Source organism: Schistocerca cancellata, chromosome 5, assembly GCF_023864275.1.
Source record: "Schistocerca cancellata isolate TAMUIC-IGC-003103 chromosome 5, iqSchCanc2.1, whole genome shotgun sequence".
In the NCBI taxonomy this organism is placed as follows: Eukaryota; Metazoa; Arthropoda; class Insecta; order Orthoptera; family Acrididae; genus Schistocerca; species Schistocerca cancellata.
The window spans coordinates 809,873,239-809,991,455 of NC_064630.1; the positions used below are offsets into that span (position 1 = coordinate 809,873,239).

The 118,217-nt window shown below is 41.3% G+C and overlaps 1 protein-coding gene and 1 non-coding gene across 2 annotated transcripts; both read left to right on the plus strand.

The window, feature by feature from the left end:
* Window positions 1-5,175: 5,175 nt before the first annotated feature.
* LOC126187813 (endothelial differentiation-related factor 1 homolog) lies at window positions 5,176-88,441 on the plus strand. The gene is made up of 5 exons (XM_049929100.1): window positions 5,176-5,607; window positions 5,679-5,730; window positions 32,081-32,241; window positions 56,310-56,403; window positions 87,248-88,441. Exons 1-5 carry the CDS (start codon window positions 5,536-5,538, stop codon window positions 87,307-87,309), a joined length of 441 nt encoding a protein of 146 aa, XP_049785057.1. The 5' UTR covers window positions 5,176-5,535; the 3' UTR covers window positions 87,310-88,441.
* A 6,272-nt stretch (window positions 88,442-94,713) lies between these two features.
* On the plus strand, window positions 94,714-94,788 carry Trnat-ugu (transfer RNA threonine (anticodon UGU)). Its single transcript has one exon. It is a non-coding gene; the product is annotated as a tRNA-Thr (tRNA).
* Window positions 94,789-118,217: the final 23,429 nt, after the last annotated feature.

Below are 118,217 nucleotides of genomic sequence, written 5' to 3' on the forward strand. Positions count from 1 at the left end.
GAATCCTGTAATGTTTGAATACTCCATCAGTAGTGTAGCGCTTGACACAGTCAGGTCGATTAAATATTTGGGCGTAACATTGCAGAGTGATATGAAGTGGGACAAGCATGTAATGGCAGTTGTGGGGAAGGCGGATAGTCGTCTTCGCTTTATTGGTAGAATTTTGGGAAGATGTGGTTCATCTGTAAAGGAGACCGCTTATAAAACGCTAATACGATCTATTCTTGAGTACTGCTCGAGCATTTGGGATCCCTATCAGGTCGGATTGAGGGAGGACATAGAAGCAATTCAGAGGCGGGCTGCTACTGGTAGGTTTGATCATCATGCGAGTGTTACGGAAATGCTTCAGGAACTTGGGTGGGAGTCTCTGGAGGAAAGGAGGCGTTCTTTTCGTGAATCGCTACTGAGGAAATTTAGAGAACCAGCATTTGAGGCTGACTGCAGTACAATTTTACTGCCGCCAACTTATATTTCGCGGAAAGACCACAAAGATAAGATAAGAGAGATTAGGGCTCATACAGAGGCATATAGGCAGTCATTTTTCCTTCGTTCTATTTGGGAGTGGAACAGGGAGAGAAGATGCTAGTTGTGGTACGAGGTACCCTCCGCCACGCACCGTGTGGTGGATTGCGGAGTGTGTATGTAGATGTAGATGTAGATGCATCTGGTGGAGAGCTGAGTCTGGAACTCTCCTGATGTTCTACAAGTTGCTAATATATTGTATTGTACATACTACAATACAGAGCAATGAGAACATCTTTGGGACTATGTTGTCATAATGATGGTAAAAATGAAGGGAGACAGAATTACCTATACTGAGATCAGGCATTGGCTGTAACCAGGGGGTGGGGCAGTCAGCCAAATTGTTAAAACACTTTGTGAAACTTGCTCTCTCTATTTAAAGCCACTGGATTGACAGTCACCTCTTAGTATGTACTTAGATATGACATACTTTTGTGGAGGCATGCTCATAATTAGATAGTTGAGAATTTAATTGATTGATGCAAAATCCCAATCGTTAAACATCACCTACGCCACACTAAAAAAGCAGATCATTTTAACTGAAGTCAGACTATTACCAGTAATAGTTAACAGTGCAAATGACATAAGATCCTTCTAATAATTTCAATACCAAAATGTATAACTATCAGAATCTAAGCACTGAAATGATACTTTTTAGTCAGAGTTACATGACAATATTGTATAAAAATTATTGACTGATCTTAGGTGCAGTTAAGTATTACCATTATAATCAAAAGCTTAGACTTAATATCAAGTAAAGTCTATCATTGTATCTCTCACATATTTTTCACCTTCTAAGAAAGTTTAGATCATTCTACATACCATCAATTTCGTTTAACAATTTTGCAGAAGAGGGAATAAATAGTTCAGCCATGATTTTAACTAACCTTTACAATCTATAGTGCACACATATTAGAAAATTATGTCTGTAAAACGGAATTTCTACAACAAACTGATCAATTTATATTCAAGAAAACAATGCGTCATTGTTTTGTGAAATTAGATCTTTATTTACTTTCTCAAACAAAACAAGCTTGTAACTTATTAACAAGTGTGTTTTATCACAAATCTAGTTAACTGCCCTTCAAATATAATTAGATTACTGTATTTGCATTCATTTTTGTTTCTGCGAGAAAAACACTTTCAGCATCCTCATTCCAAGCCTATAATACCAGTGATTATCAAGTGACCAGAAATGTTTCATGTGAGTACTCAAGGGCAGAAATAAAGTCTTGTTTAAACAGTTTCTTGTAACTTCACTTACCATTAAACCAAAGGGATTCTGTAGACATACTTATTGCATCACTTGCGCTTTAATACCACTTATTGTTCTAGGATGTTGTGATAACTCTTTATTTAGGCTACACTGGATTCACTTTTAAGTGCTAAATTATTCTTCATTTATGTACTTCTATGAGGTCTTTATCACATGATCCAAATGACTATTTCGCTGCTTGAGGCGACAGTTTATTTGGTGAAGAAACTTGATTTTTGTCCTGTTTTGCACGTTTACTCCAAACACAGTGTACAACTTTCTCTCGATGTTAACAACTGTGTCTTGAGATGGTGCATCTGGAGTATGGGGAATGCCTTTTGACTACACCTGAAAACAGACAGATGCTTAAAATTATCATTACATCTCGAAGCTTTTGATGCTCATAAATTATCATCACTTTCTTGAGGAGCAGTTGACAAAAGAAAGAAAAATCTTTCAACGTAACGATTAGCACGGGGAAGAATAATCATATATATACAAAAGATAATTAATTAGACAACAAATTATTCATTTAAGTCATTCGATGGATTACATCAACGGCGAACGTATCCATTAGGACAGTGCAGCGAAATCTGGCCTTAATGGGCTATGGCAGCAGACGACCGACGTGAGTGCCTTTGCTAGCAGCATGACATCGCCTGCAGTGCCTCTCCTGGGATCATGACCAGGTGGAGCCTAGAAGATGGGAAAACCGTGGCTTGGTCAGATGACTCCCGATTTCAGTTGGCAAGAGTTGATTGTAGGATTAGGGGGGGGGGGGGGGAAGGGTGTACATCCCATGAAGCCATGAACCCAAGTTATCAATAAGGCGCTGTTCAAGCTGGTGGTGGCTCCACAATGGTGGGGGCAGTGTTTACATATTATGGTCTGTGTCCTTTGGTCTAAACAAACCGATCATTGACTGGAAATGATTATGATCGGCTACTTGGAGACCATTTGCAGCTATTAATGGACTTCATGTACCCAAACAACGATGGAATTTTGATGAACCACAGTGCATCATGTCACTGGGCAAAAACTGTTAATGAATGGTTTAAAGAACATTCCAGATAACTTGAGAGAATAATTTTGCCATCTACATCGCCCAACATGAATCCCACTGAACATTTGTGGGACATAATCGAGAGATTACTTTGTGCACAAAATTCTGCACTGGCAATACTTTCGCAATTATGGATGACTTTAAAGCTAGCACGGCTCACTATTTCCTTAGGGGACTTCAACCATTTCTTGAATCCATGCCACGTCGAGTTGCTGAACTATGCCGGACAAAAGGAGATCCGACGCTATATTAGAAGGTATCCCATGACTTTTGTTAGTACAGAAAAATGAACTTCGAATCTAGGACTTAATGAAACTTTTGCAAATGTTTTGGGTAAGCACGAAAATTTTATGGCACAACATTTTCCCTAAGAAGATCAGTTGAAAGCGATATTTGGCCGATGTCCTCTTCTCAAAAATACTGATAATATATAGCGTCCCATGGAGACGTTTGCCTGTTCTTTCTCCTCACAGCATTCTGATCTTCATCTTTCAAAAATCTGAAATCGTACGAAAGAAAAATGCGCTGCAATACAAGTAACGAAGTAGCCCAGATTTGTTCGCAATGAAAGTATCAAAATAATTATTTTATCATAGAGATAATTATACCTTCATGTATTTTATACCAACCACTGATAAATGCACAATAAATGCACACTTTCTAGAGGGAAAAGAAATGCTACTCTAAATTCGACTACAGTTACTAGCACAGAAATACTTAATAAAACGACACACGGACGCCAATAATTTGGGGTAACAAGTTATGTTATTTGCATACGCCGAAAAACAATGCCGAGAACAGACTACATTGTACATGTATGTCTTGGATAACAGGTGGCCAAATTACGTCCAAATTTACGCGAAATGCTCCAAGACACTAGAAGAGATTTCTGTTGTCCATTAACAAACGTTACAGGGAGATACGCTAAACCTAATGAAGCGTCTATTTACACTGTTGTAATGTTAGCAGTTCACGAAGCAATTACCTATGGAGTAGGGAATGATATTTTTATAAAAGGATTCTTTAAGTACTCACCAAAGGACAGAAACTTCATATCGGAATGCGGCCACACCTCATTACATACAATATCCACCGAGTCTAATCCTACTGCGAGAAAAGTTAATATGGATGTCAATTTGTTGTGGATCAAAGGGCGTGCAGTCATCTATGGAAACAAAATAGCTGACATATATGTCAAAGAAAGTATATCTCAGGCCACAGTCCATGTAATACGGAAGATACAACACGAAGCACAGGAATAATGGAGCAAGCTGTGGGCAGTTACCAAAAGGAACAAAGGCCGTTTTTGTAACAATATTCAGTTGAAACTGCCGAGGAAACCGTTTTTTGACGGAGTCAGAAAGAGTAAACGGCACCAGAGCTCTGTAATAAGAAAGCGACTGGATGTTACCCTAGTCACCTTTATAAAATTAAAGTTGTTGACTTGGCTAAGTGCAGCCAAGAAAGTGAAGAAGGAGCCGACTTATATCATTTAATATTAGCATGCAACGAATATCAGAGATACCAAACGAAATAATATCGCAAGTTGAACCTGCTGAAGATTCCAGTGTCGACATCCATTACTGCCATAAAAGAGTGAGAATAACATCAGGATTTACCATATAGGAAAGTATCCGAAAGGCACAGACTTCAATATTCAGTCACAATTGTTTCGAATGGTTACATATGTTTGTCACATTGATATCTAATTTCAATTTGTTATGGACGGAGTATATCAGGATACGTAAGCCGTAAATTTTAAAAATTGACCTGATGTGTAAACAAAGTATTTGGTTGATGAGTGGATTTCACCGAAAAGAAATTAAACTTTCTTTCCGAAAAACCTCGATGGTGACATTCCGTGCCGTTGGCGACCTGTGTGAATGCCGCCCTTTGAACTGTGTTGTTGAGTGTTATGATGTGACGTGGCATGACATTTCGTTCTTTCAAGTGCGAATTGGCCTTGAAAGTGAAACTATGTAGCTCAGTGGAAACATTCTTGTGAATTCGAATTCTTGGTAGGTCCAGAGCAATAAATGCGACCCTTTCACTCTGTCCCGTATATATTAGTAGATCAGCTAAAACGAGACCATGTTATAAATAAACTACGAAGTGAATAACAATTTTAAGAATCATTATCTCAGACAGTAGGCGAACAGAAACCTATCATTATTGACAATCCTGTTGTCAATGGAATGAATAAAATGATAGGCATTCATTCGATTTATTTTTATGCTCACGTATTATCGTTCTTGGCATTGCACAACAGTGAAGTAATGTTGCCACAACAGCACCAAATGTGCACTCCAAGAGGCAACTATATGTTGACAGTAATGAAACGTATATAATGTAGAGGTCTCTACATCTTTAGTTCCTCGCTATGGCTTATGTTTCAGATACTTCTACACATACTCGAAAAATGAAAATTGTGGTGCAGCTCTTAAAAAATATTTCTTCAATAATAGTTCATTGTAATACGTATTGACAGCCGCAACGAGGATCCTTGAACACGTTTTGGCAGAGTTGGCTACTCTGCGATATACATTTCAACAGTGTGATGCAATGTTAGTAGTCATTGAAAGGCGATAATCTGTTGTGTGGTTCGGAATAAGTGTCAGGTAAATTTCTAGCTGTTTGTACAGTTTGCAACGTGGTGATTATCAACTTTTGTTAGACTATTCAGAAGAACAACACAATGTCCGATTGGGAAACTGTTACCGTTCTACGAAAGAGACCCCCAAAGGCCTCAGCATTGAAATCCGAACAGGTAATAGTAGTTTCAAAACAATATCGTGTGTCTTGTTTTGGATTTGAATTTACAAGCGTGTTCAATTTCAGGCTGTAAACGCTGCCCGGCGTCAAGGGGTCGCCGTGGATACGCAAGTAAAGTGTGAGTATCCGTACGATATTAGTAGAGAAACATTCTACGTTAGTATCTAAAAACTTAATATTGTCGAAGTAGTAAGAGCAACCTCCCTTTCACAAAGAGACTTTGTAGACAGAATTTCAACTGTGAGTTATCAGTAATTAAGTGTTGTTATCAACCTTGAATGTAGGTAATCCAACGTAATGGGTATAGCGTAATTGCACACGAAACGAGGAATTGCAGTGTATAACAAAACTGTCGATTACATACTGTGGCGTATGTTTATTAAAAACACCTTTGAATTGATGTAGAGCGCTCTAAAATTTAACGTTTCTGCACCGGAAACGTGTAAAATATTTCTGCAATGGAGATGTGAAAGTAAATGACCAAACCCTGTTGATACAGTGTGTGTCTCCAAGCATTGTCACAATGAAAAATTCTCACAGTTCCTAAAAAGTGTTCAAGTTTCTAAAAAAAATATTGTAGTATTATTGCAATACACACTATAATAAATTCTGGGTTAAGGTATTTGCTTAGACCATCGGTCGTTATCAAGAACAAAAGAAATTTTGTTTAAAATGCCTTTGATGCAGTTTGTTACTCCAAGAATTAATAATAATAATAGATCTCGGATTTATTTTCCCAGTTAAAGATGATTTCATGATATTTAGTAGAGGCCCAAGTATTTAAAAATTGTATTTTTAAACATAAATATGTTTTAATAAATCCATAATTTGCACCAAAGATTAATAATGGCCACTAGCTGTGTTATGTAACTTGCTCAGTTTTTGTTTATGACTCTACACTACCACATTTTATTTGCAATTTATCTTTGTGGGGCCATGGGAACATTTTGTAATAATCCCTTCCACATGTGTGCTTTGCAAGCCTCTATACCATTATATGTGGAGTAGTAATTAATTCAACTCGCTCATTATATGATATTACATTATAAAGTTTTGCTCTTTCAGTTCTCTGTTTAAGAATAGGTTTTTGCACATGTTTGTATCCATGAGTGTTACATTATTGTAATGGGGTAATCTTTAACTGGCACTAAACGGCTCTACTTATTGTATGTGTTGCATACTTTTACATCCATTACATTCAGTGATGCCGCAGCAGTCAGTTTGTCATGTAATTACATTCTTTTTTTTAATTAGTGTGATCCATTTTTTGCATTTTGTAGTATTCTGTCTGCTTTTGTCCAGTTAATAGCATTGTGTTGTACTGTCAGCAAAACAAGAGGCAACACTTACATGTGCAGAGTTTTATGTTGTTCCTAATTTTACTTTGGGATTAACACAATTCGGTGAGTCATGTTTTGTGGGTGCTCTATTTTTCATAGCATGCTTGCAAATATCTTTTGTGTGTGGAATCCTAATTATACCTGGGTGTACTATGGTTCGACAGTCATATTTTGGGAGGATTGAAATGATGCAAATGTTTGTTGATTCAAGACATTTCTTTTTGGTTTACATCATCTCATTTATTTTCCTAATTTGTTAAAATCGAATTAATCCAGTGCATTTGTTAGATAATTGTAACAGAAATTGCCTGCTATATTAGAGTAAAGCAGTAAAAAAGTGAAGAAATATAAGAACTGTTTGTCAGAGGCACAGATTTAGCATTTGGAAACATTAATCACTTTTGGAGACTTTAACAGCAAAGACCGTAAGAGTGTATAAGGAATTCTGCTGATAAAAACAGTTTTGAAAGATTTGTTGCAAACAAGCCAGAAGTGATTAAATTGGAGGCATACTGTCTTTCGGAAGAATATCACCACACAATACTGAAGATAGCAAGACAGATCAATGATAACTGTCACACATTCAGCTTGACAGCTCACGCATCCAAATTGTTTACCAAAATAATACACAAAAGAATGGAAAGGTGACAGCCATTTTTACATTAGAAAATGTAAAGTTGCGTAGTAGACAGTTCTGCTGGTTGATACTTAAAGAAAAACAAAAATACTTTCATGTAATTTGTTGACTCAAAATTATTATTATTATTATTATTATTTCTTTCCTTTCTCAGACATTATTATTATTATTTTGACTGTATAGAGTGAAATCTCCATAGATAAGTATTAACTGGATAATTTTCAATATCTGCAGGAACAGAGGGACAAATAAGAGAATAGAGGGTTGGGGGGTTAGTGTTGTGATGAAGGCTTTCTTCTCTGGTCTTCAATCTGCATATGGAAAATACAATGAAGGAAATAAGATGATTCAGAATCTGGATTAAAATTAAAGTTAAAATGATATAAATGAGATTTGCTGATGACATTGCTATTGCCAATGAAAGTGAGGAAGAATTGCAGGACCAGTCAAATGGAATGCTAAAGCCACCTACCAGACTATCCATCCCTGGGACGCACCTTGTCCCTTACCCGAACTCTTGTGATGATTTGATTATCACTAATTATGACCAATCCTCAGAATAAAGCTAGATAATTGATATTGCCACTGATGAGAGGTATGGTATGCACGGGTTTCACTACCAGTGCAAAGGAAAAGAAATAAACTCCCCCCCCCCCTTTTTCTAAGCCTATCAGCAAAGTGTTGGGATTTGGCAAAATTAAGTTTGTTTGTCATTGCTGAACACCTGACCTAGTATTTTGCTGCTTTATATCCTACAACCTGTAAGAGTTACGTGCAACAAGGTTACTCAGGTGGTTATTCTTTGATTGTTGCCTAGAAGTGATATGTCATATTTGGTGAAATGGTGATTCGCAATGCATTAGTAGTGTTTAAAGACACAGTTATGGTATCTAAAAGATCATATGACGCTGAAACCTCTTAATAACAGGATTGGGGACATATAAGGGGCAATCAAATGAAAACTGAATGTCTGCCACATAGGGCCCATGGAATGGCTCCTGTCAAAAGTTAAGACATGTATCGCACTAGGAGATGAGACAGTTAATTCAGATTTTATAGAATGTGGTCGACCGCTGGATGATACACAACCACACTTCCTCATCTGACTAACAGACATCCATGTGCGCTTTCTTTTTCAGGTCACCAAATACGTGAAAATCATATGGTGAAATATCTTGAATGTATGGAGGATGTTGCAGTGTTTCCCAACCAAATGACTTAAGTGTAGCCTTCGACAGATTGGCAGTGTGAGGGCAGGCATTAGTGTGCAACAGGGTGATCCCATGTCTCAACATTCCTGTGCGTTTTGACTTTGACACATTGCAGTTTCTGCAAAGTGCCTTCATAACCGTACCCATTGATTGTGGTTCCACGCTCAAGGAACTCGACGAGCAGAGGACCCCTGCAGACGCTCTTGGATGTCAGTTTGTCGGACAAGGAACGCAAGAGTGGGTGTAGTTGTGGGGTTGTCAGGAGCCAGCTGAGTCCTATGAAACATAAATTGAGTGTCTTGTCTCCCAGTGGGATAAAAGTCTTAAAGCATATGGTGCTAACTTCTGTATGGAACCATTCCATGGTTCTGTCGTGATGGGTGTCGTGTTTCCATTTGACTGCCTCCCTATACATTCATGATAAATAATAATATGTGGCAAGTATGAGAATTTTCTTCCAAGTGCTGATAAAATTTTATCATTCTTATAATGAAACTCGCAGTGTTTGTCTCGAGGACTATTGTGGACCACCATGTCTCTGTATGTTCGACCAGCAATGTATGCAGCCTATTTTGAAGGCTAGTGAACAGGTGCTTGACAAGATGCATTCAGTCTCTCTTTGTAATTGCAGTTTCAATGTGGCCTCCATGTCCCACTCTCGAACACAATCTAGAATGCTTTGATACAACTCATAAACCATGCTTGTTAGAAGATTACCACTTAATCTTTGTACTCAAAATTGCTAAGAAAAATAATTAAAAAATTGAGATGAATGTAAGGGTTATAAATGACAAGTCACAGGTATGTATTTAGTAATAATTTCTTAAACATAGTAGAAAGCATAGGGACCAACAGTTCAAGAGAGAGATCACAGCAATATGTTGAAGTTACTCTCATAAAATTACACCATACAAACGTATCGCCAACTTCTACTTTTGAAATTAAGAGCGTCATACATTCTCTCAATCCCACTGTAGGTCCGGGAGTAAGAATAGGCCTGAGGTATTCCTACCTGGTCGTAAGTGACTAAAAGAAGTTTCACACGTTTCGGCCTTTACGTGAAGGTCCCCTGTAGGGTTTGACCTCCATTCTTCAAAATTTTCCTGAAGCGCGAGCCAATTGTGGAAGGGCGCCTTACATGGTGCTTGTGTCCATCGTGCATAGAGATCTTTAGCCAACTTTCTCGTCGTCGCATTTCAGCCCCGCTCACCCTCCATCTCTTGGGCGAGGACACCTTCCTGGGTGCGTTTCCCACCATGCACTGAGCAGTGTCCTTTCTGCATTGACAATGACCGTGGACTTTTTTGCACCTGATATCTAGCACAGCATTCAGTCCGTTGTGGGGCTGCCATGTACCCTGTTGATTGTGGCCCCCCTGACCACACAGGGATCGCTCTGCTGATGCCTGCACCGTTAACTCCCCGCGTATGCCAGGGGGTAGATACCCATCCCCCTGGAGCGTCAGGACTCCTGGCAATGGCCATCCTGCCAGGTGGCCATATTGTGGAACCCAAGGGGAGGGCCCCTGGTCGGAGTGGGTGGCATCAGGGCGAATGACACGCGATGAGGTGTAGTCCATCATCTCTTGCTGGTGGTCAAACACCAGCAGTCTCTTAAGCATTCACGAGCTTAATTCAGCGCACACAGGTACAACCCCAAATCGTTCCTCTCCCTGGCCACACCATGGGAGGAACGTCAGGCTGAGGATGACAGCGGATCTTATTCATTCTGGTACCTTGTATTTTCAAGAGGTGATGGGGAATGTTTCATGACGGCAAAGTCTCAGTTTTTTTGTTGAGCATTTAGAGGACACGTTTGGGGATGTGGATGGATTGTCCAAAATCACAACTTGGTCAGTCTTGATCAAAACAGCATCCTCTGCCCAGTCATGGACATTACTTGCTTGTGACAAACTGGGGGATGTTTCTGTAACCTTCATGCCCTATAAGAGCTTAAATTTGGTCCAGGGTATCATATTTCACAGGAACGTTCTTTTGCAGTTTGACAATGAGCGAGCCAATTTAGAGTGGTGAGGTGGACATTTCATCTGGCGTGTCCACAGGGGTCCAAGGGATAATCAGGTTGCCACCGGTGCCTTCATCTTGGCCTTCGAGGGTGCTACATTGCCCGGGAAGGTCAAGGTGATGGTCTACCACTGTGATGTAAAGCCCTATATCGCTCCCACAATGCGGTACTTTAAGTGCTGAAGTTCGGCCATATGTCTTCTCGCTGTAATTGCAGCGTCACATGTCAGGATTGTGGATGCCCATCACATCCCAATACTCCATGTGCCCTGCCTCCCATCTGTGTCAACTGCTGAGAGCACCATTCACCTTGCTCACCAGACTGCAGGATTCTCCAGAAAGAAGGAAAAAGCATGGAGTACAAGGCCCTGGACTAACTGACCTACACTGAGGCTAAGAGAAAATTTGAACACTTGCATCCTGTGCATATGACATCGTCTTATGCCACCACTATAACAATTCTGACACCTCCAACCCCTGTCACCTCTCACAGCCAGAAGACTACACCTGCCCCCTTGATGGGGGGGGGGGGGGGGCATTTCCCTCACTGTTACTCCTGCACCACCTACTTCGGGAGCAACACCCCCTCCCCCAACCATCAGGGACGTCCATCCCCACTTCTAAGCCAGAGAATCGTAAGCCTTCTTCGGCTTCTCTCGCTAGGAAGGGGTCCCTTGGGTTGCTCCCTTCCTGGGTTTCTGTTAGTGGGAAAGATTACACCCGCCAGTGGCTGTAGAGCTCAAAAGCAGCTGGTTGTAGGGCTTCACACTCATCCTCAGTCCCGGAGACAGTCAGTGAAGTCCTCCCAGCCAGGGAAACCCAAGGAGCAGCGAGAGAAATCCCGAAAGAAGTCCCCTAAGACCAAGGAAATCGAGGTGGCACCCACACCACTGCTACCTACAAGCTCTGCGGCTGAGGATGGGGTGGAGATTTTGGTGTCCACTCAGGATCTAGATCTCGCCAGACCCTCAGACACAATGGGTATAGACTGCCCAGGCAATAAATCGGTGGCAGCAGGTGTTTGAGGCATAAACTGCCTCATTGAATATTCCATGCCTGTGCTGTCTCACAGTGTCATCCTCCAGTGGAATTGCGGCAGTTTTTTCCACCGCCTGGCTGAGCTACGGCAACTGTTAAGCTTTACACCTGCTTTCTGCATTGCCCACCAGGAAACCTGATTCCCAGCAATGCAGACCTCTGCCCTCCCCGGCTATAAGGGATATTACAGGAACCGTAGCAAGCATAATAGTGTGTCAGGTGGAGCTAGCATCTATGTCCTAAACTCAGTCTGTAAGGACACTGTGCCCCTACAAACCCCTCTTGAAGCTGCGGCTGTCAGAATAAGGAAGACACAGGAAATAACTGTCTGCAACGTATATCTTACTCCAGATGGTGCATTACCTCTGAATATAGTAGTTGCACTGATTGATCAGCTCCCTAAACCTTACCTACTTTTGGGAGATTTTAATGCCCTTAACACCTTGTGGGGTGTCACTGTGGTTACTGGCCAAGGCAGAGATGTGGAAACTTTACTGTCTCAGTTCGACCTCTGCCTCTTAAATACTGGGGCCACCACACATTTCAGTGTGGCTCATGGTAGTTACTCAGCCATTGATTTATCAGTTTGCAGCCCAGGACTTCTCCCATCCATCCACTGGAGAGCACAAGACGACCTGTGTGGTAGTGACCATGTCCCCATCTTCCTGTCACTGCCCCGGTGTCAGGCCCACGGACACCTGCCCATATGAGCTTTAAACAAGGTGGACTGGGGAACTTTCACCTCTGCTGTCACCGTTGAATCTCCACCATCATATCGATGTTACCGTGTGGTAACATCGATATGATGGTTGAGCAGGTGACTAGCACAATTATGTCTGCGGCAGAAAACGTGATCCCTCGCTCTTTAGGGTGCTCCCGCCTTAAGGCAGTCCCTTGGTGGATGCTGGAAGTCGCTGAAGCAGTTCAGGAGCGATGGCGAGCTCTACAGCAGCATAAGCGGCACCCTTCCTTGGAGCACCTCATAGCCTTTAAACGGCTGCATGCCCATGTTTGCCAACTTATCAAATGATAGTAGCAGGAGCATTGGGAGAGATACATCTCGACCATTGGGTGCCGTACCTCACCTTCCCAAGTCTGGACAAAGATCAAAGGTGTTTTTGGGTACAAGATCCCAACAGGTGTTCCCAGTGTTAACTTAAACGGCGTGTTATCTACAGACACAAACACGATTGCCGAGCACTTTGCTTGAGCCTCTGCATCACAGAATTACCCCCAGCCTTTTGAGCTCTCAAACAACAGTTGGAAAGGAAAGTCCTCTCATTCACTACACGCCACAGTGAATCCTATAATGTCCCCTTTACAGAGTGGGAGCTCTACTTGCACATTGCCCCAGTACAGCTCCTGTGCCTGATTGGCTCCGCATCCAGATGATTAAACATCTCTCATCTGACTACAAGCAACATATCCTCGTCGTCTATAAACATATCAATGGCATCTTCCATCGCAATGGAGGGAGAGCACCATCATTCTGGTGCTCAAACCCGGTAAAAACCTGCTGGATGTGGATAGCTATCGGCCCATCAGCCTCACCAACGTTCTTTGTAAGCTGCTGGAACGTATCGTGTGTCAGCAGTTCGGTTGGGTCCTGTAGTATGTGGCTTGCTGGCTCCATGTCAGGGTGGCTTCTGCCAGGGTCGCTCTACCACTGATAATTTCTTGTCAAACGAGTCCGCCATGCGAACAGCCTTCTCCAGACGCCAACACCTGATTGTCATCTTTTTTTATGTAAAGCATACGACACGACCTGGCGGCATCAGATCCTTGACACATTGTACGAGTGGGATCTCCGGGGACCACTCCCCATTTTTATCCAAAACTTCCTGTCGCTCTGTGCTTTCAGTGTCCAAGTTGGTGCCTCCCATAGTTCCATTCATGTCCAGGAGACTGGAGTCCCGCAGGGCTCTGTATTGAGTGTCACTCTATTTTTAGTGGCCATTAACGGTCTAGCAGCAGCTGTCGGGCCCTCCGCCTCACCTTCTCTGTATGCAGACGACTTCTGCATTTTGTACTGCTGCTCCAGTACTGGTGTTGCTGAGCATTGCCTACAGGGAGCCATCCACAAAGTGCAGTCATGGGCTCTAGCTCATGGCTTCCAGTTTCCCGCCATGAAGACGTGTGTCATGCATTTCTGTTGGCGTCATATCATTCATCTGGAAGCAGCACTTTACCTTAATGACGATCCACTCACTGTAGGGAGACATATCGATTCTTAGGTCTGGTTTTCGACGCTTAGTTGATTTGACTTCCTCACCTTCGTCAGCTGAAACAGAAGTGTTGGCAGCACCTCAATGCCCTCCGCTGCCTGAGCAACACCAACTGGGGTGCAGATTGCTCCATGCTGCAGCAGGTCTACCGAGCCCTTGTTCAATCCCCTCTTGACTATGAGAGTGTAATTTATGGTTCGACGGTGCTCTCAGCATTGTTTGCTTGACCCATTGCACCATTGCGGAGTTAGACTAGCAACAGGAGCTTTTAGAACGCGTCCAGTGACAAGCATACTGGTGGAGGCAGGAGTCCCTCCATTGAAGATCAGACATGCACAGCTGATCGCCAATTACATTGCACACATTCATAGCTCTCCTGAACATCTGAATTACTGTGTCCTTTTTCCGCCCGCAGCAGTCCATCTCCCGTATCGGCGGCCCAGGTCGGGGCTAACGAATGCGGTTTGCAGTGGTCCCTTCTCTTCGAACTGGAGGCCTTCCCTTTACCACCTCTACTTGCCGTCTGTTCATGTACGCCTCCATGGAGTACGCCTCGGCTGCAGCTTCGTCTGGACGTTTTGCATGGCCCTATGGCCTCAGTTGTCACTTCCTCTCAATTCTTGACACGTTCTGGGGCTCTGATGTGGCTTACATTGACGTCTTGATGACTGATGGTCACGTAGGCCTTACATATGTTCATGGACGACATATTGAACATCACTCCTTGCCAGGTAGCTGCAGTGTTTTCACTGCAGAGCTGGTGGCAACATCTTGTGCTCTTGAGCACATCCGCTCATGCCTTGGCATGCCGTTTCTCCTGTGTACTGAATCATTGAGTAGCCTACAAGCTATCGGAAAGTGCTACCTTCGCCATCCCCTGGTACTGTCCATCCATGCCCTGGAACGGTCCCACCGTTCAGTGGTGTTTGTGTGGATCCCAGGACATGTCGGAATCCCCGCCAATGAACTTTCTGACAGGCTGGCCAAACAGGCGATGCTGAAACCACTTCCGGAGATGGACATCTCCGAAACAGGCTTGCGTTCTGTCTTATGCCGCAGGGTTTTCTGTCTTTGGGAGACGGAATGGCATAACAGGACGCACAGCAAACTGCATGTCATTAAGGAGACTACGAATGTGTGGAAGTCTTGAATACGGTCCTGTCTCAGGGAATCAGTTGTCCTCTGCCTGCTCTGCATTGGCCATACAAGGCTAACGCATGGTTACCTACTCCGCTGTGAGGACCCACCTCCATGTCGCTGTGGCTCCCAAATGACAGTCATCAACCTCTTGCTGGACTGCCCTCTTTTGGCCGCGCTGCGGCGGACCTTTAACTTTCCCAGTACCCTGCCTTCGGTGTTGGGCAACAATTCCTCAACAGCAGATTTAGTTTTATGTTTTATCCATGAGAGTGGGTTTTATACTTCTATGTAGGTTTTAGTACATGTCCTTTGTCCCTCTGTGTCCTCCACCCTAGTGCTTATAGGGTGGAGGTTTTAATGTGTTGCAGAGTGGCTGGCTTTTCCTTTTTATTCTCATGGTCAGCCAGCCAGCCACCGTAATCTGCTTTCCTGTTCTACTCTCTTCTTTTTTTAGTGTCTCCAACATTCTCTAAAGAATAAAAGCTCTTCAGATTTTGATGGTGTTTCCAATAGAGTGCTAAAGATCTGTACCCATATAATAAGTACAGTATTGTCAGAAATATGTAATGCATGACTAACTCAAGCCTTTTCTCCAGGGAGACTAAAATATGCCATTATTAAACCCCTCTTTAAGAAAGGTGACAAGAGAAACGTCAGTAACTACTGACCTATTTCACTGCTGACATCATTTTCTAAAATTCTTGATAGGTGATGTATTCTAGAATAGTATCTCACCTTGGCAACAGTAATATCCTCAGCAAATCACAGTTGGGTTTCAGAAGGGTTGCTCTACTGAGAATACGATTTACATGTTCACACACCAGATACTACAAGCATTAAATAACAAAATAACACCGGTAGGTATTTTCTGTGATGTATCCAAGGTATTTGATTGTATGACTCATAGTATACTCAGAGATAAATTGAAGTTTTATGGGATTGAAGGTATAGCCAACCAATGGATCATGTCATATCTGACCAAAAGAATACAGAAAGTTGTACTTAGTAGTAATTCAACCAACAGAATCCAGGGACATAATTCTGACTGGGTAGAAAGCACGTATGGGGTTCCCAAAGGCTCACTCTTAGTTCTAATACTGTTTCTCATACCTGTAAATGATCTATCGTCTAATGTACAAGAAGCAGAATTAGTTCTTCTAGCAGATGACACCAGTATTGTTATCACTCCCAGTACACATACAGAAATGGAAGAAATGGTGAACAAAGTTCTTAAAAGTATCATTGACTGGTTTTCTGCGAATGGTCTCGCCCAGAACTTCACAAAGTCACATCATATTCAGCTCTGCACCTGTAGGGGTACTGCACCAGTGATAAGTGTAACACATGGCAATGAAATAATACATAGGGTGGAAATTTCAAAATTGTTAAGTGTCCGTATTGGCGAGAATTTAAATTGGAAAAAAACACCTTTTGGAACTCCTAAACAACCTAGTTCAGCCACATTTGCACTTAGAATCATAGCAAATTTTGGGGAGAGAGAAATCAGCAAGTTAACATATTTTGCTTATTTTCATTCAGTAATGTCATATGGAATAATGTTCTGGGATACCTCATCTTTAAGAAAGGTCTTCATTGCCCAAAAACGTGCTGCAAGAATAATATGTGATGCTCACCCACAGTCATCTTGTAGACATCTGCTTAAGGAGTTGGGCATTCTGACTACTGCTTCACAGGATATTTATCCCCTCTTGAAGTTTGTTGTAAATAATCCACTACAGTTCAAAAGGAACGACGAGGTACATAATTACAATACTAGAAGAAAAAATGACATTTATTACTCAACGTTAAGGTTGTCTTTAGCACAGAAAGGCACACAATGCTGCAACAAAAATTTTTGACCACTTACCCAGTGATATAAAATGTCTAACAGACAGCAAGGTAAAATTTGAAAATAAATTGAAAAAGTTTCTCCTTGACAACATGTGTCTATGTATATGCAATGTATTACATTGAGGGTAATGTGCCACGCTGGACACTAAGTGTCAATGCTCTACAGGCACCATCCGCCTCCCCCCAGGGGCTGACAACTCTTTTGTGAGCATATGCTTGACTACAAAGGGGCCCCAGCCTTTGCAGTGTTAACTTCCTTTCTGTGCTGCAAGCTTATACTTCCACTCTCCCTTTCTTCCTCTGCCTCTCTGTTGGATGGTGGTGTTGGTGCTGACCCTGCATGGACGTGGTTTATCATTTTGGACTAGAATTTCCACTTTCAGCCTTTTCTACAACTTTTCATGAAATAACACATGGTCCCCATTGTTCGGTTTGACCTGCCACCAGTTTTCAAAACTCTCCTGAAGTGTGAATTGCGCAGAGGTGGTCACCAAACGCAGTGTATGGCTCCACCTTTGTGCCTTTCCATCTTTGCACTCTTCTCTTTAATATGGTAAAACCCAAAACCCAGTACGGTAGCCACCCATTGGGGGGGGGGGGGGTGGAGTCGGTGGCCATACTGGCCCAGCAGTCTCTGTGGGAGGAAAGTCCACTTGTAATGCAAAGAGATACGACCCTAAAACGTTCCTGTCACTGACTACGCTGTGGGTGGAACATATGGACAAGCAACAAGCAGAGCAATAATCCCCGCAGCACCTGGTTTGTACGAGGACTGATAGTGATTCCTTCCTGGCCACAAAACCTTTATTCTTTGTGGAGAACTTACGAGGGCAGTTCGATAAGTAATGCAACACATTTTTTTTTTCTGAAACAGGGGTTGTTTTTTTCAGCATTGAAATACACCAGGTTATTCCCCAATCTTTTAGCTATACAACGTAATCTCCATTCAATGCTACGGCCTTACGCCACCTTGAAATGAGGGCCTGTATGCCTGCACGGTACCATTCCACTGGTCGATGTCGGAGCCAACGTCGTACTGCATCAATAACTTCTTCATGATCCGCGTAGTGCCTCCCACGGATTGCGTCCTTCATTGGGCCAAACATACGGAAATCAGACGGTGCGAGATCGGGGCTGTAGGGTGCATGAGGAAGAACAGTCCACTGAAGTTTTGTGAGCTCCTCTCGGGTGCGAAGACTGGTGTGAGGTCTTGCGTTGTCATGAAGAAGTAGTTCGTTTAGATTTTTGTGCCTACGAACATGCTGAAGTCGTTTCTTCAATTTCTGAAGAGTAGCACAATACACTTCAGAGTTGATCGTTTGACCATGGGGAAGGACATCAAACAGAATAACCCCTTCAGCGTCCCAGAAGACTGTAACCATGACTTTACCAGCTGAGCGTATGGCTTTAAACTTTTTCTTGGTAGGGGAATGGGTGTGGCGCCACTCCATTGATTGCCGTTTTGTTTCAGGTTCGAAATGATGAACCCATGTTTCATCGCCTGTAACAATCTTTGACAAGAAATTGTCACCCTCAGCCACATGACAAGCAAGCAATTCCGCACAGATGGTTCTCCTTTGCTCTTTATGGTGTTTGGTTAGACAACGAGGGACCCAGCGGGAACAAACCTTTGAATATCCCAACTGGTGAACAATTGTGACAGCACTACCAACAGAGATGTCAAGTTGAGCACTGAGTTGTTTGATGGTGATCCGTCGATCATCTCGAACGAGTGTGTTCGCACGCTCCGCCATTGCAGGAGTCACAGCTGTGCACGGCCGGCCCACACGCAGGAGATCAGACAGTCTTGCTTGACCTTGCGGCAATGATGACACACGCTTTGCCCAACGACTCACCGTGCTTTTGTCCACTGCCAGATCACTGTAGACATTCTGCAAGCGCCTATGAATATCTGAGATGCCCTGGTTTTCCGCCAAAAGAAACTCGATCACTGCCCGTTGTTTGCAACGCACATCCGTTACAGACGCCATTTTAACAGCTCCGTACAGCGCTGCCACCTGTCGGAAGTCAATGAAACTATACGAGACGAAGCGGGAATGTTTGAAAATATTCAACAAGAAATTTCCGGTTTTCTCAACCAAAATTGGCCGAGAAAAAAAATGTGTTGCATTACTTATTGAACTGCCCTCGTAAAATACAAGTTTAGGGAAATGGCAGCCACCTCCAAAATGAAAAGTGGATCAGTTATAATAAAAACATCATCTCCTGTCCAGTCACGGGCACGACTCACTGGTATACCAATGCTGTGTGAAACCATATCCCCCCCCCCCCCCCCCCCCGTCCCCTCCTCCCCTAATGTTGCGCTTAAAGTGCCAGAAATTTGAAATTTGGCCACATGTCTTAATTTTGCAAGGCTAGCCTTATCTGTAGAGATTGTGGGCAAGTGCTGCATGTGAACGCTCCTTGTGCCCCTCCCCCATCTGTGTCAACTGTGGAAAGCACCGATCTCCCTTCTCATCAGATTGCACTGTTTTTCAGAGAGGTAGGAAAATAATTGCGTAAAAGCACCAAGAGGCCAAGAATTAATATAAGCAGTTGCACCCAGCATGTAAAACAATGTCATACGCTACAGCTTGGACAATGTCACCTCCTTTGGTGAAGGTACTCCTGCCCATTACACTCTCCCAGGGCCACTCGACCATGCCTGCCTCCCTGATGGTTGGGGGCTCCCTCTTGCTGATTCCCCCATGCTATTTTCTGATTGATAGCTTCCCAGTCACCAGGTACGTTGGTCCCCACATCCAGTTGTAGAAAAATCTCATTCCTCCAGATTCTCTGAGCAGGAAAGGGTCCCTCGGGAAACTTTTTTCCAAGGCTTCCACTGGTCTACAACTGGTCACAGGTCTTTTCAATCATCATCTTTACTTGTAACTGATTCAGGGGAGAGGAAAGACAAGAGAAAGTTCTCTAAGGAGGACATTAAGGTGGTCACCACACCACCAGATCCTGCCTGTCCTACTCCTGTGGCCAAGACATAGATACTGGGGCCTCTGAGGCCCTGTTCTGCACCATACAAACAGGAACCCGGAACCTGTGTGTGTTAATGCCATAACTCCTCAGCCACTGGCAGCAGGTGACCCTAAGGCATACCTGCATCCTGGATCCCTTCATGGCCTCACAGTACACTGTCAACGTTATTCTCCATTGGAATTGTAGTGTTTTTTCCACCATCTGGCTGAGCTGCAACATCTTTTAAGCACTTCCTATGCCTCTTACATTGCGCTTCAGGAAACTTGGTTTCCATCAATGTGGACCCTGGTCCTTCGTAGATACTGGGGATATTAGACTCGTGCTATGTGTGACAGGGTGTCAGGCAGAGTTTGCATATATGTTCTAGATGCTCTATATAGCAGACTTGCACCTCTTTACACATCTCTGGAGACTGTGGCTGTTTGGGTAAGGGCATTTCAGGATGTTACCATCTGCAGTGTTTACCTCCCTTCCGGTGATGACATGCCTTAGAACATATTGTTTGCATTGGATTCTGAGCTTCTCTGACCTTTCATGATCTTGAATGATTTCAACACCCATAACCATTTGTGAGGTGGAACCACAATCATTGACTGGGGTAAAGGCCTCAAAAATGTACTGGCACAACCTGACCTTTGCCTCTTAAATTCTGATACCCCCACATACTTCACTGTGGTGCATGGAACTGCACAATCATTGACCTTTCCATTTGCAGTCCTAGTTTTCTCCCATCTTTTCACTGTAGAGTCCACAATGACTCATGTGGTAGTGACCACTTCCAATCTTCCTGTCCCTCCCTCAGCTTCACTCCCCTGGACACCTGCCCAGATTGGCTCTCACCAGTGCTAACTGGAATGCTTTTGCCTATGCTGTCAACCTTGGCTCCCCACCACATGGAGATGTCGATGAGGCAGGCCAGAGTATAGCTACATCCATTCTTTCAGCAGCTGATTTAGTGATTCCCTTTGCCTCAGGCCTGCCCCGATGGAAGACAGTACCTTAGTGGTCATTGGAAATCGCAGAGGCCATTAGAGATTGGGGGCAGGCTCTCCAATACTATAGGCGGCACCTGTCAATGGAACACATCGTTGCCTTTAAGCAGCTCTGTGCCCAGGTCTGCCATCTAATAGAAGGGTGGGAATAATATGCTTCAGCCATCGCACCATGTACCTCTCCTACACAGGTTTGGGCTAAGATCAGACGTCTTTAAGGATACCAGATGCCTGCAGGTATACCTGGTATTTCCTTGAAAGGTATTGTCTGCAATGACCCAGGCACCGTCGCTGGACATTTTGATTTGCATTATGCTCGAGCCTCAGCCTCAGAAATATCAGCCTGTCCTTCATGTTCTAAAACAGCAAGTGGAGTGAAAGCCATTATCTTTTACCGCATGCCACCTAGAGCCACATAATGCTCCATTCAGTGAGTGGGAATTTGTCAATGTCCTAGCCTACCACATTGATAAAGTCCCAGGCCCAGACCGCATCTACAAGGAAATGCAAAGCCCTGATACAATCCTGCATTGATTATGAGAGTCTGGCATACAATTTACCATCACTCTCAGCATTGTGGATACTGGATCCAGTACACTACTGCGGGGTTATACTTGCGAAAGGAGCTTTTCAAACTAGTCCTGTGAATAGCTTACTCTGGGAGGCTGGAGTCCTCCCCCCCCCCCCCCCCCCCCTCCTCCTTTGCGGATCAGGTGCCAACAGCAGTGTGTCAGTTATGCTCCCCACATTTCCAGCTCCTCTAAGCATTCGCAGTACTGCATCCTCTTTCCAAATGCCATAATCCATCTCCCACAATGGCAGCCCACATTGGGGATTACAATCGCAATACACATCTGGTCTCTCCTCTCTGGACTTCAGTTGTTTCCTCTTCAACCACTACTCTGGATCTATTCACATACACCTCCATGGTGCATCCGTCAGCCACAGCTTCATCTTGACCTATCACAAGGTCCAAAAGGCTTGATCCATATGGAGACCCTCCTCTGCCAATTTTTCCCCATTCCAGTGTTCTGAAGTAGCCTATACTGATGGTCTGATGATTGCTGGTCATGTAGGCTTTACTTATACAAGTGCTCCTTGCCAGATGCCTATAGTGTTTTCACTGTGGAGTTGATAGCCATCTCTTGTGCTCCTGAGCATATCCATTCCTACACCAGTGGGTCCTTTCTCATCTGCAGCAACTCCTTGAGCAGTTTACAATCTCTCTACCAAGGTTTCCCTTGCCATCTCTTGATCATTGCTATCTAGGATTCCCTGTATACATTTGAACAGTGTGGATGCTCAGTGATGTTCGTTTGGAAGCTGGGCCATGGTGGGATCCTGGGGAATGAACTCGTTTTTAGCCAGGCTAAACTGGCTACCAGAAAACTCTTGGTAGGTATTCCGGAAGCAGATCTCCGATTAGTATCACCCAATAAAGTTTAAGGTATCTGGAATGCAGAATGGCTCATTCTGACTTAACAGATTACGGGTGACAAATTAGGAGACAGTTTTTCAGCAGCTGACGTAGTTTTATGTTTTATTAATGAAGGGGGGGCTTTTACCACTTGTTAACGAAGGCCACTTAACCTTATCAAATCATTGAGAGGTTGACCTAATGCTATGTTACCGCCTCTGCCCAGACCGGGCTGTGGCTGTCTGGGCTAGGTGGTCCAGCCCAGTCCTCACTCTACCTGCTCTTTTATTCTTCTTCTCTCCACACTCATGGTTTGTTAGACTCGCTCGTCTTTTTGTTTCTCAGTGCTTCTCTTGCCCTGTTGGTGTTGCTAGTCTCTCCTAAGGAATCTCTGAGTAGAGTACCTCTAGTAAGTGGCGTGGGCCAGGGGATAATGTCCCACCATTGCACTCTGCTTTTGAGCCTTCTGGCTTCTCCCTTGATGGAGCACCATGCCTGCCTTTCTTCCTGTCGTCCTTTCATCTGTGTGTGTGTGTGTGTGTGTGTGTCTATATATATATATATATATATATATTATATATATAGAGAGAGAGAGAGAGAGAGAGAGAGTTATAATAGAGGGAAACATTCCACGTAGGAGGCAACAGTTTGTTGCGAAAGCTTGAATTTTGTGTGTATGTTTGTGTTCGTTTCTGTGTCTGTCGACCTGCCAGCGCTTTCATTTGGTAAGTCACATCATATATATATTTTCCCAGCACTGGCGACCTTTCCTTGTAAGACAATTACAATGCAGAGAGGTATGACCTCAAAATATTCCATGGCTGCACCATGGGAGGAACATATGGCTGAGACTCGAGGTGAGAAATATTCCTCCAATACTTGGTTTGTTCTTGGATGGGCAGATATTCCTTTTTGACTACAAAGTCATTGTTTTTGTTGAACACTTACGAGGTCAAGTTTGGTGAAGTGGCTCCATTGTATTTCAAATGACCTTCCCTTCTCATTGACAGGCATGCTCGCCTGCGACAAGTTGGGTGACATTCCTGTCACTATGACCACAAATGAGTCTCAATATGGTACAGGGTATCCATTTTCTACAGAGATTCCTTTCACGGACTGACAAGGAGTTGTGCATTAATTTGGAGTGACACGGTGTGCCTTTTGTCCATCACTTCCAGCTGAGGAGAAAAGATAAGAATAGACACTGAAGCCTTCATCTTGGCATTTGATGGTGACTCATTGCCTTAGGTCGAGATGATGGTGTATTACTTTGATGTCCAACCACATATTTCTCCTCCCATGCAGAGCTACAAATGCATGTGATTGGACACCCCTCTTTGCATTGTAATGCCAGCCCATCTGTAGAGATTGTGACGGTAAGTTGCACAGGAATGCTTCTTTTGACCCTCCCCTCCTCTGTGTTAACTGCGAGGAGCAGCATTCCCCATTTACCAGACTGCAAAATTTTCAAACGAGAAAAGAAAAGTAAGGAATACAAGACTCTCGATCACCTCACACATAAAGATGCCAAGAAAAAATAGTCACCTACTTCCTACAGTATTACGACTGTACTTCCTACAGTATTATGATTGCTGCTGTGGCATCATCATCCTCTTTAGTGACTGTTACTTGGCCCTCCATTTCGTCTGCATCTGGTTCTTGGATCTGCTCAACTACACCTCCCACCCTTGTGGCTGGGAGTTCTCTTCCTACTGCTTCCTCCACAACCCGTTCAGTATTGCCAACACTCTTGTCTGCTGGGGACGTCAGTTCCCAATCCCCAGCCAGAGAAGCAATGTGCTCTTCTGACACCCCTTATCAGGAACAAATCCTTCGGGACGCTCCCTTCCCTGGACTCTGGTGACCTGCAACTGGATGCCAGCCAGTGGCTGAAGGAGCCACAGCTTTCAGGTTTTAGGACTTCGTCTTCCCTCCCTGTCCCACAGTTTGCAGCAGACAGACCCTCACAGACGGTCTAAATCGTCCGAGGACAAGTAGTAGTCCTCCAAAAAATGGGGAGATTCTGGTGGCCCTATGGCGCCAGAACCTGCATGTTCCAACTATGTATCCAAGGCAGCGTACCTGGTGGCTATTATGGTCCCTGACACCCCTACATAACCTGATTCGGAACAGCTGTGTGTTAATGGTGTATCTTCACAACCAGTGGCAATGGGTGGTCCAGAGACATTACCTGCCTCCTTGGTCACTCCACACCCTCACAGAAGACTGATAGCTTGATCCTCCAGTGGAAGTGTAGCAGTTTTTTGGCCACTTTCTTGAACTAAGACATCTTTTGTGCATTCCCCTGTTTTTCGCAACACTCTCCAGGAAACTTGTCTTCTGGCAGTGCAGATCCCCATTGTCTGTGGCTGTCAGGGCTATTTTAAGAATCACCCTCTGAAGAGCTTCAGATGGTGTTTGCATGTATATTCTGGACTCTGTGTACAGCAGACAAATGCCACTCAATATGATGTTGGAGGCTGTGGCTGTTTGTGTGAAGACATCTCTGGAATTCACCATCTGTAGGGTGTACCTCCCTCGCGATGAAGTGTCTGCACTTTTTTCCTCAGTTTCCCCCACCCATCCTAATATTAAATGACTTCAATGCTCACAACCCTTTGTGTGCTGGAACTCCAAACATGGGCCACAGTAAAGCTGTCGAAAACTTGCTCGAAGAGCTCTGTCTTTGTCTCTTGAATATCGGTGTCACCACACACTTCATTGTGGCATATGGGTCTGATTTGGCCCTTGATATTTCTATTTGCAGCCCAAGTCTTCTCCTGACCATCCGTTGGGGAGAGTCCGCTATGACCTATGCAACAGTGATCATTTTCCAATTGTTTTCACATTCTCTTGGCACACCTTGCCTGAGTGTCCACCCAGATGGGCTCTCCCCAAAGCCGATCGGGTTGCTTTCGCCCTTGCCGTTGCCTTTTACACCCTGCCACATGAAGGTATCGATTCAGTTGTCCAGAGAAAAACTGTAACCATTCTGTCAGCAGCTGACTCAGAAGTCCCTTATTCATGAGGATCTCCCTTCGGAAGACACTGCCTTTGTGGACCCCCAAAATCACTGTGACCATTAGATCGGAGGTGAGCTCTCCAGTGCCATAGCAACATCCATCGATGGAGCAACTAATTGCCTTCAAATGACTGCTTGCCAAGGACTACCACCTCATAAAAGATAGAAATGAGAATGCTGTTGCTACCATTCTACCAAGTAACCCTCCTTTGCAGATCTGGGTAAAGATTCAACACCTCCATAGACACTGGTACCCTGTGCGTTTACGTGGTATCTCTGTGAATGGTGATATCTACACTGATCCAGATGCTCTGCCAAACATTTTGCATTTTGTTTTTCATTATGCTAGAGTTGCTGCATCTGATAATCATCAGCCTGCATTTCGTGTCCTCAGACAATGGATGGAGAGACTTCGTTTGCCATTTACTACATGTCACCTGGAACCTCACAATGCTCTGGTCAGTGAGTGGGAATTGCTCAGTGCCCTAGCCCTTTGCCTTAGGATAGCTTCAGGGCCAGACAACATCCTCAGCCAAATGCTCAAACACTCATCAGTGATTTGCCAACATCACATCATTGCCATTTTCAACAGTATCCATAGTGAGGGTGAGTTACCGTCTCAGTGATGAGAAAGCATTATAGTCCCAGCACTGAAACTGGTAAAGAGCCCCCTTGAGATGGACAGCTATCACCCAAATTAATCTCACTAATGTTCTGTGCAAGTTGCTTGAACATATGATGAGCTAATGGTCGTGTTTGTACTTTGAGTCTTGGGGTCTTCTGACTCCGTCGCAGGGCTGTTTTTGCCAAAACCTTTCTACTGTTGACAATTTGATCAGCCTGGAATCTGCTATCCAGTTAGCTTGTGCTCAGCTACTTGCAAAAGGCTAAGACATCATATGGTGTCACCATATCCTCATTACTCTCCACGAGTAGGTTGTCTGGGGCCAACTCCCGGTTTTTTTTCTGAACTTTTTGTTTTGCCATACTTTCAGAGTTAAAGTTGGTGCTTCCTACAGCACTTCCCATACACAATAGAATGGGATCTCACAGGACTCTGTATTGAGTGTGGCTGTTGTTGGTCTAACTGCAGTTGTGGGGTCTACAGTATTGTTCATGCAGGAGTCTGTCCAGTGGTCAAATGAGTGTGTGTTTGTATGATTCTCCTGTGTGATGATTTCTTGGTCGTGAAATTTAAACCTTCGGCTTTTTTTTTTTCTTCAACTCCCAAACAAGACTGGTCAACAAGGGACTGGCTGAAAGCCTTAGATTCTTAGCGATTTTTACATAGAACCAGACTTTTCTTCTGTTTCCTGCCAGATATTTTGCTAAGGTGTGACGGTGGTAGCTGTTGTAAGCATAGATCGTTTCACTGATGCACGAATCTCTGATAACCTTTTCTTGTTGTCATTTGTGTGTTCTCTTTTGAACCGAGAGTGCAGCAGCCTCTGCTTCCTCAGCATTTTCCAAATTTCGTTATTAGACCATGGTGGGTCTTTTCCTTATTAGGCACATAGCTCTCCAGACCACATTTGTAATCTGCTGAAACTTTGCCCATAATTCCTCTACGTCAATCTGATCAGAACTAAGTGATGTCAATGCACTGTCTAAGTGAGATGCTAACAACTGCTTTCTGCTGTATTTAGCAGAAACTATCTCCTAGCCTCCTGACTGATTTATTAACTTTCTTAACCATAGTTGCTATTATGACATCCTGATAGCTAATTCCCGTTTCTGTACTAACATTTTCAATAACGTCCAGCCTATTTGTAGCTGTAAGGTCTAAGATATTCAGTTGTTGTGAGCTGCCGAGCTAGCTGATTGAGACATTTTCAGAACACATGTTCAAAATATTTCACATGACTCTATTGTACCCACTGCAATGAGTCCATAGACATCCCAGTTAGACTTACTTTCACTCTAACAGTGGAATCGAGTGGCCGGTAAAAACCTCCAACAATTAACTTGGTTTCACTTACACCTGTCATATGCAACCAGATAACTTCACTGTCCCACCCAACTTCAACCTCAATAAGGCAATATTTTTGTCAACTGCAATGAACCTCCTCCTATTATGGCCTCTAATCTGTCTTACCAGTTTACATTCCATGACCCACTAAATATCTCAGAGCTTTCCATTTCAGGTTTCAGCCAACTCTGTCACAAGAATAATTTCAGTGCGAGAACATTCCTGAAGGGCAGTAAATTCGGGTACATTATTATCAATACTTCGACAGTTTATTTATAAAATTTTGACAGTTGAAGTGTCTTTACTCTGCATGCCACCTGGCTTCCTTTGCTGTATATCGACTGGCGAGCGTTCATCAGAACACCTTAAACTACTACTTAGCCTCATGTGCATTCAACAAGTATTCTGCTACCTAAGTAGCTGCTTCCTTTGTGTAGTGCACTCCTGATCTCTCAAGGAGAGTCCTACAAATCCACTGCAAAATGTGCTGTGCACTTCTGTCGCTGTCATACTGTCCATTTTCAACCAGAAATCTGCCTCAGTGACCAAATGTGCAGTGTGTAGTAGTCTTATTTTTTAGGATTGATCTTTGATGGCGGTTGACATGGCTTTCCCATCTTCACGAACTTAGCGAACATGCTAATAGCACCTTAATCTGTTTCTGTAACACCAGCTGGGGTGCAGACCATCTACATTTTTGCGGCTCTTCAAAGCTCTAATCCGTCTTGATTATCGGAGCCTCGCGTATGTCTCAGCATCGCCTTCAGCATTGTAGATGCTGGACCGAACACACCATTGTGGGGTCCCATTTGCGACATGTGCCTTTCGGACCAGCCCTGTGAACAGCCTACTTGCAGAAGCTGGCATCCCTCCCCTACATGTTAGGCGCTAACAATTGCTGTTCCTCTATGCAACACACATTTGCTGCTCCCCTGAGCATCTAGACTACTATGTCCTTTTTCCTGGTAGAGAGATCTACCTTCCATAACAGAGGCCAAGGTCTGATGTCACGATCACAGTTAACATACAGAGCCTCTGCTTTGAACTCCATCTTTCCCCACTGACGCTTCTTGTTGGGCTGAAATTGCTTGCATTCCATGGTGTATACTCTGTCTTCTGATTTGCTGCCGTTGGATAAAAGTACTCGGTAGACACTATGGTTTTTCGTATCTGTTCCTGAATGTCCTCGATTTGTTTCCGGGCTCAGCCATGGTATACACTGATGGCTCTACAGTTGACAGATGTACCAGTTTTGCGTACCCACATGCAGATGCAGTGAACTATGTTTCCTCCTGAACGATTGCATTGCATTCAATGCAGAATTGATTGCCATTGCTCGAGCCCCCAGCCACCTTTGTTCTTGTGCTAACAAGCCATTCTTAATTGGCAATGACTCCTTGAGTAGTCTTCAGGCACTCGACCAGTGCTACCCTCGCCACTCATTGGTTGGGACCATCCTGGATCTCCTGTATGCTCTCCAGCGTGCTGGACAGTTGGTTATCTTTGTATGGGCCCATGGTCACAGTGAGGTCCCAGGGAACAAACATGTTAACTGGTCGCCACAGTTAGGTACCAAGATGTTGACTTTGCAAATGAGGTACTGGAACTGGACCTGCAGTTGACTGTACACTGACAGTTGTTGGAGAATTGGAATGTACATTGGTGTGACCTGGTTTCTCCAGATAAACTGTGAACCCTGAAGGAGACCATGACATTTGGCAGTCTTCCCTGCATGCTTCCTACAGGGAATCATCTGAGCTCTGTCGGCTATGCGGTGGCTGCACTTGGCTGATCCACTGCTTCATCCTCTGACGTGAGGATCCAACCCACTGTTGGTGTGATACCTGACCCATGGTGGCCCAAATCCTATTGGGCTGCCCAAATTTGGCCACCGTATGGCAAAATCTTAAACTTGCTGGCATGCTACCTCTGGTTCTAGCAGATGGTACCAAAGTGGCTGATGACTGCCCTTGCTCAGTGGTCCAACCTGGCTCCTACCCTTCCCACTTTTTTAATTCTTCTTATTCTTTTACGTGTATTGTTTTTTTTTTTTTAATTCTTATTCTTTTCACAGACTAATCACCGTTGTCCTCTTTCCTGGGATTGTGGAAGCAACAGTCAGATGCAGGTGGCGTGTCTCCGGTTGCATAACATTTCCCGGATGTTTCCAGCTGCTATCTGGGTGGGGTACCTCTCCCACCTTCTCCCTTTTACTCCTCTCTCACTTCTGCTTGCTTCTCTCTCTTCGGCTGCTTGATTCTTAAATAATATCTAGTCTACTGGGAATTGTCTTTTGTATCCTTCCTCTGTGATGACAATTCCTGGCTTGACGTTGTTGTTGTTGTTGTTGTTGTTGTGGTAGTCAGTCCTGAGACTGGTTTGATGCAGCTCTCCATGCTACCCTATCCTGTGCAAGTTTCTTCATCTCCCAGTACCTACTGCAACCTACATCCTTCTGAATCTGCTTAGTGTATTCATCTCTTGGTCTCCCTCTACAATTTTTACCCTCCATGCTGCCCTCCAATGCTAAATTTGTGATCCCTTGATGCCTCAGAACATGTCCTACATATGGCTTGACATACAAAGGATTAATAGATTAATGACCTCGTAGTTTGGTCCCTCTAAGCACATTAATCCAACCATCCATCAATGTTCCACCACTACTGCTCTTTAAGTAGGGGGTCTATAAAAGCGTCTAATAACCATGATCCACCTGTAAGACTTGACTTCACTCAAATTATTTCGCATTTGGAATTGGTACTGATATCACTAGATATTATTGTATTTTTTATGGCTATAAACATGCCTCCACACTAGTGTTCATCCTATCTTTACAGTGTACATTTAGAATTTTATTGCTTTTAACAAGTGGTGTGTCAGCTTTGTCTCTAGTACTTTGGGGGTATTGTTTCCATTGGTAAAAGAGACTAGTTCCAGAACCTTTACCATAAATGCTCCTGCAGTTTACTAGTACTATATTAACATATTCTTTGTGCAAACTCCTATGATGAATGTTATCCTGTTTAAAATCAGAATGCATCTTATTGAACCTATGCAGAGACTTTCCTGTCCTTAAAAAGCCTATGTGCATGCCACATGTGCTCAGCTGCACTAGTAGCTGCTTCCTGTGTAGTACACACCTGACATGTTAAGAGAGGGGTGCCCTACAATTCACCCAGTAGTGGAGGTCGAGGAATCCACATCAAAGATTGTCACAGAATCATCTGAGCATTGATTCTGAGAACAATGCTGCAAAATGATAGCTCTGCTTCCACCCTGTTGGCAAGGATAGTGGTCTCCACCAAAGCAGCTAGCCACCTATAGGAACCAAAGATGGCCTCAGAATCAGATGGCAGGAGTCATCCGTGCTTACATGAGCAATGATTTGTAGGCGGTTGGACCCATTGTGCTTAGTTGCTGCTGGTGGAGCTTTCTCCACATCTTGGGCAAGTACCCATCTCCCAGCAAGCAAGTGGAGTAGACACTGACCTTGCCTCCCAATCTACCCACTGCTCCATCACGTGCCTGGCATTGGAGCTCCCAGTGACAAGCAGTCCCACCCTTGCATTTGTCTGGACATCTTGGGAAGATACTGCCAATGATAATATTATAGTCACCATGTTGTTTACAAGGTTTGTCTCACGTTTCCTATGCCACTGGTCAAAGCCGACGACTAGTGTTGAATATTCCTCTCTATCCTATGAGTCTGTTTATTTGCGCAGATAGCCATGCATGTTAAAGCGCCACTTCCAGGACTGGGGAGCGCGCTGGTGTTGGATTGAATCCACCCAATGAATTAACATTGAGGGATGGTGTGCCGACCAGTGAGGTGTGGTTTGTAGGCAGTTTCCTACATTGCACTAGGTGAATACCAGGCTGGTACCAAGGCCGGTCTCTGGTAACAATTTTACAACATTTATAAAACTTTTGGACACTTTGACATGGATAATGCTATACTATTACAGTTGGAACGCATATATTTAATTCTGTGGGTAACGAGTTGGTGATAGGAAGAGCATTTGGCCACCCCTTAAACAATCTATTCCCTATCCATTAATAACCATGCCAACCCTGCACTGATGTGGGACAAAGACACAAGAAAAAGAAGAAGAAAGAAGACTCGAGAAATGCATTCCTGTTTTGAGAAACTATTTGTTCAGTTGCTTGCTTGCAACAGAGGCATGTCAGTCACAATTCATGTTGACAGGTTGTAAAGCATGGGAATTATAGGGTTTAACCAATGGTAATGAATTTGTGTTAACTGAACCTACCAGCAGCATGTGTCTGCTTCATCTCATAATGTAAAGACGTTTTATGTCCTCTGTGCATGAACATATATAGAGGAGAATGTTAGCAGTAGTTATTTTTCATCTGTATTAATTTTTGGAAGATTTGTTGTAGCGACACATAATGAAGCCCTAGGTCTAGGTTGGATTGAAAGGTGGCTGTTTGGTTGAGTCATTGAAGCTGTAGTCAACACTTCTGTTAATCCACAAATTTAATTTACAAGGAACATTTACTGAGAGGGATACAATATATGTGTACCATGTCACACTTACCATGTTCATTGCAGTGTGAAGCAGCTTAGCATTGATTTTAGATGTTTTGCAGGGGGTGCAGCTACTAACAAGCAACATGGCACAACAAAAAACACTGCAAAACTAGACAGAGAGACTGAAGAACTGAAGCATGAAAAAGTACCACTGGATTTAGGAAAACTCATACAGCAAGGCCGCCAGTCCAAGAATTGGAGCCAGAAGGATCTTGCTACAGTAAGTACTTATGGAAAAACTTTTTAAAATTAAAGCATTAACCCTTTTCCACTACATCGGGTAGTGGTGCTCGCATTGTGAATTTTGTTTTTCACTCAGATTTCAAGCGTCATTAGACACGATTTTTCGTAGCTCTCACATTATCCATTCTTGACTCTGACTTTACGAGGCATCATTGCTGCATAGTACTGCTTCTGGGGAAGCCTGTGTTAACTTGGTGTAGAATTGTAGCAGTTGTGTTGAGAGCAAGGTTGTAATTACTACATTCAAGTTAGTAGGTGTGAAATGGCTAGTTCTCATCTGTAGTCCTTCCTGAGAGAGAGAGAGTGTAGAGCTTCCGGAGGTGAAAATGAGAGTTAAAATGATTTTGATGATGGGCAGTGACTTATTTGTAAAAAATTTGAATGAAATGTCGATGGAAGGTCTCCACCTTGAAGAGTTTAAAAAAATATCCCATAGTGAAAAGATTTGCATTGTAATGCTTACGTAAATATTTTAATGAAAGCACAGTTTTTGTTTTAATATATACCCTAGTTGTGCGTCAGTGGCCGCCACATTGTTTCCACAGAGAGACTCGTGCAGTTCTGTGGCGTGCTCGCTGCCTGGGCAAGAGCAGCTTAAATAGGAGCGCATGGAGAGAACAAGCGTTTGTGATATAGAGTGTAAAGAGTTAAGCTATTGTAAACTAACAATAATTTTTACCAACTTTAATAAAAATACAAACAGTATGTCCAAGATAAAGTTTTGATGAAAATACGCTGTACATCCTACACTTAACACAATTGACTAAGGAGCATTTTGAGTTTCCATTCAGTGGGGGATTCATCCACATTGTAAAGGACTGCAGACTCGTGGCCAAGTTGTGTGCTCTTCACTTCTTTGAGGTGTGCATGATGGTGGAGAGGGGCTCAAACGTGGGAGTTACTGAACATGGGCAATGCTACCTCTCCAAATTACAGCTGCATTTTTGGTGCATATGAGCATATGGTGTTCAATCTCTTTTGCCACTTTTGCATAACTTGCAGATTGCCCAGGGGTCATTCCGTGTAATCGCATGGGGGGGGGGGGGGGGGTAATAAGTTGACCATTTCAGAATTTATTTCGTATTTGGTACATGGATACCTACCTTAATAGTAAAGCTGCCAAATAGCACTGCCTGAACTCTAACCGTTTTTGATAAATACAGTTTTGAAGTCTCAGGGATCTGTGCCCAGTCATTTGACAGACTTAAATTTCCCCAGTAATCAGTTGACCTACAGGTCCCAGTTTTTTTATGCATCTAGTATGTAACCCACTAAGTTGATGTAATGTATGAAAAGTAGAATACATCATTCAGATATTTTATGGAAAAACGTTGTGAAACACATTTTTTCCAAGCTGTTCTTGAAATTTGTGAATTGTGAAAAGAATAATATCCTGACTGACTTTATTCATTGTCAAAGAATAAAATCAAAATGCCACATTCAACGCTACAGGGAATTGGTAAGTAAAAACCATGTTGAATTCCTTGAAAAACTGTTCCTAAAATATTTGTGGCTGACCTGTAAGTAAGAACTGTTAACAGGTGAGAGCTGAAAAGAATTGTCAATCCTTTTCTTAATGCATATATGATATTGTTAAATGTCTATTCGGTGTAAAGATTTGCAATAGACAGCTTGGGTGCACAAAAGTGGTGATATATCATTCTGTTACTATAAATTTAACAGAGAACTTTAGTAAAATAAATGAAAGAATAAAAGCAGTAATGAGAGAGAGATTTTTTTGCAAATAAATAGATATATAGACACACAAAAACTCTGCAAAGAACAGTTTAATAAAGAAATTCCAATACAGAGAAGGAAATTATATTTTTAACACTCTTCACCTTGCACATAACATCATTTTCCTTGACATACCTCAAGTTAATACAACAGTACACTGTCTCTTTGTAATGTTGGGGCATCCACCTAACACATTTCATGTGAGATGTGGACCCAAACAGTATGTTTCCTACTGGTCCGTCAAAGGAATTGTGATTCAGCAGTTTATTTCAACATCTTCAAATTCTTGTGATACCCGGGAAATGTGTCCTGTGTACCAGTTCTCATCGTATTTGAGAGCTATGTACTATTCCACCTGTTGCTATGGCAGCTTGCGAAAATGCTTTGTTGGAACAGCTGCGAGTGCGGGCAGTAAGTCACTTTCAAATACAGTGAAAACAAGTGCATAGGACACGTTTCCCATATATCACATGGATTTAAAGATATTCAAATAAACTGCTGAATCACAATACCTTTGGTGGCCCAGTAGGAAAGGTGCTATTTGGGTCCCCTTCTCATATGTTATAACCATTTGTTTTAATGTATGTTTGCCATATGAATTATCAGATATTTTAGCAGATATAGCACAACTGTAGATTGTGTTTTTCATTTCATTTGTCGTGGTAATATGGCGAAGGAAATTTAATTTTCATCTGTTTGAGCAACGTCCTAAAAAAGGAAGTGATAGTTTTTAGCTATCGCTCTATCCCTCTATTCCAGTTTGTGGGGCGGCGAGTGAGTACGCAAATTGCTTGTGAAATAAAGTTTGTTATTTAAATGTGGGAAAAACACTGCACTTCCCGGCTTTTGGAATGTTGTATAATGCTGTCTTTCGCCGTTCTCAACACTGGCTCTCTCTTTGCTTTTTGGCACCCAGAAAGTGATTTAACGAAACGTGGAGCCTGTAATGAGAGTTCCTAGTGCCCACTTAACCTGAGAATATTATTATAGCTGCAGCTTATAGCTCTGAAGAAGTAGGAGATTGTTCGGGATTTCTAATCAAAAACAATTTTCCAAAATAGTTGAGTATATTCTGAAATTCACTGATAACATCACAATTATCCCAACAGCCTAACAAACAGAGCAGTTCAGAGTCTAATTCGCTGATGCAACTATAAATGTCCGAATTGAATGTCAAAAGAATGCTCGCCAAAATTTGATGAGAAAATCTCATCAAACGCCACGCTAAAATGATTGGTAGAATGTCTGTCCCGCGACGGCACGTGAAAATACAACAACACGCAAACTGAAGCTAGATAATGAAAATCATTCCAAAAATAATACTTCATTTGAAATGTTTTCACAGTTACGCGTATACATCGTAACTCAATACGGCACCCGAGGCAGTTTGTAGCAGCGCTACCGTAGCGAAGCGACTCCCGACACAGCTGACGTGCTATTCAGCGTCTGGAGAGAACTGGGGCCTTCCTTACTCGCGCAGTGCTCTTATATATATAGCCTCGGTGCGGACGGCTAAGAGAACGCCGGCTCTAACTTGGCTCTCACGACTGGCCGCTGGGCTAGTAACGCACCACTTCAAGTTACATAATAATTTATAGCTTCTTTTGCTGATGGCTTATGAAGCTGTTAATTAAATCGTGCATTTAGCACGCAGGTAAGTATTTATAATAAAATTATGACGTGGCTAAGTTAAATATCTTGGGCGAGAGAAATAATTAAGTTACGCTGCACGCAGCATATGAGCTCTGAACTGGTCCTTTTGAGATCCGCTATCGCTATAATTTTATAGGTATTCAAAAGAAACTTTTCACATCTTCATAGTCATAGCGGACCTCCAACCTATTTAAATCTAAACATCCTATCCTTATTCATTAGCCTACTTAATCTATCTTGCTTCCTTCAGTTTTGAGATGAAAACCAGAAAATCATGGATTTCCACTAAAGTCTTAACCTGTGAAATCCAAAGTACTGTTTTTATTAAATCATTATGAAAGATGAGTCTAAATATAAATTTTGAAGTCTCTAGCTCCTTTCTGTTGCGCCAATTAATTTTTTTAGAAAAACGTCCAAATTACAAAAATGGCTGAAGTTATCGAACTGATATTTAATACACATTAATTTAATATTATTCCTTACATGCTGGAAAAGTTTTAGGTCATTTGCTTGATTTTTAAGGTATTGCGCAATATTTATGACGTCAGAGCTAGTTACAGCAGACTGGCTGGCACACAATGGAAACTGATATGAATTTATTACAGCGTGAGTAGGCTGCTTCCCTACAAGTTGATTAAGCTCTGAGTGACTTCAGATTCATTCTGTAATTAACCATTTTAAGTAGGCACTTAGGACGTCAGCTGTTTGGGCCCTGAAGCAACAACAAACAGAAATCGGATGTTATATGTAAGGTGAGTGCCTCATCATTACAGAGACACAGTGCATGGTTGTATAAACTTGACAGCAACTGTTATCCAACGATTGTGTCTCTCGCCTTTAAGTGAACTTGTTTTGCTTTTTGATCACTATGTCAAGGAAAACAATGTTATATACAAAGTGGGAGAGTTTTTCAAGTAAAGTTTTCTTCTTTATATTTGAATTTACTTATGGAACTGTTCTTTGCAGAATTTTTGTGTCTCTACATACTGGTATATTTGTAAACAAAAAAGTCATCTCTCGTTATTACTTGTATCTTTTCTTTTGTTTAACTGAAGTTAGCTTTTGTATTTACAGAATAACTGAATATCACCACATTTTTGCACCCGAGCTCTCTTGTAATTTCTTACACTAGAGAGACATTTATCATTGAAATATAACATATGCATTAAGAAAAAACTGACAACTCTTTTCACTTCTCACCTGTTCACAGTTCTGACTTACAGGTCAACAACAAATATTTTAGGAACAGGTTTTCAAAGAATGCACATGGTTTTTATTTACGAGTCCCCTTTAGTGTTGAATGTGGATGCTATGTGTGACATTTTCATTTTATTCTTTGACAATTAATAAAATAAGTTAAGATATTCTTTGCGCCTAATTTTTCTACCAGATACATGAAAATTCCAGCAAAAATCGATCTGAGATTCAGTTGTCTACATACACCTTAAGGGCTTTGTTTATCAAATTTGACAGCCGGCCCTTGCTGTGGGTGGGTGTTGCCTGTGGGGAGAGCTCGTGATCAGAGTGGATGGTATCAGGATGGATGCTATGCAAATGAAACGCATATGGGTCAAGAACTCTTGCCGTTTTTCTACAGCTGTCTCTTTGAATGGAAATGGTTCTTTTAGTGCTGCTTCTTCTGCCCCTTTGGCCTTTGCTTCCATGGCTTCCCCCCTGGGAGGAGGGTCAGGCTAGTTGGCTAGGGGCAAAACCTTTCCCCTGGTATCTGGTTTGCACCAAGATTGCTGGGGATACTTTCACCAATACCAAACCTTTATTTTTTGTGGAACACATTGAAGACAAGTTTGGCGAAGTGGACTCTCTGAGCAAGATGCTGTTGGGTTTGTTGATCAAAACTGCTTCAGCTGCCAAGTCTGTGGCCCTTCGTGCCTGTGACCATCTTGGTACAATTCCTGTCTCCGTTACCCCCCGCCAGTCTTTGAATATGGTTCAAGGTGTAATTTTTCACAGGGACCTCATCCTTCAAACTGATGAGGAACTTACACTCGAGGACGGTGGCGTGTTCACTTTGTTCAGTGTGTTCAGAAGGGCCCAAAGGACAATCGCATTGATACTGGTGCCTTTATCCTGGCCTTTGAAGGGATACCCTCCCTGAGAAGTCAAGACTATGGTTAATCAATGTGACGTGAAGCCGTACATCCCACCACCTATGAGATGTTATAAGTGCTTGCGTTTTGGACACGTCTTCCCACTGTTCCCAGACCCCTCTCTGTGGTGACTGTGGACGTCCACTCCATGAGGGGAGTTCCTGTGTTCCCCCTCCTGTGTGTGTTAATTGTCATGGCAATCATTTCAGAGGAGTCCTCCCAGTGAGCACCTGAAGAGGAGCGAGAGGGCAAGCAAACAAAGAAGTCTGCTAAGAAAAAGGACCCTCCGGGACCCCAGCACCACCACTCCCTACCAGTTCTGCACTTGCGGATGAGGTGGAGATCTCAGTGGCCCCTGAGTACCTGGATCTCACTGATGCCTCATCCACAATAAGAATGTATACAGATACTCAGTCGGTGGCAGCAGGTGACCCTGGGGTGTAACCTGCCTCCTTGCATGCTTCATGCCTTCCCAGCCTCATGATAACGTCATCCTCCATTGGAATTGCTGCAGTTTTTTCCACCACCTGGCTGAGCTATGGCAACTGTTAAGCTTTACACCTGCCTTCTGCATTGCCCTCCAGGAAACCTGGTTCCCAGCAATGCAGACCCCTGCCCTTCACGGCTATAGGGGATACTACAAGAACCATAGCGACTATAACAGAGTGTCAGGTAGAGTTTGTGGCTATGTCCTGAATTCGGTATACAGTGAACCGTGCCCCTTCAAACCCCTCTTGAAGCTGTGGCTGTCAGGATAAGGATGATACAGGAAATAACTGTCTTCAACATATATCTTCCTCCAGATGGTGCAGTACCCTTGAACGCATTGGCTGCACTGATTCAACAACTCCCTAAACCTTTCCTACTTTTGGGAGATTTTAATGCCTATAACACCGTGTGGGGTGGCACTGTGCTTACTGGCCGAGGCAGAGATGTTAAAACTTCCCTGTCTCAACTCGACCTCTGCCTCTTAAATACTGGGGCCCACACACATTTCAGTGTAGCTCGTGACACATACTCGGCAATTGATTTATCCCTCTGCAGTCCAGGACTTCTCCCATCTGTCTACTGGAGAGCCCACGATGACTTGTGCGGTAATGACTACTTTCCCATCTTCCTGTCACTTCCCCAGCCCCATTTCCATGGACGTCTACCAAGATGGGCTTTAAACAAGGCAGACTGAGAAGCTTTCTCCTCTGCTGTCACCGTTAATCTCCCCCACGTGGTACCATCAATGTGGTAGTTGAGCAGGTCACTAGAACGATCGTTTCTGCAGCGGAAAACATGATCCCTTGTTCTTTAGGGTGCCCCTGGTGAAAGTCAGTACCTTGGTTGTCGCCGGAAAATCGCTGAGGCCATTAAAGATCGTTGATGAGCTCTACAGCGACATCCAGAGCACCTAATAGCTTTTAAATGTCTCCCCGCCTGCGTTCGCCAGCTTATAAAGAGACAGAAACAGGCGTATTGGGAGAGGTATGTCTCAACCATTGGGTGCCATACACAGGGTGTATACGACTCGGGACAACCAGGAGATACGGGAAAAACCTGGGAATTTTTCATCCGGAAGAAAACCGGGAAAAACCTGGGAATTTTTTATTGTCTTAGTTTTCAATTAAATTTTTTAACTTTGACTGGTAAGAAACAATTATCTAACAAAGGATATTACTGTATCTCGCTACTGAAGAATAATAATGCAGCAATAAAACATGAACTAGAGAAAATAAAGCTTGTGTTGCAAAGGAAATGCACCATATACAACAACAAAACACAGTGCTCATACAAGTGTCTGCCAACAGCAGAATGTGTCAAATGCTTTAGAAAGACTATGCAGTGCTTCATAACAAAAAATTGCCTCCAATGAGTGTGACTAGGGGGCGGGGACAAACCGGTGTATCATCCATGGGCAGCAATTTCAGTGAGGAAAAAGACTTTGTTTCACACAGCGCCTAGCATCCAGTGCATGTTGGTCTATCAATTAACCAAATAATTTTGAAGCGCATCCCTGTTGGTTTTTGAACATTTTTGAACAAATACAAAGTTGATTTAAGAATGAATCATAAGTTAATTTTTGGATACGTGCATAGTGTGCATGATATCTCTGCCAGGGGAATCCTCGTTGCATCTAGAAATAAACTTTCCTGCAGACAAAAAGGGACAGGGCTATACGAGCTGAGCGGAATAAAGCCGAACGGGGAAATGCCAATTGCTATTTATGTGGCTGACTGGGTTTGCAAATGATCAGCGTTGTTATAATTACTCACGAAATCCATAGATTCAGACTACCAGAGCGGAAATAAACAACTAACAGGAATAACAGGTCACAAATATTACATATTATCTTCTCCGTGTATCCAAGAAGATGAAATTTTGACAGAAAATTTTTCAGCAGACCGCTACATTAATAAGGGCCAGTTATACAGTCCCCGGCTAGCAGCCGATAAAGTTCTATTCTGGGAGAAGCACAGAAAATGCATTGTATGAACACATAATAAAGCCTAACCAGAGAATAAATGCAGGATAACTAAACCGGTGATTGTGGCAGGGTTAGTGAAGTTAACCAAGAGAATAAGTTTTGACACTGGCAGGAATAGTTACAGAATTAGTAATGACAAGATAGTTGGGATTAACACAAATTACGGAAGAATGTGACTATTCCAAATTTATATAAAAATTTCATACTGTGACTTTTTGATCTCGTGCTTCAGAAGCATGAATGAAATGTGGAATTGTTTCCTAACATAAAACTTTTTGCTTGTAGTAGGCCCAATAGGCATTTGATATTGGTACTTCGTGAATTATATTCTCTCGTGTTATAAAAAGGCCATTTGTGCCAAAACAGTCTCGTTTATTTGATGTGTGTAACAATTGCTGCAATATTAGGCAGGCCGATTTAGTTTTATCTAGCAGACAATGACAAAATATATGTAATCAGATCGAGAAACCACACCAGTGTTGGGTACTACCTGCATTAATAGCTTTTATAATATTAGACGACGACATTTGGTTTTTTTCTTTAGCAAAATGTTGACGAACTTTGAGTTGATTTTCTTTCGCAGAAAGGAAAGTATGTCATATGAAGCAGTGGCAAGATGAGAGAGGAAAACATGCTAGGATTTAAGGAATGAAGACATGTGTACTGTCTTGCTTGTCTTTACTGGTTTCATGTATCCTATATTTAATTTTACGTCACACAAAACAGCAAGTTATTAGCTAATAGGCCGTAAAGACTGCAAATTTTCTGAAGAGTTTCTTGTTGGGCTGGTTACAAATAATCCCATCCAGTATCAATTGAGTTTTTTTTAGAGGGGCAGGATGTCAAACTGGCCGACTGGGAGCACCACAGGACATTTTAACTTCCTCTGGCCTGAATATAGTTTGATGGCACCCATTACAAAATATTACACGTTTGAATTCCACAGACCGAAATACAGAAATGTGCGATGGAAGAAAGCTGTGTGAAGAGGCGTGGCACTGCACTTTTGGCACACTTACGACCAAATAACATGTCTTACGTTCCCTTGAACATATATGTTTTATGTATGAGACTCTTCAGAAAGATGTGCGCTACAAGGTGAAGATTTTTTGAACAGTTGATTTGTTACATTTTTGGCTTCGTACATGAAACACTCAAGGGAGGGGAGCACCGTATTGCCCCGGTTTGGAAATATCGTAGATACGGACCCGATGCACTGAGCAGTCTGAGTTGTAGTGGGGAGATGGTATTCTCCATGTGTCCCGTGCTTACGTTAAGTGATTTTGCTGTTTACTCTTCATTTATTGCTCTCACATCAAATGAAAACAAAACAGATTTCTGTTGCCGGGGGCTATCAAGTGAATTAAAATACATTCACATAATTATGGAAGGCTAAAATACGTTATTAGTTTCAGCTTTTATTTTATTTCCACCTTCTGACAGTCGCCTTGCAGAACAATGCAGTTATTTTTGTCAGTTTGTTAAAGAAATTTCACTTCTTTTCTGTTGAGGCAGTGTGTTTAATTCCACACTATTGGCTAGTTTCAACTTTCCGCTGCATTTAAAGTGCACATTTTCATCTTCTAGCACGTATGGCATTATGTCATAATAATGAACCAAACATGAGGTAACACAGTACTGGTACTCCCAGAAAATTTACATCCGAATCTGGACTTTTGAATGTGCACTTTAAGCCGAATTATGCATTTTACTATGGTTCACAAAGCTCCCATGCTCTTGGAGTATCCTCTAATGTCTTGTTTCTTTTGTGACATAATGTAAGATCTTCCTGTGGCAATGTAGCTGTGTAAGCACAGTGACGCGGGTTATCTGGCGCTCTCTGGCAACTGCTAAAGCGAACCTATTTCTTATAGGTTGTGGAAAAATATTCTGAATGGTTGTTTGAAAAGTGTTACTTTCCAAGTAAATTTCCTTTTACGCAAGATGAACTCTGTGCTCGAATGTACGATGAATTTCTTAAATCACAGAGCATTTACCTCTCATTCAAAAATAGACTCTTTGAAAGTGACCCTTCAGAATAATTTCGAGCCCAGAAGACCAGACATTTATGTCGTTAAAAATTTTGCTGGCACATTTGTGTGATGTATCTTAAAGTGTAACACGCGCAAAATATATCAACATTATGTGTGAAAGCTTAGCTTCTCTTGCAGTTTATTAATCTTAGAGACCAATATTATACATGAAAGCTTTTCTTTTCTTGTAGCAACACTATGTATATTAATTTAAACCATTACCTTTTCTATTTGTGTGTTCATGCCACTTAGGTTATGTTGCTGTTGGCTGACTACATCACGTGTCCTGTGCTCTGAATATCCGCTGTCACCGGCTGGCGAGATCACTTGACATGAGCTACAACTGGCTTACACTCCTGTTCATGTTGATGCACATCAGACATCTTTCCAAAACGTGTTTTTTTTTCTCCCTGACTTTCGTTTTCTAAAGTGATGGGAAATTCTACGCTGGTATATAAAAACACAACCCTTGAAAGGAATGATAAGCTTTACTGTTCCAAGGAAAAGTATACTGTTACTTAACACAGAAAATGTGTATTTTCATCTGGGAGAAAGTGTATCTTTAACAGGGAAATCCGGGAAAAATGCAGGAATTTTTTTCCCTCTTCCGCGTATACAACCTGAGACGTCGCCTTCCCAAGTCTGGATGAAGATCAGACGTGTTTGTGGGTACTACACCCTGACAGGTGTTACTGGCATTAACATCAGTGGCGTGTTATCTACCAATGCAAACTCAATTGCTGAGCACTATGCTCAAGCCACCACATCAGAAAATTATCCGTCAGCATTTCGCACCCTCAAATGGCAGATGGAAAGGAGAGCTCTCTTGTTCACTGAACGTCACAGTGAACCTTATAATGCTCCATTTACAGAGTGGGAGCTACTCAGCATCCTTGTACTTGCCCTGACACAGCTAATGGACCAGATCAGATCCACAGTCAGATGATCAAACATCTCTTGTCCAACTACAAGCAACATCTCCTCGTCATCTTCAAGAGGATCTAGTGGGATTTCATGTTTCCATCAAAATGGCAGGAGAGCACTAGTGCTCAAAGCAGGTAAAAACCTGTTTGATGTGGATAGCTATCAGCCCAACAGCCCCACCAACATTCTTTGTAAGCTGTTAGAACGTATGGTAAGTCGGCAGTTGTGTTGAGTCCTGGAGTCACATGGCCTACTGGCTCCAAATTGATAATCTAGTTTCCCTCGAGTCTGCCAGCCGAACAGCCTTTTCATGACTCCAACACCTGGTTGCTGTCTCTTTTGATTTTCGAGAAGCTTATGACATGAACTGGTGACGACATATCCTTGCCACATTATTTGAGTGGTGTCTCCAGGGCCTGCTCCCAAATTTTATCCAAAATTTCCTGTCGCTTTTTAGTTTCCGTGTCCAATTTGGTGCCTCCCATAGTTCCCTCCATATCCAGGAGAACAGGGTCCCGCAGGGCTCTGTATTGAATGTGTCTGTTTGTGGTGACCATTAACAGTCTAGCAATAGCTGTCGCTCTCGCCTTCTTTGTATGCATATGACTTCTGCATTTTGTTCTGCTCATCCAATAATGGTGTTGCCGAGCGGCACCTCCAGGGAACCATCCACGAGGAGCAGTCCTGGGCTCTAGCCCATGGCTTGCAGTTTTCAGTCGCAAAGGTATGTGTCATGCACTTCTGTCAGTGTCATACCATTCTTCCGGAATCAGAACTTTACCTTAATAATGAACCACTCACTGTAGTGGAGACACATCGATTCTTAGGACTGGTTTTCGATACGCGATTGATGTGGCCTCATCATCTTCATCAGCTGAAGTGGAAGTGCTGGCAGGACCTCAATGCCCTCCGCTGCCTGAGTAACACCAACTGGAGTGCAGATCGCTCTGCGCTGCTGCAGCTCTACGGAGCCCTTGTTCAATCCTGCCTTGACTATGGGAGTCTGGTTTATGGTTTGGCAGTGTCCTCACTGTTGTTTTTTCTCGACCTAGTGCACCACTGTGGCATTGGACTGGCAACAGGAGCTTTTAGGACAAGTCTGGTGACCAGTGTCCTGGTGGAGGCCAGAGTCCCTCCATTGAAGGTTAGGCATGCAAAACTGCTCGCCAGTTACGTTGCACACATTCATAGTTCTCCTGAGCATCCGAATTACTGTCTCCTTTTCCCATCCCATCCCGCATCGTCGGAGGCCCAGGTCAGGGCTTAAGATTGCAGTTCACGTTCGATCTCTCTTGTCTGAAGTGGAGTCCTTGCCTTTACCACCTATACTCGAGATCCATTCATGTTAACCTACATGGTGTACACCTCAGCTGAAGCGTCGCCTGGACCTTTCACATGGCCCTAAGAACTCGGATAACCCTGCAGCTCTCTGCTGTCACTTCCTGTTGATTCTTGACATGTAGCAGGACCATGAAGTGGTTTACATTGTCGGCTCGATGCTATTGTTCACGTTGGCTTTACATATGTTCATGGAGGATGTAATGAACAGCACTCCTTGCCAGATGGCTGCAGTATTTTCACTGCAGAGCTGGCAGCCATTTCTCATGCTCTTGAGCACATCCGCTCATGCCTTGGCGAGTCATTTATTCCCTGTACTGACTTCTAGAGCAGCCTACAAGCTGTCGACCAGTGCTACCCCGCCATCCTTTGGTAGCACACATCCAGGAGTTCATCTATGCCCTGGAATGGTCTAGTCATTCCATGGTGTTTGTGTGGACCCAGGACACGTTGGAATCCCATGAAATGAACTTGACATTCAACTTGCCAGCAGGCTGGCCAAATAGGATACACGGAAACCGCTTCTGGAGATCGGCATCCCTGTAACAGACCTGCGATCATTATTACGCCACAAGGTTTTTCAGCTTTGGGAGACGGAATGGCATAATCTCAGTATGCCCAACAAACTGTGTGTCCTTAAAGTGACTACAAATGTGTGGAAAACCTCCATACGGGCCTCTTAAAGGTACTCTTTGGTTCTCTGCCGGCTCTGCATTGGCCATACGTGGCTAACACATGGCTACCTCCTCCATCGCGAGGACCCACCACTGTGGCTCACATACGACTGTCATCCACATCTTGCTGGACTGCCCACTTCTCTCTGAGGTCGCCACCCTCCCTCCATTTTAACTCTGTCACACTTCCTTTGCATTTGTTTGTCTTGGTTGTCATCTTTTCCCTACATGTTTTCATCTCGCCTTGTCTTTCTGGGGTGGACGTTTTAATGTGTTGCAGAGTGGCTTCTCATCCTCTTTTATTATTGTGATCAGCCAGCCCAGACCATATGCTCTATGATTTTAATGCCTTCTTCTGATTTTCCTTGTGGTGTAAGTTTTCCCCTTCTTTGTTCGTTCCATTCATTTTCTTTTTAGATGTGGTATTGGGTGTTTTTGTACCTTGAGCTTTGCTTGCATCTGGGGAAGGGACTGATGACCCTGTAGTTTGGTCGCATTATACCCCAAGCCAACCAACCAATCCACACCCAACAAAATGTGTAACCTGTGGTAGGGATGCTCATGAGGGCAATTGTCCGGCTCTTCCCCGCTGTATCAATTGCAATGGCAACTATGTAGCCTCCTCCTGAGATTGTCCCATGTATCCCGAGATCTGGGTGAAGGAAAAAGTGCCTTACCCTGTTGCTCGAAGGTTTTGGCTAGTGGGAAACACTGTGTTTTACCATCAGGCACTTAACAGTAATGTTCTTGCTACATCTCACTCCACGAAGGACATGTGACCTAAAATTCAGCACTGCGTTCTAAAATCTCCCAGTATCAGTCACATTCATGTCTCATCCTCCTACAGCTGTGCAACAAACCACCAAACTTTCATCTCCAAGGGCAAAGACACCTGCTACGCAATAGGCAGGCTGGAAAGGACAGAAGGAAAACTCCCACAAAGACTTTTTACATCCTTCCAGCCAACAAATTTCTGAATCATCAGCCACCTGCAAAGGCTTGAAGAAATCAAACACAGAGATCCTCTTCAATGGTGTCACCACGTGATACCCTCACTAAGCTGACTTTTGTGTTGCTGGTCACAACACCATCCATTTTTCTGCCCTAGGTTCCACATTCCGACAGGGGGAGAATACTGACACCTCTGTAGATCTTATGGAGCAGGATCATCTAGCCTATGTGACCTGTAGCACCGAGTCTTCAAAGGTTGTCATTCAGCAGCTGCCGAGGTGACAGCCCCCCCTCCCCCCTTTCCTCATTATGACTCTCCTCCAAGGGAACATTCACAGCCTTAGATCCAACAAAGAGGAATTACGGTTGCTCATGGAATTGCAGTATCCACTTGTTCTCTGCGCCTCCAGGAAACAAAATTGCATCCTCACCACTGCCTTGACCTCTGACAGCATTCCATCTCATGGGGCAGTCGTGCTGCACATCTGGGATGACATTCATAGTCAAACTATCTCCCTGACTACCCGGCTTCAAGTTGTTGCAGTCTGCATTTTCCTTACTCACTTCACCTTTTCCGTATGTACCGTTTTCACTCCTTTGTGATTCAGTGTCACAAGGTCAGCCTTCCACCAGCTTATTGGGCAACTCCCTGACCCCAATTCTGCTGCTCTGCGAATACACTGTGCACCATCCATCCCCTTTGGGGTTCTCCCAGAAGCTGTCAGAGGTACCCTCTTGGCTGACCTCAATCACCTTAACCTCAACTGCTTTAATATTGGAGCACCCACGTTCCTTTCAGACTCAACATACACCTCTCCTGCACTGCCCAGCTTGCCTGTCATCTCGAGTGGTCCATTCTCTCTGACACGTATCCAAGCGATCATATCCCATGTGCTATCAGTTTGCTGACACCTACCCCACGTACATGTACAGCCAAATGACAGCTTTCTAAGGCCCACTGGATGCTTTATTCCATCTTGGTGACCTTCGACGAACAAGATTTCCCCAGTTGTGATGACCAGCTAGAATACCTTACAAATGTTATCCTTATCACCGCAGACTGTTCCATTCCTCACACTTCATCTTTACTGCACCGTGTCCCAGTCCCTTGGCGGACTGAGCCATGTTGCGATGCAATTTGTGCACAGAGAGATGCTCCCCGCATTTAATTACAGTCATCCTATGTTGTTTGCATTCTCTATTAAAAGTTGCATACACAGTGTCATCACATTCTTAATGATAGCAACAAAGTTAGCTGGATTTCGTTTACTAGTTCTTTCAACAGTTCCACTCCCTCTTAAATTGTGTGGGCCAACCTTTGACAGCTCTCTGGTGGGACAAGGTCTATTCCCGAATTTCCAGCCTTATGTAGCAGATGATGTCATAGTGGACCCTATTGCTAGCTCCAGCACCTTGGCCAACTATTTTGCTGAGTTTTTGAGCTCCGCCTACTATCACCCTGCCTTCCTCCATCGGAAACAAGTGGAGGTGGCTTGGACAACACCCTTCTCTTCTCAGAATCATGAGTGATCCAATGTTACCTTTACTGTGAGGGAGCTAGATCATGCTCACTTCATCTGGATCCTCTGCCCAAGGGCCCGATGGTGTTCACATTCACATGTTGCAGCTCCTTTCTCTTGCTCGCAAGCACTTTCTCCTTCAATCATGAAGTCACTGTCATACCCATACCTAAACCCAGTAAAGACAAACGCCTTTCTAGCTACTACCCAATTTCTGTTACCAGCTGTGTTTGCAAGGTGATGGAATTTGCGATTCATGCCTGACTGGTGTGGTGGCTCGAGTCTTGCAAGTCTTGCAATTTACTAACCACTGCACAGTGTCGATTTTGAGTGTGCCATTCTGCAGTTGAACATCTTGTCACTTTTGTCAACCCATGTTCCGAATGGTTTTCTGCAGAAATACCAGACTGTTGCCATGGTTTTTGATTTGGAGAAAGCCTGTGACACAAGCTGGAGGACTGGTATCCTCCGAAGTCTCTACACATGGGGCTTCTATGGTTGGCTGCTCTGTTTCCTTCAGGGATTTTTAAAAAACCATGTTTTTAAGGTACGTGTGGTTTCTGCCTTGTCAGACAACTTTATCCAGGAAACCAGTGTGCCTCAGGGATTTACCCTGTGCGTTGTCCTCTTTGCTATCGACATTAACTCTGTTGTGGCCTGTCTCTTGCCAGGCATCTCGGGCTCCCTTTTTGTCAACAATTTTTTAATCTATTGCAGTTCTCCATGGACTTGTCTCCTTGAGCAGCATCTTCAGTGTTGTCTCTATCACCTTTCTTTGTGGAGCTTTGACAGTGGCTTTCACTTTTCCATTGGCAAAACCATTTGCTTGAATTTCTGGTGGCGGAATTTGTTTCTTCCACTGTCTTTACATCTTGGCCTGTTGCTCTTCTATTTATTGAAACCCCAAAATTCCTTGGGCTCATACATTTGTGGTCCTTCCACATGACTTACCTGGCCACCCACTGTACGGAGTCCCTCAATGTTCATGTCCTCAGCAGTACTTCCTGGGGAGTGGATCGGACCACCCTCCTCTGTTTGTATCGGTCCCTCATCCATTCGAAACTAGACTGGGTGTTGGTCCATCTTAATACATCTCAATACAATCCACAATTGTGGCATCCGTTCGGCCACTGGCACCTTTTACACTAGTGTGGTTGAGTGTCTGTGTGCAGAAGCTGCTGAACTACTGTTGTTATACTACCATGATCTTCTCCTCAGCAGATACGCTTGACATTTGCCACCCATCCTACGCATCCTTTTTCGATGACTCCTGTTCTGTTACCTCCTGGAGTTCACTTTTGGCACTTGCTCCGGTAACTTACCTTTACACTAACTGCCACTTTCCCAGTGGGTGTGAGCCCTTCTTCACCTTGGCTTCGTCCAGCAGCCTGTGTTCATCTTGGACTTCATTCATTTACAAAGGTCACTACTCCAGACTCGCTGTATCGCCGTAAGTTTCTCGACCTTTGCACAGAACTTCATGATAGTACTTTTTTGTACACTGATGGCTCTTGGACTGACAGTGTCCAATGTGTGTTCGTTGTTGGCACTGACAGATTTGTTATCTGCTTCTGGAACTCTGCTCAGTATTTACAATGGAGCTCTTCACCCTGTATCATACCATGCAGTACGTCCAGTGACACAGGCTTTTCAATTGTGTCAAATACTCCGACATGTTGCTCCCTTCAGAGTCTGTGTGTGCTGTACACTGTCCATCCCGTAGTGCAACGGGTCCAGGAAAGCTTTCACTTGCTCACTGTTGATGGAACCACTGTGATGTTTACATTGATCCCTGGTCATGTCAGTGTGATTGGAAATGAGGCTGCTGACACTGCTGCCAAGGCTGCATTCCTGCTACCTCAGCCCAATAGTTCTGCCATTCCTTCTGATGATATCTGTGTTGCCACTTATCGGCAGATGGTGTCACTTTGGCATCAGCACTGGTCTTCCATTCATGGGAACGAGCTACGGGGAATTAAACCTCTCCAGCAGCTTGGCTGACCTCCCTTCATCCCTCTCACCATGAGCAGGTCATTTTAGCTATGTTGTGTATTGGCCACTGTCTTTTTAGCAGTCAACATTTGTTAAGTGGTGATCCCCCACCACTTTGTGCTCACTGTTCTATAACTTTGATGGTTCGACGTTTCCTGACAATGCCATTTTTTTAACACTTAACGTTCTCATTTATGTTTTCCTTCTGAGTTATCAGCTGTTTTAGTGAATGATGCACAGGCTGTTGCTCACATGTTACTTTTTATCCATCATAGTAATATTGCGAAAGACAGTTAATTTTTAGTTCAGAACCTCCGCTGTCTCTAAGGCATATTTTATGGCCCCTTTACCAAGAGAAAGTACCTGTTTCAACTGTCTTTCCTTCTGTTGATTGGGCTAAATGTGTAGTCACTTTTAACTCCTTTTTAGTCTTTGTTTTCTACAGTTCTGACATGGGCATGTATGACCCTAGCTGTTTTTGCTCCCTAAAACAAAACAAACTGACAAATTTGATGGTTGTGTTTTTTTTTTTGACGGAGCCAACTTCAAGTGGAGGTAAGAACCATTAATTCTGGTGCCAAATGTTTTCAGTATTATTTCTACTTAATACTAGGCCTAGAACGTTACAGTAAACAAGCTGAGGTATGTACTGTTTTTCGGTACAAAGTTACAGTTTTTTCACAAAATCACCAATTTTAAGAGCAGTATGGAAAAAGCGTTTTGCAACATATTTCACAAAAAATCTGAACAATGTGGCCTACTTTTTGTACATCATATCAAGTTAATGGCCTATACTCTAAACGCAAATAAAAGACTGGGGTCTGTGTATCAACTCACTACTAAGTAGTAGATCTTTGAAAATAGGTAATTGGTGCCTGACCTATGATCGGGTACACACCCTTGAGTCTTTAAACCAGAATTTATGAAAAATAATTAAGAGTTAGGACAGTGCTTTTTGACAGTTTTACTATTAGACATGACGGTAATCATGTACCGAATATGACTAAATTTTGAATTGGCCGCCTTAGGATCCAACAAAGTGTGTGTGTTTACATGGAATGACCCACAGATTTGATGCAGGCTTCTTTTACTCATTAGCTCATTTTGTGCTCCATTTGTATTCTGGTCAGCAAAGTGAACATCACTTGCTTAACCACTATTGTCAGTTTTCTGTGCTCAAGTTGGGTGTGATATTTTGTGAAACAAGCGAACAGCAGCAAGACAATCATTCTCTGAGGAGTCCTGTCACCTACCACAGTTCTTGTACCAGGCTTGTGAGATTTCGAAGAGGAGGATAGTAACATAATACACTAAAATGCCCTTTGGATAGTACTGATATTATATTAGTACTTGTTAACAACACTGAAACAGTTTGCCAAATGTTGATGTCTCATTTCCATGCCTAATATGGTAAGTTATAAAAAAGCATGCCAAAAAGTTTGCTATTAAGTTTTCAGCATGAGTTTGTACATCCTTGATGATTTTCATTTTTGGGTCCATTGCACTTTTACATCCACCTTGTATGTTCGCAAACTCTTCTAAAGATACATCTGTACATATTGATTTATTTGTCAACATGACAAATAGTTTGTTTCCTTCTCGGAGCCTGGTATGGGTATGTAAACAGAATGATCTGTACTTTATAGCTTACCACAGTTTCTTAAATTCTGTATCTATCTTGCTGATTGAACATGTTACTCTTTGCATCAGAGCTACCCTGGTGGGCTGTCTCACTCTTGCGTTGGGTGTTCGAGTGCTGACCTTGATGTCCTTGTTTATTATTATTAAAATGCAGCATAATTCTAAATGTCCAGTCAAGTGTCCTGTTAATCTACTAGCACAGTAATTCGTTCATAGAAATCTTCTCAAGCCAGGAGGCTTGTGTTGGATCACTTATTGGAAGGGTACCAATACATTTTGCAGTAGGTAACAGGAAACCTTCAGAGTCAAAATGTGGTGTCGTCTGTATACTTGGTGATATCCTGATTATTCCACGAGTAAACAGTTACTTTCAATTTTTATGAAATTGATGCAATCTATGACAAATATTGTAGTTCCCCCAAATTGCAAAAAAAAGTTTTGGATAAATTAATGAAATTAAAGACTTTAAATACTGAGGAAAAATCATTGGGCTGACCAAAGAGGCAAATAACAGCATTTTCCAGAAGATATCACATCGACTCAAAGAGAACACCTACAGTACAAAATGTACTCCATTAACAAGAAAATATTTGGTACTTTAGAACATTTATAAAACCACAAGCACTTCATGTTGCAGAGTGCATTGCCACACATGAAGTAGGAGAAATAGCAAAATTCAAGGAAAAAGGGGACACTACTTCAAAAAATTCAGGGACCCACTGTAGACAGAGAAGGCAATTATAGATTAAGATGCAACAAAGAACTGTGTTAACAAATAATCTCCAAACTCTTGACACAATCTGGAGAAGGTAGGACAACAGAGTAACTAAAAGGATTTTGTAATATTCAAATAATAGGAGGAACAAAAATCAGTAGATGAAAGAAAGATACTCAGTGATTTAGAAAAGATCAAATTATTTGAGTGAGATGTTAAAAACAGAAAACTTCAGAACCAAAATGAAAAATTTCAGGGTTTTCAAGAAAAGTGGAGTAATGTGGAAGAATCTTGACACAATAACAAAAACAATAGCAGAGTGAAAGAATGAAACAGAACAATTTTCAGACCCATTTGAAATTGGCAGGGATGTGAAGACTGAAATAGGTATTATACTTAGTTTGTATCAACAACTGGCATGGCCTTTTATTATTTAACTGTACAATTATTGATATAACAGTGCCGTCTGAACGCGTAGTAACTACCGTATTTACTCGAATCTAAGCCGCGCTTTTTTTCCGGTTTTTGTAATCCAAAAAACCGCCTGCGGCTTAGAATCGAGTGCAAAGTAAGCGGAAGTTCTGTAAAATGTTGGTAGGTGCCGCCACAAGTAACTTTTGCCGTCGAATATATGTAGCGCTACACAAGCATGCTTTGGAGGCACAAAGATAAATTACTGGCGCCAAAACCTCTGCGCCAGTAAATAAATTTAAAAAAAAAGGAAAAGGTGGAAGACGAGCTTTTTTCTCCGCCCCGAGTTTCGACCACTGCATTTTCATACATTATCCAACGAAGTAAATACAAATTCCGTATTGTTCATCTTCAAATGTAGCAGCCTTTCAATGTACTACGAAAATCCGACTGGCAAGACTGTTTGGGATGTTTGTCAATATGGCCAACTCTACGTTCTGAATTTTTTCCTATCTGTGACAAGAGATGGTTGCTAATAGGAACTTTTATGAATTGTGAATCACATGCAGTATTCTCTTCATCACAAGAATAATACGAATATAAACATTTTGCCATTTATTCTTTTGTGTTTGCTGCTACTTCATTTAAATCCTGTCTGCCTAATAAACTTCGAAACTAGAGTGAGACAACAGCAATCGCGGAAGAATATACATATCATGCCATGTTTATATTAGTATTATTCTTACGCCGATTAGAGATACAGTCAGAAATGAAGCACGACAACTGACTAGATTTTTAAATCTAAGATGACTCTAATTTCTGTGCAGAAGGTAATGTACTAAAGAGGCATCTGGAAAGATATTCAAACGGAGAAAAATTTTCGCTAAACTCTCCTTCACAACATCTTCTATCACACGCAGTCTATTATTTGGTTCTTGATGATCATTATCAAAGAAAGCAGCAGTGTAAGTAACAACAAATTGCAGTCTCTTGCCATTGTTTCGCTAATGAGACGATTTTATTTATTTATTTTTATTTATTTTCAATTGGAAGCGGCGGTAGCGCGTACAAAAGCAAGCCATGCCGCGAGCGGCGACAGGTCGTAAACACTCACTATCAGAATGCGACAAACAATGCGTGACACAGTACAATAATGCATTTTCAGCTTAGTGACGAAACACCTATAACAAAGTAACGGCACTTACCAGATCAAAGAAAAATAAGCAATCAATTCAACCCAGACGAAGCACAGGAAAAAGGAAGGGTACCCGTATAAATATGGACGGAGCACCTGACGCATAGCAATGGCTACCTGGTAAAGCTTAACTGCTAAGCTTACGACTCGAACCAAACTACTGTAGCTGTATCGTCATTCATTCGACCTAAATTGTATCTCATATTACAATGGACCAACTTTGTTTCGATTTGGAGGTGCGGCCTAAAACTTTTCTCTACCCTTGAATTTCGAATCTCAAATTTCAGGTGCGGCTTAGATTCGGGAAAAATTTTTTTCCTTGATTTCGAGTCTAATTTTTCAGGTGCGGCTTAGATTCTAGTGCGGCTTAGATTCGAGTAAATACGGTAATAAATGAGTGAAAAAGTAGGGGGAGAACCTGATTAGAGTATTTGTTTGTGTGGTCCACTGTTGGCCAAATTTGTTACGAAATGATGCAGTAAGGGCTTTGTTTTCAGATTTTGTTTCATGTGAGAAATATATAAACTGAAATGACCAGTTCTTTGAGTTTCAGTGCAGGAATTCATCTGTAGATGACATTAAATGTCAGAAACTCTTGAACAGTCGAAAGGCTGTTAACATAAGTGTGTAATTTTTCCTTTGTTCTCTTTAGACTGAAATTGTTAAAGTTATGAGCATATTTGTGTTTTGTTGGTGTTATCATTTATACTCTTCCTTTTAGAAATGTTTCGTATTTCTTGGCCTGGTAGTAGTGGTCAGTAATTTTTCTGCTCAGCATTTTTCTCGTCCAGCATTGGCAAAGTTTACATTGAAGTGAACCATTCCAAAAGTAACACAAAACACTGTCAAAACAATTATGTTTAAAATTGGAGTGTTGAAAAGTACATTTTATGGATCAGTGAATGCCAAGTTTTTACCCAAGCTGTGAGAAAAGAAATAGCAATGAAGTAAATCTACCTGTTAATTTGTTATGTATTTCTGCATTAGTAACTGACAAGAAAACGTCATCAACTTGACCTCATATTTTAAGGAGAGACAAGTACGCTTACAAGAAATCGGTTCCAGCAATCAACCCCGCATGAAAATTTGGTCCACAATTCTGATAATGGTAGTTATGGCCTTCTGAAAATACAGCTTTTAAACTTTGTGTGCACTGGTCATTTGTCACTCACTCTGCTGTACTACAGCTGCCAGTGCCAAAGAGTGAAGTACTGTAAAGCAGAGTGACAACCAGCGCCTTCTTCGTGTGATTTTGATTAGTGGGGAAGAGAAGACTGGTGGTGGACCAATCTGCTCATGTGTTCTGGAATCTTGATTGAGAAAATGTTACTCTATGCGAAAAATAGAAAGTAATATCAGTAGCAAGACTTAAATGTCATACACATATTCAGTCATTTTAATTTTTAATTTTGACAGTACTCTTGTATTGATATCATGCAGCTATATATCTGCTTCAAAATCAAAATGAATAAACATAAGTGACAGGAGAATTATTTTGAAATGAAAGTAATGATTTTAGATCTACAATTTAATTGTGCCAGTCACATTGAAGAATAGCATGTATCCAGCAGATCTACTTCATTTAACAGTGCCAACATTAAATTCCAAAGAAAAAAAAACATACCACAGCAAGGTTAGTAACTAAACAGTTTTACACTACTTCTTTAATGACACACTAATTCGTTTCATTCATTTACACTGCATTTGTGAATCCCAACATAAGAATGTTCAAAGGAAAGGTGTCTCTGGCACTAGCCACAGGCTAGAAACCGCACACTTCAGCACAATGAACAAAGCATGTTACCCATGTCAGAACAGTAATTTTGGGATGGAGCAAGTGACACAGGTGTGTACGAAAGTTTAAAATTTATACTTTCAGCTCATAACAGGCTACTATCAAAATTATGGCCCAAATTTTCATGCAGGATAGATTGCAGAGGCTAATGTGTTAGAAGTGTTTTATTTATTTATTTTTTTAATATGAGCTGAAGTTGTTGATTTCTTGTGAGTACTAACAAACAAGTTCTTCAGATTCGTCTTAGTTTACAAATAACGTTGGTTGGTTTCATTTACTGTAAATAGTATTTTGGTGTAGTGGTTATAGTCAATGGCTGGCAATGTGTGATCACTGGTAAAACTTGTCAGTTCTTCATTATTAATTCGTGTCAGGTCTTAGTTTTAATAACAGTGGGAACAATGAGTCCTTGAGAAAAATCTGCTGAACTAATTTAAAAGCACTCAAACATCTACATTCTCCCTTGGCAATCACTGTGTGTGTGTGTGTGTGTGTGTGTGTGTGTGTGTGTGTGTGTGTGTAAAAATTAGTGATTTTCTCAAGGACTCGAGCATTTCTGGTTTTTCAACTTATTGATGAATAACAGTCGCAGTTTGTCTTATTCCTTTGTTACTTTGTTACTTGTTTGATTTTGTATTGATAACAGTGTATTCACCTGACCAGAAATCCTGTTCATCCTGACACCACTTTGCCTATTTCCCAATATATCCAACTTCAACCTATTTACAGTTGTGCTTCTCAGTTTGGAAATGTAAAATTTACTGTAACTCTGTGACTATTTTGTTATTTAAAAATCATGTAAACAGATTTCTTCAGACTGAAAGAAATCATAAAAATGTTGTTGTTTTTCCACAGTGATGTATGTATGTATGTGTTCTGTTTCAGAAAGTTAATGAGAAGCCACAAGTTATCAATGATTACGAAGCCGGCCGTGGTATTCCCAACCAGATAGTACTTGGAAAAATAGAAAGAGCCATTGGTGAGTCTTTCATGTTGTTAGCATTATTTAATTATTCAGTGCAGCATATGTAGATCCCATTTTATATTTGTAAGTGTTTAACAACTTTTTTAATTACATCTGCTGCAGTGTCAAAGAGGCACTTCTTCACATGTCCATCTTCAGCAATAGTCTTTAATGACTTCACAATTTTTCTACTAGCTATACAACTCGTATTTTCCGAATTGTTGCACGGTGACCTCAGTTTGGCAGTCATTTGCTGTTGCTTGTCCCATTATTGGAAATTAATATTTTAATTTTGTCTTTCCATAATAGCCCTGTTGTTCAACTATGTATTTTGTAGAAAGTGCCTTGTCATATTATAGCAAAAAACCCTTTTTACACTTTTCAGCAGACAGTCAAAGAAGTCTTAAATGCAGGAAAATATAAAATATAGCAAAGCATAGGAAATACAAGAAGCTATAGATTTCATAACTTTCATTCTTGGTTTACGAAGACTGCCATCTTTAGTGTTTGAACCATTATTGAATTACAAGTTTTATTCGCCGTAATTTTTAAGGGGTTATTGATAAGTCATCTCACATTAAAACATGAACGTCTTTTTACTGTAGTTTCATGAAAGACTTTTGTTTTTGTGTTTTTTTTTTTTTTTTTTATTTACACCATTCGACGTGATCGAAACAAGGAAGACTTCAACTTGAGACTTATCGCCTGAATATGTTTTTTATATTTCATATCCCCCCATGAACCATGGACCTTGCCGTTGGTGGGGAGGCTTGCGTGCCTCAGCGATACAGATGGCCGTACAATAGGTGCAACCACAACGGAGGGGTATCTGTTGAGAGGCCAGACAAACATGTGGTTCCTGAAGAGGGGCAGCAGCCTTTTCAGTAGTTGCAGGGGCAACAGTCTGGATGATTGACTGATCTGGCCTTGTAACATTAACCAAAATGGCCTTGCTGTGCTGGTACTGTGAACGGCTGAAAGCAAGGGGAAACTACAGCCGTAATTTTTCCCGAGGACATGCAGCTCTACTGTATGATTAAATGATGATGGCGTCCTCTTGGGTAAAATATTCCGGAGGTAAAATAGTCCCCCATTCGGATCTCCGGGCGGGGACTACTCAGGAGGATGTCGTTATCAGGAGAAAGAAAACTGGCGTTCTACGGATCGGAGCGTGGAATGTCAGATCCCTTAATCGGGCAGGTAGGTTAGAAAATTTAAAAAGGGAAATGGATAGGTTAAAGTTAGATATAGTGGGAATTAGTGAAGTTCGATGGCAGGAGGAACCTGACTTTTGGTCAGGTGATTACAGGGTTATAAATACAAAATCAAATAGGGGTAATGCAGGAGTAGGTTTAATAATGAATAAAAAAAAATAGGAGTGCGGGTTAGCTACTACAAACAGCATAGTGAACGCATTATTGTGGCCAAGATAGACACAAAGCCCATGCCTACTACAGTAGTACAAGTTTATATGCCAACTACCTCTGCAGATGATGAAGAAATAGATGAAATGTATGACGAGATAAAAGAAATTATTCAGGTAGTGAAGGAAGACGAAAATTTAATAGTCATGGGTGACTGGAATTCGTCAGTAGGAAAAGGGAGAGAAGGAAACATAGTAGGTGAATATGGATTGGGGGGAAGGAATGAAAGAGGAAGCCGCCTTGTAGAATTTTGCACAGAGCATAACTTAATCATAGTCAACACTTGGTTCAAGAATCATAAAAGAAGGTTGTATACCTGGAAGAATCCTGGAAATACTAAAAGGTATCAGATAGATTACATAATGGTAAGACAGAGATTTAGGAACCAGGTTTTAAATTGTAAGACATTTCCTGGGGCAGATGTGGATTCTGACCACAATCTATTGGTTATGAACTGCAGATTGAAACTGAAGAAACTGCAAAAAGGTGGGAATTTAAGGAGATGGGACCTGGATAAACTGACTAAACCAGAGGTTGTACAGAGTTTCAGGGAGACCATAAGGGAACAATTGACAGGAATGGGGGAAAGAAATACAGTAGAAGAAGAATGGGTAGTTCTGAGGGATGAAGTAGTGAAGGCAGCAGAGGATCAAGTAGGTAAAAAGACGAGGGCTAATAGAAATCCTTGGGTAACAGAAGAAATATTGAATTTAATTGATGAAAGGAGAAAATATAAAAAAGCAGTAAATGAAGCAGGCAAAAAGGAATACAAACGTCTCAAAAATGATATCGACAGGAAGTGCAAAATGGCTAAACAGGGATGGCTAGAGGACAAATGTAAGGATGTAGAGGCTTGTCTCACTAGGGGTAAGATAGATACTGCCTACAGGAAAATTAAAGAGACCTTTGGAGAGAAGAGAACCACTTGTATGAATATCAAGAGCTCAGATGGCAACCCAGTTCTAAGCAAAGAAGGGAAGGCAGAAAGGTGGAAGGAGTATATAGAGGGTTTATACAAGGGCGATGTACTTGAGGACAATATTATGGAAATGGAAGAGGATGTAGATGAAGACGAAATGGGAGATAAGATACTGCGTGAAGAGTTTGACAGAGCACTGAAAGACCTGAGTCAAAACAAGGCCCCGGGAGTAGACAACATTCCATTTGAACTACTGATGGCCTCGGGAGAGCCAGTCATGACAAAACTCTACCATCTGGTGAGCACGATGTATGATACAGGCGGAATACCCTCAGACTTCAAGAAGAATATAATAATTCCAATCCCAAAGAAAGCAGGTGTTGACAGATGTGAAAATTACCGAACTATCAGTTTAATAAGTCACAGCTGCAAAATACTAACGCGAATTCTTTACAGACGAATGGAAAAACTGGTAGAAGCCGACCTCGGGGAAGATCAGTTTGGATTCCGTAGAAATGTTGGAACATGAGAGGCAATACTAACCTGACGACTTATTTTAGAAGAAAGATTAAGAAAAGGCAAACCTACGTTTCTAGCATTTGTAGACTTAGAGAAAGCTTTTGACAATGTTAACTGGAATACTCTCTTTCAAATTCTGAAGGTGGCAGGGGTAAAATACAGGGAGCGAAAGGCTATTTACAGTTTGTACAGAAACCAGATGGCAGTTATAAGAGTTGAGGGACATGAAAGGGAAGCAGTGGTTGAGAAAGGAGTAAGACAGGCTTGTAGCCTCTCCCCGATGTTATTCAATCTGTATATTGAGCAAGCAGTAAAGGAAACAAAAGAAAAATTCAGAGTAGGTATTAAAATTCATGGAGAAGAAGTAAAAACTTTGAGGTTCGCTGATGACATTGTAATTCTGTCAGAGACAGCAAAGGACTTGGAAGAGCAGTTGAACGGAATGGACAGTGTCTTGAAAGGAGGATATAAGATGAACATCAACAAACGCAAAACGAGGATAATGGAATGTAGTCGAATTAAGTCAGGTGATGCTGAGGGAATTAGATTAGGGAATGAGACACTTAAAGTAGTAAAGGAGTTTTGCTATTTAGGGAGTAAAATAACCGATGATGGTCGAAGTAGAGAGGATATAAAATGTAGACTGGCAATGGCAAGGAAAGCGTTTCTCAAGAAGAGGAATTTGTTAACATCGAGTATAGATTTAAGTGTCAGGAAGTCGTTTCTGAAAGTATTTGTATGGAGTGTAGCCATGTATGAAAGTGAAACATGGACGATAACTAGTTTGGACAAGAAGAGAATAGAAGGTTTCGAAATGTGGTGCTACAGAAGAATGCTGAAGATAAGGTGGGTAGATCACGTAACTAATGAGGAGGTATTGAATAGGATTGGGGAGAAGAGAAGTTTGTGCCACAACTTGACTAGAAGAAGGGATCGGTTGGTAGGACATGTTTTGAGGCATCAAGGGATCACAAATTTAGCATTGACAGTGTGGAGGGTAAAAATCGTAGAGGGAGACCAAGAGATGAATACACTAAGCAGATTCAGAAGGATGTAGGTTGCAGTAGATACTGGGAGATGAAGAAGCTTGCACAGGATAGAGTAGCATGGAGAGCTGCATCAAACCAGTCTCAGGACTGAAGACCACAACCACAACAACAACAACATATGTCATATTATCTGTTTCTACTATCGTGTTCTAATTCCATGTATTGACTCGTTCCATGACCATGGAGACTTCTCCTTAATTTGGTCCCACGGAACAATAAATAAATAAAAAAGGAAATGCACGTTTGTATGTTTTAATACTCTTAGGATTATCACAAAAGCAGTGGCTTTGTGCTAAGGCGCGCGCGCGTGCAGTTGATAATCACAAAGGCGGTGGCTGAATGCTGTTCATTCTTATCCTGTGCATAGTGTAAATAAAGCACAGGAGCAAAAGCATTTCATGAAACCACATTTAAAAGATATTTGTTTCCTAGCATGAGACGACTTATTCATAATCATTATAAAATTATGGTAAATAAAAGTTGTAACAAAATTTTTGTTGAAACAGTTGGCGGTCTTCGTAAACAGAGAACAATAGGCACAAAATCTATGGTTTGTTACCAACAAGGTCGTCACTTAGTTCAGGGTGAGAAAGAGTACGAAAATTGACTTGTTATGGAGCATCTACATGAGGAATGTTTAAGTCTGATATCAGGTTGAACCAGCCTTGGACCTCATACTAGAGTTACCAACGCTCCCATATTATACAGAAACTCCCGTATTCTTCTGAATTTTAAGCATACTTCCTTCTCCCATTTTTATTTTATATGGGAGACATTTGAGAAAAAGACACCAATTAAGATTTAAACCTGCTGCATATTTTTTGAATGTCCTTGCTGGATGATAGTTACAGCATAGTATTATTGATACAGTTACTACATTGATATGTAGGGAACAGAAAACACATCATGGTGTCACAAGTCACGTTGTGATTTCGTTGTTTCTTTGTCATTTGGCCTAATCCGAGTTACGCGAAATTGAAGAATCCAAATCTCTGTATAAAAAGTGCGGAAAGTGCTTCTGTACTTTTCAGAAGAAATGGGAAGAAACTCATTTGTGGGTTAATCCTGTAAAAGGAAACGATTCTCTAGCGTATTGCACCCTTTGCAAGCATGAATTCAGCGTAGCACATGGTGGTAATACAGATTGTCAGCAGCACACCAACACCAAAGGACACAAAAGCAGAGTTAGGGGAAGTAACACTTCTAAGATATCCAGCTATTTTCAATGCCTGAGTGATTGTCAGACTCACCACTAGTGGGACTGAGTTGCAGTGGGTGAGTTATCGTTTGTGTATCGTACAGTGAAACACAACCTAAGTTACATTAGTGTGGACTGTGCAAATAAACTTGCAAAGAACATATTTATGGATTCGGATGTGGCCAAAAAAATACGTTGTGGTTGGACAAAAGCAGAGTCTATTGCAAAAAACATATTAATGCCTAGAAGTGTAAGTGATTTTTCTAGATGTGCTTAATGATCCAGAGGAGTGTAGCACCTTTTTTCTGTGGCTTCAGGTGTGTTGAATTTCAAGAATAGGAAAATGTTTCCTGTAATAATCAGGTACTTTGGACCTTGTGTTGGCATTAGAAATAAACTGGGTCATTACATGTCAATTCAACCAATTTGAGAAAATGTTCCAGCTGATAATCTCAGATTTGGCTGAAATTTAGCACACCAATGCTACCAAGTGTGGAACACTCATGTACAAAATTTTAAGTTCCCCTGCCAATTAGTTCCAGAATTATGGCTTGTGAAAGAAGGTGGCGTGACCCGGAAATTGCAACCCGCATCTGGCAATCTATCTTCAGACCCAACTTCAGGTCTTAATAACTTTGGAACTATTCTGCACAGTCCAGTGAAATTTTTACAACCCAGTAACATCCACTTAGAGAACACACTCTATGAATCAAAACACCAACAACATATTTCTGAGGGAAAATAAAAAATTTCAAAATGTGATTTTAAAAAATTTAATACGTAAAAAGGTACATAATGTAGGTGCCCTCTGTCAAATTTAATTCACTCAAAAAGGGTATAAATTTTTTTGTGGTAAGCTTAATGTGGCCTAAACACGCACAGAACTCATCTTGCCCATATCAGTCACACAAACAGTTACATGCACACGAAAATACAAAAATTTGAAAAATTATCTGAAAAACATGGTTTTTGAAGTGTGGTAGCACAAAAGGGACAAGTAATATCCAAGCCAAATTTCAAATACTGCATAAGTAGACCATAATATAACATGTGGCAAAATTTCAACTTGTTATTGCAAGGCATTTGCATACAATAAAAGTTGACAGAGATGTATTTGGTTACGTTTCTTTTAACATGATTTAGCAAGTAATAGTGATAATGCAGACAGCTTGTTTCAGATAAAGCTGCAGCAATTGTTGGGAACCATTAAGCAACAGAAAGTTAAACAATGGTAGTTTTCAGGGACAAAATGAGTCATTGTTAGGCAGGAACAACAAAGGAAACGAGCAACAATTACAGGTTACCTCATGTTTTTAAGATTCTAGTTCAGACTGGTCAGCACTAGAGATGGGCAAACTGAAACACTTAACTGTTTCGAAACAAATGAAACAGTACAATGTAATGTTTCGATACGCTGTTTCGACACAGTGAAACAGTTTGTGTTTTGTAATCTGATAAACCTACACATTTTATCATCTTGAATGTCTACTGTAAGTATGTCCATATAAACACAAATGAAGAGCGCTAATCATTTCGCAGAAAGTATGAAACTATCACTTGGGCGTCTCGGCAGTTTCGTATTTCCTGCAGCAAATGCGCTGCTTTCGTGTTGTGTGACTTTCATACTTTTCAATTGGCTGAGGACAGCCGTAGCTGAAGACAGAAGAACCACCACGAACGGAACTGGAGATAGGAGCAAACTGCAGAAACAACGGATATGCTACTGGGATTCCCACATTCCGTTAGTATGGGTAATATACCCATCCTGCTAATTTCCATGTACACAAAGGGAATCATTGTGGATAATAGGCACAGTGACTATAGACTCACAGAAACGCCAAATAATTCGAATAAATAACAAAATATAACAGAAAAAATTTTGTCTTTCAAGGTGTTACGAACCGTTACTATAAAGTCACCATGCTTCCCAGCCCTTCCCGTTCACAATTACAATATCAGTGATATGACAAACAGATTGCTTGCAATTATACCTAGATCAAATTTATGTATATATCTAATATCTATCACTCTACACCTTTTTTTATTCAAAATGTTGTATGCTTACTTGCATTTCTTAATACGATTACTGTACATGAAAAGAGAAGTGTTTGTTAAAAAAAAAAGTGTAATTTAATCGAATGATTTTCACATATTTATTATTTTGAATCTGAATAGTATACGTTGTTTTATTGTTCGGTTAGTGTTTATAAAGCAGATGTTACGCCATTTCGTAATATGACAGTCAGCTAGAAAGGAAGCTTTATTTTCGGATATCTTAAGCTTCATGCTATTGCTTGTCAAAAAGATTTCGACACTTTTGAAAGTGTTTCATGAAGTGTTATGCTGTGTTTCAGTATCTGTGCCGAGCCCGAATCTCGTACGACACAGAGCGGAATGAAACATTACTGTTTCGATACAATTAGTCCGTTCCAAACACAGGTGGACTGAAGCAGCTTTATTTTGAAACAACGATACAGTTTCTGTGTCTGGCTCGAGATTGAATCTGGTGCGGTTATCCGAGACAGGAGCGGAATGAAACACCACTGTTTCGAAACAGTGAACCATAGCCGTTCCGAAACACTGAAACAGTTCCACGTATCGATACACTGTATCGAAACATAGAAACAGTGGCCTAGTCTAGTCAGCACTGTTCTGGAAAGTCAGTGTGGAGGCAGAAGAGTGTACTAGTGGTGCTTTTGTTCAAACAAGTTGCAGTATTGGTAGAGCACAAGCATCTGATTGTCATAAAATAACATATAGGACAAAATGTGGCTTCCGCTTTGTACTGTATGATCTGGATGAATCGGACCAAGATTTGTTGCTATGGAGATGTGGGAATACACCCTGTGGGCACAAGAAGTACAGTTCCAGGAAACTTCAGTGTTTATCATTATATGAAAGTGTTTCTGGATAAGTATTCTTTCCTACAAAGTTGTTGTTTTGATCCATTTCGGATTCATAAAAAGACAGTGAAGTGTAGCCTCAGAGAAATTGATATAAAATCAGTATTGAAAGTGAATCAGTGCATGGGACTTAACACGAAACCAGGACAAAAGTTATGTTCCAGGTGTGGTACACTGCTAAAAAATGAAGAATATTCTGATAATTTACATGATGAAGAGTATCAGCCACCTACAACCACAGTGGATGAGCAGTTAAATACTTAAGTGACTGCTCTTGGTTTGTCTCCCATGAAGACACACAAAGTTGGGAAAAGAGAGGGGCCCAGCTATGGTAGAAGAAAACTACAAGAAGCTCAAATGGAATTAAAACACAAAATAGCTGACACACTAATGGTGGAAGAGGAAGAACTATCTGCTCCAAAGGAACAGAAATCATGCCAGAAATGCTCTGATTTGGACAAAATTGTGCACGATTTGAAAGAAAAATGTGCCGTGTCCACACGCCAGGAAAAGGTAGCTGTTCTTACCCTTGCACCTTCCAGCTGGTCTATTTACTACACTGCAAAGGAATTCAATGTTTCTACATATATGGTAAAGCAAGCTAGGAAAATAAAAGCAACCCAAGGAGTGCTTTCACAACTTCAGCAGGCTCAGGGGAAGCAATTTAGTTCAGAAATAAAGTTGCTAGTGTCGGAGTTTTATGAAAATAATGACTACAGCGAAATAATACCTGGAAAAAAAAGACTGTGTAACAGTGAAAATGGGAAATGTACGTGCACAGATGCAAAAAAGACTGTTGCTATGCAACACATCAAAACTATATGTAGAATTCAAGGAAAAGTATCCCAGTACCAAAGTAGGTTTATCATCGTTTTTCAATCTTCGGCCAAAATGGGTTGTGCCTGTAAGTGCAAGGGGCACACACAGTGTTTGTGTATGAGAGACCCATCAAAATGCTAAGCAGATGTTTGCTGCTATAAAGGATTGTGGTCTGGATTACAGAGGTGCAATGAAGCTGCTAGTGTGTGACTTCAGTTCCTACCAGTGCATGATACACAGGTGTGAAAAGGCAAATCTTGCAGAACACGTGAATAACAAACTGTATGGTGAGCTCCTTATGGATGACGATGAACTTGTTTCGTATAAACAATGGACACACATGGATCGCACAATTCTTGAAACAAAGCAAAGTGGAAGATTTTCTTGAAATGTGTTGTCAAAAAACAGACAAACTGACCACAAACAGCTTCACAGCAACAGCACAATCGGCTTATCTCCAGTTTTGTAAGGATAATTTAAACAAGATCAAATTATAGTGATACTAGACTTTTCTGAAAATTATGCATTTATAGTTTAAGATGCCATCCAAGGATATCATTGGGACAACAGTCAAGCAACTCTCCAACCATTTGCGATTTACTATAGAGGTAAATCAGGTGATGTGTCTGTCATGAACCTGTGCATTTTTAGTGACTGTTTAATTCATGATGCCAGTGCAGTTCATGCCCACATTTGCACTGTCATGGCATATGTGAAAAACAAGCTGCCTCACATACATTTTGCGAAATACTTCAGTGATGGGGCAGCTAGTCAGTACAAAAACTGTGAAAATCTCAAAAATTTATGCATGCATTACCATGATTTTCAGATTCACACAGAATGGAATTTTTTCGCAACAAGTCATGGTAAAAATGTATGTGATGGTATGGGTGCTACCATTAAGCGCATGGCATCACGAGCTAGTCTGCAGCACCCTACAGAAGGTCACATTCTAACACCTCTTCACTTATTTACCTGGGTACAGAAAAATATCTCTGGCATACAACATTCTATGTTTCAAAAGATGAGGTGAAATCAGTTGAAGAGTTGCTAAAAAGCAGACAAGAACACATTTAAAATGTTGCAGGCACAAGGAGCCATCATCACTTCTCTCCAGCGGACTCTGACAATGTGCAGATGAGCAGACTGGCCGGTTATAACTATAGGTTCATGCACAACATGTGTCTTCACAGTGTGTTTGACTCAGGATTCAGAAGCAAAAGAAGCAACATACAACCAGGTTGCTATGTTGTTGCTGTTTATGATGACAAATGGTACTTAGGATGTGTTGCAGAGTGCTGTGAAGCAGAAGGTGATGTATTTGTGAACTTCATGGCACCGGCAGGACCAGCAAGAGCATTTCATTGGCCACATTTGGCAGACAGGTGTTGGATTCCTTTTGAACATATTCTTATGACAGTTCCAGTTCCTACCACAGTGTCGGGAAGACAGTACAATTTGCCATTCAATGTACAGAGTACAGTAGCTAAAGTGTGGGAGAACTTCTGTTCGAAGCACAATCGACTAGTTTTTAGCAGTTAAGGTATAGTAAACATTAATGATAGGTTGTGGTAATCTGTCTATATGTTGTTGCTTAGTGATTAAACAGTTGTGGGAGAGGATAAGAAGACGCAGAACAGTTTATGATATGTTTTTACAAATTTGTGTTGTGGAACAGTGGCCACATCACCAAATACATGTGTCAACTTCCATTGTGCACAAATGTCTTGCAATAACATGCTAAAATTTTGAGATATATATCATTATGGTCTACTTATGCAGTGTGTGAAATTTGGCTTGGATACCACTTGTCCCTTTTGTGCTACCACACTTCAAAAATCAATGTTTTTCAGGTAATTTTTCAAATTTTTGTATTTTCGTGTGCATGTAACTCAGTTTTTGTGACTGTTACGGGCATGATAAGTTCTGTGTGTGTTTAGACCACATTAAGCTTACCACAAAAAATTTATACCCTTTTTGAGTGAATTATATTTGGCTTAGAGGGCACCCACAATAGGTACCTTTTAAGGTATTACATTTTTTAATCACATTTTTTGATTTTTTTCCGTCAGAAATATGTTGTTGGTGTTTTGATTCATAGAGTGCGTTCTCTAAATGGATGTTACTGGGTTGTAAAAATTTCACTGGACTGTGTGGAACAGTTCCAAAGTTATTAAGACCTGAAGTTGGGTCTGAAGATAGATTGTCAGATGCGGGTTGCAATTTCCAGGTCTTCAAGATGCTGTTTTTGCTCTCGCCAAGTGTGGTCGTTCAGTGACGTTTGTGTGGACCCCGGGCCACATCAGCATTCCAGGAAATGAACGTGTTGATCGTTGGCCAAGCAGGCCACCACTTCGCCACACCTGGAGCTTGGTCTCGTGGAACGAGACCTCCGGTCAGCCCTACATCGCAAGGTCCGTGATGTCTGGAGCTCTGAATGGTCTGTCTTGAACACGCCAAATAAGCTCCGCATGGTCAAGTCGTCCACGGCTGTATGGAACTCATCCTTGAGGGGCACGCGTAGGGACTCAGTTGTCCTCTGCCGTCTCCGAATTGGACATACGTGGTTGACCCACAGCTATCTCCTTCGTCATGAGAGCCTGCCCAAGTGTCACTGTGATGCAGGACTGACAGTGGTCCATCTTCTGATGGACTGCCCCCTTTCAGCCCCCTTGCAGCAGTCCTTTAATTTACCAGCTGCACTTCCTTTAATTCTCAGTGACGATGCCTCTATAGCTAACTCAGTTTTACGTTTTATCCGTGCAGCTGGGTTTTATCACTTGCTCTAGTGTGGGTGCTCTCACATGATTTCTCAGGCTACACCCACTCCAGCGACTTTTAATTGTGACATGGCTGCCAAAATAGTTTCTTTTAAGGTAAAAAGTTGTGTTGTTACCTCTATCGACACTTTCCAGCTGGAGGTTCTTCGTTTGTAGTTAAGTGGTTGACCTTTTACCTCATCCATCAACCACTGTAGTCTGTTTTACTCTAGTCAACTATTTGCTCTGCTCCTTTTAAGTGTCTTCTATTTTGTGTTACTGCGGTGTTCATTTTGGCTCGGTGCCCCTTGGTGTTCCCTCCCTCTGGGTGTAGAGGTTACGCTTTTACTGTATAGGCCTTTTACAAGTATGTCTATTTGGAACTGGGGACTGATGACCTCGATGTTTAGCCCTCATCAAACCCCCTAAACCAACCAACCAACCAATTTCCAGGTCACGCCACCTTCTTTCACAAGTCATAATTCTGGAACTAATTGGCAGGGGAAGCTAATACTTTGTACCTGGGTGTTCCACACATGGTAGAATTAGTGTACTGAATTTCAGTCAAATCTGAGACTGTGAGCTGGAGCCCCTGGTAGAACTGACATTAGATTTTGTGGAACAAGCAGATGAGAGTGCTCATGGTGTTCATGCTTTGATAGAAAACGGTCTTGAATCTCATTCATTAAATGTAAATAGCATTTCTTCTTATAGTGGCGATAATGCTAGTGTCAATTATGGCACAAATAAATCCGTGATGAAATTGTTGAGTGTGAAAAATAACAAAATATTTGAAGCAAACTGCACAAATCACATAATCCATAATGGCATTTAATATGCTTCTGATGTCTTAGATGTAGACATAGAAATGATAGTTAACATTTATGGACACTTTTAAGTGTCGGCAAAACATAGGAAAGAATTAAAATCTTTTTTAGTTTTGTTGGTACTGATTGATGTGAAGTTTTAAGGCATGTGCCTACTAGGTGGCTGTCCTTCACACCAGCTGTTGATAGGCTAATAAAGAGCTGGGAGCCAATAATAAGTTATTATCAAAGCAGAAATGAAACACCTAAAGCTTTGAAATTATATTTTAGTGTTGAGTATCCAGGCAAAATGTTAATTCTTGGAGCATATGCTCAATTTATTTCTTACATTGGAAATATTATTTTGGAAACCTCAAAGTATCTGGAGATTTAACTGTTATGGAGTTCTGTAGTGCCTTTGAAGCTTTGTCTAAGAAAAGTTTGCAAAGAAAAGGTGACTCGTTTTGTGGAAGCAATGCACACAAGATTTTAAATAGATTAGATCCTGTCAATCAGAAGAAAATTCAATATAATCTTGTTGAATTTTGTGATACCTTTCATACTTACATTGTAAAAAATGTAAACATTTCTGACAATGCTACATTTCAGTCCTTGCTCCCACAGTCCCTAAAGTTTTCAGTTATTTTCAATGATTTTCAGAACATGTGTACTCATATTCAGGTAGACATAAATGAGGATAACCTGTACAGTGAATTTTGTTGTTCGAAAAATATAATAAATGCTAAAATTGCCACCGACGGTAAGTCGGTATCCATGATGAGTGGGTATCCATGATGATTGAGGCAGAGGTCAAAGGAATTAGAACCAAGGAGATAAATAAGATTTTTGGCTTTGTTCTCAGTATACTGGCATCTAATGCTCACATTGAAAGAATTTTTTCTTTGATGATCAGCAAATGGTCTGATAGGAACCATTGCAATCTGTATTTAATGAAAGCTACAAGTAAGTGTTAATTTTTGTTACACATGTGATTAATTGTTCCAATTTGTAAAGAAGGGTCACAAACTTCAGACTGTTGTCAAAAGTGTAAACAAATATAGTTTTAAGTAAAAAATTCTGTAGGCCTTCAGCTTATAATTGTTATGAAGAAGATTTTTGGTTGGTCCATGCAATAAACCTGCTTTAAGATTTAAATAAGTTGTGTTAGGCCTATTAATTTTGTCGGGTCAAAGTCTCCCTTATTTTGACCAAAAAAAAAGTTGGCAACCCTACTGCATGCCTCGGATTAGCGTATTTCACATTGAAGTAATGACAGTTGATGAAAGCCCATTATAGAGATGGCTGTCTTCAAAGTGTTTATTTTTCTAAATGACTGTAAAATTAAATTAAGGCTACTGTAATAAAATGCGTTGAGCTGGAGCATGGTTGCTACTGGTAATTACCATCAGATCATGATTATCATTAAGGCTGTGACACAGCATACTTTCCCACCCTTCCAAACACTACAAACATGTGACCCAACATGCTGACAATGGAAAATTTTGCTTACCGTGCTACTGGTATGTTACATGATCAATAACTTCGTTATAGTCTGTGTTTTCTGCTTTGTTCCAAGACTGAATTTGAGCAGGAATACAACACATTTTTTAAATAAATCTGTGTGAAAATTAATGTTAAGTCATTATAACATCAAAGAAAACTTAAATTCCCGGAAACATTGTAACACAGTCATTAATGATGGGAAAGCATTGTACTGAAGGAATAGGACTTCCGTTGGGACCAAAAAAATGAATGTTAAAAACAGGGAAACATAAAATGCACGACACAGAAACATAAAAATGGGGCTTTACTGTATATTCCTCAATAACAGATAGTGGTTAACTGCACAAGCAGCAGAAACTTTTCTCTCTGCACTTGGTAAAGAAATAATGCTCTTTATCTATTTCTCCTTGAGTTGGTGATCTTAGCATCTACTTTCATGAATGTCAGACATTATGTGAATAATCTCAGTAAGATGCACGGAAAGACTGATACGAAATTAACAAACAACTAGCACAGAGCTTTGCACGTGGACTGATAGCAGAGTACTAATTGTTCACCAAGTGATGGACCCTGTAGCCATTGCTCAAATCAGCACAATTCACAAGGAGTCAGTAATTCATGTGCCATTGTCACCTGCTACCAGTGTGAAGCACAGATGTAGGCACGAAGTTATTTTTATGGACCAGGAGCAGACCATGGGGTGCCGGTTGCCCACATGGGCTGTAGAATATACTCAGCAACTGGATATTGGGTGTATCTTAACTAGGCAGTTCATTTGCAGTCATACACTCAACCAGTCATACCATTCTAACAAAAACAAATACAGGGATCATATTAGCTGGTAGATAACATACAAATGCTCCGCTTTCAAATTTGTAGAATTTGCTTGTGGTGGAGTTGAAGTGTTCATGGGAGGGGCAAGTTTTATTGGGGGAACAATTATAAGGGTAGAAATAAAGACAAGGGACACTTGATTAGGACACTGTGAAGGTTACGAAGGCTACGGAAGGAGGCAGTGATAGCATGGTAAGGATATCTTGTAGAGATTCTCAATTTAAGTAGGGACCTGGCTATATAATGTGTGCTACTAGGTATTAAGCAACGCGTGTCAGATTTTTCAAAATGGAAGCTGTATTTATTGAAGGAGAAGACTGCTGAGATTCGTCTGGACAACTTCAGTTTGGTAGCTGCAGTAGAGGAAAGCCTGGAGAAGGCAGCTGTTGTCTGTGTAGAAGAATTTTTTGTTGGTCCAGAAATGTTTGCCACAGATGCCTAGGTTTGTAGTGAATCAGTGGCAGCTTTTGAGCGAAGTATTGCTGCGTATTGGGTTATTTTATGTGAACTGAGTTTTGGATGAAAGCTCCAGTGAAAGGGAGGGTTATGTCAATGTAGGTTGCTCTGGCTCTGGAAATGGACCATATGAATTTGAGTTTGGGAAAGGAGTTACTGTTGCAGGAATGTGGAGAACTATTTTCTCTCTGTTGTCTAGACTGGAGAGCTGTCATTGATATACCTGTGCAAAACCAGGGAGTCAAATATCTGATGTTGATAACTCCTCTACCATACAGCCTATTGAAAGGTTGGCATTGGAAGTGTCCACCATAGTTCCCGTAGATGACTGCCTATTTTGATGTTTGACTTATAAAGGCACAGTGATTATGAGAGTGTCTGAAGTTAACCAATGAAACCATAAATGAAGTTGAAGGCTTTATAAGGGTGATTTGTGTAAGACATAAAACCCCTGTTATTTTGTGAAAATTTTGGTGCTTAACTCTTGTATTACTTGAAATATTGAAGTTACTAGTAATTTTTGTAATCAAACAATATACTCCTTTAACGGCATTTAAAAGCTCGGGAAAAGAAGAGAATGAGATAGCTCTTGTGAAACTTGGTTTTGAAACTTTTTGCTAAAATATTAGCTTAATTTCCTAAAACTGAAAGGCAAGATGGCTAGAAACAGCAATCGCAGTGTAAATGCAGACAAGTGGGAGCACTCGTGTGAGGCTCCATCGTTACCTGTGGCATAAAATAGGCCTATGCTACTATTATAAAATATATTGCCTCCTGGCACTACTGTATGTAACACAGATACAGGGGCAGCTACCATCATTGTAAATAGAACTGTGTGATAACCTTTAGTGTTACAAAAATGTCTTAGGAAGAAAATTCCAAGTAGTTGCACACACTCCTGTATAAGTGGATAGTTTTTGTGGAAACAAGTAATCAGTCAAAAGGCCTGTAACAGCAGCAGACTTGCTAAGAGATTCCCACTTGATAGTGTTTACACTATAATACTCACTTACTACTGCTTTGTCTTCAAATTTTCACATTTGTCAAATATTTTTGCCAAATGTTTAAACACAAGTGTTATATCACCACGCTCGTTTTTTAAGAGCTTTCAAATGCCATTAAAAAGTGTATCATTACATTTTTTAAAAAAAGAAAATATAATGGCTACCATATCTTGAATCGTGAGTTAGTGGATTATACATAAACATATTTACCTATCCCTCTGGATCCTTAAGTTTCCAATCAAGTTCGTTTCAGTATCTTGACATGTTCATGATAGTGTGTTATCCTGTATAAATGGGATAGTTACTTCAGACTTTCTCTGTCTGTCGCCAGAATACAGTCCCACATACTTTTCCTCTATTCTGTCTCCACATTTGTCAATAGTCCTAAAACTTTCAACTGAAAGTTCTCACCTCTGGCAGCAACACATTTTTTCCAACTATCTCTTCTTAAATTTCAAACTGATGAATCCTTGGTTCTTTCCCACCTTGCACTTGATCTATACATTGCCTCAGCCAACCACCATTATGATCAGTTTCTGTCTCTGTTTAAAATCCACCTTACAGCTCCTTGTTTTCTGAACTCATTCAGTATAGTTCTGTTGAATCCAGGTGTAAATTTAAACAAAACACTTCACACCAACTGAGGTAGCTGTTAACTGTGTTGGTCAAATACATCAAAAGTGACAACTGTTTTACCTCTATCGCAACCACCATCCGCGACACTGCCCCTTAGGAAACCTCTCTTCCCTACTCTAAATTAAAGTCCAGCTTGACCTCCCTTTCCCACTATGTCTCCCACACAATCCCAGTGATTGCCATAACCACCCTCTGATGCCTCCCCCCCCCCCCCCCCCCCACACACACACACACACATCCCAGGCCAATTTCAGACAGAAACTTGTCATCAAGACACCTCTCTGATGAGGAGACAGAATTATATCAAACTGCCTAACCTGCAGACCCACATACAGATCCAGTCACACTGCACTAGTTAAAGGTAACGGATTTATTCACGGCTTCAGTTGGAAATGCAACTTTACTACTTAGTACCAGCCCACAGCAACAGAGGAAGCATCAGTCTCTGCCTGCAGCATTTCCACCCCAAAGTATTCCTCCTCCTCACCACCTCTCAAGGCATTTGAGAAACTTTGTAATTAAGTCACCTCGCAATCCTTCCTGAATAACTCTGAGAAATCTCAAACCCTAATAGAGTATCATGAACTGAGGCTCGATGCATTGCTCTGCTCGTTTCCAAGCTATCCTTTACTGCTGTATCATCTTCATACCTGTGAACAAAGGCCCTCACCACTGTCAACTAGACTGTGGGGAATATGTGGGAGAAAAGTTAATCAACCTTTGGACACCTTCACTTCATAGAACTTTGCTAGTGGCCTTAGTTTTAGAGTTACAGAAAATACATGTCTCACAGGGGACACCACCTTAACAGGACATGGGGCCTCAGTGACACTGACAGCTATGCAGGCACTAGTATATCTACTGGCAGGAAAACTCAAGCCAGACAGCCTTCTGCGGAGGGTCCTGACGAAGCGTCCTACAACCAAGGGAAAGGTGGGCAGTGTTTTTCTCAGGCAGGGAGCTCTGGCAGCAGTGGCAGGGTGTGGATACAGTGACCATGGGTTTCCTGAGCTGAGGACTGGACAACACTGCCAGATGTCTTGTACTGTAAGCTCTGGGCATACTTCAGGGTCAATTGTTAGGTGTGGTGGGTGGATGTTGGGTGTTTCGGAGAATAAGAACCTTGGTTTCACTGCTTGCACAGTGAGAAAGGTAGATAACACTATAAAAACCTCAACCTCTAGATGCATTAACAATGGAGGAAAAGACAGATTGGTACTCACACTAAAGAAGACACACAAAGTTGCAGGCAGGCATAATTAAAAGATTTAAGTCTTAGTTGTGCCTGTCTGAAGCTTGACTTGTCTTCTTTGTGGTAAGTAACGATCTACCTTTTCCTACATTGTTGATATTCCTACCTGGAGTTTCCATTGTTTGATTTAAACCTCAAGATGAGCTATGTACTGTTTAGGTGAGTGGATGGTGAGGCAAACCAAGTCTCCTTGCCACCCCCTCCCCACCACAACCACTGCCGCCATCACCACAACTACTCCTCCCCCCCCCCCCCCCCCCAGTTATACAAGACTTGCTTAGGCACATGGGACTCTGTCTGTGTCAAAATTTGTTTCCCTAGCGGCTCAGGGCATCCTTGTGGAGCGATGTAAATCAGCATCTACTCCTGGTGGGATGGGTGTACCGTTGGGTAGTACCTACACCCACACAATACACAATATAGAGCACTCAGTTGGTCAGTCTGCCCAAGAAGCAGTCTCAGAATTATAGTAACAGGTCACCGGCCTGCCATAAAACTTCTATTGTAATCAAGAGAGCAGAGGGAACCTTTGAGGAGGTATCCCCGTTCTATACTTGCAAGGCGTTGGAAGGTATTGGTGGGTCTTCAAAGTGATAAGTGACTTCATAATGCAACACTTCTAGTTGAAGCCACCATTTCAAACCAAAGTATCTAAGCTTCTGGAATGAATGGCCTTAGGTGACTACCCTGTTGTGACTGAGTTTCGTAACACCCTTAATTTCTATATTGGTATGGTTTCTTGCTCTGATACGAGAGATCGCCCTTGAGGAGTTAAGTGATGAATGGAAAAATGTGGGTGGCACAGAACTACAGTACTGTATGAGGAGAGTTAATGGCACATTGGAATAAACTGCAACATGTATTCTAACATACAGTACTTAAGAACTGCCTAACAAATCCTTGCAGGTTATATCCATCTTAAAGGTTTGACTGTTTGTTCCCAGTCCAGTGTGATGACTCGGGTGCCAAAGATTTGGTCATACCACTATGGCATGTGACAGGGTGGCTATGTTTGCAAATTTTAGAGGCTCAGCTTGCAAGTTGGGCCATTCTTGTACAGTTCTTCTGAAATGTATTAAATTGTTGTGGGGATCACCCACTATGAAGCAAAGTATGGGGTTTATAATGAAGAAAGGAAAATTCTGGAATTGAAAGTTAAAGAGATGGATATCCTATGGTGAAAAATACAAAATCAAATAGGGGTAATGCAGGAGTAGGTTTAATAATGAATAAAAAATAGGAGTGCGGGTAAGCTACTACAAACAGCATAGTGAATGTATTATTGTGGCCAAGGTACACACAAAGCCCACCCCTACTACAGTAGCAAAAGTCTGTATGACAACTAGCTCTGCAGATGAAGAAGAGGTTGATGAAATGTATGCTGAGATAAAAGAAATTATTCAGACAGTGAAGGGAAGCGAAAATTTAATAGTCATGGGGGACTGGAATTTGACAGTAGGAAAAGAAAGAGAAGGAAACGTAGTAGGTGAATATGGAATAGGGGTAAGAAATGAAAGAGGAAGCCACCTGGTAGAATTTTGCACAGAGCATAACTTGGTTCAAGACTTATGAAAGAGGGTTGTATACATGGATGAGGCCTGGAGGTACTGAACCAGGTTTTAAATTGTAAGACATTTCCAGGAGCAGATTTGGAGTCTGACCACAATCTATTGGTTATGAACTGTAGATTAAAACTGAAGAAACTGCAAAAAGGTGGGAATTTAAGGAGATGGGACCTGGATAAACTGACTAAACCAGAGGTTGTAGAGTGTTTCAGAGAGAGCATAAGGGAACGATTGACAGGAATGGGGGAAAGAAATACAGTAGAAGAAGAATGGGTAGCTTTGAGGGATGAAGTAGTAAAGGCAGCAGAGGATCAAGTTGGTAAAAAGACGAGGGCTAGTAGAAATTCTTGGTAACAGAAGGTATATTGAATTTCATTGATGAAAGGAGAAAATACAAAAATGCAGTAAATGAAGCAGGCAAAAAGGAATACAAACATTTAAAAAACGAGATCGACAGGAAGTGCAATGGCTAGAGGACAAATGTAAGGATATAGGGGTAAGATAGATACTGCCTACAGGAAAATTGGAGAGACCTTTGGAGAAAGGAGATCCATTTGTATGAATATGAAGAGCTCAGATGGAAAACCAGTTCTAAGCAAAGAGGGGAAAGCGGAAAGGTGGAAGGAGTATATAGAGGGTCTATACAAGGGCGATGTACTTAAGTACAATATTATGGAAATAGAAGAGGACATAGATGTAGATGAAATGGGAGATATGATACTGCATGAATAGTTTGACAGAGCACTGAAAGACTTAAGTCAAAACAAGGCCCTGGGAGTAGACAACATTTCATTAATACTACTGACAGCCTTGGGAGGGCCAGTCCTGACAAAACTCTACTATCTGGTGAGCAACATGTATGAGACAGGCGAAATACCATCAGACTTAAAGAAGAATATAATAATTCTAATCCCAAAGAAAGCAGGTGTTGACCGACATGAAAATTACCGAACTATCAGTTTAATAAGTCATGGCTGCAAAATACTAATGAAAATTCTTTACAGACAAGTGGAAAAACTGGTAGAAGCCAACCTCGGGGAAGATCAGTTTGGATTCTGTAGAAATGTTGGAACACTTAAGCCAATACTGACCCTACGACTATCTTAGAAGATAGATTAAGGAAAGGCAAACCTATGTTTCTAGCATTTGTAGACTTGCTTTTGACAATGTTGACTGGAAAACTCTTTCAAATTCTGAAGGTGGCAGGAGTAAAATACAGGGATCGAAAGGCTATTTACAATTTGTACAGAAACCAGATGGCAGTTCTGAGTCAAGGGGCATGAAAGGGAAGCAGTGGTTGGGAAGGGAGTGAGACAGTGTTGTAGCCTATCCCTGGTGTTATTCAATCTGTTTATTGAGCAAGCAACAAAGGAAACAAAAGTAAAGTTTGGAGTATGAATTAAAATCCATGGAGAAGAAATAAAAACTTTCAGGTTCACTGATGACTTTGTAATTTTGTCAGAGACAGCAAAGGACCTGGAAGAGCAGTTGAATGGAATAGACAGTGTTTTGAAAGGAGGATATAAGATGAACATCAACAAAAGCAAAATGAGGATAATGGAATGTAGTTGAATTAAGTTGGGTGATGCTGAGGGAATTAGATTAGGAAATGAAACGCTTAAATTAGTAAATGAGGTTTGCTATTTGGGGATCAAAATAACTGAGGTTGGTCGAAGTAGAGAGGATATAAACTGTAGACTGGCAATGGCAAGGAAAGCGTTTCTGAAGAAGAGAAATTTGTTAACATTGAGTATTGATTTAAGTGTCAGGATGTCGTTTCTGAAACTATTTGTATGGTATGTAGCCATGTATGGAAGTGAAACATGGATGATAAATAGTTTGGACAAGAAGAGAATAGAAGCTTTTGAAATGTGGTGCTACAGAAGAATGCTGGAGATTAGATGGGTAGATCACATGACTAATGAGGAGGTATTAAATAGAATTGGGCAGAAGAGAAATTTGTGGTACAGCTTGACTAGAAGAAGGGATCGGTTGGTAGGACATGTTTTGAGGCATCAAGGAATCACCAATTTAGTATTGGAGGGCAGCGTGGAGGGTAAAAATCGTAGAGGGAGACCAAAAGATGAATACACTAAGCAGATTCAGAAGGATGTGGGTTGCAGTAGGTACTGGGAGATGAAGAAGCTTGCACAGGATAGAGTAGCGCGGAGAGCTGCATCAAACCAAACCAGTCTCTGGACTGAAGACCACAACAACCACCATCATATAGTGAAGCTAAAAAAGCATTCAAAACTGTGCAATCTGCGATGTTCACTACTATTCTCAGCCACATACCGCTGCATATCATCAGAAGCCCTCTAAGCTTTTCTCACTACCATGCAAGCAACTCCTCCCCTAAGTAAAAAAAAATCATACAAAAAGTCGTTAGAAATCAAAGGTAGCTAAATGTTCGATTTTTGCGTGCTCTCCCTTTGTGATGGTGATTTTATTGTCGAAGATATTCACATCCACATGGAGGAACTGAAAATCCAGGCACCATCTAACGTTCCCCTGGACATCTCTGGTAAATCACTGCCACTGGGGAGGGAAGACAGGACAATCATTGCCAATCAATGGCTCCCACAGTGGCTTCCGTGTTGCAGTGGAACTTAAATGGATACCAATCACATTTGGAAGAATTACAGCTGCTAGCCCAGGAAAGACTGTTCTGCATATGCTTACAAGAAACTCAGTTTAAAGTCATCGACACACCTGCATTATGGGGCTACCGCCCCTGCAGTGCAGCAAATATTATTATATTGGAGATACAACTAAGGATGGATTGGCTGTTTTGTTTGACAGATGCCACTCCTTTCCTGTCCCTCTTGCCACACTCATACAAGCAGTTGCAGTGGGCGTTCTCGTACCAGTTAAAAATCACAGTTCGTTCTTTGTCTTCCACCTCATAGTTGGTTGGATGCAGATGCACTAACTAAATTCTTCTGGACACTTCCCCCATCCGTTCCTCCTCATGGGGGACCTCGATGCACACAGTGTGCAGTAGGACTTGGCTACCACTTGCTCCATGAGTCAAATTATCGTGTGACTTGTCCATTTAAGTAATATCTGCATTTTGAACTCTGGTCAGATGACACACTTTTTTAGAGCTACAGGGTCATCTTCAGCCATTGTCCCCTGGTTTTACTCCCTAGCTGTTGCAGACAGTTCAGTGGGAAGTGGCCACAAATTTGCATTCCAGTGACCACTTCCTGGTGTGGATTCGTTTGATGATTACTTGGTCACTGGTCAACAGGAAACTGTGGAGAAAAATAGTTCAAATGACAAATTGGTTTTGTTAACGTCAGGAGGTCATCTTAAAATAACAGGTTTGTGCCAGGAGATAGACCATATGAGGTTTTACCCAAAATACCAGAGAATTTCATTGTAAAAATCGGAAAACTATACTCACATCATAATGTCCTGTCACTTTCAGAATAGTCACCTTCGTCATGTCTGGAGCGATTCCAGTGTTCACATTTTTGGAAGCACTCCTAGAAATCTGCAGAGTTAAGGGTGTTCAGGACCTGTTGGATTCCACATGGATGTCTTCAATTGAGTCAGTCACCCTTTCAATGTGATTTTTGTCTTCGGGAGCAGATAGAAGTCACATAGGGCTAGATCTGGTGAGTAGGCATGGTGAGGGCAATTGCTATCTTGTTTCTGGCCAGGAATTCCTTCACAACCAGCGAGGTATGCCTGGGTGTGTCGTCATAGTGCACCAACCAGTCTTTCTTTTCCACAATTCTGCCCACTTGCACTGAACATTTTCCCTCAGTCGCCTCAAAACCTCGCAGTAAAATTGCCCGTTCACAGTCTGACCATGTGGAACAAACTCCTTACACACTGTTCCCCAAATGTCGAAAAAAATGATCAATATTGACTTCATGTTGCTGCGAACATTATCTGGACTTGTGACCAAGACACCCAACCTCATTCCTTCACAACCTCAACATCTTCTCTCCTACCTGCTTCACTTGGTCTTCCTCAATGCTGTATGCCATCTTCTTCAACACTGACCATCTCCTCTGATGGCTCCATCCACACAACTGTCAACATTAAAGTCACCAAGAGTACCCGCATTTCGACAGCTGCCATCTCTTCCACACAAAAAAGTACCTCCCATACAGTCTAGCCATCTGGGGTTAGTACATATGTAATAAAAAGAACTACCTTGCTCAGTTCGCTGAAGGCCTGACAAAAGGCCTTCACAGACCAGCACTGTTGCCCAGACTTTGTCCACAAACATTTCCCCTGCCATATTCTCATTCCCTGCCAATCCTCCCACCACTTCCAAGGACCAGCTACAAAGGTGTGCCCACTGCATCATCCAGTACCACCCCAGACTGGAACAACTGAACCACATCCCCTTTGTCAGAGCTTTGATTATCTATAATCGTTCTGTGAAATGAGGGACATCCTCTCAGAGATCCACTCAACCTCCACAACATCCTAGTTCATTCCTGTGCCACTCTCATCTCTCTTTCCTCTTCTGGCTTACCCCAATTTCCTCCTATCACTTTGTAGTATGATCCTTTTAGTGCAGACCTTGCTCGGACTTGGTTCATGAGTTTGGTCTTGATTTCTAGTTTCACTGCCAGTGCTATCTTCACCTTCTAGTAATGATTATGGGGTCTCCAGTATTGGGTTTGATGTGCCACCTTTACCATATCTTGCAGAAGTGAGAATCGTGCAGAGGAGGTCACCCACTGTGCCCTTCCACCCCGGCACCCTTCCTTCCTGTTGTTGTAGTACATCCAAAACACAGCACATTAGCTGTCCCATTGTTGGCAGGGGAGGGGGTTGTCAGGTACCCACCAGATGGTAGGCCCTTGACCAAGCAGAGGTGGCACTGTCAATTCCTGCACTGCACACTCCCCATATAAGCCATGGAGTACACTACGTGATCAAAAGTATCCGGACACCTGGCTGAAAATTACTTAAAAGTTCATGGTGCCCTCCATCGGTAATGCTGGAATTCGATGTGGTGTTGGCTTACCCTTAGCCTTGATGACTGCTTCCACCCTCACTGGCATATATTCAATCAGGTGCTGTAAGGTTTCTTGGGGAATGGAAGCCCAGGTATTGATGTCGGTTGGTTAGGCCTGGCACGAAGTCGGCATTCCAAAAGATCCCAAAGGTGTTCTATAGGATTCAGATCAGGACTCTGTGCAGGCCAGTCTGTTACGGGGATGTTATTGTTGTGTAACCATTCTGCCACAGGCTGTGCATTATGAACAGTTGTTCAATCGTGTTGAAAGATGCAATTGCCATCCCCGAATTGCTTTTCAGCAGTAGGTGCTTAAAACATCAATGTAGGCCTGTGCTGTAATAGTTCCATGCAAAACAAGGGGTGCAAGCCCCCTCCATGAAAAACACGATCACACCATAACACCACCGCCTACGAATTTTACTATTGGCACTACACAAGCTGGCAGATGATGTTCACTGGGCATTCACCATACTCGCACTCTGTCATCGGATTGCCACATTATGTACCATGATTTGTCACTTCACACAAGATTTTTTCCACCGTTCAGTCGTCCTGTGTTTACACTCCTTACACCAAGCGAGGCGTCATTTGGTATTTACCAGCATGATGTGTGGCTTATGAGCAGCTGCTAGACTATGAAACCCAAGTTTTCTCACCTCCTGCCTAACTGTCATAGTACTTGCACTGAATCCTGATGCAGTTTGGGATACCTGCTTGATGGTCTGCATAGAAGCCTGCTTATTACATATTACGATCCTCTTAAACTGTCTGCGGTCTGTCAGTCAATAGACAAGGTCGGCCTGTAAGCTTTTGTGCTGTACGTGTGCCTTCATGTTTCCACTTCACTATCACATTGGAAACAGTGGAGCTTGGGATGTTTACAAGTGTGGAAATCTCGTGAACAGATGTATGACACGAAGTGACACCCAATCACCTGACCATGTTCGAAGTGCGCGAGTTCCTTGGAGCGCCCTATTCTGCTCTCTCCCACTTCTAATGACACTCTGACTACTGAGGTCGCTGATATGGAGTATCTGGCAGTAGGTGGCAGCACAATGCACCTAATAATAGTAATAGTAATTTTTGGGGGTGTTCAGATACTTTTGATCACATAGTGTATGTGCCCGTCATGACTAGGGTATGGGGACTCCTGGCAGCAGGTTACTGGCCAGGTAGCTCCAGCTGTGGCTGGGTGGCAACCATCGGGAGAGCCCCTGTTCAGAGTGGGTGGAACCATGGCAGATAGTTCGCACATGAAGAGACATAAACTTTTATCTCACTGGTGCTCATATGGCCCCAGCAGTGTAAAGGCCTCGTATGATGCCACTATGTCTGATCCCAATGCATTCCCTTCCCATGCCGTGCAGTAGGAGGAACTCGAGGTTAAACGACAAGGAACAAAATTCTTCCCCCAGTACCTGGTCTGTGTGGGGATCGATGGGGACACAGCTATTGGCCACAAAACCTTTACTTCTTGTGTAAAACATTCAGAACAAATATAGGGAAGTTGCCGCCATCCCTAAGACGGAGAGCGGCTCCCTCCTGATAAAAATGTCATCTCCTGCCCAGTCACAGGTGCTGCTCTCTTGTGAAAAGTTGGGTGACATTCCCATGACTGTCACTCCAGACAAGAGTCTCAGTATGGTCCAGCGCATCATCTTTCACTGTGATCTTCTTCTGCAGTCTGACAATGAGCTGCAGGCCAAATTAGAGTGAAGGGGTGTATGCTTCATCCGTTGTGACCATAGGGGAGCAAGGGAAAACAGAGTTGCTACCAGGACCTTCATCTTGGCTTTTGGGGGTGATGTGTTGCCTGAGAAAGTCAGGGTCTAACATTGTGACGTGAAAACCTATGTTCCTCCTCCTGTTAGATGCTTCCGGTGTATGAAGTTCGGACATGTGTCTTCCCGTTGCACTGCTTCCCATGTCTGCAGGGATTACGGATGTCTGTTGCACGTGAACGTTCCTTGTCCCCCCCCCCTCAAATCTTTGTAAACTGTGGAGAGCTCCACACTCCCTGCTCACCAGATTGCTCCGTTATTAAATGTGACCAGAAAATCCAAGAGTGTAAGACCCTGAACAAGCTTACATGTCAAGAGGCCATAAAGTATAAGTGTCCAAATCCCAGACAGTTGACGCAATCTTGTGCAAAAGCTGTAACATCGTCGCTTTCAGCCGACAGTGCCTTTCTGTGTTGTGCCTCTTACAGCGAACCATAAGGGCTGCCTGCTGATGCCTGCCTCCCAGGTGGCTGGAGGTCCTTCTGGTGTTACCATCGCACCTGCTTCGGGACCATTGGCTCCCCAACTGCCTGGGACACCGGTGCTCATCCTCCAGCCAGAGGTGCCAAAACCATCTCCAGCTTCTCTAACTAGGAAGAGGTCCCTTGGGGCTCTACCTTTCATGGTCCCTGCTGGCTGTTGGACTTTTATTCTTCCTCTGTCCCTGAAACCAGTTCAGGAAAACCTCAGTCCTCATCTTCTGAGGAGGAGGAGGAGGAGGAGGAGGAGGACAAACAAAAGTCCTCGAAGATGAAGGAAACTTCGGTGGCCCCCCACACCACTGGTCTCTGCATTTACTACTTCTGTGCCCAAGATGGAGATTCTGGTGGCCACTGAGACACCAGATCTCCCAGGCAATGTTCCAGAGAACCTATGTCAGCAGATCCCCTGACATCTCAGCTGGTGGCAGTACATACCCTGGGTCATAACCTGCACCCCTCCAGTCGCTTAATACCCCAATAGTATTCAGATGCTCTTATCCTCCGGTGGAACTATACCAGATTTTTCCACCACCTAGATGGGCTATGGCAGCTTTTAAGCACTTGCCCTGCATTCTATGCTGCCATCCAGGATACATGCCTTCCAGCAACTCAGACCCGTGCCCTTCGTGGCTACTGAAGTGATTTTAAAAATTGTAAAAACTGAGAGGGTACTGGGTGGAGTTCGTACCTTTGTGCTGAACTCTGTATTCATTGATCTTGCCTCTCATGATACTCCATTGGAGGCTGTGTCTGTCTGGGGACAGGCATATCAGGATCTGTAATGTTCATTTCCATGATGATGATGATGATGATGATGATGATGATGATGATGATGATGATGATGATGTGTCCCAGGATATACTGTCTGCATTACTTTTTAAGCTCCTGCCACCTTTCCTAGTTGTGGGTGCCTTCAGTGCCAATAACCCTCTGTGGGGTGGAACAGTGATCACTGGCCATGATGAAGACATCGAAACTTTACTGGCACAACTGGATCTTTGCCTCTTGAACTGTGGTGTCTCCACACTTTCAGTGTGGCACGTGAAACTTATTCAAACATTGAGCTCTCCTTTTGCAGTCATGGTCTTCTCTCACCTGTCCACTGAGTGTCCAAGATGACCTCTATTGTAGTGCCCTCTTGCCAATCTTGCTGTCCCTCCCTCAGCATTACTCCCCTAGGTGGCCTCCCAGATGGGTTCTCCGTAATGCTGACTGGGATGGGTTCATCTCTGCTATCATCCTTAGCTCCCTGTCACAAGGCAGTATGGATTCAGTTATTCAGCATACAATGGCAGCAGTTCTGGCAGCCAACCAACCCATCCCCTCTTCCTCACTGTCCCCCCATTGGAAGACCAGGTGGACCCCAGAGATCACTGCAGCCATTAGAGATTGTAGGTGAGCTCTACAAGCCCCCCCCTCCAACACCATCACCAGTGCACCTTATTGCCTTTAACGGCTCCGTCCCATGTTTGTTACCTTATAAAATGATGAAAGCAAGAATCCTGGTCCTTTTCTATGGAAGGGAGCACCACCTCCCACAGCAGTGACCCAGAATTGGGTTTACAGTTGCTGTATGCCTCCAGTGTCTCTGTTCGGAACTGTAACTTCCTCCACTGTCACCTCTGGTCAGGGAGACATTGCATCTGTCCCCATGACTTGTGCCCCGACCTCGGATTTGCCTTGAATTCTCTTATCATCCAAAAGATTCCCCACAATTTTTCGCTGCTTGTTCTGGCTGCCCTCCAGATGTATCTGGGTTCGGAAGCGTATTCACTGACAGCTCAATGGTCGAGGGCCGAACAGGCTTTGTATACACACATGCACAGAGCAGTGAACTCCACTCTCTGCCAAACGGCTGCATTGTCTTCACAGCTGAATTGATGGCTATTAAATTAGCACTTATCCATGTTTGTTCGTGCACCGACAAAGAGTATCATAATCTGTAGTGACTCCCTTGGCAGCCCTCAGGCTATAGACCAGTGCTACTCTCCTAACCCACTGGTTATGGCTATCCAGGATCTTGTCTCTGACTTCCATCAAGCTGGGCAGCCAGTCATTTTCATTTCGAGGCTTGGTCATGTTGGGATTTGGGGAAATGAACGAGCCGGCCAGCAGGATGCGGATTCTGGAAATTGGGGTCCCAGAACCGGACTTTCGGCTGTTTATACGCCATTGATTGCTGGAAGCTTGGAACCCAGAATGGTTTGACCTGATCGCCCCAAACAAACAGAACAATTAAGGAAGTCACTACCACATGGCAGTCTTCTTTGCATGCTTCTCGCAGGGAATACACTGTCCTCTGTAGACTGGATTTGCCACTCTTGGCCGACCCATGGTCACATTCTCAGATGTGAGGATCCTTCTCACTGCCGATGCAGAGCCTGCCTGACAGTGCCCCACTTACTTGCAGACTGCCCTGATTCGGCTACTTTGAGGCGGCATTATAATCTTCCTGATTCGCTCCCTTTGGTGCTAGCAGACAACGACAAGTAGGCCGACCTGGGGCTACCATTTTACCTGCAAAGGTGGTTTCTATTCATCCCTGTAAGGTAGGGGTTCTTGGTGTCATTGACTGTCATGGAGTTGACGGGGTGTCCTTCTTTGGATCCCCCCTCCCCCAGGGCCCCTTGGTGGCCCTTGCCTGGCCTCTAACCTTCCCACCTTTTTATTCTCTTTATTCTTTTTCATTTCTTGATTCTAATGCCATGTGGTCACTGATCTTTTATCGACTTGTGTGTGCTGTCTGTTTCCTGGACTTTTATCATGGTTTTTATGTTTTTAGTTACATTCAAGCTTTCCAGCATTTGCCTTTTGCCTCTTTCCTTTGTTGACTACTTCTGGTTTGCCATGTAACGGATGAAGGGGCTGATGACCTTGCAGTTTAGTCCCTTTCACTACAAACCAACCAACCAACTAACTCAATCCTATCCCTTTGCCACAGGGATTTTTATTACTGTTGGAGACCCAGGTGGAAGATCTTCCAAACTCACTCACCCAACACTTTCTGTTCCAGTCCTATTGCAGACTTATCCTACCACACCAGAGACCGGACCATCAGTGAAATTGCACAGCCTTTTATATAGGCATGACTATCAACCAGCTGTCCCCCAGAATGAATGCCATTGCCAGACTGGCCAAGAACAAAGTGGACCACCCTGTGGTAAACTATGCAGCTGTACATATTGTGGTTGACTGCAATCTGGATCCTGTCTTACACCACCAGCTTTTCTGAACTGTCCAGATGGGAGTTACCCTTACAACACATTTTCCGCTCCTGAAAAAAATCCCAGGCTCAACCTACAGTAATCCACTGTCCCCACACCCTCCACCTAATAGTTTTAATCCCCTATAGTATATCACCTACTCCCAATCGACGTCCCATCACCCTCATTGTATGCTGCTCTAGGACAAGGCACCCACCAGTTTTTATCCCTTCTCTGCTTCTATTCTTTTCTGATCCTCATTTCACCCTCCCCTCCCGTTGCACAGCCTCCCAGTGCTGTGCCAGGCAGCTTTGACCTCCCTCCTCCTAGTTCCTTCTCAATCTGCCAGACAGCATTTTCTCCCCCCCCCCCCCCCCCCCACCTGTACACTATCCCTCTTGTTTTTTGTTTCTCATGTATTCATACTATGCAAAGGGTGCTGTTGACTGCCGTAATTCTTCACCATCATTCAGCTGGTGAAATGTTGAATCTTGTTTCCTTTTTTTCACATATCCACTGTAACTCTAAAAAGTGTAAGATGACTGTATCTCACATACTGTTTCATGAAAGATTGTAATAAAAGTAATAGTATCATATTTTTTGACATACAGTTTAAGCAATAAATGTTAGATAGGAAGCTCTTACTACAGTTAATCCATGAGAGAGCTGAAATTTGCTGTTAAAGTTTACCTAATGCAAAGTAGCAATAGAAGTTGCTGGAAATCTTGTACTGATATAGTGTCTGTTTATCTTTCAGGAATAAAACTCCGAGGAAAGGACAAGGGCCAACCGTTACTGCCCCCTGGGACGAAAAAGTAGTTTCGTCCTTGGGGGCACAACTGTACTGCATGTGTGTGTATCGATTGACAAGTTTGTCCTGCTGGTGGGAATCTATTTCTAGAATATTCCTGACAGCTTTGTGTCTTCAGTTTTAAGAGGAAGGGATGGGGAAAGATTGCAATTTCTCAACGTACTTTAGTATGTTCAGATAGTTGGTTTCTTCCAAATTTTGTTTTCAGCACATGTAACAGAAAAAAAATTAAACTACTTATTTCACTGTCTATAATATATTGATCAAGTTGTTTCTTAGATAACAATTTAAGGGAATTGTTTTATTTTTTACTGCAAGTAATCTCATTACGTGCATAATCACAATTGCTCTGTATTTAAGAAAACCATAATATGTTGAAATAGTCATGATGCCTTGTACAGGAAAGACATGGCTGTAAGGTTGGGGGTAATGTTTAGGAAGATATCCTTTATATTGCAGTGATTCAAAGATCAATGTATAAATTGGTGCATTTAAGACTTATTCAGAAGTATGTTTTGAAATTTGGTGAACTATGTCTTATGTAGGAACATATCTGATATATTGTAAGATAATTTCTTATTATCTAATGTACTAATATGGCATGTGGTTGTTTTAGTATTTGTTATTATTATTCATTGTGTATTGTTGATGGTTTGAATACCAATTTCCCTTCTTCAGCACACACACACAATGAAGAAGAATTAAGTTTAGAGTAACAGGCTTCTTTCTGACATGACATTCCTGAAAAACTAATTTCAGAAGTTACTCTCAAGTGCCAGATTAGATCTTTCTGTAATTCAAATACAGCTGGTTCCCAGGAATGTTTATAAAGTGTGGCCTGTCACCCATATTTGATGTGAGTTTGTTTAATTTTGGAGACATAGATAAATGAGTTAGCTAAATGTTTTTTGCAGTTAATGTTTTATCTTGTTAGAGTTTCTCAAGTATTTGTATACAGAGCTTTTGTTTAAACAAATATTAATGGTAGTTAAAATAGAAACAGACTGATGCTGTAGGGTGGAAAACGCAGTGTTGTATCATGCTTTCGATGTCCATTATTTGATAACTGTTTAATTTGAAAGTTTTCTTTAAGTTTGTATTTTTAACACATGTTATAAATTGACTGGACTGCTATTACAAGTTTTGCATTTTTTATTTTTTTTAGTCCTCCTTTACTTAATGCAGACTGATTTGTTGTATTTCATTGTGTAGCCTTGTTACTACAGTAGCAGTACCAACACCTGTCGGTGCTGCGTGTTATGAAATAAATTTATTTAATGTCAGGACTGAAGCAGATTGTGTAATGTGAAGGTTATAAGGTCAGTATATAATATGGTCAATTCGAATGGTTGTTTAGGTCATAAATCAGGTGGATATGGGCAATGAGACTTTTTTTTATGCTGGTTTTTTATCCACTTTCCAAAAAAACACAATCAATAAATATGGAATGTATTCCACCTTTGTGACTATTAAATCTCATTTGGGCCAGACGCATTTCACTTTATTTTGAACATCTTCAATAGTCTTTTTTTTTTTTTTTTTTCCATCTAATTTTTAAATTTTCTTCTGTATCCAAGAGTCACACTGCACTCCACTGATACAGAGCATGCTATCATTTTCATGTTTTATAAATTCACATTGTGTGGACTTACAAAACATGAAAATAATATATTCCGTGTCAGTGAAGTGCAGTGTGATAAAACTCTGGCACTTGGATGTAGGAGAATGTTTGGAAATTGAGCAAAAAATTACAAATGCAACTTCTTCACCAACTACCATTTTTCAACAACTTACATTTAAAAAGTAACAAATTTCATTAATGCAAAATTTTAATGTTTTTGTTCTTCAGATATAAACCATTGCATTCTTGCCTCCTGTCCATAACAGTATTATAGTGAAATGAGAGACTAGTAGACGTTGTTTGTTGGTGTCCATAAAACAGTTAGCACCTATGTGTGTTCAGTGCAAATACCAGTTAAAACATTTATCAGGTTTGTTATTTGCTTTGTTTTTTGCTGATATTTGAAGTTTGTTGAAATGCTTGAGAATATTATCTTTCATATGATTCCCATACGAAATGTTTTCATGTTTTAGATGTTGTTAATGGAAGGTTGTAGGAAGGACTCCTAAAGAGAACTTAAAAGCTTGAAGAGCTGACTGGTGTTTTCTTTCATGACAATCATTGTGGTATAAATTTTTTTAATATTCTGTTAAGGAGTTACATAAAATTTATAGCAGTGGTTAGTTTCATTTTTGGCAAATGAAAACCGCTTAAAACATTTTGGAAATAATCCCAAATATAATAAAACTTATAACAAGTTGTTAAACTGAGTATTTTTAACAAATAGAGCAAGTTTTGCTTCTAATGAATTTGCATGCCACATCGAAGTATTGAGGAGGACTAATTTCACTTTTTTTGTCCGGCATTTGACAGGCGACCTGCATCTGACATTATTTGCACCATGCTGCCTGTGAATCAGTAGCTGCCAACAGTGACTAAGTTTCCTAACAATGTACTAAGTGCTGTTACTCACAAGCACAGTCACAGTGTTGTACAGAACCATGCAAACATGTAGTGTATTTCATATGATGCAGGTCCAGTTCGCTGTGTATACTGGATTGAAAATACTTCAGCGCAGCAGGGAATATCTTGCATTCTTCTGCATTTGGCACTTTGAATACAGTTATTCCAAACTTTTAATACGCAGGGTCTCGAGCCATATTACACACTCCTCATGTGGAATAACCCAATTCAAATTTTCTTAGATGCCAACAACTTCAGTTCAAATATGTAAGTGCACATACCTGCTTTAAGTGATAATATTAGTACAGCGGAATATTTTGAAATCTACAGATTCCAGTGTCAGTCCTTCAATAAACTTGCAGAATGTATGAACGCCCACAAATAAGCTGGCCATATTGATTACTCTTAAATTGTCAAGCCTTACAGCTTGAGCCATTTTTGTCGTGTGGTGCAGAACTCGTTTCCCTGAACTCTGAAGTGTGGGAATTTGCACTCTAGTATTCTCCCCTAGTGCTACCTTCCTGCTCTTGATGCATGTTAGCCTTACCCAGGCTCATTTATTTATATTTATTCATCTGCATATTTGTGTGGGTGGGTGCGCACACATTTTTTATTTATTTAATGGGGGAATGGATATGTTATCACCTAGTGGGATATTTGACATATGTACTTGGTCATTTAGTAGTAGTTTCTTTTTTGGCCCCAGCAAGGGCCTCACCACTCCATGAGCACATGCTTGGCTACCACAGAGCCCCAGCCATTGCAGCGTAACTTCCTTTTTGTACTGCAAGCTTTTACTTTAATTCATCCTGTTTCCCCTCTGCTCTTCTATCGTATGGTATACTTGGTGCAGACCCTGTTAGAACCTGGCTTATGATTTGGGACTAAAGTTTCAACTTCTGGCATTTTCTACAACTTTTCATTAAATAAATACATTATTTGGGTTTGAACTGCCACAGATTTTCAAAATTCTCCAGAAGTGTTGAGTGTGCAGGGAAGGTCACCAAATGTGATGTGTGCTCCACCTTCTTGCCTTCTCATCTATGCACCCTTCCCTTTAATACAGTAATATGCCCAAAACCCAGCACAGTAGCAATCACGTTGTGAAGGGAGTTGTCAAATACCTGCATAGACCCGCTGACCACACAGGAATAGCCCTATTGAGCTGAAAACTCTGAAAGTATGTGAAGGCGTATATGCTCATTGTGACTGGAGCATGGGGACTCAAAGCAATGGATTGTTGGCCAAGTAGCCTTTGCTGAGGCTGGGTGGTGCTCCTGGAGACAGCACCCATTCGGAGTGGGTGGCACCTTGGTGGATGTGCTGCAAATGAATCGTATGAAGTTATCTCCCACTGGTGGTCAATGATTGTAAAGTTATTAAGGATCAGATCTCAAATGCACAAAATCGTATTGAACTTTTAGAGAAAAGGAGGAAGAATGGATATTCAGTTTCTTCACATGTTACATAGTTTTGGAGGAAAAAGTCCTGGCCTCAGATCAAAAATTTGAAGAGTGTGCACAAACTTTAAATAATGTGCAGCTTTTCGGGGATGAAGTAACTCATCCAAATAATGAATTTAAAGGATTGTGGGATGAGTTTGCTAAAATGAGACAAGAAATCACAGAAAGTCTGTTTAGAGGGAAATCTTTAGATACAAATAATTCATTAGAAGAGCTAGAATTATCAATAGCATGTGAACCTCTACAAGCATTTCACAAAGTTTAAATCTGATGGAGATGTACACCCAACATACTTCTTAAGAGTTTTTTCAGGATCTTTACCTCTAAAAGGATAGGATTCTCAGAAAAAAGATTTTACATTAAGTTATCTAGTAGGGGATGCTACTGAGTGGGCAGATTCTCACTCAGAAGAATTTACTTCATGGAAGGATTTTCAAGAGAAATTCAGATGCAAACACTGGTCACAAACAATACAAGAAAAAATTAACTTTAGAATTACTCGGTCCAAAGCACTATGATAGTTCTTGGGAAGTTTTAAAAATATATTGAGTGGCATTTAACATGATCTAAATATTTAGACAACCCAGTGGATGAAGTTCATTTAGCTATTTAAGTATTAGTGGGATGGCTACCATATTATGTACATAAAGAAATTTTGTACCGGCGTTGGGCTACTGTATGAGAATTTTCATTTGTGGAAAATCTAGATACTATAAATAACGAAAAGTATAGTCTATATCAGAAAGATACAGGTAATGAAAATTGCAAGTTTAACCAAAAGTTTCAAAAGAAACGAGAAATAAATTATTGCCAAGTGGCTGAATATCTGGGAGAACGGTTGAAACAACAATGATGTGACCTATGGAATGTGTTATTTTGAATCAAGAAAGTTATACTAAAATGAAGATTATGTATAACACAAGCAGTTGAAGTGCGATTTAATTAATTTTATTCACAGCAAAAATAGTTTTTCCTAGGAGTTACTGTTGTCACTTTTTTGAGGGGAGTAATAAAGGGGCCACGTATCAGAATAACCCAAAGATAAAAGTGACAAGCTAACATGTAGAAGGAAAAGTGTTGTGGAGGAGAGGAGCAATAGGAAGATCAGTCAAGCAAGTGAACTGTCCAGAGAAAATTGGAAGTATCTAGAAGTCTGGTATGGGATGTAGAGATAGGAAAAAGAAAAACAGAATGAGGAAGAACTGGAATACTCAAAATAATAGTAAAAAAGCTATGTGATGCACTTAATTTAAATCATAGGTGCTGATACTAGAGCTAGCGATCAGGTGACTGTACAGAAGTGGATAGCAGTCAGATAACCCTACCTACTAAACTGGAGATAGGAGCTCTACGGAGCAGGAGGTGTGGATGAAAGAGCTCCATGAAATTGAAGAACACAAAATATTAAAGATAGTATATGTATGGTTCTTGTCGATTTCAAGTTGAGTGTCAGATTTGTTATTTAAATACCAATTGGTAGCTGTCCTCATTTATCACACATTGAGCTGTAATTTTCAAGATAATATAAGAAGGTGAATTGCATCTCACTTCTTATTTATGTGTGGAATGAATGAGAACAAGAAGTTAATTTTCAACAGCTTTAGCTGGAGCTGGTACAAAGGCAAAGGCTGAGGCAAGTTTGAGGAAACATTGCTTCTTCCTCCAATTCCAAAGAGTCTGAGCATATGCCTGGCAAATCTTCTAGCAAAAAAATAAATAAAAATTAGATGGAAAGACTGATTTGAAACCCAAAGTGTACAATCTCCAGAACAGTCAGTCTGGTTGCAAAATGCCAGTTTAGACACTTCATCTACTGTATGTGACCACTTCCAGTTTTTAGCCAAAAAATTGTAAACTATGTAACTGAGTGATGTAATTTATATTATGAGTACCTTTGCGACGACTCCAGTGAAAATTTAGAACTTTAGCGTTGGAAACACATGAACAGTGATGAAATTTATTGTTTCCTACCTAAAGTGGAAAAAAATGAAGTAAACAGTTACAGGGGCAATGATCCATTACTGTCTACTCCAGTGTTCATGCAAATATTGGCCTTACTGTCAATTTTCTGTTACTAACAATGATACGCTTTGTTTTGATGACAATGAGAACTCTGGAGATGACAAAATCTGGAAAATTAGGCAGATTGTGGATCATCTAAGAAAATCATTTCCAGATGCATTCCATACCTTAAAAAAATAAAAAATAAAAAAATTGTGCACTGACGAAAGTTTAGTTCTCTACAAAGGTTGTGTCTTCCTCAAACAGTACATTACACATTTGGTGTAAAATCTTTTGTGCTGTGTGATAGTGAAACTGGATGTATTCTTTTCTTATTTGTATAGGTGCAGCAAAGGACATAAAAAAGAAAATAAGTTTGGTGTAAATGCTAGAATGCCTGGAAGTATTGTTGTTACTTTAGTAAAACACTACTTAGGTTAATATCATACACTGTATGTTGACAGTTGGTACACTGGCCTGGTGTTACTTTCTTTTCTGTATGGCAGAGTGACTAATGCTTGTGGAACTGTAACAAAAAACAGTGGAGACATGCCTCCTTTATCAAAACAACTTAAAACAAGTGAGACAGAGTTTATGTCAACTCTCAAACTTCTTGCACTTATGTGACAGGACAAATGGGAAGTGAGGATGCTTCGAATTCTCCATAAAAGTAAAATAACAACCACCAATAAAATTGACAGCAGCACCAATGAAGCAAAAGAAAAATAAACTAGCATTGTGAGCTACAACTGAAAATATGGGGGCTGTCAACAGGAGTGACATGAACACAAGTTCAATAGATTATGTATGAAAAGTGGCAAAATGGCATGATTTGGTGGATGTGTGTCTGTTGAATGCACATACATTGTATAAACCTCGAAAGGGAAGAAATATTTCAATATCTGGTTGTTGGCAGAAACTTACCAAGGAGATCATAGAGATTCGCCACTGGCCTCAGAGGGCTGTCGTGGAAGGAGATCATCTGATTGTGATAATCTTTTATGCCAAATGAAATGATAATTGAATGGACGCCCTAGCTGCAAACAGGCGTTGATGTACTTCGTCGGGGACATGTTGAAAATGTGTGCCCCGACCGGGACTCGAACCCGGGATCTCCTGCTTACATGGCAGACGCTCTATCCATCTGAACAACTGCGGGCACAGAGGATAGTGCGTCTGCAGGGACTTATCCCTTGCACGCTCTCCGTGAGATCCACATCCCCAACATGTCCACACCACTACATTCACACACGCTTTGCCCGAACTCGTACGGGACTTGGTAGATTAATCTGCCACAAGTAATGAGTATGATGGGCAAACATCTATTAGGCGCACTACGAATGTAGTGGTGTGGACATGTTGGGAATGTGGATCTCACGGGGAGTGTGCAAGGGATAAGTCCATGCAGACGCACTATCCTCTGTGCCCGCGGTGGTTCAGATGGATAGAGCGTCTGCTATGTAAGCAGGAGATCCCGGGTTCGAGTCCCGGTCGGGGCACACATTTTCAACATGTCCCCGACGAAGTACATCAACGCCTGTTTGCAGCTAGGGTGTCCATTCAATTATCATTTCATTTCTAGCAAAGCTGCATGGTCATCCACGGTAACTGTTCTTTCGGGAACAGATACTACCGTCATATATAGTTTTATGCCAAACCCAAGTGTCACAAATCCCAGGAACATCAAAGAAGGCTGTCCAGAGAAGGTATGTGCAAAACATGACAAATGGAGTGACTATAGATGCATTTGTATAAAATGTAGTGCATCATTATATGTTTGAATTTTAATTTTGAAAGATGCCACATTTTGAAGTTTAACTAATGTAATAACATATGCATTTTTTTCTTCTAGTAAAGTACCTTTTTGAAAAAAGTATTTTTCTATGGAGATTAAAAATAAGGTTTAACATTATAATACTGGATTTTGCATCTTAATTTTTCTCAGTAATAATGATAGACTGCTACACTCATATAAACGCACCAGTTGAAAATTACACACACATGGCAGATGACCACGCAGACTAAATGCACAGTAAAAGGGTATATGGACAAGATAAAAAATGCAGGAAAGGAGTACAGATGGTTAAAAAACAAGATTGACAGAAAATGTGAAATGGTTAACAAAGGCTGGGCTAGTGGACACATGCAAGGTTGTAGATGCATGCTTAGCTAGGGGGATGTTAAGAGAGACCTCATGAGAAAAGAGAAGCAGCTGTATAAACATAAAGAGCTCAGATGGAAAACCTGTACAGGACAAGGAGGGATAGATGGAAGGAATGTATAGAAAGACTATACAAGAGAAATAAACTTGGAAGTAATATTACAGAAAGTGAAGAGGAAGTAGATGAGATGGGAGATACGAAACTGTGAGAATAATTTGACAGTTCACTGAAAGACCTAAGGTAAAACAAAGCCCCCGAGTTTGATGACATTCCTTCACAACTTTTGAAATCCTTGGGAGAGCCCCATCTGTAACAAAAGTGTTCCACCTGGTATGCAAGATATACAGGAAATTCAGATTTCAGGAAGAATGTAGTGTAACAACCCGGTCTGGGGTCCCATTGTTAACAGGAGGCAGAGTAAAAGGTGAGGGTGAGTGACCCTCTGGAGCACTGGGGTGCCAATGAGACATTCAGTTAACCATTTATTAACGAGAGCTGTACAAAAACTCCATCTTTTTTTCCAGCGCTGTCCAGCAGCAGCCATGCTGAACCCATGCCGCACAAAAGTGCAGGGTGTGATACAAGCCCCTGGTGAGTAATCTGTGGGCGCAGGCGTTGTCTGAGGCCAGTGCTACGGCCCCGTCTTAGGAGGGTCCATCAGCCTGGACGGCTGTCAGAGCTTCAGCACTCTTCAGGAGTGAAGCTGCACTTACACTCAAGCCCCATAAATGTGCATTGTTGAGATGGTGTGTAGGACAGCCTGGCAGGTGGTCCCACCACGCAATTGGTAGAGCAGAATTTATACTGCCAGGTGTGGCAGCACAGGTGCCCTGTTCCCAAGCTGAATAACTTGCAGACAGGCACGTTGGTTCTTGATCCACAGAAGGCACGTTGGTTCTTGATCCACAGAAGATCGGTCTGACCCTCATCTTCAGACAGACACCACTGTGACCAGTAGGAGTGCAGCTGGCGGAGTTGAAGTTTCCACCAAGGTGGCACTTGTGAGACCGTAGACACTTTGTAGTCACCAGAGCGTCCCGCAACTAGCAGAGCCAACCTTCCATCAGTATAAGTTATGCCGATGGAGTGACCTAACTATGAGAATGACTGAATGGAAGGCAGTGGTTTTATAATAGAAATGAATCCCCCGTACAAGTGGCCGAATGTGCTCCCGTTTTGAACCTGTCAGCACTTTTTGCTGGTGTAATGTTCAACTGCAGAGCATTCCTTTATGTAAAATTTGCTCCCTGTAAGGCGATCTTATGACTTTCCTGGTTGAAGTTACCACATGTAGCCTCCTTACAGAAGAGTGTTTTGTCTGCTCTGCACTGTCATTTAGGTGCAGAATCAGGGCTTTCCAATGCTCGCTCTTGCCGACTGTTAGGCAATAAGCTCACTTTGTTTCTACTTCAGCACTCCAGAGTGTTGACATTGGTTATGACACTGATGCCTAGCTGGTGACATACTTCACTTAACAATGTCCCAGCTGATTCTAACAATATTTTATTTCTACTCTTCATTACTATTCTGCTGTGCACCAGTAATAACCCCAGTTCCAAAAAGACAGGTACCGACAATTGTGAACACTACTGTACCAATGGGCTAGTAAGTCATGCTTGCAGAGCACTGAAACGAATTACCTACAGAGGAATGGAGAAACTGACCTTGAGATAGATCTGTTTGGGTTCGAATGAAATGTAGGAACGTGCAAGTCGGTGTTATGGTAGAATTTGTTAAAGAAAGGCAAACCTTTGTTTACAGCATTTGTAGCTGTATTCAATATTTCTGTATGTTATTTACCCTTTCCACCATTGAAGGTTGCTTTTATATAACTAATTTATAAGCAGCCTGTACTTTGAGGTTTGCCAGTGATGTAATTTTGCCAGAGGTGGCAAAAGCGTTTGAAGAACAGTTGAATGGAATGTATAATGTCTTGAGAAGAGGTGGTAAGATAAACATCAACAAAAGTAAAACAAGGGTATTAGAATGTTGTCTAATTAAATCAAGTGATGCCGAGGGAATCATATTAGAAAATGAGACACTGAAAGTAGAAGATCAGTTTTGCTATTGGAGTGTTAGTGCAACCTGCATTTTCCATGCACGTAATTCGTCAAGAGATTATCTCCGAATTAATAAATTTTAACTTGCTAAATTGTTGGACTTATCATCCAGACTCATCAAACAACATAGCACACACAGGAATTTCCGTGAGATCGCCGCTGCGGAATACATCTCTTGCTTTCCTGTGGTATTTAAAAAGAAATATTTATATTTTCCAGGTTTTCAGGAGGGGAAAGATAAGGGAGTAAGGAACTAAACTAAACCAACTAAAATCAATAATTAAAATAAAAGCACACATAAAGAATATTTATTTATAATAAATAATTAAAATTTTTCTTTAACTGACCAATAATAACTTTTTAGAGACCGAAGGATGCATACAGTAGGCAGGTTCTAATGAATGTAGGTTTCAGTAGTCATGTAGAGGTGAAGAGGCTTGTGCAGGATAGACTAGTTTGGAGCACTGCATCAAATCAGTCTTTGGACTGATGATCTATCAAAATTTTGAGGTCCCAAGAGAGCTCGTGGCTGTAGAGGAAATAACGATTTTGAAGCTGTAGTATAAATGAAAATTGTTTTCTGTGATGGTAAACTACTGGGAGAGATTTCTAAATAAAGAAACCCCAGATTCAAATAAATATTGGACCTGACCATTTCAAATAAAAAGACAGAAATCATGACAAACAGTAAGAGAGATTCTGCAAAGTATCTGCTGCATTGCCCCAATATGACAATGACAAGATGGATCCTGAACTACACACACAACTAAGGATGCTGACAACTGAGCTGTATCTAATGAATGACGTCACAATCCTTTCTGCAGATGAGGTAATGAAAGCAATAAGTCAGTTTGTTTGAAAAAGCCTCTCTTGCAGTAGGGATCAATCCAAAAGACCATAAAGTTTGCCCATGTTCAGACTAACCCCTTAATGACTATCTTGTGGTAAGAAGAGTACCAGTTGTATGGAAGAAAACGTGTACTGCCCCCTTAATGACTGACTGGTGCCGGAAAGAATACATGTACTGTCATCAGTAAGGAAAGTGCAGACGAAGATCCTCCAGAGCCGAAAATGTCTGTCTGGAATGTTTGGTGAATGTCCAGGAGAACCTCTTGCATGACTGTTTACAAGCACGCACTGAATTAGCCAAAGAGGCATTCTGATTTTGGGGTAGGAAGATGTACTGTTTATTCTATCAATGAAGCTCTCCATATTGCTGACTGCTCAATGACGAAATATGCTGTCGGCATTATGGCTGACACAGCATGAGTACTCAGTGACCCACTGTGGATTGCTATGTTTGCCCAGTTACATAACCTCCAAATTCCATCTTCCCTATATGACAGTATTGTTGATTATTTTAACGGGTGGGTGCTTGAGTAACACACACATTCTAAGAAAGTAAGATAAAATCATCCCCAACCTGAAGGTTGGTTTGAATACCACGATGCTTCCTAGGTGCACAATTTAGCCTTCCTTTGAATTGAATTGACCCAGCCCATTATAGGAGGAAATAAATTTAGAGTGGAATCCAAACCACAGTGCTACTTAGCATTTTTCACATTAACAAATCATTCCTGTAGGTGAAAGAAGCAACAAGTATCTGAAAAATTCCTAGGATGGACAGGTTTGATCTGTGTATTTTGGTTTTGTCATAAAGTACATAGATAACGCTTCTAACATTGTAATGAAGAAAATCTCATATGGTTTTCCAAAAGGTCCATAAGTGGCCTCATCATTTAATTCTTAGCCACTAAACCCTCGCAGAAGATGTTAGTTTGTGCCATTGTTGCTTCCGATGATTTTTTGTTGTGGTGTCTGGAGAAGGTGAAGTATGTGCTCAGAAAGATAGAGAGGTGGTACACAGACAAATTACAAGTAGTGATTAATAAGATTACCTGTCTCCTTCTGATAAGGATTTTGCTTTCCAACAGAGTAACACAACTGAATGAGAAGAGGAGCTTCATGGCACATCTCTATTGAGACTTGATGGTCTAATCAGTATAGGCAGTGCTAATTGCGGACATCCATTGCATGCTGTAAGAGCACATCTGTGGTGTAGGGAAAGGTGTCAAATTGAGTGACTGCAGGTTGATACAAAATGACTTGGATAAAATTTCTAGTTTGCGTGATGAATGGCATTTTGCTCTAAATGTAGAGAAATTTAAATTAATGCACAAGAGTAGGAAAACAATCTCATAATGTTCAACTACAGCATTAGCTGAGTACTGCTTGATCCAGTAATGTCAATTAAATATCTAGGTTAATGTTGCAAAGCGATATGAAACGGATTGACCACATAAGGGTGGTAGCCGGGAAGGTGAGTGGTCAACTTTGGTTCATTGGGAGAATTTTAGGAAAGCATGGTTCATCTGTAAAGAAGACCACATATAGTATGCTAATGGACCCATTCTTGAATGCTGCTTGAGGGTTTGGGATGCCCGCAATCAGATTGACAGGAGGAATTCAGAGGTGGGCAGCTAGATTTGTTACTGGTAGATTTGATGAACATGTGACTCTTACAGAGATGCTTCATGAACTCAAGTGGGAATTCCTGGAGGGAAGACAACATTCTTTTTGTGGAACACTATTGAGAAAATTTACAGAGCTTACATTTTAGCTGACTGCAGAATGATTCTACTGCTTGCCAATGTACATTTCACGTAAGTATCTTGAAGTTGATAAATTAGGTCTCTCATGGAGACATACATACCATTGTTTTCCCTTGCTCAGTTTGCAAATGGAACTTGAACAGAAATGACTAGTAATGGTACGCTCCACCATGCACCATATGGTGGCTTGTGAAGTATGTATGTACATGTATATGTAAATCAGTGCTGTTTACATATAGCAGTGTGTCTGGGACTTTATTGTCAATGGCTCCAGGATACACGAACTGCTGGCCAGTATGAGGGTAGACTTAAGATGTACTACATAAATTACAGTTGGGTGAGGAATCATAATTCATATCCCCAATATCATTCCCAGACACACTTGACTGTGGTTAACTAATCTCCAATGATTAGTACTGCACTGCACTAGATATATGAACATAAGAAACAGCTTCATATAATGGTGTACTGGACATACTGGGACTCCCAAGAAAAGCAGGGAGTTCAGTGAGGAAATGTTCAGCAGCGGACAGACTGTGTACACGGGAGATGTGGTATAGAGGGAGATGGTGACAAGCAAGATGTGTGGTGGGATATGGATGGGCACGGATTTCAGATGATCTAGGAAATGGTTGACATCTTTAATAAAGGAGGGAAGCTTTCTATTATGGTTGCAGGTGTTGAGATATAGCATCTTTCATCAGGATGCCATACCTGTGATTCAAACTTACCTGCAATCCCTCCTTAAAACCTCATACCCCTCCACAAAGACTAACTTCTCAGTCCATAGAAATTCTTATCCCACACAAACCATGCAACCCCCACCTTTTATCTTCTCCCTAAGATCAAAGCACCCACTGATTGTATATCAGTGCCTGCAACTAATAGTACAAAGACTTCCATCCTGTATTAAAGACACCAACCAAGACTGAAATCTGTGCCGATTGATTCTCACCACACATCTTGCTTGTCACCATTGATGCCATATCCCTCTATACCAACATCTGCCATGTACATGGTGTGTCTGCTGCTGAACATTTCCTCAGTTAGCACCCAACTGATTCCAAACTTATAACATTCTTCCTGCTCACCTTAATCAACTTTATACTTAATCAACTGCTTTACCTTTGAGGGGCAGACAGACAGATCAGGGGCACAGCCACAGAAACCAGAATGGCTCCTTCGTATGTCAACCTTTTCATTAGTTGCTTGGAAGGGGGCTTCCTGAGATCCATATATCTTCACTCCAACCAAATAGGTTACTGAGGTGCTCGAAGGAATGGGAACATGGGGCTTGCAAATGGGAGTGGTTTTATAACAGAGGTACAATTTACTCAGGTGGCAAACGTAACTTTGCAAGGCAAAATCAGTGATACACGGTCTACATTTGTCACTGATAAAAGGCACACAGATAAGTGTTGTTAAATCTACACTTGGTCTAGATCTAAAACAGCCACATTGTGGATTGAATGGATTGGAAAAAAGGTAATAGGTTCATAAAATGTGGACCTGGAAATAGCCAGAAGGAAGCGGCGATTCACATTCAAGGGGGTTTAGAAACAGGATCTTGAGTCATAGTCAACTTCCATACACAGGAAGTGCAAGTTGGAGGAAATGTCCACCAATTTGGCAGCTTGTCGCTGTAAGGATGCAAGGGAGACCAGAATGAATTCCCACATTCAGACAATCCATTAAGCCATGTACCATAGCACTGAAGTTAAAACAGAAAATAATAGGCGGTACAAGGATATCTTTTGGATAGAGGTGAAGAAAGATTTTTTAGAGGTGATAATTTCTTGTTAATGGATCCATTACAAAAATTTGTTTTGGACAGTAAACAAATGTATCAGAAGAGGGCACAGTTTTACCAATGTGCATAGTTAATTTTGGGAGAGACATAAAAATTCTACAGAGTACCGTATTCACCAAGGTGCACATAGTAAATGCCGATGACATAACAGCATACCCAATAAATAAACAGCCTCAAAAAACGGTTTACATGAACTCCAGTTACATCACCTATAAAAGCAAAAATTGAAAAGAAGCTTGAACACCTGTATAATCAGTGTTTGCAACTTTGCGTGAAGAAAAGAAACATCTTCCAGCAACCTTCTTAAAGTATGACGAGATTCTTACAGGTGATGCTAGGCCTACAGCCCACAAGCCACATCACTTCCCTATCATTTTCAGCCTGCAGTAGGGAATAATATTTCAGATTTGCTACAAGCAGGAGTCATCCAAAGTTCTTCCAGTCCCTGGGCCTCACCTTTAAGGACTATCCCCAAGAAAACCAGTAATGGACAAATGACTTACCACATTTGTATAAACATGAGAGCAGTCAATAAGGTCATGAAACCAGATAATTATCCCCTTTCAAGGATTGATGGCACCTTGGCAAATGTGAATTCTTCACCACCTTAGTTATGCACTCTTGTTAGATCATGATATGGGGTGCTCCTTGCTTCAAAATGACACATTCTAAAAGAAACCATGCACTTCCGGAGCTTCTGTAGTTGCCTCAGCTTTGGTGAAAGTATAGCTTGTAAGGCAGTCAGTACAGACTATTATCACGTTGATTCCCATATGTCAACTTCGGGAGCCTCCCCAAGGGGTCGATTCCAAATTGGTGGAATAGTACTGCTGCAGGCAGAATTGACATCAAATGCCACGAGGATAACTGTGACAGGTGCTTCAGTCATTGGCATTCTATAAAGTGGCGTACTTGGTGTCTGAACGTATCAGCAGAGACCTGACCAATGATATCTGCATCTGATTCTGTCTGGGAGTCTTCACAAATCCCAAGTGACCAGATGTAGGAGTGTTGTGGACTAACTTCAAGATAGTTGCCTGTAGATGAGCTGGGATGACAAGTAACCATTTGTGCCCCATCAGATTACAAGTCCTCTTATACTATGTTCTATTTACTAAATGGAATTCTTTTTTGGTTGTTTCTTCTTCTTCGTGACCTTTATGGTTTTCTGTAATGTCACATCTTCCCTCTATTCAGCAGCAATGTCATTTAATGCAGTGATGACTGAAAATTCATCCATGCTGCTGTGTTCTGCAAAAGATTTCCTTGAAAGGTAGTCACCATCCTTGTCTTTGCATCCATTTTTGTCAGCTGGCATAGAGAATGGTGAACCATAATAATGGTGGATCGTTGGTCAGAACTTGATGACCCAAAATAACTGCAAGGCAATCTTTCTTGGGTCTCAGACTTGGGAGTGCTCTTCAATCATAAGCTATCACCTTTTCAGCACCTTTCTGAATTTGTACCACACATATCCCATGATGCTAGCATTGGTGTGAAGTTCTGTTTCGGCTTTCTGGCCATATAATGCTAGCCCAGGATATGATGACGGCATCTCCTACAGGAGAAGTGAAGATCTATCTTGAAACTTCCTGGCAGATTAAAACTGTGTGCCGGACCGAGACTCGAACTTGAGTTTGAGTCTCGGTCCGGCACACAGTTTTAATCTACCAGGAAGTTTCATATCAGCGCACATTCTGCTGTAGAGTGAAAATTTCATTCTAGAAACATCCCCCAGGCTGTGGCTAAGCCATGTCACCGCAGTATCCTTTCTTTCAGGAGTGCTAGTTCTGCAAGGTTCGCAGGAGAGCTTCTGTAAAGTTTGGAAGGTAGGAGACGAGGTACTGGCAGAAGTAAAGCTGTGAGGACGGGGCGTGAGTCGTGCTTGGGTAGCTCAGTTGGTAGAGCACTTGCCCGCGAAAGGCATAGGTCCCGAGTTCGAGTCTCGGTCCGGCACACAGTTTTAATCTGCCAGGAAGTTTCATATCAGCGCACACTCCGCTGTAGAGTGAAAATTTCATTCAAGATCTTTCTTGCACCTCATTAAAGTAAAATTTGGCATCACTTTGCAGTATTTCTTGCAAGGGACATGCCTTGGTACAGAAGTCCTTTATGAATTGTCCGTATGTGCACATTCTGAGAAAACTTTTCCCATCACAAATATGCCAAGGGGTCAGAAAATCTGTGATTGCTCTCATTTTCTATATACTGCAACGGGCTAATCACCATTCATTATGTTCTGCAAGATTTTTCCTTAGGTGGCAAAAAGGTGTTTTTTTGGATTCTGGCAGAGGCCCATAGCTGAAAAATAATTTGCTTCTTTCAAGTAGTCAGGTGCAAGGCACAGCGGAAGACAGACATCTTTCCTTGTGATTTTGTTCAGTTGTCAGCAGTCTATGCAGAAATGCCATCATCTTCCTTCACAAGGACCCCAGGAAGTGACTTTCTGTCGGTTCAGTGATATCTTCTTGTAGCATTTTCTCCACTTCCACCCAGATTACCTGTCGTTCAGCTGGAGGTACCCTATATGGGCACTGGCTAACTGGTGAGTTCCAGTGTTAATATGGTGTTTTACCATGAACTCTTTTGGCTGCCTTTTCTCATCTTCAGGTTTTACAGCATCTGAAAATGGTTGCAGAACAGCTAAAATACACCAATATTGTTCCTCAATCTGGCTATATCATATGGGCAGCTTCCTCCACTGTGTTGTTTGTGGGGGTAGCAAAGCACAAATCTTCTTGGACTGTTTCTACAGAAATATCTTTAGGGAAGAATTGTGGCTGCTCATGGAAGTCTGGAGCTCCGATCTTCTACAGTCTATGACTGTTTCTGATGCCTACAAGAAGTCCTTCCAAGAACAATATTATGATTACATTCCAACAAAATGACACATTCAAAGGACCATGTTCTGTTATTGATAGTTATGCTTGCAATATATCTTCCTGGTGACTTTCAGCACAATCACTTTCGTATCACAGAACAATCATCTTCAGTTGAGACGATAAACATTCAACATTATGCAAAAGTAAATCCCTGAGTCAATTAGCACCTGAACAAGTTGGCAGTCAATGAAGACACCTGAAATCTTGATGACTGTCAGTCAAGGTGGAATCTCATCAGAGGCAACTTCAGTTCCACAGATGGACACCTTGCGTAAATTTTCTTAAATTCGGCAGCTAGACAAGAAGTTGTACCCCTCTGTATGGAGACACCGAACAACTATGGTGTGTTACGGGGGAGGGAGGGAAGAGGGACCCCTTCCATGGTGCAGCAATAGGCTTTGTCCCACAGGTTGACCATAATCATCTACAGTTGACTCGCATGAATAGCATGGTTGCGACAGTCGATGTCTGGCAGTGTAGTAGTCGAAAACTCTTTTCTCTGCAGTAGCATACAATGTATTCGCAGTGAAACATACCAGGGTGTTGTATGTCCTCCAAATTTCTTTCTTGTTAGGTGTTATACCTGACAGAGGAGTTGGTCATACCTGCATTGGTTGGCTGCTGGATGATTGATTGACGCCTGTGGCATTAATCTGAGTTGGCCAAGTCCATTATTCCTAGCATATTTGGCTGGTGGCAGAGATTGGTGCTAAAGATTAATATACCTTTTCTTCAACATTCTCTATCTCCTGCCTTATGGGGCTGCCATTCATGGTTGCTATCTATTGCGTACTCTGTCCAACAGCTCTGGCTGCCATAAACTGCTGTCTTGCTTTTCTTTCAACCTCATGTGTTATATATCACATCATGGTCATCTTCCACAACTGCCATAGAGACCACATTTATGAATCAGTCATACTTCTTTGTCCTATACAAGATATTTAAAAAAAGGAGAGAGAGAGAAGGATAAAATATAAATGTATAAATACAAGTGAATAAAATATTGTGATGATGAATTTTCTTAATTTGCGTAGTGCTACGCTATGCACAAAAATTGTTGATGCACTCATTTACGGCAGCATCCATAAATATTGTAAATTCCAACCTTTTACCTTTTGTTTTCTTTTTTGCCCCCTCTGGGGTCATCTAAGTTGTCAGTTATTATTTTTAACAATTTTCCATGTGGCTTTAATGGAGGCAAAGCGCACATTTTCAATTTACACTGCATTGGTTTAGCATTGACTTGCTGTATTATTATTCAATAAATACATTCACGACAAACAAATTTCGTATTATATATATTTAAACAAAATACTTCTTCATTGACTCCTGCAGATCAAAGTTTTGTTTTTCTTAGGTTAGCTAGAATCCAAAGGACAAGAAAACCATCTCTAACAAGCTGAATATAACAGGATAATGAGTCTGACAAAAAAGCATTGTACAGCTTCATCTACACATTTACATCAACTATTCTGTGCCAACTCCAATGATTCTAATGCATATGTTACACCAGATACAGCTATGTACCCCCAACAAATACTTATTTTCTTAAACACCTTTGCAGAATAATCTACTCTACTTATAAAATTTTCATGACCTATCAACACCACATCTGCCTCTACTGTTTGCTGGAAGGGCATATTTCAGTCCTTGGTTGTGATAGCAAACAGTAACAGCTGTTATCATGTTTACCCAAATTTACATTTTGCATACATGTTTTCTTTGGACACTCATTACTGTAAGTAAGGTGTATAGACGGTCTGGGGAAATACCCTTTATCATGAGACTGGAGGATAGGAAATGGTGAACGATTTGTGAATTTTCTTCTTACCAGAGCTACACAGAACTGCAATGTGTGTGACTGTGATTCTCACTGCAAGGATCATTCAATCTTTTAGATAATGACAAAAATGTTTGCCTGTTTTATTTACTCTATACCAAATATTCTTGTAACTATGAATATTCATTTGCTAGCTCTCCATGGTATCAAGGATACTGATTTCAACTATTTGCAGTACACAGCATTGGTCATTTTTACTTCAGTATTGCAAAAATAAAAAAGTAATTTTGTGTAAACATTTCCCTATCTACAAGAGGTTATATGCATAACCTTTTGTGCCATTTTGAGACTATATCACCAGGGGGAAAAGGTGTAGGTTAACTCTTTTCTGCAAAAGATGTTATGCTAATCAGGAAAAGCACAAGTAGTTAAATGTTGTGTAGCTAGATGCTTTAGTTGTTCATACGCAACTTATTGTACATGCACCAGAAATAGAACATTTTCTTACCTTATGTTCAGGACTAATTATCATACGTACTCACACATAATAATATTCTCTACCAGCAGTCATTTCTTGGTACCTACCACTGCTATTCGTATATCCTCTCTCCATTGGGACATGCACTTCATTTCCATATAACCAATACTAAATAAAACTAAGTGCTCAACTAAATGTAGTCACCTCATTACTCATACCTAAGCACAATATTTATAGAGTGGTTTAGGACCGCACTATTCTCCATTTTTTGTGAAACATTTTTCATGTCTTACAGTGCATATGTAGTAAAATTGAGTTTAGACGAAATTCTGGGTAGTGAAGTTATGCATCTATCTTTCATGGGTTGGCAGCTTTGTGGAACAACAATGCATTTATATAGAGTAAAAACTTACCTTTTAGACACTTTACTCTTCAGGTAGCCTAATGATGGTTTCAATAGAAATTAATGTTTGCTGATAGAAAATTCATTTCTTTCTCCCTAGGTGCATTGTAGTGTTCAGTCATTTTTCATTGTTTGTGGTTACTCATGGCAGTGGTTATATAAATAGTATACTTCTGGATAACTTTTAGTGTAATATAGTTAATCTTTTGTACATAGTTGCTTTTCCTCCACCTTCATTTCTAGTTTAGTTCCTTAATCTAATCTTAAAATTAATATTGACATACGTACAGATTTTTTTATTATTACTTGAACCTGAAATAGGATATTTTGTACTACTCCTGTCGGCTTCATCTCACAAATTTCTTTATGTCAATATAAACCCCGTGTTTCTCCTTAACTGGATTGACCCAAGCAATAGCATCCAGGGTGTGGGTTATTGATTATTATGTATTGCCCTGCATATAGTAGTTGCCACTTGAAATTTAGTTTTTTTAGTTTGGTGGATTTAGGGTGCGTGCATAAGAGTATCTTCTCTCTGATTTGAAAAGTGCATGTATGCCCTAATCTTTTCTTCTAAAAATATTTCATTTTGCAGCAATCATGGTAGTGGTTTGACCCACTCGTCAGTTTGTTTTTCCAAAATTAACTCAGTGTGAATCCTGTAGAGGCACAAAGATTATTGCTCAAATGGGGCCAAATTTTATCCATTTAGTTTGTGAGGAGCATATGTCCCAATGAATTGTTACACACTTAAACACTCTCTCTACTAGATTGTTTCTGGGTGGAAGTGTGAAATTACAATGTTTTATGTGTTGTTCCTTCAAAAAAAGTCTTTCTATTCGTTGCTTGTAAAGCTACTGGCTGATCAACTCTCAGTAAATAATCATTTGTAATCCATCTGATTACATCTACATCTACATGATTACTCTGCAATTCACATTTAAGTGCTTGGCCGAGGGTTCATCGAACCACCCTCACACTATCTCTCTACCATTCGATTATCGAACAGTGCACGGGGAAAAACAAACACCTAAACCTTTCTGTTCGAGCTCTGATTTCTCTTATTTTATTTTGATGATCATTCCTACCTATGTAGGTTGGGCTTAACAAAATATTTTCGCATTCAGAAGAGAAAGTTGGTGACTGAAATTTCGAAAATAGATCTCGCCGCGACAAAAAAAAGTCTTTGCTTTAATGACTTCCATCCCAACTTGCCTATCATATCTGCCACACTCTCTCCCCTATTACGTGATAATACAAAACGAGCTGCCCTTTTTTGCACCCTTTCGATGTCCTCCGTCAATACCACCTGATAAGGATCCCACACCGCGCAGCAATATTGTAACAGAGGATGAACGAGTGTAGTGTAAGCTGTCTCTTTAGTGGACTTGTTGCATCTTCTAAGTGTCCTGCCAATGAAACGCAACCTTTGGCTCCCCTTCCCACAATATTATCTATGTGGTCTTTCCAACTGAAGTTGTTCGTAATTTTAACACCCAGGTACTTAGTTGAATTGACAGCCTTGAGAATTGTACTATTTATCGAGTAATCGAATTCCAACAGATTTCTTTTGGAACTCATGTGGATCACCTCACACTTTTCATTATTTAGCATCAAATGCCACCTGCCACACCATACAGCAATCTTTTCTAAATCGCTTTGCAACTGATACTGGTCTTCGGAGGACCTTACTAGACGGTAAATTACAGCATCATCTGCGAACAACCTAAGAGAACTGCTCAGATTGTCACCCATGTCATTTATATAGATCAGGAACAGCAGAGGTCCCAGGACACTTCCCTGGGGAACACCTGATACCACTTCAGTTTTACTCGACGATTTGCCGTCTATTACTACGAACTGCGACCTTCCTGACAGGAAATCACGAATCCAGTCGCACAACTGAGACGATACCCCATTGGCCCGCAGCTTGATTAGAAGTCGCTTGTGAGGAACGGTGTCAAGAAATACAGTATCAACTTGAGATCCCCTGTAGATAGCGGCCATTACTTCGTGCGAATAAAGAGCTAGCTGCGTTGCACAAGAACGATGTTTTCTGAAACCACGCTGATTACGTATCAATAGATTGTTCCCTTCGAGGTGATTCATAATGTTTGAATACAGTATATGCTTCAAAACCCTACTGCAAACCGACATAAATGATATAGGTCTGTAGTTCGATGGATTACTCCTACTACCCTTCTTAAACACTGGTGCGACCTGCGCAATTTTCCAATCTGTAGGTACAGATCTATCAGTGAGCGAGCGGTTGTATACGAGTGCTAAGTAGGGAGCTATTGTATCAGCGTAATCTGAAAGGAACCTAATCGATATACAATCTGGACCTGAAGAGTTGCCCGTATCAAGCAATTTGAGTTGCTTCGCAACCCCTAAGGTATCTACTTCTAAGCAGCTCATGCTAGCAGCTGTTCATGTTTCAATTTCTGGAATATTCCATTCGTCTTCCGTGGTGAAGGAATTTCGGGAAACTGCGTTCAATAACTCCGCTTTAGCAGCACAGTCGTCAGTAACAGTACCATCGGCACTGCGCAGTGAAGGTATTACAGATGTAGAAGTAACTGTTTTAACAACATACATGTTACAGTACTTAGTGAAAGCATCATATAATGCAATTATGTATTTTATCCCACCTCTAGCTTGTGGTAGGGGCCAGCTGCTTCTAGGGACACTGACTCCAGTGGTTTAGTATGAATAATTTGGTATATTTCTGTTAAACTAGATCGATTTGGATGCTTCACCTTTTTTGACAGATGACATTTTCTTATGACTGTGTACTCTACATTGGTCATTACAGAAATAATATGAAATGATATTTGTGCACTTTAATACCCCATAAAGTTCCCAAACCTGGTGGGTGTATTTGATAAAGTCACTCATGCATGCCTCAGGTAAACATATGCACTCTGGTGTGCCATGATGACATGGCACTCTTTGGTGCAGATTACAGAACTTGCCCAGTTCTTCACTATTTTCTTCTTGTAGTCTCTGCTTTACATTTCACCAGCATGCCTCTCCTTCCAGTAATTTACACGTCATTTGGTACATCCTTAGGTATTGTGGTTAGTAGGTGTTGACATACATTAGAAAAACGCGATAGTCTTGAGTTTGTTCCATCAACTCACTGAATTCAAATGTGAAAATGTATCTGCTACACTACTCTGCTCTCCTTTTGTGTGTACTATTTCAAAACTGAACTCTTACAAGGACAGACACCAGTGGGCAATAAACTTATGTAACAATTTGCAGGTTAGTAGAGAGGACAGGGTTTGATGATCACAAAACAGTTGTGTGTGCTTACCCCATAAATAGTACTGAAATTTCCTAAATGCCTGCCAAGGCTTCCAGTTCTGTTACCAAATAAGATATTTCACATTACCTCAAGGTTCTACTTGCAAAACTAATCACATGTACATAGATTTTCCATCAATTTTTCTGATTTGAAATGGGCATGCTGTCACTCCCTGTAACGAGGCATCTGTGCTTACACAGAAGTCTTGGCTGATGTAATACGTTAGCGTTAACAAAGGTCTCTTTAACTGCATGAAAATCTTTTTGTCATTGTGCTGTCCACAACCATGTATTGTTTAGGTGTAAGAGAGCATCATTATTCAGAAATTGATTTGGCAAGAACTTTCTGAAAAAGAACATTAATCCTAAGGATGCTTAGAGTTCTCTTCTGTTTTGTGGTGCTGGAAAATTTTTTATAGCATTGAACTTTCCTTAGTCTGCTACTATACTTCATGATGTCAAAAATCAGATCTTCATAAGATTATTGTGACTTTATGCTCTCTGAGTTGATGTAACACTTTCATAAGCAATTCCATGTGTGATGGCAACCAGTAGGTCACACACATACATGCATGTCGGTCTACTTAGTAACTCTGGGCCCAAAACTGTATCCTGGGCTGCTAAGAATACCCTTGCACTGACAGTTAATCCAAAGGGAAATAGTTGGAATTAGTAACTACTACCAGTACAGACTAATGGCATAGATTTCCTACTTTAAGGTACACAAGTCTATGCTAGCTAAGTATTTTACATTGTGTAATTTAAGTAACTGCTCATCTAAATTTTCTGGCTTCATGCTAACTGGGGACATGATCTTGTTGATTCATCTGGCATCTAAAACTAGGTGGGCAGCAACATTCACTTTCGTGACTGCCAGAAGAGGGGCTACAATATGGTGACTGAAGATCCCATTATTCCCCAGTTTATCATTCTTGACGTTTCTTTACGTACTGTTTTCCTTGTCACCCATGGTATTGTATATGAAGGGTGATCCTTATGTTACCAGCACTTTTTCAAAAGTTCTATTGTAGGAGTAGTTCACTTAATTCATTTCTCTAGGGTACGGATAGGTAAGAAGACTCTTGCACCTTATCCTGTATGGTTTGCACATCGATAAATGTATCTGATGACTCATTAGCACACATTTCATCTATGAAAAATATCCCGGGAAAAGTGACTTTTACATCTACTTCATATTGGATGGTATCTTCACTAGTACTCTTCTTGACCAAATCAAGGGAGACTGTACAACCTTCAACTTGAAAATGACACCTGCCTTTACCTAAATCTATTTTCACTTCATACTGCTGAAAAGAATTAATACCTACAGTACAGTTCACCATTTCAGTATCGTTTATCGTAATAGGTATATGTGCTTGTGTTCTCACTATTTGTGATTTGTTACCCCCTGATGTTAGAATTCTACACAAGTAGGCTAGGTACATGAATATTTCTCCTGATTTCCTTGAAACAAACTGACATTGCATTTCCTTAAGCATGTGTGTCATCAATAATGAAGCACATACGTTCCCTCCTTCTGCATTTATTACTACTGTTACAAGTCTCCTAATAATAAATTCATCTCTGTATCTTCATCTTGGTCATATTTGTATAAAAAAGTACTTGTTCATTCTATATACCCTCACTGCATCTATTGGCTGTTGCTGGGAGGCTTACCGCACACAACTGATCATTGTTTTCCATCTGTGACAGTGGAACAGCGTTACCATTATTGACTACCTCGACTATGTTTTGTATTGTGTTCGTGTGGCAGAAATAAGTTATTTGTTTGGCTTTGACTATCCTTGTAAATGTAATCAATGAAGTCCTATATGGAAAAGTATTCCAGGTCTGTTTCTGGCATGGTGAGCTCTTCTCAAGTATGAGCCGGCAGTTGACATTTCAAAATTTTCAGTGTGTCCACATCGGATAGAGCTTTTCTCAAATGTCCCCTTTGTTAATGTATTTTTCAAAATACTTTCTTAATCCTCCATTTGCTACTGAACAGTCATCAAATATTTCCAATTGTAAAGGTCTTGAACAGATATCAACCAAAATCTGTCCAAAAAGGCTTGCTCAAATTAGTCATACATTTGACATCTATGTGCTACATCTGCAGCCCAGGAGAAGGCGTCACCTCACCACATAATATATTTTTTGTTCTTCAGATCAGCTACAAGGTAATTCATTATGAAATCATCTAATAAATATTACTGAGTGTACCTTTCTTGATCCAGCAGCAAACACCTGAAATTTAAGTTTTAGTAGGCTTTCATCAGCTGATATTGACATCAGTTGTAGCGTGTGGTAACTTGTTTGATTTGTCAACAATGGCAATTGATTATATGTGCCAGAATTTCTCTTGTTAATGTTGTGAATCTGTAAGAGTGGAGAGTTATCCTCTCATCTGCCTAGCAAACTGTCCACTATGTCTCCTGTGTTAACTTTGGTTCATTCGAACTGATCCTGTCAGTGTTCAATTCCGAACATACCTTTTACACTGAAATTTTGATAGTGGTGTCTACTTTGTCAACAATTTTCTGTTCACTCTCCATCATCAATTTTTCTACCTCGTTAACATAAGTTTTATGTTGTATTAGCAATTCTTGTGCATGCATGGTCATCTAGTTCCTTTGCAATTTTGTTAAAGCTTTATTAATCTAACCTCCTCCTATAGTTTTTGTATCTTTTTGGAAAGATATTTGCAAACTTTTTTGGAGTTTAGAAACTTCTGTCTGAACTTCCATCACAGTTTTTAATTCATGGCATACAGTTAACAAACTGTTTGGTTTGTGGGTAAGTCATCTAATCTAATTTTCTTTTGTTATTCTGACATTTGCATGAATTTCTGATCGACTTTTTGACAAAGATCCATAAATTTTTTATCGAATGAGAAATTATTGATTGGAATTTTTTAAATGCATTCTTTAAAAACTGTGTTAGTACCAGCTGAGGCAATGTTGCCTAATGTTTGTGATGCTGCTCTGCTCAAACATTTCCTGTTCATGCGACATTGGACTATCTTAAATTTTCTGTCATCTCGAGGTACCTCTTTCAGATCTGCTATGCAAAAAAGTACTTTAGTGTGGTGATTATGGTGGTAATTTTAAAATATTGCTTAGCAAGTCTATCATTTACAATTCTCATTAAAGCCATATTGTGACTGCCATTAATGGTGTCATTCTGATAGCATGTCATATCAATTGTCTGCATTGGTACATCCACATTTATTAACTGCCGAGTCTGAGTGTTTAAAATATTTACATTATTTTGTTGATCTTTTGTATGCTTCCTTTTTAATGGCTAAATAGGTACTCAAACTTGAAAATATTATGTAGTTGTAATTACTCTTTATAGACTGAAAAGCTTTTAGCACAGTATTCACATACAACAAGATGGCTCCTACTTTTTCTGAGAATGTTCCATGTAGCACAATATTACCTTAAATGTGGTGTTTCAATTTGTCATTTCAGAAATTACTTACCCTTTGTATTATAGTAAAACTTGGTTTCCAACCTCTTCTCTTCTTTCATCAATTTTTTTCTGTTATTTCACTTATCTTGTCACGTAAACGGAAAGAAAATTTACATCCATTATTGCATGAATGATCAGTCTTATTCAAATATTGTAGTTACATGACTTGTTATAGGCACAGTCCTGTCGCATCGCCAATATACAGAATATTAATAAAAAAGAAATATATGACAAACCCTGATGGCGTCCTCTTGGGTAAAATAGTCCCCCATTCAGATCTCCGGGTGAGGACTACTCAGGAGGACATCGTTATCAGGAGAAAGAAAACTGGCGTTCTACAGATCGGAGCGTGGAATGTCAGATCCCTTAATCGGGCAGGTAGGTTTGAAAATTTAAAAAGGGAAATGGATAGATTAAAGTTAGATATAGTGGGAAGTTCGGTGGCAGGAGGAACAAGACTTTTGGTCAGGTGAATACAGAGTTATAAATACAAAATCAAATAGGGGTAATGCAGGAGTAGGTTTAATAATGAATAAAAAATAGGAGTGCGGGTAAGCTACTACAAACAGCATAGTGAACGCATTATTGTGGCCAAGATAGACACGAAGCCCACGCCTACTACAGTAGTACAAATTTATATGCCAACTAGCTCTGCAGATAATGAAGAAATTGATGAAATGTATGATGAGATAATAGAAATTATTCAGGTAGTGAAGGGAGACGAAAATTTAATAGTCATGGGTGACTGGAATTAGACAGTAGGAAAAGGAAGAGAAGGAAACTTAGTATGTGAATATGGATTGGCGCTACGAAATGAAAGAGGAAACCACCTGGTAGAATTTTGCACAGAGCATAACTTAATCATAGCTAACACTTGTTTCAAGAATCATGGAACAACCCTGGAGATACTGACAGGTTTCAGATAGATTATATAATAGTAAGACAGAGATTTAGGAACCAGGTTTTAAATTGTAAGACATTTCCAGGGGCAGATGTGGACTCTGACCACAATCTATTAGTTATGAACTTTAGATTAAAACTGAAGAAACTGCAAAAAGGTGGGAATTTAAGGTGATGGGACCTGGATAAACTGAAAGGACCAGAGATTGTACAGAGTTTCAGGGAGAGCATAAGGGAACAACCGACAAGAATGGGGGAAAGAAATACAGTAGAAGAAGAATGGGTAGCTTTGAGGAATGAAATAGTGGAGGCAGCAGAGGATCAAGTAGGTAAAAAGACGAGGGCTAGTAGAAATCCTTGGGTAACAGAAGAGATACTGAATTTAATTGATGAAAGGAGAAAATACAAAAATGCAATAAGTGAAGCAGGCAAAAAGGAATACAAACGTCTCAAAAATGAGATCGACAGGAAGTGCAAAATGGCCAAACAGGGATGGCTAGAGGACAAATGAAAGGATGTAGAGGCTTATCTCACTAGGGGTAAAATAGATACTGCCTACAGGAAAATGAAACAGACCTTTGGAGAAAAGAGAACCACTTGCATGAATATCAAGACCTCAGATGGAAACCCAGTTCTAAGCAAAGAAGGGAAAGCAGAAAGGTGGAAGGAGTATATACAGGGGCGATGTTCTTGAGGACAACATCATGGTAATGGAAGACGATGTAGATGAAGATGAAATGGGAGATAAGATACTGCGTGAAGAGTTTGACAGAGCACTGAAAGACCTAAGTCGAAACAAGGCCCCGGGAGTAGACAACATTCCATTAGAACTACTGACAGCCTTGGGAGAGCCAGTCCTGACAAAACTCTACCATGTGGTGAGCAAGATGTATGAGACAGGCGAAATTCCCTCAGACTTCTAGAAGAATACAATAATTCCAATCCGAAAGTAAGCAGGTGTTGACAGATGCAAAAATTACCCAACTATCAGTTTAATAAGTCACAGCTGCAAAATACTAATGCGAATTTTTTACAGACGAATGGAAAAACTGGTAGAAGCCGACCTTGGGGAAGATCAGTTTGGATTCCGTAGAAATGTTGGAACACGTGAGGCAATACTGACCCTACGACTTATCTTAGAAGCTAGATTAAGGAAAGGCAAACCTACGTTTCTAGCATTTGAAGACTTAGAGAAAGCTTTTGACAATGTTGACTGGAATACTCTTTCAAATTCTAAAGGTGGCAGGGGTAAAATATAGGGAGCAAAAGGCTAATTACAATTTGTACAGAAAACAGATGGCAGTTATAAGAGTCGAGGGACATGAAAGGGAAGCAGTGGTTGGGAAGGGAGTGAGACAGGGTTGTAGCCTCTCCCCGGTGCTATTCTATCTGCATATTGAGCAAGCAGTAAAGGAAACAAAAGAAAAGTTCGGAGTAGGTATTAAAATCCATGGAGAAGAAATACAAACATTGAGGTTCGCCGATGACATTGTAATTGTCAGAAACAGCAAAGGACTTGGAAGAGCAGTTGAACGGAATGGACAGTGTCTTGAAAGGAGGGTATAAGATGAACATCAACAAAAGCAAAACGAGGATAATGTAATGTAGTCGAATTAAATCGGGTGATGCTGAGGGAATTAGATTAGGAGTTTTGCTATTTGGGGAGCAAAATAACTGATTGATGATGGTCGAAGTAGAGAGGATATAAAATGTAGACTGGCAATGGCAAGGAAAGCGTTTCTGAAGAAGAAAAGTTTGTTAACATTAAGTATTGATTGAAGCGTTAGGAAGTCGTGTCTGAAAGTATTTGTATGGAGTGTAGCCATGTACAGAAGTGAAACGTGGACGATAATTTGTTTAGACAAGAAAAGAATAGAAGCTTTCGAAATGTGGTGCTACAGAAGAATGCTGAAGATTAGATGGGTAGATCACATGACTAATGAGGAGGTATTGAATAGAATTAGGGAGAAGAGGAGTTTGTGGCACAACTTGACTAGAAGAAGGGATCGGTCGGTAGGACATGTTCTGAGGCATCAAGGGATCACCAATTTAGTACTGGAGGGCAGCGTGGAGGGTAAAAATCGTAGCGGGAGACCAAGAGATAAGTACACTAAGCAGATTCAGAAGGATGTAGGCTGCAGTAGGTACTGGGAGATGATGAAGCTTGCACAGGCTAGAGTAGCATGGGGAGCTGCATCAAACCAGTCTCAGGACTGAAGACCACAACAACATGACAAACCCACAAACAATAAATTATAGATACATAAATATAAGTGAATAAAATATTGTGATAATAAATGTTCTCCTTTAATTATTGCTAAGCTCTGCACAACGATTCGTGACACACCCACTTGGTCCAGTGTTGATAAATATTGGAAGTCCAACCTTTTACATTCTGTCTTCTTGTTCCTTCCCTGTGACGTCATCCAAGTTATAAATATTATTTTGAAGTTTCCCGTGTAGCCATAACTGAGGTGAATCAGGAATTTTGATGTTGCCCATCTTGGTTTAGCACTGACTTGCTGTTTTATTATTTGATAAGTTCATGACACAAATTTCGTATTACATATATTTCCACAAAAATACTTCTTCATTGACTCATATGGATCATTTGCTCCTCTTATATCAGTGAGAACCCAAAGGGCAAGAAAACCATCTTGAACATGCAGAATAAGACAAGATAATGAATTTGACAAAAAAATTCATACAGCTTCACTTCTCCTTTACATCAGTCTCTCAAGTCCAATGGTTCTGATGTGTGTGTTACACCAGATGCAGTTATGTTTCCCTAATAAATATGTATTTTCTTACAAACATTTGCAAAATTATCTTTACAAAATGTTCATGACATGCTAGCACAGTCTCACTTTTTCTGTTGTATTTCCTAAATGTGATGGCACAGCCAGATGAATTCTGATGTGACATCCTTTACTGGAAGAGGTTGGTACTTGTCTTCTGTGACTTCTTTCAACAAGTGTGAGAGTTTGGCAGTTACTGTCATTCCGATTCACAATGTCGCATAGGGCTAGAAGACTTATGTAGGAATATCATTTCTCCA

Coding starts and splice junctions, on each gene's coding strand:
- LOC126187813 (XM_049929100.1), top strand. CDS start 5,536: ATGTCCGATTGGGAAACTGTTACCGTTCTACGAAAGAGACCCCCAAAG. Junction 5,608..5,678: donor CAGCATTGAAATCCGAACAG/GTAATAGTAGTT, acceptor GTTCAATTTCAG/GCTGTAAACGCTGCCCGGCG. Junction 5,731..32,080: donor CGTGGATACGCAAGTAAAGT/GTGAGTATCCGT, acceptor GATGTTTTGCAG/GGGGTGCAGCTACTAACAAG.